We start from the raw sequence: 144,179 nt of genomic DNA, 5'->3' as shown, positions 1-144,179 counted from the left end.
GCTGACAACGTAGCTTAGCCTATGCTGAAAACGTAGCGTAGCCTGCCACCATGAAACTTCACAAGGACCGAAGGGGGTTATTCAAACCTGATCGCATGTCTGCAAATTCGAAGACAGGGTAATAATCGATAAACGGCCCGTAGTATGCATGCGCGAGGCTGTCCTGTGATAAAACCCAGCTTTTTTTACACAAGTTGATTGACAGGAAGTCGGCATTTGTGGGTGTCAAAACGCCAGCGTGCCCAAGTGTTTGAGGGGAAAACGTGTGACCTCAACTCTGGCCCCAAACAGCCTGATTCTATCACAGCCGCCGATTAGGTTATGGGCTAACGCACAGACTGCACACACTGGGGAATCATTAGATGGTGGGTGAGTTGCGAATAGATTTGCTGCGGATCGCCGGTCAGCAATAATTTCGGTACTTATGTATTATCTGGGCTCCCATGTTAAATGCACCCCATTTTTTCATACCCCTACTATCCAACTACGCATGGAGTTGATTTTATATAGTGTGGCGAGCGCAGCGAGCCACCGTGCCCGAAGCGTGGCGAGCGCAGCGAGCCCCGCGAGGGGACGTGGTCTCATAAGAAAAATGGGAGCCCAGATATTACATAAGTACCATATTTTCATAAGCCATTTGCAGATTTACACATTTGGTGGTTAGGCATATACCTGATTGCAGGGCTCCGCAAACTAGCAGCCGGGCGATCATGCCTGAATAACCCCCCAAATCATGGCCAGCATTCGGATATCAGCGTGTAAGGGCCTCGAAACAACAGATAAAAAAATGCGCAGAACACATTATCATCAATCAAGAAAATAGATGAATCAGTCCTGTAAGAAATTAGGTCGTTTTGGATTGAGCGGAGTTAAAAATATCATCCACCCCTTCCAACCATTTGTTATCGCTGATTAATCCAGGCATTATAATAACAACACTGTGTTTTCTTCCTTCTCTCCGTTTTTCACCCGAAGTTGTGGAACATCGTCGTTTATATCTCCAAAGTAACTGGGTCAGCGCGCTCACACACTCTACAACAGACAAAAAAAAAAAAAAAACAACACAAAGTGTTGGCCCTGTAACCGTTTCCCGACGAGCCCCCAGAGGAGCACTAAGAACAAAGCCTCTGATATTTAGGCTATTTCTGGAAGAAACGCTCCCAGTTGGGTCATAAAAAGCCGCAATGACAGAACGAGAGGAAACTGCAGCACAGAATTATTTTTATGTCAGCCATTTGCTTTGGACTTGCGCAATCGTCATACTTGTTTGTCATACTGGTTGGGGTAATTGATGTGGGCTGTTCATTGACTGTCTTCCCTGTCAATCAAAATTGTTGTAATTAAAGACCGTGATAAGTACTTCCGCACGCAGTGAGATGGCACGACTAGAGAATGCCAAAAGCACTTTGAATCGATCTTTCGACGGCGCCAGATGTAGCGCCACATTTCTGTAATCCTGTTTAATAAACAAAGAACAGCTGCGGGGGGAAATTACCATTAGTTTTCAGTGTCAGTTAAGTAACAGAATACTTGCAGGATTTACTTGTCAAACAGTTGTATTTTCCATGGAGCGAGGAGAGCGCTCTTGCGGCTGGCTGGGATTTTATTGCACGCGAGAACACAAACCACTTCTGTATATTAATTAAATGGGGAAAACATATAAAATGCAAACTTAAAACAGCAAAGCAGCGCTGCCGGTGGGAAAACCGGAGCCATAAACTTGAGATATACTTAGGATGGATTCCAAGCTTGCGTCCACGTGGGTGTTTAACTGCGCAGCGCCTGAAGCAATAACGGGCTTGCGTGGCGCACACAAAGCACATATCCAGTCTCCCGTCACCTCAATGAGATTCTGCAGAACTAAAGCCTATAAACACCTATGAGTATTTGTTTTTGTTGAACAAAACAGTTGGCAAAGTTGTGGAAAATGAGAAAGAATGTTGCCATCAGCACTGACATATACTTACCTATGCTCCCGGAAAATGCGGGAGACTCCTGATTTTACAGGCAGTCCCCCTGCACACCTGGAAGACTTGCTGCATCTCCCGCATTCCCTCCATTTCACAGATAAGCAGGCAGGATGGTGAGATAAAATGTGGAATCACTGGTTCGTCAGGAGGGGCAGGGCCAAAATTTGGTCGTTTAAACTCCACTCAGTTTACATGGACCTGCAAATTGCGGGTTTTACTGAGTATGGGGGGGGGGGACAATGACGAGGAGGTACAGCTCAACCCCCTGAAGTGCTGCGCAGAATCTCCTTCCCGGGAGACTAGAAAGTAGACAGTAAAGCTAGGGTGTTCTGAGCCTCCTGTAAACTATACATTTGTGCCCTGCCATACTTTACAAAGGGAGAGTGCGGTTCCGAGGCACACGCTGAGAAACAGGGTGTGGTCTAGCAGGAACTTGGCCACACCACAGTACCCCTATTTCATATTACACCACAGTAGTCTAATCTTATTCACATTACACTGCACATAGTAGTGCACCATATTTATGTTACAGTTTACAGTATTGCCCTTACACATAACGCCCACAGTAGTAGTGCCCCTTAATCACATAATGTCCATAGTAGCACTGCTTACACACATAATGCCCCAAATATTAACACCCCTTATACACATAATGCCCCCCCCCCCCCCCCCCCCCCGGAAACAGTGCTCACTGTACACATAATGCCCCCATAGCAGCACCCCTTGTACACATAATGCCTCCTGTAGTAGCACCCCTTATACACATATTGCCCCCAGTAGTAGCTCTCCTTATACACTTAATGCCCCCAGTATTGCCTATTTTACATAACATGCAGTGCACCTTATACACATAATGCCCCTAGTGGCAGTGCCCCTTATATACATAATGATCCTAGTGGCAGTGCTTCTTATATACATAATACCCCTAGTGACAGTGCCCCTTATACACATAATGATCCTAGTGGCAGTGCCCCTTATACAAATTATTCCCTCAGTAGTAGTGCCCACAAATTAGTGCCACTTCTACACATAATGCCCAAAGACAAACACTGACTCACTGTCCTGCACTTACCTAATAAAGTTGGACTGGCTGGATCTCCTCCTCTACCTCTGACATACAGTAGCCTGGTCCCATTTAGCTCCACCCCTCACTCTTGTGTAGTGGTTAACATTCCCAAAAAGGATGTGTGGCCTAGGGTGGAGTTGGTGGGGCCTCAGGAGGAGTGCCACGACCCCCACAAGCAACATTGCACTGATAGATGCCATGTGCTTTCAGTGATCACTGGCTCCCCAAACCTGCCCCCTCACATGCGGGACACTGTTGGTCACGTGATCATACCTCCCAGATTTGGCTGCACCAATGAATTATATTTTTCAGTGTGTATGCACTATATCATTTGCCTGGATATTAAGGGCAAAGCATTGCAGCTAACAGCAGCAGCAGCTATGGGTCAGTGCACACCAGCACAGATACCAAAGACCCTGTGTGATCATGTTTCTGCTGTCTCTCTCTCTCTTGTCAGGGTTTCCCACAATTGAGGATAATGAGAGCCATCAGCAGAGACTCCTACAGTGATTACAGTAAATCACTGTCCATATAAAGGGAATTTGGGATATTAGGAGTGCAATGCAGGACAGCAGGAGATTTATGGCAAAAATGTGAGCCTCCTTCAGGATGGGGAGGGTAGACATCTATGCCCAGAATACTAACGCAAAATTAGCCTTAGTATTTCTGGGCATAGAGGTCTTGCAAAGAAGACTCCCGCAAGTGTCCCACAACTCTGGAACTCAGAGGCTGTAACATTTAGCCTTAAGTCTGAGGAATACAGTAATACCACCCCTTTCTACCTCCCAGGGTGCCTGAAGGAACCCCACACACCTACTCGGACTGAACCCCATTTTACCTCCCATGGTGCCCAGGGGGACTCCGACAGCTGTGGTGGGCCCAGGCAATGGGAGGGGGTGTGGCCAATGCAGGGAGACGTGGCCAGCCCCCCCTCTGTAGGAAACATTAGTAATTGTGTGGTCACAAAGAAGAGGGGGGGGGGGCACCAACATGGAGGCTGTAGGGCGCAGCGGGCAGGCAGCACATCAGGCACTACCAGGTACACTGACTGAATGGCACCTACAGATGCTGCAGGTAGAGGAGCCCTGACAGGATAGAAATGTGTGTGTGTGTGTGTGTGTGTGGGGGGGGGGGGGGGGGGGGCATATGGACTCCTCAGCTGCAGGGAAGACTATGCAGCTGTCTTGCAACAAATGCATCTTTTCAGAATGGTTTGCATCACATTTGGATGTGCCAGTCTGATTTCAGGAATTAATATGACCTGCATTGAAAGAGGTAATTTGCCAGCCATTAATAGTGGCCAAGACTTACCTTTCTTTCCATGAAATAAGATAAACATTAATGACAGGTAACAATTGGGTTCCCATTGTTCTAATTGTGTCTAGACTGATGAATGAAAACCACGTCTGATGAGAGTCTGGGAAGCGGCGTTGGTGTTGGCGGATGCGATAAGCTGGCACAGATACTATACAATGTAGTCAAATACCTGGCACCTCCCCAGGTTCTCAGCATGTTGCTGGGGCGGAAAACGGCAGTGATGGAAATAACTCTATTTCCGTGAGATAGATATATATATATATATATATATATATATATATATATATATATATATATATATATATATATTTATAGTATGATGGAACTCTGTATTCGGCACAATATGTAATTATTGTAATAGACACAAAGAGGGAGATTTAATAAGACGCGATTTTTAGTAATTTTCCGAAATCGCACCTTATCGCACTTCCAACTTGCATTTTTTTGGCATGAATTTGCATATTTAAATAGATGTGAATTTGTGGCAAAAAAAATGTGATATTGTGCAATATGGTGCAATTTTTAGTCATGAAAATGTGTGAATTTGAGGACGTGTGATTAGGGAGGCATGGTAATGTGCGTTTTTTTTTTCGTTTGTTTTTTTAATGGCGCGGGGTCCCCCCTCCTGAGCATAACCAGCCCTGGGCTCAAATGAGCCCGGCCTGGTTCCAAAAATACGGGGGACAAAAAGCGTATGGGTCCCCCGTATTTCTGAAACCAGCCCCAGACTCTTGGACCGTTCCTGGTTCCAAAAATACGGGGGACAAAAACTGGGTGGAATACATGTCCAAGGGGGCCCATTAATTCCCCGAATGCTGGGACTTGTGGTACGCCAAGTCCCAGCATGTGGGGGAGGCCTTCTGGGACTTAGCGTACCACAAGTCCCAGTATACTTTACCCGTAAAAAGGAATGTTTTTTTACACTTTTATGCATATCAGCCCGGCGTCCACCGCCTACGGATGCCGCGGACAGCCTGGGCTTCAGCCCTGGACGGGTGAAGCCTGGGAGGGACCCCTTTATTGGGGGGGTCCCCACTCCTCCAGGTACTCCATCCAAGGCTGACCATCCACGGTGAGAATGATACGGTTGGGGGACCTTATGTAAAAAGTGTCCCCCGACTGTGGCATGACACCGCGGGCTGATTGAGCCTGGTGATGGTTCCAAAATATGGGAGACCCCCAGTTTTTTGTCCCCTGTATTTTTGGAACCAGGACCGGTCCTAGAGTCTGGGGCTGGTTTCAGAATTATGGGGGACCCCTATGCTTTTTGTCCCCTGTATTTTTAGAAACAGGTCCGGCTCAATGAGCCCAGAGCTGGTTATGCTCAGGAGGGGGGACCCCACGCCATTTAAAAAAAATTTTTTTTGCATTTTATAAAATGTGCGATTTTCAGAAAATGTGCAAATTCTGCTGTTTTTTGCGATAATATCTAAATATTGCACCTCATTAAATCTCACCCAGAGCATCACTCCCATCACATCCATCGCCGTGATATGACTGACGCAACAGAATGGCTGACATGTGGTATACAGTGTTTAGGTAGACAGTCAATAGGTTGGCAGTATATGTCGACATTACTGTTATATTGGATAAAGTTGGCGCCCTTGGGAAAAGTTGGCGCCCTTGGCTAGCCCTATTAATGATTGGGTCTAAACAACCTTTTAACTTAGTATGAAGCAGTAAAGTCCAAAGATTATAGTCCAAAATATATATTTATTAAAATGTCTCTTATTCACCACATCGGTCGTGGTACTTTTGGACCACACAGAATTTCAGAGATTTTCTAAACAGCATAACAATCGTTCCCAACGCGTTTCCTCCCTATAGGTACTTCATCAGGGGATTGCTATAAATGCAAAGAATATATCTTAAAAACACATACTTATAATTTGTGCATTTCTTTCGTTAACAATGTAAAAACAGTATAAAATCAAGGGACTTTACATTTGTACAATTGACAGTTATAATACTAGGTTGGATATTCATTAAATAGATGAAATTCATATAAGACAACGGAGGAAAAAAGAGGAAGCAAATGGAACAGGTGAAAGAACAATAGCGTAATTCCATAGGATTGATGATATGGGCACTCTGCCTCACATACCGAAAATCATTGACTTGGTCCTCACGATTCTCAAGGGTGGGATGTGTCCCCTACCAGGGGTTATTTGTATAATAATGCAGAGAGGCCTGGTGGAAATAATGCACATTTTTTAGGCTACTAATAGAGGCAGCTTACCAGGACTACTTCCAATGTGGTGGATTTTAGTAATTTTAAATCTTACATTTGTATTGACATAAATACACTTGATTTAGTGTATAGTTTAGATTACTTACGATATTGCTTATAAACTCTCTCTCTCTACGCCGGGTTTTTTAGGGTTTTTTATCCTTGTTAGAGGTTGAATACATGCGAGGTAATATGGAGAGCTGTAGATATATATACAAATGAATTAATATAATAAGATAGGGTACAAATCTATTTTACCTCTTAAGGCCATATAGCCATTCATATGTTTCATATGTTATATTGTTTTGATATTTTGACGGGCTGGTAACTAGTAATAATTGACATTACAGTACGTAAACCTTCACTAATTACACTTTGATAACAATGCCACTTCAGCCCTAACTCGCGGCAGATTCAACGCTGCCTGTCCGTCCGCATGGAATCTGCAGATAACGGCTCTCCAAAAATGGCTGCCGCCTTGGAGAGGACAGATGCTAGAGGTCCTAATGGACCTGTAGCGTCTATCAGGGCAGTGCTGCATGTGAACACCTACCCCCTAGCAACAAGCATGTAGCCCTGGCAACCAGCAAGAAACCCACTGGCAACAAGCATGAAAGCCCTGGCAACGAGCATGTAACCCATGGCAAGGTGCAAGAAACCATTGACAACGAGCAATAAATCCCTGGCAACAAGAATGTAAGTAAAATTATATATATATATATATATATATATATATATATATATATATATATATATATATATATATATATAATTAATGTTGGGGGGGAGAAACTATTTTGGCAGGGGGTGCAAGATTTCTATTTGCGCCACTCTTTTTATCGCATTGTCACAGTACAGGAATGTCTATATCATCATTTACATCCGATCGTTTGTATTTTCCACACCAATCCGCGTTACGCCGTCAACTCTTGCAAATTATTCAGTTTGAAAAAAGTGATTAAAAAACCCCCAGAAAACATTAATAAATAATTCAAGAAAGCGGGAAATTCTGCCAGAGGACTCTACCGCCACCGGAGAGACTTTGTATGGGTGCGCCGTACCCTCAAGGTCTCCAGCAATGGCTCCTGACTAGGAGACTAGCGCATAATTGTCCTTAATGATACGATTCCATTCTGCAAGTAACACGTATTATTCCGATGGATTTGGCCTAAGTGACATTACATGCCTGGGAATAGTAGTTTTGCATCTAATTACTTATTTATTTCTGGGGGAGAAAGTGCCGCATGTTTCCTGATGGAAGCTGCCGTACAGGACATTTCCCCCGGCTTGGGGCTGGTGCTGCTCTACATGGTGTCTGCAAAGGCTTTCAGCTGAACACCTTATTACCGCCTTCCAAATGTATTTATTAAATGAGGTGTTATTATAGCACGCTGGAATACATTATCCACTCTACCTGCTTATACTGAGGAATACATTAATACTGATGAATCCTTCCGAGCTGTACAGTATAAACAGCAACCTGGCTTAGGGCAAATATCTCAGATTATAGCACTTATTAAAAAAAAAGGCATAAAAAACCTTGTAGCGCTAGTAAACAGCAATGCACAATGTGTGTGAAGCATAAAAGTAATATACACATTGGTCATAAATATTTGATTTTCGCTGCAGCTCTGCTAAACTGTGAATAGTAATAGTGACAGATAACGGCACCTCCTGTATATTAAGTCACTGGTGGGGAAAGAGTGGAGATGTGCGTAAGTGTAGTGCAGGAGTTGCCCATAGCAACCAGGTTCTAGATAGTATGTATCAAATAATTTCCATAGGTAATAAAGTTGATTGAGATTGCAGTGGTTGGCTTCTCCACACTTTAGAACAGGCATGTCCAACGTTGGCCCTCCAGATGTTGTGAAACTACACATCCCCGCATTCTTTGCCACAGTTTTGCTATTAGAGAATGCTAAAACTATTGCAAAGCATGCTGGGATGTGTAGTTTCAAAACATCTGGAGGGCCAACGTTGGACATGCCTGCTTTAGAAGATGCAGCTCCCCCAGTATCTGTTGACTGGCTCCTCTCTTATGCTGGAGCCAGTGGTGTAACAATAGACTCGCAGACCCTGCGGTCGCGGGGAGGCGCTGTGTAAGTGCGGGCGCCGGGGGTCTGCAGGGCTATTGTAATGCTGCCGCCGCTGCACAGACGTCTGTGCTGTGGCCGAGACCCAATTTGGAAGCGTAGGCAGCGCCCTCCCCCCCGGCCGCCCATGCCCCCAGTGCTTTACCCCTCCGCTTAGCAGCAGGGACACGCAGATCTTCTCTGCGGTGTGCTCCCGGCTCCACTCTTGGCTACTGCTGCTTTGGAAATGGACCATCATAAAATGTCCGCCCCCATACAGCAGACAGTTCTTTGAAACTGTCTGCTGTATGGGGGCGGACATTGTGATTTTGTGGGAGCCGGGACTGCACCACAGAGCAGATCTGCGGGTCCCTGCTGAATGTAGGGGTAAGGCACTATGGGGGCGTGGGGGGCACTGCAAAATTTTCGTCGGGGGGGGTGCATAATATATAGATACGCCACTGGCTGGGGCACAGTGTGTTCTTGTAGGGAGATAGAGAAGCACCACCCTCCTTTTAGTAGCTTACTTTCTGACACAGAGCATGATGGCGGTAGGTAGGAATAAGCAGGATGTGGTCATGATGCAGACAATCCTTAATAAGTATGTATAGTGTATTATAATAGTGCATGCATGATAATAACAGCAACGCACTGTAGAAAATACTCCATTCAGTCATGTACAGTATAATGTAACAATATATAATGGTTCATTCAAGTGCACAGTCTAGAACCTGATCACTAGAGGAGGGGGTGGGCCCTCAGGTATTCATACCCACTGGGGACTTCCCCTGTTCACCGGTGACTCAATCCAACCCCGGTTGTGTGTGATTGATTGTATTAGTGGTATATCTGTGACGTTTGTATTAAAGGTGCCAGTTGGTACTTAGCAAGATTCATTTGTGGATGGATATAATATTATTCATTGAGAATAATACAAAACTAAACACAAGGAAAAGCAAGATAGGCATCATGTTCAACAATGGCACTTAGCACTTTGTTCAAAAGAGAGAGAAAATCTTGTACGTTCTAGTCAGACGATGTTCTTCACTTATAAAGCAGCGAGGGGCTGTCAGGGAACAGGAGAGAAAACAGTGTCTATATGATATCCGATAGATGTATACTTGTTCATCAAAAGCCATAAGTACTAGCTCATCGGGAGACTGGTCTTGTCGCCTGTTCCTTCCTTCCGCCCAGAATTTATGGGATGTCAACTTTCTCCGCTGAAAAGAAAACCTACTGTCAAGCACGCCGCCACTAAAACAAGCTTGTTTATGCTAATATATTTTGCCTCAACACATTCTAAATTCTTCCTAATGCATTAATTATGATTCCACATAGACCAATAATTATTTCAGATATGCTAATTCGAAAGCATTTCCCTCAGCCTAACACACATATCAGTAAACAAGTGGAATTAATTCCCTAAGGATATGATAAAAAGATAATCATTTCCTCTTGACTGCAGCTTATAGAGTTTAGTCCACAATCAAGGAGTAATTATAGACGAAAACTAAGAGGGAGATGTTCCTACAGGTGTGGGTGGGGGCAGATCTACATTTCGGTTCTCTAAACTTACAAAAGTTGGGCTAAGAACCAGCATTTTAAATGCTAATTGCTCTCTTTTGTCTGAGCGGAGCTTACAATATTTCTGTACAGAATGTAAATTCGCAATGCGGGCAGAATCGTTTTAACTTGCAAATAGGAACGGAAATGTTGGGTTCGTTAATGCGTTTTGAAAGAGTCAATCAAGTAAATCAACTGTTTGGCACTTTTTACTGAGCATCAGTCAATTTTTTAATTACCGGGTTGAGAACTTATTTAGTTTTAATTGCTGATAAGATGGGTTTGCAGAGGACTGGATGGGAATGATGACAGACTTGTAGACATAACCCGTACTTGTCACTGCGCATCTGGGGTTTTCTTTTCCCTTGAAAACTGAATTTGCTATTAACATCAATCATAGATTTAAAAAAAGTCACCTTGAAGTGTTTGGCTGTCAGCAACTTAGTACTTTGGAGAAAAGAATGATTTTAAAGTAGAAAAACATTTCCTAATTCATCACTGAAAAGTTCTAAGAAGGATCTTTTCCAAACATGTTTTTCTTAACAATCTAACTAGATATTGGGTATATACAGATGCTGCCATGCTCATCGTTGCTGCAGTCCATTCAGGTATACTAGTCATGTCAGAAGAATTGCACGGTAAGGCGTACTAAGGCGTGAGAGGATGCATATAATTACATTGCTTCACTGCTGGGTGGCGATTACTCCACTATTATAAACTGTTCCGTGCTGAGTAGCCGCAGATGACTACGGCACTACAGAATACAAAGTACAGGTACTGTAGTAAGGCCTGACAAATGGCCCATAGCACAGTCCAATAAATACAGGTCCCTTTATAATACAATATTTTGCAGGAGAAACTGAATCATGTCATTTTCTAATCCCCAATAATCAAATTTGGACTGCCTTATAAATGAATGCTGGGTGCCAAGAACACCTGGAGAAAAAAAAGACTACAATTTAAGGCTGGTGTACGTGGCATAGTGCTTAAGGCATAACCAGCAGCCTGGGATCTAATCTGGGATAAGGTGGCAAAACTTTTTTTTTATGATTTAATAATCACTACATTAATTCTTATTATTTTCTATTTTGAGGAAGAGATGCTTACAAAGCATTTCACACAATGGGCTCAGTTCAGGTGCAATAATGTTCGGCTAGCCTGCTGAACTCTCTCCATACTATTACACACTACTGTAGGCACTTTCGCCCATGCTTTCACATCTACACTTACAGTACTGTATGTTGGACCCTAAATTGCCTGATTGAAAAGTACTGTAGTAAAAAAAAACTATTTTTTGTGGAAGAGACACTCAGAAAGCATTTCACACAGTGAACTCCATTCAGCACATTTTCAGCTCCTGCCCCATCACACTTCTATTAAGTCCCACTGAGCCTGAGTTCACTGCAACCACCTCATCGCCTCTCCCTCCATCAGCCTCTTTCCTTCATTGTTGCAACTAAGTCCCCATGAATAAGCGTGTGCCGGACCACTCCCCGACAGTCGGGATTCCGACAGTCATTCCTCCGACGTCGGAATCCAGACTGCTCCCTCGTGGGGGTCCACGACCCCCATGAGGGAGAATAAAATAGGTGGCGCCTCCGTGCCCGCAACGTGGCGAGCGCAGAGAGCCCGCATGGGGCTTCATTGCGCTCCCCCCCCGCTGTGCAGTCTGGATTCCGATGTCGGAGAAATGACTGTCGGAATCCCGACTGTCGGTCATTTATTCCACACCCGAATAAGCATAAGCCATAACACACTCTTTCTAAGCTTGGTTTTAAACCAATAAAATATTGTTGCTGCGTTCACCTATAAACTGTTGTATTTTGCAAACTGTTCGCAGGTGAACATTCAAAAATATGGGCTTGGTCAGCTGGTTCTCTAACATTCCTAAGTGTTAAGTCCAGAGTGCAGGCCCCCCTGGGCCATCACAACCCAACCACCCCAAGACATCACAGTAGTAGAAAACTTCCACATTTGTGAGCCCACACTTTAGCTGTATATATATAGTATACCCTGGGTTTTATCCCTAATCCTATAACTGGGTAAGTTTCGCACCTTCTATTTGTGCTTACAGAGCAGCAACTATATAGACATACTTGTATACATCAGCCATTGTTACTTTAAATCCAGATTTTACTAAATCTATCCTTTTTTTGTCTAGTTTGGAAGTAGCAATTGTATCTGCATTCAAACGTGAATCATATCTTTCATCAGACTTTTATTCCTCCGAAACATAACATAACAGGAGGGTAGGACTCTGAATGCTACATTTCTATTAAACTCTTGTGAATGAAAATAATTGTCTCTTTTTTGCAGTTCTCCGCAGTCGCCGCAGTGTCACATGGATGGGATAAGCTGTTATCGCTAATAATTTACAAGCCTTAAGCAGTTATCTGCAAGTTGCTTGTGTTTGCTGACCTTGCAGGATTTTATGGTATCCTTCAATTCAATAGACTCTTCATTTAACTACTGCAAAGATGCCTCTTTGTCTAAATCGCCCGTTAAATACACAAACCTACTGGATGGCCCTCCTCGTACAAACATACTGCTGACTTAATCAAAAGTGGAATGATTATATGAATGCAAAAACAAATGGAGATTTATTCTGCACCAGGCTTATCAGTGCAGGCAGACAGTGAGAGCAGAAAGGTCCTACTGTAAATTGGGTTTATCTCCTCTTTTTGCGGACATTGTGCCTCATTCAGATGTGGACAGAGGTGAGCACTGCACCGTAAAGTACCGATTATCGATGGTTTGTGCATGCACAGGACCAGGGCTGCCACTAGGAATTTTGGGGCCCGGGACTGATTTCCAGGCACTAAGAACAGTCCCTGAAATACCAGCGGGGCTAGCAAATATGATCTCTGGCAACAATTATATCAGGGTTGCCTACCCTCCCAGAAAGAGGGGCAACCCTCCCGCATAACCCCCCCCCCCCCCCCCCCCCGCAGTGCAATGCCTGAAATAATACCGGCATTGCATGGTGGGGGGTGAGGCTAAAATGAAGTGATCACTGTGTAGGCATGCCCCCCCAACAGGAAAGCCTGTCTGTGGCTCCGCCCCCAATCTGCCTCTTTTTAACTCCCGGCGATGGCGCCGCCCCCTTGCATAACAGAGCTGGCTGCCCTCTCCTGGAAGGCAGCCAGCAAAAGTCGGCAAGTATGAATTATATGAGGGTCTTTGTGATAATGAGAATAAATGATGTTTCTTAGCAGTAGGGAACATAATCTGTAAGGAGCATTGCTGAGATTTAGGATGGTAATGTCTCTGTTCAGCTTTACCAGCAGATGGCACTCTGGAGCTCTTGGTAGTTACTGGGTATGCTGCAAATGGATGAAGTGGTACCTGTAGACTGGTTACTACAGGATACACTGGTATATGATGTCCTGTGCTGTATTTGTGTGTAATGGATACACACAGGAATAACACCTTAATGATAGATACAGTCCTGAATGGTGTCTACATAGAATAACAGATCTGAACAAGTAAATGATGTACAGCATAACATTAGCGCTCAGTATGGCAGACTGGCACTGGAGGGTTAAACCCGTTCTTGAAGTCCTGAATAAATGAGCACATGACAGCTGGGCTTCGCAACAGCAATGTACTGGGGCAAATAGGATGAGCTAGCAGCAATGCTAGCATTTGGAGAATTCACAGCAACTGATGGAAATACTGTGGGGCCAAACTCTGGAACTTTAAGCAGAATGTAGGCAGGAAGCTCCAGAAATTGTATTGGCCATTAGTTGTGAGCAGAAAACAGTTTACATAGGTAACCCTGGCTGTACATAGGTCCCTGGAGTCATGTGCAGGAAATCTGGGCTGTAATTGGTTGAGCAGCAGTCAGGTGATCTCATGCAAAGATGGCGGCACCAATGTTCCTGCTTCCAGTCTTTAGGAATATTATGTTGGGGAATACTGTATGTCATGATCATCTAGATGAGCGATGCAATGCCATTGGGTGACCTGGTGCAGAACTGGGCTTTACCAGTCTGGTGTGTGACATAGTGCAACCAATGTCCAGACATCATCAGGGAAACGCAGGAATAAAGCAATCCACAGTCCTTGGGATGGGTACCCCTGGAAAGGGCGTAATATGTTTTGTTGGCATGGAGGTTACAGCACAATGGGGGTTATTCTAGTTCATTCTTTCTGACAAAATCCTTCTTAGATGGACAAAACCATGTGCACTGCGGGTGGGGCAGATGTAACTTGTGCAGAGAAAATTAGATTTGGGTGGGGTTTTTCTTCAAAGTGAGATCTATATTGCAGTGTAAAAATAAAGCAGTCAGTATTTTCCCTGCACAGAAACAAAATAACTCACCCAAATCTAATTCTATCTGCACATGTTACATCTGCCCCCCTGCAGTGCACATGGTTTTGTCCATCTAAGAAGGATTTTGTCAGAAAGAATGAACTAGAATAAACCCCAATGTAACATGTCACATACATTGTGTATGTCCATTGGTGTAACTCAGGGTTGCCGACTTCGTAATTCTTCGTAAAAGAGAGTTGCAGCAGCCGCTCAGGGGGCGGGGCTTAAGCGTGACATCACTAAGCCCCGCCCCCATGATGGTAAAACAGTAAATTTACGGGTCTCCGTGGAGGGGGCGGGGCTAAAATGACGTGATTGTGTAATTTTAGCTCCGCCCCCTCCTCTGAGACCCGAGGATTGCGGCATTTTAATGCCGCGATCCGGGGGACAGCGTGGGGTGCCCCCTGAATCCGGGAGGGTTGCCCACCCTTCCGGGGGCCGGGAGGGGGGACCCGATTTTCGTGAGACTCCCGGAAATTCCGGGAGGGTCGGCAACCCTGGTGTAACTACAAAGTGTGTGTCCCCCTCCCACATAGTGCCTGCTCATTGTCAGGGAATCCCCCACCACAGCCACCGCGGGTCTGCTCTTTGCGCCTGCCACCTTCATACTATTGAAAACGTCCCTACCAAAACGGCCATCACCTCCTCCAGCATCCTTAATAACGGTCTCCTCTGAAGTGGTGGCAATTTTGTGGGGCAATATCTGTGGCTTCTCATGTTCCTCTCTGCTGCATTGACAGCTTTATGACATTTCCAAGCCGCTGTGAGGTCTTTGGGACTGTTGCTACGCCACTGCACAAGTCGACAGTCAGTATGTCAGCAGATCCTCTTTTTTACAGTTGGAGCCATAACCCTAACCCTCTACTGTTGAGATCCAACATGTCAACACAATAACCATGTCAATGGGTCTGATTCAAATTTGGTACAAATGCCGATGCAGCAGCAATCCTTTTCAGTGGCGAAACTACGAGGTGAAACTAAGTATAGCGGCCGCCCACAAGTAAATAGACGCTCGTAAAAGCCATCAAAACGTGCTCAGCAACTGTGGAATCCATCGCAACCAAAACGCAGATGTAAGGAAATCCCCAGGTTCCTCCTTGGCCATGGAAGCAGCGACACTGGTACTAGAGTATATGTGTATGAGAACGCAGCTGTCCACTGAGACATCTGCATTTTGCAGATTCTCCCCATCACCTCATCCAAAATGCCTCTTCCTGTCAATCACTCTGCGACAGATTCTGGAAGCTACCTTGACATTTGTGCACTGCGGCTGCTCAGGGGTGGATCCAGGATAAAATGACAGGGGGGGCACCATGATAAAAGAGGGTTTAGGTGGGGGAGGGGCGGTGTTAGTGGTGACAGTGTACATGCTAAGAGAGTGGCAGACAGAGGGTGGGAATGGGATTAAAAATAGGCCCTGGCATTTAAAGTACGCAGGCCCACCATGGCGACAAAAGTGAAGGATGTAATTGTGCGCGCGCCAAAGGCACACTCCGGAATAGGGGGGGTGGCCACTCAACAGTAGTGTCCTTGAGTGTAGTGTACAACACCATATACAACCTCTACACATTATGCAACAAAAAAATAGACCCCATTATACTTGCCCCTTACACATGATGCCAAATGGAATGAGCCAAAATTCACATAATTCCACACGGATTGAGCCAAAATTTACATCATAAGACACGGATTGAGCCAAAATTCACATAATGCCACATGGATTGTGTCAAAATTCACATAATTCCACACGGATTGAGCCAAAATTTACATCATAAGACACGGATTGAGCCAAAATTTACATCATAAGACACGGATTGAGCCAAAATTCACATAATGCCAAATGGATTGAGCCAAAATTCACATAATGCCACATGGATTGTATCAAAATTCACATAATGCCACACAAATTGAGCCAAAATTCACAAAATGCCATACGGATTGAGCCAAAATTCACATAATGCCACACGGATTGAGCCAAAATTCACATAATGCCATACGGATTGATGCAGAATTCACATAATGCCACACAGATTAAGCCAAAACTCACAATACGCTTCATAAACAGTGACATTGTCCACCAAAGGCACGCATTAAACATTTACACCATAATGTCCATTACACGTTAAGTTACACGCCATTATGTCCATTATGTATTATGCCAAACACCATAATGCCTATTAAAAATGATGCTACATAAGTGCTGCTTATCTACATGCTCATTGCCAAGGGTTCCATGCTCATTGCCAGAAGTTCCATGCTCGTTGCCATGTGGGATTACATGCTCATTGCCAAGGGGGAATACATGCTAGTGGTAAATGGTGGACAGCTGCCAGGCAGAAGTGATAGCCACTGACAGTGGCAGAGCCTGGCTGTATTCAGAGCACTACAGGTCCTGGCTATTTGGAATAATACCCACATCAGAACAGGCATTCCCAGGTTGGCCCCTTTAACACCAGCCTAGTCCCTGCATTTTCTGGTGTGAGGGGGAGAGAAAACCACCCCTCCCCCCTTTAACCAGTTATCTCATTCAACCGGCTATATCTTCGGAACCAACTGACCCATTTAAATGAGACAAGTATCATATTTAAGAACTTTTGAGTGGGCTTTGAATGATTTTGGTCCAGTGAAACTGGAACGTTTGGTTCCAGAGTAATCTGCCCTCAAAGTACATGAACAGCCATGAAATTACATTAAAAAAAAAAAATCGGTTTACATGCAATATCTCTGGAACCGATTGACCGATATGGACCAGCCTGGTATCATATTGAAGGCCCAGCGATTTGGAATTGATCAACCACAAGTTTCTGTAATGCCAGGGGGGGAACTGGTAGCCGTCGGAACCGGGTGGGGGTCGGAATTGACGGGTCCCATATTATCCTATGGGGAAAAAACGTTACAGCTTTGCCAGGCGATATCTCTGGTTCCACGGGGCTGGGCTCGTTGGAAAGCCCTGGTCCTCAGCTACAAAATAAAATGCCATGGGAGGCACGTGCCCAGGTGCTCCCCCCTGAATCCGCCACTGCGGCTGCTGATAATTGCTCAGTTGCGACACCATCGAAGTTGCGCCACATCTGAACAATATTTTGACCGTGTCAAAATTCTAAAAGTCTACATTGAGAGCATGTTGACACTTTGATGTTGACAATTTGAATGTCAATATAATGACCAGATAGCCCAGTATGTAAGACTGCAAAGTTAAGTAAAGATTATACTAGCCTACTGTAGTTGCTTCCTCATTTGCAGCACACTCCTGACAGCCTGAACATCACTGAAGCACCTTGAGATTGCAGACTGACAGATCTAATTACATCCGGAGGTCAACCTGTCGCCCTAAGGAGACTCCTGTGACTGGTTAGGAGGCTTTGGTAAAATCAAAATATCCAGAAAAAAAACTAAAGAAGGATCTTCGTAATGCAGAATCGATGTAATAAAAGCTCAATTTCATCATATTTTCTTTACTTATCAAATTAAAAATAGTTTTGTGGGAAGATTCACGGATTCATTCATTCCCGTCGGTAATCCGAGGCAGGCGCTTGATTAATTAGCTGAGATGTTTAAGAGTTTATTTATGGCAGTGATTCAATGCACATCAAGTTTATTTTACCTCCCGCTAATAGAGCAAAGGTCTGCATGGGATAAGGGTCAAAAATAATTAAAATTAGTGCCAATCAATGTAGACAGATAATCAATACGCCTCAGCTTGCATTATGTAAGCCTCCCCGGGGTGCAGAAATCGCTGTTTTCTATTACAGCGACTTTATTTAATAACGTAACCCGCTGACACGAAGATCATTTTTCTGCGTTATGTTCACTTACTGCATCCAGGAAACAGGGAAAGTGGATAGGATCTCAGGGATGACTCTCGTTACCTCCAGGAATTTATAACGGATCCACTGTGTGTAATACAAACAGCGACTTCATTTCTTGCCCATTCCGAGTCATCGGCGAAATCCGGCCTCGCAATCTGTTTTGACAAGAGCGCCAATTTATATGCCAATAGGCGCAAATCACTGTTTAGAAAAATAAAACATTTATATCATAAACCTACTATTGTGCCTCTATAATATCACCCTACAAACCTAACACCCCGTTCATCCCAAAGAGGCTGGATGGGGCTGAGGTGAGTAGTAGTAGTTTGTTTATTTATAAGGTGCCACAAAGTGTCCGCAGCACCGTACATAGCAAACGAAAAACAAATTACAAGGTAACGTACAGGGTGTGGTGATAAAATACAGCATAAATAGGGGTATAGCTGGTAGAACTAAAATCAGCATCAGTTCTGAAGTAGGTGTCGAAATTGTCAAGGAGACTGAAGATGAAGTAGAGGAAGGGAAGAACAGGGCAGGAGCGCTGGTAAGGTAAAGAGGTAGGGTGAGTACGTGAGGAAGGAGGGTCCTACTCATAAGAGTTAACATACTTAAAGGAGGTGGGTGGATGAACGAAAAACAATAGGATAAGTAGGAACGGATGGGAACGGATGGAGGGGTAGGGTAGGCAGGATAGGGGGAGTGAAAGAGGTTAGGAGGAGGAGGGATAGGCTAGTCGGAAGAAGTGAGTTTTGAGGGAGCGCTTGATGGAGGTAAGGAAATCAGAAAGCCTGATGGGTGGCGGGAGGTTGTTCCAGTGCAGGGGGGCAGCGCGAGAGAAGTCTTGGACACGGGGTGGGAGGAGGTGATTAGGTGAGAGGTCAGGCGGCGGTCAGCGGCGGAGCGAAGAGGACGTTAGGGTGTGTGGATAGAGATCAGTGAAGAGAGGTAAGGAGCGGTGGAGGAGGAGAGAGCCTTGTAGGTGGTGGTGAGGAGTTTAAAGAGAACTCAGAAAGGAATGGGGAGCCAGTGAAGAGATAGACAGTGGGGGGAGACGGAGGTAGAGCGGCGGGAGAGGAAGTTGAGCCTAGCAGCAGCGTTAAGAATGGATTGGAGAGGGGCGAGGCAGGCGAGAGGTAGCCTGGAGAGAAGGATGTTGCAGTAGTCAAGGTGGGAGATGACAGGAGAGTGAATGAGAATTTTGGTCGCGTCAGTGGAGAGGAATGGTCTGATGCCCGAGATGTTGCGGAGGTGAAAGCGGCAAGACTGTGAGAGAGCACGAATGTGGGAGGTGAAAGAGAGGGAGGAGTCAATGATGACACCAAAGCATCGCGTTTGGTCCGTGGAGGTGATCTCGGTTTCACCAATGCTGATGGAGATAGTGGGAGAAGAGGGGATGTTCGGGGGATGGAAGATTAGAGGTGAGGGCTCATTGTGGCCGGGTCACGTTCTTCCACAACGGACTCATCAGACCATGTGCCGCTATTTCTGTCGACGGAAATGCGGCACTCAACTATTTACTGCTGCCGTTACCGACAACATTGAAGGCAGTCAGATCTGACTTCTTTTAAAGTAGGATATGTGTTTTCGGAAACCGATTGTCAAGTTCACGGATGTTTTTCGACAATCCGCGGATGTTTTCGCCGATCCGCTGGCTTTCCGACACTCGGAAAATAGAATTCCGACTGTCAAGTTACTGTTGGATCAGATGAAAACGGACCAGGATTCCGACTGTAGGGAAGTTCAGACAGTCGGAACCCCGGATTATATACCCCCCACCATGTCTTTATAGTCCTTGCTTTGTGCACTGGTGCACAGTCATGTTGCAATTGAAAAGGGATTTCCCCAAACTGAAGCAATAAGATTGCACCTCACTGGAGATAAGGGGCCTAGTCCAAACCCCATACCATTACCCCTCATCCACCAAATGTCAGAGTTGGCATAATGCGGTCAGACAGGTAACGTTCTCCCAGCATCTGCCAAGCCCAGACTCACCCATCTGATTCATCAATCCACAGAACACGTTCCCACTGCTCCACAGTCCAGTGTGGGGGCTCTACACCACTGGTTCTCAACCTCGGTCCCCGAGGACCCCCAACAGTTCACGTTTTTCAGGTCTTCACCCAGATCCCAAGTGAAATAATCAGCTCCACATGTGATCTTTTAAAATGTGTCAGTGAATAATGAGTGCCTGGAAAACGTGCACTGTTGGGGGTCTCTGAGGACCGAGGTTGAGAACCACTGCTCTACACCACTGCATCCAACACAGTAGCGCACGCAGGGGGGGTTTCTGAGTACCCAGAACCTCCCCAGGAGTCTAAGGACCCTAGGCTGAAAGCTGAGGGTCCCCTCTTTTCATGGGTACAAGAATTTTAAAAATCGGCCCTTGGGAACCGGAGATATCTGACTTCAAAGCAGTAGTCCCCATCCAAGCCTGTTAATTGCTATTCACAGTCATATATTTCAGGTTCTGTCTGACCTAGAGTTTTTCTGAGGGTATATTCCAAAAGCTGGGACTCTCCCCCTTTGATGGACACTAGTAGCTTGTCCCAGAACCAGAGATATCAGCCCTTCAGCAGATGGTTACTGCTCCAGCTCCACACACCTGGTATGTAGTTTTATATACTCGTTGGCAGATTGCTCTGCTTCCTGAACTCTGACATCCTAGTCCCCAATACCATTTGGTAGATGGGATTCCCTAGTTTTATTTCCATTAAAATCTAAGAAATATATTTCGGGGAACTGGAGATATCTGCAGTCAAGCAAGCTGTCCTCCCACCAGAAAATTAGGAATAATAAGCCCACTCCACTATACACCCCTCCTCTGCATATTAAACATCCTCTACCACCCTGGAAGTTATGTATCAGGGCCCCTTCATTCAGCCCAATGCCCCCTTCTCCCACCCCATCTCCCACCATCTGTGCAGTAAAGGGGTAATTAGTGGAAATTACTGATCCAGGCCCTACATGCTGAGCGGTTGATATAATACCCCCTACCACCCGCGGGACATCAAAGATTCCCCCACCCCTACCGCTGGAGGATCTGTAGGGGCCCCAATACATTGCTATGCCAAGGGGTCTACACTGCTGTTATATATATATATATATATATATATATATATATATATATATATATATGTGTGTATATATATATATATATATATATATATATAATTATTATTATATACTTTAACTGACCCGGCATATACTGGGTCACCTAAGTGTCCATCTCCGTGCTTTGCTCCGCCCTTCTGGAAACCCCCTTCTGAAAATCCTGCGTTTGCCTCTGCAACACTATGATTGGACAGGCAAGGGGGACACAGGAACTGGACTCCCGAAAGTCTGAGCACACTTGTTCCCTCTGCCCCCCCCCCCCCCCCCCCTGCAGAAACCTTGTCCACCCATTTTCATCCCGATCAGACCCTCGTCATTCAGATAACACCTACAGTATGTTCTGTGTGTCGCTGATATATTTGTGCTAAACCATTACTATAAACGCCCATTATAATTCATATGTACGTCTACCCATAGCCTGGAGTACAGCGTATCCGTCTCCATATTTAAGGATACGAAATTGCTCTCGGCCAAGAAAACCTACAGAACATCCCCAGGAAAGTACGAAGGGGGGGGGATGGTTTTTCTCTATCATCAGAATCATGTATATGACACAGTATAATAAATCTCAGGCTGCTGGGAGTCCTATTAACCAGACAACTTCATTTTGATTTCAACAAGGTTAAGAAAAGCGAAAGGTTGCGTTAGCTCATGGGTGACATATTGCAGGAGCGGCGCTCGGTAATGACACATTCCGTATTACAGCGCCGACTGCCACAGTTTATTTTCCCAGCAAAAATGTAGAATTCAAATACATGTGACAAAAAGCCATTAGGTGAATTCATCTGTAAAGTCGGAGTCTGTGTCGCAATCTCGCTGCCACCGACTGCATGAAATGGAAATTCCCTTCCCGGGAATGAGAACCCAGCCGCGTCCCTCGGAGTGACAGACACATATGCGCTATTTCCTTTCTGCTTACTGGAATCATATTTCATTGTTATTTACTTTTTATTATTCAAATATTCCATTTTCTATAGGTCCCCGGGAAACGTCATCTGTGGAAAATGTACTTGCGGGATCGGGTGCGTCACTGGGCCCCCAGGTGGTCGTTATGAAGAGGGATGGCGCTATAAATAGCATGGGGGGGACGGACGACATAGCAATGACTTATTATTTATACCAGCCAGTCATCTCCTATTTACCATGTTACAGGTGGTGTTTGACCAATGACAACAGGAGCTGCCTGGCTGGTACTATGGCGAAGATGTATGAAGCAGTGATAAAAAGGAGACGTTGCTAATGGCAACTAAAGCTTTAAAAAGTGATAAAGTGGAAAGTGATAAACAAAGAGCAGAGAGAGAACAGGTATGATATTACTAAGCCAGACAGACAACAGCTTTTCTAGTTTCCACAGTGATCACATCTAGATACAGGGAGACATTGGGGCATATGGCATAGGGGGTCTACATGCCAACATGACATTGGACTCACCTCTAATATGCCCTCGAACATTTTTAGCTGCAGGCCCGTGAAACCCTTAATCTGGCCCAGCGGGTGTAGTACTTGTGGTCACGGCAAATCCACATCCAGTACATACATTGGCAGCAATTGGGGTCCCTGCACTCCCAGGCCTCCTACAGTGACTCCGGCCCAAGGACTTTGTACATCCCCCCCCCCCCCCCCCAGCTCTAAGCCCCTGACCACAGTGTTCCAGGAAAGCACAGGATGACAAGTCCAGATCAGAGATGCATTCGGAAGCAAGGTGACAGCACAGGGGACCCAGTATCCCGTTTACTGTGACAGCAATGGCCCTCAGGGGCCCAACAGACCACACTTCTGCAGACAAAGGGCCAGATGCACTAAGCTTCATAAGTGATAAAATGGAGAGTGATAAATAGCCAGCCAATCAGCTTCTAGCTATCATGTTACAGGCTGTGTTAGAAAAATGACAGGAGCTGATTGGCTGGTACTCTCTCACAACTTTGGCATGATCCAGACCTGATCCCACGGATCCAAATTTGTACGGCCAGATTTCCGTTAAGCCGCCTCCCCCTGGAGAGAAATCCCGCCTTGCTGTGCGGGCGGCTGTGTACGGCTACATATCTATTCACAGCTGTGCGAATATGTCCACAACCCATTGTACCAGTCTCACCATCGATGATTGTTACACTGGGCACCAGGCATCGCAGGCTCTGACTTCACGAGGAGCTGACATCATCAGGGTATTGATAATCTTCGGCAGCCGTGCGATCCGTTCTGAATCAGGCCCTTAAGATCGGAAGTTTGTGACAGTCTCAAACTTTTCTTGCGGTTTGACCATGGATCATTGATCGTTTCAGGACGGATGGTTCCCCAGGATCAGGCAGGCCGCGATCGCCCATTCTTATCCCTTCCCATCATTACACATGCTAATGCGATTCCAGCCAGCCAGGCTCCCACTTGTCACATTGTCACCGCTGAGGAGTCCGAGACCATCTCTAAAAAGCGACTTATTAAATCCTTGATATATTGGACTGAACTTTTCTTTGTGGGTTCCGCTGCCAGTGCCGGGACGCGTTTATCAGCGGTGTGGTCGGGGACGGGGACATTTCAGATGACAGATTTCTGCATTGCTTAAAGGTTATCCAATGTCTCCATTTGTGACATGTAACTGAGACGTTCCGATGATACACAGAGTATTGTGTAACTAGGTTCCGTCTGCTCCCCCTGCGGCGTTCTCATATCATTTGTAGTGAAACCCCCGCTGACACCACATGAATATTAATCGCTGTGAAAATCAAAGGCATCATTTATTGTTTTTTATTCATAGTTGCCTACCTTTTACTTTTCCTTTCCAGGAGAAGCACATGGTGGGGGATGCAGGGGGGAGACTGATGTCATGTAGCCCCGCCCCTATTCCACAAAACGCTGTGATTGGTCCGCTAAAAGGGGGGGGGGCTTAAATGACATCAGTCTCACATCATTAAACTCCCCCGTACAGCGCGAATTCCAGCATTTGTAGTTGCGGGGAAGGGGGGTGCCAGGGCTCCAATGAAATTGCGGGAGACTTGCCCACCATCCCGGGGGGCCGGGAAGGGGACCCGATTTTCGGGAGACTTCCGGCCATTCCGGGAGGGTAGGCAAGCCTGATTTTCTTAGCACTGTGAAAAATACAGTTTAGCCTTATTATACACCTGACCTGGCGCCATAAGGGGACAGTGCTCTCTCATCGACCGGTCTGTATTCAGGGCACGATTCAATTCTGCTCGCTAGGCTGCGTATCTTCATTGCCTAGTGAGCAGGTAAATGACGCCCAGCCGAATAAAGGCCCCCAGCCCCCCGAATGAGTACCCGCACTAGTATGTACGCTCGCACATCAGCTCGCATGCGGACGCATGGAGGAAAAATAATTTGATGGTCGCTCGCCATCGAACGATTTTTCCAGCCTTCACGGATAAAAGTAAGTCTATACTCACTTTTATCCAGGATGGAGATGGCCGAAGTGGGGGCGGGCTCTGATGTCAGCCGCCCACCCCAAGCGGGCATGGATACGGGGTACGCACATAAACCGCGTACCCCGGTCAGGCATTTGCTTCGAGGGTTTGCCCATGCGCATATTCGCACTTGTGCTAAGACCAGACATCAGCAAGGGGAACGAATTCGGACCTGAGCGATCAGGCCTGAATAGCCCCCGTAGTTTTTATATAGCCACATGCCGGCCATCTTGGTATTTTGGGGTCTTGCTGGCTTTAATCCTGACACCCACATGTCGGAGAATCATTCTTCCAGATCTGCCCCTGATGGGCCGCACATTACCCCCCTGTGCAGCATGGATACCACTTCTTCATATTGGGAGGGTATGGAGCCATGGCAATACCCCCTACGATTAGTACCCGGTCCTGAACCTGCTCTCTAGAGCCTTGTGCCCAGGGTCCAACCCGCAGGCCGAGATCTAGAAATGAAATTGAGTGACAACCAGCCTGTATTACAGGCCTGATTCAGACTTGTTCGCTAGGCAACGTATATTTACGCCCCCCGCCAAATGCACGCAATTTAGGTATATAAACCGCCTCTCTGACTTCTCTGTGCCATCTCTCACTACTCCTGACACAATGGGGAAATTTACTAAGATGTGTATTCTACTTCACGTGATGTTGCTATGGGCAACCAATCAGAATCTATTCTTATTTATTTAGCACCCTCTAGAAGGTAGTAGACAGGATCTGATTGGTTGCCCATGGCAACATCACATGTGAAGTAGAATACACATCTTAGTAAATTTCCCCCCAATATAACCTGTCAGTAAATGCTGCTATCAGTACAGTAAGGATACAGGATACCCCCGATTCAGGGTCTGTCAGCATCTGTTATGAATCCCTCATTCCCCTCCCCACATACCAATGTGTAAATATTTGTGAAACTCTAATTCAGCCTGAGCCGCAGTACAGCACGTGCGCCAGTCTCCACTGGGCACGCGTCAGAGGTCGCGGTGTGTGGCGTCCACACCAGATACACTGATCCTCGTGACAGATTTGAGACTGCTGGCGCTCATCTCATGCGCCTCAGCCCAGTCTGTCATATAGCGGGCGGCAGCAGGAACCGTGTGCGCCTAGGAGGTAGCGGTAAGGCGAACTGACTGTGAAGTGAGAGATCACGTCAGAAGCCTGATACCGCACCCGGGCACAGGTTTGAACTGCGCACCCACCCGCTACCCGCCATTGTTATATTTGCGGATTATTGAAATATCCAATACCCCACTGATAAGGGTATAATCCCTGCATTTGATATATACGGCCAGGCTGACAGCTGAGTCTGCTCCCACACCTGTCACTAACAATTATTATTACATATACCAATTGACACAATAAAACACCATACAGATATTAGTGGGAGATCAGAAATACAGAGTTGGGGTATATTATCCCTTTTAAATTCACTTTGTGTTGTGTGATTTGTGTCTAATACTTCACTACATTTTTTAACAATATAACTAATAAAGGTTACATTTTAAATGTATCATTCTTCAGGTGCATCACCCAGCGACACACCTTTCTCTTTTTTGTAAATTTGTGTCTTTTGGTGTCCACACCCTCTCTCATCTAAGAAATATTTCAGAAAATTATATATGAGGGTCCACTAACAAAATTTTAACTTTATATATCCCTGTGAGACCTTTTCACCCCCTTTTTCCAATAAAGTCCAATATAAAAATATAATATACAGTAGTAAACATGGTTGAACTATAAGCAAGTCAGTAACCCTAGGTGTGATCTTTTTCCAGGGTTACAGTCTTGCGTCTCTGACTTTACGTATCAGTCCCAACCTGATCCATAATACATGCGGATTACTGAATTATAACCAAATAGACAGGCCGGAGAATGGGAACTCATTAGTAATGTTGGACCTGGATTTTGGGAAATTATCAATTTAAGCCACATTAAATACTCACTCCTCTAGATCATCTGGTAACACCCATGAGGAGCAAACTCATTCCCCTATGGCCCAGAAAAATTTGGACTATACTGGAAAAACTGGACTGTTAGGGGACAGGATTACTACTCAGTATAAACCTCGATCTCTGCATCCTGTGTGTGCTTTAAGACCAAGGGCATAGCGCAACGGAATATGCTGTGCTATATAAGAAACAGTTAATAAATAAGGGCATGTTACAAAGCACATACTACACCTTTTTGTGCCGCATATGCTGCAAACAATTGATGCCAACCCAACAGCTTTGTTGTTCAGTTACAATATCCTTTTTTTACATTCCGATTCGCTGTCATGCCAAGGATTCTTACCTATGGCCTGTTGCATTCCAGTCAAACACCCCACTCAGCTTTCAGACGATGGGAAATGCTACAAGACTAAACTGCGGAGAAAAGCATATGGTTCTAAAATATTACAGACGACATGACATTTCCGAAAGTATTTTATTATAAACCTTTTCAGGTAACCGCAATGCACTTAAACGTCTGAGTTATGAAATGCATTCGTATCACAGGGAAATTATGTAAAGTGGTGTGATATTTCTTATACTAAAACATTTGCGCTTTGTCACCCTGATTCTTCCCACTCGTGCTCATGAAATTGTGTTCCCCTTCTGGAGACCGTGTTTTACAATCCGGCTTCATTTCATCCACTTGTCTGAGGCAGGCGAATGTTCAGCTCAGCATTGCAACTGGCCTTAAACAGCATTTTTTTTTACCTGCGATCTGATTTTCTGAATGTTATAGCCATTTGGGTAAATGGTAACAGCCATTTATGCCAACCCTCTGCAATAAAGCTGTCCTAGTATTAATCTGAGGATGGCTAATATAAATTCTATTACCACACTGTTGTTGGCCTAGTTCCATTACAGTATGTCATAAAAGAGAACCAATGAAGGCTTAGTGGGGGAACTGTAACACTTTGGACTGACATAGTTACATAGGGCCTTATTCTAGTTCACTCTTTCTGACAAAATCCTTCTTAGATGGACAAAACCATGTGCAGTGCAGGTGGGGCAGATGTTACTTGTGCAGAGATAATTAGATTTGGGTGGGGTTTTACTTCAAAGTGAGATCTATATTGCAGTGTAAAAATAAAGCAGCCAGTATTTACCCTGCACAGAAACAAAATAACTCACCCAGTTACATCTGCCCCCCTGCAGTGCACATGGTTTTGTCCATCTAAGAAGGATTTTGTCAGAAAGAGTGAACTAGAATAAGGCCCATAGTTACATAGTAGGTGAGGCTGAATAAAGACTTGTGTCCATCGAGTTCAACCTAGGTTTTAAAAGCTTATCCCTTGTTATATAGTATGTTCTGATATTATTAAAGACAGATTATGATTCTTATTTGTACCCTTGGATGTTTTTAACCAATAAATGTTTGTCCAACCTTCTTTTGAACATATTTATTGTGTCTGCCGACATCACTTCTCCAGGAAGAGAGTTCCACAGTTTGACTGCTCTGACTGTAAAGATTTTTTTTCTTCTAAGGGAACAAAATCTTCTTTCTTCTAATCTAAACTTCGCGTCCTAGATTCCTTTCTAGCAGTAAAAAGGGTGTTTGACAGTTCCTTATATTGGCCCTTGATATATTTGTACATGTTGAGCATGTCCCCCCTTAAATGTCTCTTCTCTAGTGTAAATAGTCCCAAATTGCTTAATCTCTCCTCGTAGGTTAAATTCTCCATTCCCCTAATAAGCTTTGTTGCTCTTCTTTGGGTTTTTTCTAATTCTATGATGTCCTTTTTATAGTGCGGGGCCCAGAACTGCACTGCATATTCGAGGTGGCATAATTACTTTTGAGTCCCATGCCCCTTTTAATACATGAGAGAATTTTGTTAGCCTTTTTTGTTGCTATGTGACATTGAGCACTACACCCCAGTTTGTTATCTATTTGGACTCCTAGATCCTTTTCAAGTACTGAATTACCCAATTCATCCCCGCTTAGGTTATGACTAGCACACTGGTTAATGTCTAATACACGTCCCCTCGCTGGGCTCGCTGTGCTCGCCACACTATATAAAATCAACTCAACGTCGACGTGGATAGTGGGGGTATGAAAAGGTTGGTTGGACACGTACCGCCGCCCCTCGCGGGGCTCGCTGCGCTTGCCACGCTTCCGGATCATGCCAATACTGGGGGGGGGGGGGGGAGCCTTAATAAATGACATTATATGTCATTTAATGCTATAGTACATTAAATGCCATTATAAGCATCATGCCATACCATAACGCCATGCGATGCAATGCAATGCGATTTCGCTACGTTTGTGTATGTAGTAAAATCGGGCGCCGTGCTAACACACAAGTACCACCATCTTCCACTTTTTTGCCCACTCATCTAGAGAGTTAAGATCATTTTGAAGCGCGGAGACATCCTCTGTTAATTTAATAACTCTACTCAATTTTGTGTCATCAGCAAAGATGGATACATCGCTAAATAACCCTTGTAGCCATTTTCTGCTCACCGGTTGGTCAATCCTCCCTAATCTGGGGCACCACTAATACATTCTGTAGCATAGTAGAGACCGGTGATACCAGACAGCTATAAGATATTGGGAAACCCAGTAAAAGAGCATCTCGTAGTTTTCTCTGATCATCTAGCATTTCAGCCCAAAGTCCCTTTATATTTAATTTAAAGCTGCTTTGCAGCGCCTCAGCTGATTAGTATATAATTAATATGTATCTTATAATTTTCCGGCAGACTGGACTTAATTTTCCCAAGACATGAAATGAAAAGCTGGGTCTCCGACGTCTTATAATCAAGGTGAGACACATACCTGCCAACGGCTAATTCATTAAGCGATGCTGCAGCGGGCAGACAGCTATATCTTAAAGTGTTTAATCACAGACTGACTAGATGCGCACGGTGCACCCCCCCCCCCCCCCCCCATTCATCAGCTGCGGCTGCATTCAGAAGCGCCATTACAATAATCAATCTCTCCGCTCATTGTGATTGGTACTCAGCGTCTTCGGCGTCGCAATGTGTTCCAAGTGAAAATCATCCAAGGAGAAAATAGATTTCGCAGTCAGTAGCTTTATTTATATTCTGACACTGCACTCCGCACCCGTCACTTGTTCAAGCTGATCTTTATTTCCTAATGTTGTCCCCCCCCCCCTCCCCCCTCCCCACTCTCAGCACAAAAGATGCTATCTGGTTGTCTGAGATGGATAGTGACGGCCACTTTAAAGATGTGTCTCATTCAACGAGGTCTGGACCCTTCTGGTTAAATGACTGTATTTTAAGATACATTCATTTACCAAAAAGTCTGTTTGAAAGTCGTTTGGAGCCGCAGGGACTGTGGAATTTGCATTTTATGCTTAAGGAGAAAGAAAAGTTCGGACGCTTTTCAAACATGGCGGATTGTCTTTGTTCAGCTTAAAAAGTTACATTTCGGATGCACCAGATAATCTCGTGGAAGAGTTGCTGAGAATTAATAAAATATGGATAAATAATATAAAGGCAGGTAGTGGACAAAGGGCCTAATTCAGTCCTGATTACAGGACAAACTTGTTCTCAAAACGGGCAGAACCATGCGGCACTTCAGGTCCGGCAGATGTAACATGTGCAGAGAGAGAAAGTTAGATTTGGAGGAGTTATTTTGTTTCTGTGCAGAGTAAATACTGGCTGCTTTATTCTTACACTGCAATATAGATTTCAGTTTGAACACACCCCACCCAAATCTAACTCTCTCTGCACATGTTACATCTGCCCCCTGCAGTGCAGCATGGTTTTGTCCATTTTGAGAACAAATTTGTGCTGCGATCAGGTCTGAATTAGGACACCCTCAAAAATTGGGGTGGTGTCTGGATGATAGATCGATATTTTATATGGTACCAGTCATTAAGTGGACACACTATGGACTGCATACATAAGGTCAACAGGTACAAAGGGCGAGATGTACTAAGCTTGAAATGTGATAAAATGGACAGTGATAAACCACCAGCCAATCAGCTACTACCTGACATTTTTCAAACACAGCCTGTGAGATCACAGGTAGGAGCTGATTGGCTAGCTGTTTATCACTCTCCATTTTATCACTTTTCAAGCTTAGTACATCTGGCCCAAAGGGTCAACGGATGAAAGGTCAATAGTGCGTATGGTCCACGGCTTCTACACAGATGTGGCTGCCAGGGAAGGCTCTCATTGGGCAGCTGTCTACGAGCTCCAGGATCTTAGGGGCGCCCCTAAATCTATTAGAAAATTAGGAATGACACTGAGGGGTAAACTTACTAACCAATCAGATTCTGTCTGTTTTCTCTATTGCATCCTAGAAAATAATAGAGAAAATCTTATTGGTTGCTACAGGCAACATCACCACTTTTTTATTTTTACAACTTTTAGTAAAGTTACCCCTGAGAGAGGCATCATTGTTAATGCAAACGGTAGGTGTGGAACTTTTAAGACGCCACCTCCACATGTTCCCCAGAGGTTCTGGATATTCGTGTTGGTGGTGGTGGGTGCCACAATACCTTTCACCGGCCCTGACTACTGCATTATTAACGCCAATATTATTCCAGTACCCTGCGCCATGAAATGGCTGGACAGCCGTGGTTGTTGTTAAATAGATTGCCGGTGAGAGCCACAGGGTCTAGGATGACACCAAGATGGAAATCAGAGGAGAAACAAACTTCAGCAAAGAGTCCACGACAACCCCAGAGAGGTGGAGCAAGCTGGCAGCATCATCAGACACGCCCGGAGGAGAGCTACTCAGGAGGGGCCATTGCACCTGCCAGAGACAGATCCCGGTGGTTGGGGTTTTAGCCTCCAAACCTGCTGCAATCACGGCACATAACCAGCGCTCTCCACTGTGAGCTGCGGGATATTACAGCTGGAGGATTGGATGTCCAAATCGCACTTCATGTTAAATTCCCTGTGGTTGTTTAAACATAGGACATACATAGCGGGAGACCCCGTAGAGCTTGTGCTACTATGATAAAATTGCAGGGTGATAAAAAATGAGGTCATCACGTTGGAGTGATGACCTAATGGCGGCTGAAAGATAAAAACCATCTAAATCAATTTTACATTTCATAGAATGACATCGTCCAATGGGATTTTACCTAACCCACCCCTGCAGCCTTAACATAACTTAACCCTTACCCAAACCCCTGCAGGTTAACCCTAAACCCCCACAGCCTAAAGTTAACCCTCCCCAGGGTACACCTGCATGTGCTCTGACGCGGATACCACGCCACAAGAGCCGTCTTCCTGTCAGTCAAGCTCCAGACGCTTCGCATTTACGATCCACACATATTTCCAGATGCTAATTCCCCCTGAGCGTGAGCAATGCGTATAGTATGCATGAGCAGTCATTCCATAATTGCTCGATTAGTGATCAGCTATGAATCAGGCCCTATATTGTCAACGACAGCTATAGTCTTGGACCTGGCCACTGAACAATGGGGGTTATTCAGACCTGATTGTGCGGCGGTAAATTTGCAGGCCAGCGGTTATCGATACACTGCACATGTGTACAGTTCATAGTGTGCATGCGTGAGGCCATCCTGAGATACAGTAGAATCCTACTACTTCTTTTGCTGGCTGTCCGCAATCCAGGAAAAATCATGTGACGTCAGCTCCGGCCCCGATCAGCCCATTACTATCGCAGCTGCTGAGTGAGTCCTGGGCTACGCACAGACTGCACACACTGGGGAATCATTACATGGTGAGCGGCTGTTATCTGGGAGTGTCAGGTAATACGCAGGCGTGGCCAGGTGTGTGAGGGGAAGTCATGTGATGTGAGCTCCGCCCCCAATCAGCCTGATTCTATCACAGCCGCTGAGTAAGTCCTGGGCTACGCACAGACTGCACACACTGGGGAATCATTACATGGTGAGCGGCTGTTATCTGGGAGTGTCAGGTAATACGCAGGCGTGGCCAGGTGTGTGAGGGGAAGTCATGTGATGTCAGCTCCGCCCCCAATCAGCCTGATTCTCTCACAGTCGCTGAGTAAGTCCTGGGCTACGCACAGACTGCACACACTGGGGAATCATTACATGGTGAGCGGCTGTTATCTGGGAGTGTCAGGTAATTCGCAGGCATGGCCAGGTGTGTGAGGGGAAGTCATGTGATGTCAGCTCCGCCCCTAATCAGCCTGATTCTATCACAGCTGCTGAGTAAGTCCTGGGCTACGCACACACTGCACACACTGGGGAATCATTACATGGTGAGCGGCTGTTATCTGGGAGTGTCAGTAAATATGCAGGCGTGGCCAGGTGTGTGAGGGGAAGTATTGTGATGTAAGCTTCGCCCCCGATCAGCCTGATTCTATCGCAGCCTCTGAGTAATTTCTTGGGCTACACACAGACTGCACACACTGGGGAATCATTATATGGTGAGTGGCTGTTATCTGGGAGTGTCAGGTAATTCGCAGGCGTAGCCAGGTGTATGAGGGGAAGTCATGTGACGTCAGCCCGCCCCCGATCAGCCTGATTCTATCGCAGCCACTGAGTCCTGGGCTACACACAGACTGCGCACACTGAAAAAATTATTTGATGCTGCACTATATTATTTGTCCAGACGTTCCAGGGAACTTGCTGACAACATTACATCATGTGTCTAATGTATACCCAGCTTAACCATCCATTAATGATCCATGTCACTGCTCAGATCACTTCTAGGTCACCGGGGCTAATATTGTGGTGGGAAGGTGATCGGATACACAGGATAACATCAGTAATTTACCAACATGGCCAATAATGATCAGATGGGTTCCGATAGGGCAAGCATCTTCCTTAGTGGCCACATAGAGGATGTTATCGCTTATACTACTGTACGGTCAGCACAACGCACCGGTCACATTTACTAGAAACCTTCCTTTCCCCATCAATATTTGTGGAGGCCGCGGACAGAATCCATTACAGCCATAAATGGTTTATCGGTGTCACTCGCACACACATCATTAGTGTTATCAGCACTAAAAGTACTTTGGAGAGAATGAGGAACGAGAGAAGCCTCCACTGTTATTCTTAATAACAGGCTTTGTGCATAGACAACGGAATACACTCAAGGTCAATTCTCTTTGTCCTCCTGTCAGTTAATTGCCATTTATAACTGGAGAATTGATCACAAATCACCAGAGTATAATTGCCAGTGACACGTTTCACCTTTTCATCTCCCAGAATACAAATTCAGGGCACCCGGCACTTTTTCTGGAAAGTGATGGATTTTTGAAATTGTATCTGCAGGTGGTTAATACGGGCGGGAGGCGGAGAGTCTGCAATTAAGAGCAAAGTTTAATTTTCTCAATTCCACTGACACAGAGACGGATGACCCAGAAATGGGGTCTTCAGAGAAAGGGCCAGGGGGGCGGTTTTATTTAACCCTTCACTACTGTACCATAGTTCCTGGGAGTGCAGTTCCTAAGTGGCCCCGCGGCTGAGAGGGGCCCACCTCATATATACATATTTTACTATTGGGTGATTCTAAAAGCAAGGTACTGTGATACTGCTGCCTCCCCTAGCAACCATTAAACTGTGCCTCATATCGTACTTGCCTACCCTATCAGAACGTCCGGAGTCTCCTGATAACCATGTGGCACTCGTGCAAGGTGGCAGAACCATTGGCACACATTGAGATGCATTGTGTAATCAGATAGCTGCTTGTAAGGGGCGCATCAGCAGCTCAGATTTACCCAGCTTGACACGGTGATCGACTTGTCCGGAATATTCCTTCACCCTTCCGGCCAGATGGATCAAGCTTCAAAAAGTGATAAAATGGAAAGTGATAAATAACCAATCAGCCCCTAACTGCCACATTACAGAGTGGGTTTGGAAATTGACAGTTAAGAGTCAATTGGCTGGTTCTTTATCACTCGCCACTTTATCACTTTTTGAAGCATGATACATTGGGCCCTTCCTCTTCCTTCCAGTTACAACCAGGGACACGTCAGCTGGCCACAACGAAAGCCAAACCATCTCGTGGAGCTTCCTGTTTTGTGCCCAGGGTGCATCAGACTTCAGGTGATGGGTAAACTGCTCATCTATCCTGAAGCACAGTACAGGATCTCACTGGTGTGTGTATCAGGTCACCTGAAGATACTGAAGATGCACAGCATGGTGTTAACTGATTCTCTTTGCACATGTTACATCTGCCCCACCTGCAGCACAGCTTGGGGTTACCTGGGTCTCTCTGCACATGTTATATCTTCCCCACCTGCAGCGCAGCATGGTGTTACCTGGGTCTCTCTGCACATGTTATATCTTCCCCACCTGCAGCGCAGTATGGTGTTACCTGGGTCTCTCTGCACATGTTACATCCACCCCACCTGCAGTGCATAAAAAAGAGAGAGTGTGCCAGCGCTGGCTGTAAAGAATTCTACAATACACGGTTCTCCAAATGTATATAAACAATTTATTAATACAACATCAAATAATTTAAAAGGTAAATAAAATATAAAAAGGTGATTCGCTCTAGAACATGCAGTTCATAGCACACAATCATAAATAGCTATCACGGGGATAATCAGGATCTTGATTTTTAACTTTGAGCTGTTTATATAGCAAATTTGAATGAATGAAGCTGTATATTACCGTCCCATTGTGCCTGGTTACTCTTAGGCCAGGATCTGTGACACGGTGTCCTATGGTTTGTCCTATATTTTCAAGGACTCAGGGTTACCCAATACGAATGTCCTCTTTGCTTGCCTGGACGAATTAGGGATCAAGCAGTTATCCCAGAAGATTTGTATATCCAGAATTTTTGAGGGTCATCTGTGGGGTGGTGGACACGTCACTGGCAGGTAGGTGGATGGCAGTTTGGACAGCAATTTTCACTGGTGCTCAACGCGTTTCCCCGGAATCTCCAGCTTCATCAGGAGCGAATATGAGCACCAGTGAAAATTGCTGTCCAAACTACCGTCCACCCACCTGCCAGTGACGTGTCCACCACCCCACAGATGACCCTCAAAAATTCTGGATATACAAATCTTCTGGGATAACTGCTTGATCCCTAATTCGTCCAGGCAAGCAAAGAGGACATTCGTATTGGGTAACCCTGAGTCCTTGAAAATATAGGACAAAGCATAGGACACCATGTCACAGATCCTGGCCTAAAGGCCCCTATACACTACGCGATTTGGGCACGATTTCACCCGATTCTGGAGGATCGGGCTGAGAAATCGGGTGCAATTGCACAAATCGCGTAGGGTATGACATCCAATCTGATCCGATGCGCGGTCCCGTGCGCATCGGATCAGATCTGGATGTCGGACGGTCTGCACATAAGATAAATCTCATGTGCAGCCGGCATTGAGCTGGTCTGGGGGAGTGGGGCCCGGAGAGCAGGGTCCGGTCCATGTGTGATGCAGAGGGGGTAGTCAGGTGGCGGGGAGCAGGGTCCGGTCCAGCTGTAGGAGGGGTAGTGAGCTAGCGGGTGGACTGAAGACTAGGTAGCGGCAGGCGGGGAGCACAGATCGCACAGCGCATAACATAATCCGGGTAGCGGCGAGCGGGAGAATAGGAAACATCCTGTTCAAAAGACTGGGCGGCCGCTGATTGGCCGAGAGCTCAGCCAATCAGCGACCGCCCTGCCCGCCCAGTCTTTTGAATAGGATGTTTCCAATTCTCCCGCTCGCCGCTGCCCGGACTATGTTATGCGCCGTGCGCTCCGTGCTCCCCGCCTGCCGCTACCTAGTCTCCAGTCCACCTGCTAGCTCACTACGCCTCCTGCAGCTGGACCGGACCCCGCTCCCCGCCACCTCTCCTGCCGCTAGCTGACTACCCCCTCTGCATCACACATGGACCGGATCGGACAATGCTCTCCGGTCTCTGGTCCCCGCTCCCCCAGACAGACCCTGACGCCCCCCCCCCTGCAAGCTCCCACCAGACCCTGCTCTCCCACAGCTCCCCCGGTTACATGTGATAAATCGATCTGATTTATCACATGTAAAAAATGGCACATCAAGTGCCAAATCATATCAGGAGCTGCCGGGGGAGCTCAGGGGAAGTCGGGGCTGACATTAGGCCGACTTGTCCTTAGGACAAGTCGGCGTAGTGTATGGGGGCCTTAAGAGTAACCAGGCACAATGGGACGGTAATATACAGCTTCATTCATTCAAATTTGCTATATAAACAGCTCAAAGTTAAAAATCAAGATCCTGATTATCCCTGTGATAGCTATTTATGATTGTGTGCTATGAACTGCATGTTCTAGAGCGATTCACCTTTTTATATTTTATTTACCTTTTAAATTATTTGATGTTGTATTAATAAATTGTTTATATACATTTGGAGAACCGTGTATTGTAGAATTCTTTACAGCCAGCGCTGGCACACTCTCTCTTTTTTATCTACATTCTATATTTGGGGCCTGACAAACCAAGTGCCAGCAGCTGTTGATAGCGCACCCCACAATGGGGCAGATGTATTAAGCCTGGCGAAGAGATAAACTGGAGATAAAGTGGAGAAAAAGTGGAAGGAGATAACGCTCCAGCCAATCAGCTTCCAACTGTCATATTTCAAACACTGCTGATTGGCTGGTGCGTTATCTCCTTCCACTTTTTCTCCACTTTATCTCCAGTTTATCTCTTCGCCAGGCTTAATACATCTGCTATTCTTTCCACCTGCAGTGCAGTATGGTGTTACCTTGTTCTCTCTGCACATGTTACATCCACCCCACCTGCAGTGCAGTATGGGGTTACCTTGTTCTCTCTGCACATGTTACATCCACCCCACCTGCAGTGCAGTATGGGGTTACCTGGGTCTCTCTGCACATGTTACATCCGCCCTGCAGTGCAGTATGGTGTTACCTGGGTCTCTCTGCACATGTTACATCCACCCCACCTGCAGTGCAGAATGGTGTTACCTGTGTCTCTCTGCACGTTACATCCACCCCACCTGCAGTGCAGTATGGGGTTACCTGGGTCTCTCTGCACATGTTACATCCGCCCTGCAGTGCAGTATGGTGTTACCTGGGTCTCTCTGCACATGTTACATCCGCCCTGCAGTGCAGTATGGTGTTACCTGGGTCTCTCTGCACATGTTACATCCACCCCACCTGCAGTGCAGAATGGTGTTACCTGTGTCTCTCTGCACGTTACATCCACCCCACCTGCAGTGCAGTATGGGGTTACCATGGTCTCTCTGCACATGTTACATCCGCCCTGCAGTGCAGTATGGTGTTACCTGTGTCTCTCTGCACGTTACATCCACCTCACCTGCAGTGCAGTATGGTGTTACCTGGGTCTCTCTGCACGTTACATCCACCCCACCTGCAGTGCAGTATGGCGTTACCTTGTTCTCTCTGCACATGTTACATCCACCCCACCTGCAGTGCAGTATGGGGTTACCTTGTTCTCTCTGCACATGTTACATCCACCCCACCTGCAGTGCAGTATAGTGTTACCTTGTTCTCTCGGCACATGTTACATCCACCCCACTTGCAGTGCAGTATGGGGTTACCTGGGTCTCTCTGCACATGTTACATCCGCCCTGCAGTGCAGTATGGTGTTACCTGGGTCTCTCTGCACATGTTACATCCACCCCACCTGCAGTGCAGTATGGTGTTACCTGGGTCTCTCGGCACATGTTACATCCACCCCACCTGCAGTGCAGTATGGTGTTACCTGGGTCTCTCTGCACATGTTACATCCGCCCTGCAGTGCAGTATGGTGTTACCTGGGTCTCTCTGCACGTTACATCCACCCTGCCTACTTTTTTGCTAACAAACATGAATCATGCCAAATAAATTTACATCCTTAAGCAATAGTATTGTTAAGAATCTCTTTTATGTGGCTGTGTACTTATAGGATATAGGTACTTGTGAGTTATCCGGGCTCCCGATTTTTTGATTGTATGCCTTAAGTTAAGGCATACAATCCGATGCGATGCGATACGATATCGCATCGCATCGCATCCGACCATCGGATGCGATGACCCGATTTTTCCATAGGAATCAATGTTAAAATGATTCCTATGGAAAAAGGGGTCCTTTTCATACCCCTACTATCCAAGTGGGCATGGAGTTGGATATAAACCTGTGGCGAGCGTAGCGAGCCACCGAGCCCGAAGCGTGGCGAGCGAAGCGAGCCCCGCGAGGGGACGGTATTCCGTGTCCCCTCGCGGGGCTCGCTACGCTCGCCACGCTTCGGGCTCGGTGGCTCGCTACGCTCGCCACAGGTTTATATCCAACTCCATGCCCACTTGGATAGTAGGGGTATGAAAAGGACCCCTTTTTCCCATTGAATTCCATGTTAAAATGGACTCAGTCCATTTTAACATTGATTCCTATGGAAAAATCGGGTCATCGCATCGCATCGCATCCGATGGTCGCATGCGATGCGATGCGATGTCCCGATCCGACCCGATTTTAAAATCGGACGCCCGGATAACTCACAAGTACCAGGATATATATATATATAATTTTTTTTTATGGATAGGAATCTTCCTTTGCATGAACGTCCTGGGTCGCTGACATCAGAAACTCTGTCCAGTAACTGAATTTGCCTCTGACCTTTATATGCTGAAATCTCCTTGAAATATAAACAAAACTGAAATTTGCTGAATGGTGAAATCGCGGATCAAGAAGCTGCGTTAAGTGACATTTTCCAAATAATCTGAAAAATAACTTTGCTTTTGATCTTTAATTAAAAGAGGGATAATGTCGAAGGAAGGAACAAAGGGAATTGATCAGGCAGGTGATTACAACACTCGACAATCAGCCGGTTATTGGCCGTGTACAAAGGCGTTGTGGTGTAATGAATAGCGCGCCAGGTCTGATATGATTACAGAAGTAACAGCGGAGGTGCTGGTATCTCAGCGAGCGGAAGATCCCTCTCAGTCTGCTGCTCCTCGGGGCATTATCAGGTGCTGCAGGAGCTGGGCCCATTGTGTCTTCTCCTTCTCAGGAAAACCCTCCAATCATCTAATCCCGCTCACCCGCAGGAATGAGCAGAGAGCGAGGCAGAAGCCAGTTGTCTGAAGTCCCAGATTAGGAATCTAAATATGAATAACTGGTTCTCACGTAAAGCGTGTAACGGGCTGAGGAAGAGCAGCATCCTTTATATCTTTCAAGATTACCAAATTGGAGCAAAGATTGGAAATTAGTTCAGCATGAAAATCCTGCAGGAGAGCAAGTAAAGAGTTAAGTGCACGGGAACATCCAGAACATGTAGTGCACCTACGGCGCATCCGGTACACATACCTGCGGCTACACATCCAGTATTCGCACCTGAGAAGACCCATCCAGTACATGTAGTGCACCTGCGCAGCCCGAACATGTAGTGCACCGGCAGCTGCGCAGCCAGAACATGTAGTGCACCTGGGCAGCCAGAACATGTAGTGCACCTGCACCTGCGCAGCCAGAACATGTAGTGCACCTGCGCAGCCAGAACATGTAGTGCACCTCCAGATATGTGGCAGCACATAAAATACAAATACGGTAACAGGGCAGCCTAAGTACACATACCTACAGCCGTGCATCCAATACACATACCTGCAACCATGCATTCAGTGCATGCACCCACGACAGTGCATTTAGTACACGTATCTGCAGCCGAGCATGAAACAGCTATGCAAGGTGGAGGTTCCATTCCAGCAAACGGGAGTTAGGGATCTGGTGAAGATTCATGGGGTCCTCAATGCGGAGATATACAGGTAGGTACTTACCCATCATACAATACCACCAGGGAGGCATCCGATCGGTTCCAAATGTATCTGCAGCAGGACATTGACCCCAGACATACAGCCAATGTTATTAAGAATCTATCTTTAGCTTACAGAAGGACAAGGAGTTCTGGAAGTGATGGTTTGGTCCTCACAGAGGGGGTTATTTTGGTTCACTCCTTCTGACAAATTCCTTCTTAGATGGACAAAACCATGTGCACTGCAGGTGGGGTAGAGTTTACTTGTGCAGAGAGAGTTAGATTTGGGTGGGGTTTTACTTCAAAGTGAGATTAGGTTGGGTTTGCTAGGGGTAAATTCAAGTAAAGCAACCGGCCCGGATGGTATCCCGGGGAGGGTTCTGAAAGGTTGTGCTGGGGAACTAGCCATGATTTTTACAGTCATTTTTAATTTGTCCTTAATGTCTAGTATTGTCCCAGAAGCATTCAAATCTACTCTAGTGATCCCCATACCCAAGAAAACAAAAATAGAAAGTCTGAATGATTATCGCCCAATAGCGTTGACTCCCCTTATCATGAAGTGTTTTGAGAGGTTAATATTGACACGCATGAAGAGTTGTTTGCCGGCAGGGTTTGATAATAATCAATTCGCCTATAAATCAAAGAGATCCACAGAGGATGCTTTGTTGTCGGTAATACATTCTTCGCTATCCCATCTGGACAAATCCAATGCCTATGTTAGGTTGTTGTTCATAGATTATAGTTCGGCATTCAATACAATTCTCCCAAACATTCTGATTAATAAACTTCATAGACTGGGGTTTTCAGCGGCACTATGCAATTGGATTTTAGATTTCCTGATTGATAGATCCCAACAAATAAAATTTGGCGAATATATATCTTCCCCTATTCAAATTAGTACAGGTGCGTCTTGAGTCCACTTTTATTCTACCTTTTCACTTACGACTGTTATCCGCAGGCGGATACTAATTTTATTATAAAATTTGTGGACGATACTACTGTGGTAGGCCTTATTAATGACCGAGATGAGAGCGCCTATAGAGAGGAAGTTGACGTTTTGGTTAGGTGGAGTACTGAAAATAATTTATTATTAAACCTGACTAAGACAAAAGAAATTATTATTGATTTTAGGAGAGGTAGGAAGACGGAATTGATGCCTCTCCAGATCAATAATTTGGTAGTAGAGAGGGTTACAGATTTTAAACTATTAGGAGTAACTATCTCTCAAAACCTTACTTGGTCTACCAATACTGACTTGATGGTTAAGAAGGTTCACCAACGTCTTTTTTTTTTTTGAGGAAGCTCAAAGTGGCTGGGTTTTCTCAATTAAACTTGATTAGGTTTTATAGAGGAGTTATCGAAAGTATTATCTCATACTGCATTGTGGTATGGTTTGGCAACAGCACAAAAAAAGACCTGATTAAATTAGATAGAGTAATCCATTCTGCCGCAGCTATTATAGGCTGTGAGCTGCCCTCTACTGAAGAGATTTTTGTTAAGAACTGCCGGCGCAAAAGAGATAGTATTATGCTTGATCCCCACCATCCTTATTACCATATGTTCTCATTTTTACCATCAAAGAAAAGGTTAAGGCTTCCTAAGCTACGAACTACACGTATGAGAAACAGTTTCTTTCCTTTAGCAATTATTGATTTTAACCAAGATCGTTAATTGTTGTCTTTTTATGCTTCGTACTGTAATTTCGTTGTTCAATTTTTTTATTGCGATGACAATGACAATAAAACTGTTATTATTGTTATTATCTATATTGCAGTGTAGAAATAAAGCAGTCAGTATTTTCCCTGCACAGAAACAAAATAACTCACCCAAATCTAATTCTCTGCACATGTTACATCTGCCCCCCACCCCCCGCAGTTCACATGGTTTTGTCCATCTAAGAAGGAGTGAACCAAAATAACCCCCAGAGTCCTGACCTCGGCATCATCCAGTCTGTCGGTGATTACATGGAGAGATTTAGGTCCATAGTAGATCTGTGGTCCGTTCTCCAAGACGCTTGGCAAATCCTCTCCAGGACTTCCTTCACAAACTGTGTGCTGGTACCTAGATGTACTGATTGTGTATTGTAGGTGGATGGGGGTCACCCCAAATATTGATTTGATTTATCTTCTGTTCCGTCACTTTGTATTTTGTAACTTGGTAAAAATAAACTATTAGCACTTCTATTTGTGAAAGGATTTGCGGCATATTTTCCTCTCCTGCTAAAGGGGGTTATTCAACTATTCGACAATTCCAAGTTGAATTTACATTCTACCTGTCAGCGGCAATTTTTTAATGTTCGGTAAAATTGGCTCTGTGAGAAAACAGGTGTATCGGCGAAAAACCGAGTCTAAACACAACAAGGGTAACACATAGTAAACTCTAAAAACCGACACAATACATTCAGTTTACACAGAACACAAGCAGCGCTGGTAGGGATCGCTACCAAAGGTTATGTTTAATTAAACATCTCCGATTCCTCAGTTACTTACATGGTGGTTTGCAATGCGCCTGATCTAATGTCATCATCCCATAATCACAGGAATCACCGATGGTGACAAGTAGAGCGGGGAACCTTTTCAGTTGTGTCACACGGTGAAGGTGACTCGTGAGGAGAGGGAGAGGTTTCCATTGATTCCATGGATATTACTATCAATGAGCACAGGAAGCCCAATTAGATACAGGATACACTCTGCAGTCAATTGGTCTACTACTATTGGTCTTCAGAAAAAGGTCGACATACCTTAGGTCAACATTTAAAACGTCAACATGAGTTTTTCCAGGCTTTTTTTTTTTTTTAAGGTGTTTTTTCATGGTTGGACATCCAAGTGGACATAGAATTAGATTAGAATAGCGTGCCAAGCATAGCAAGGCACCATGCCCGATGGGGGGGGGACATGGTACACTTATATGGTGTCCATGTCGACATGCAAAACTCATGTTGACCTTTTTCATGTGAACATACTGCGTGTGTCGACCTTTTGACCACGTCGACATAAGGTATGTCGATCTTTGCCATGAGTCGACATAATGCTTAATAATGCTCACCCTAGTTACTGTCAACCGTATGACTCATACCCATAGATACAGCGCTAATTGCAATGAAGGGGGAACATGTTCAGTCAAATCAGTAGACTAGAAAATGAACTACAAATTGCAGCATGCCCTGTAAGCTAGGGTATGTTAGGACCAGCTCCACCGCAGTATTTTTTCCACTGATGCCATTGTGTCCAATGGGGTAAGATTTCAGCAATTGCCCAGCCAATCACAAGCGCACAGCTGCCTCTCTTCAACAGACAATGTGTTTCCGTGGGTTCTGGGCCTGGAAATGTATTGCCCAATCCAAAGCACTGTAGGGGATTAACTGAAATGTCGCTCAGCAGAGCACAATCACGTGATTTTTTTTTTTATAAATCCGTGATTTCAGAAAGTTGGGAAAAATCATTAACGATTTATTTATGGCGATGCGGAGGGCGTTAAAACTTATGAATTGTCCGTAACAAGAGCCCCTTCTAACCGAATATTGAGATTATCCATGACTCCTATTAGAGATAGTCAGCGATGTAAAGAAGTGCACCGAATGCTGCAGATTTATGGAAAGACGGTGTATTTATTTTTTTAATCACTGTTATTTTCACAGCAATCTCCCAAATTTGCTCCAGCAGATGGCATCTGGGTTTTTTTTTTTTTTTTAGCTCCATTATAGGAACATTCTTGCATCGAGTACATGAAGAAATAAAGCAGTTTTCCGTCACCCGGGCTGTCACACTACATTTCCCGCCTAATGCTCACTGTCATTACTGTCACTCTGGCTGTGCGGCTGTCACATTGTGGCAGGAGACTCTGCGCCCTGCTCCACATCTTCTGTTGTCCTGATTCACACTAAACTAAGTACACGTTGTACAGAATAACAGTTTATAATATACAGTATATACAACTTTTCTGTCACTCATAGTTAGTTGTTTGGGTGAAGCCATTTATTGTCAAACAACTGTGTTTACTCTTTTTAAATCAGAATGACAACATAAACTACCCAAATGTAACTCTCTCTGCACATGTTACATCTGCCCCACCTGCAGTGCACATGGTTTTGCCCATTTTCCAAACAAATTTGTACTGCAATCAGATCTGAATAAGGGCCAATGTGTGGAGAAAAAAAAAAAGGCACAGCACACCAACATCAAAAAATCATCCCAATTGTGAAGTATGGTAGAGCGGGCATCATGGTTTGGGGCCGCTTTGCTGCGTCAGGACCTGGACCGATTGCCATCAAGAATTAAGTTTATCAAGACATTTTGCAGGAGAACCTCAAGCCATCTGTCCGCCAATTGAAGCTCAACAGAAGATGGGTGATGCAACTGGTCAACGACCCAAAGCACAGAAGTAGATCACCTACAGAATCCAGGGTCCTCACCTCAACATGAATGTGATGCTGTGGCCTGACCTCGAGAGACCGATTCACACCAGACAATAGTCCAAAATTCCCCCTGACCGTTGTGCAGGTCTGATATGTAACTATAGGAAATGTTTGGTTGAGGTTATTGCTGCCAAAGGGTCAACCACTTATTAAATCCAAGGGTTCACAGACTTTGTCCACCCTGCACTGTGACTGGTTACATCTCTTTGGCCATGCTGTAAATGTGAAGTTAGGCTGCAACATAAGGAATGACATAAGGCACAATATATTTTATTATGGTCGGTTCTTGAAACAGAACGAGTGCTCGGAGGTGGTAAATGCCCATGTGATAACTAGACTCACTGCTGATTGGACAACACACACGTATACATACTGTAAAGTACTTGCAGAAGGATTGTGTGCACCCAATAATCTCATAGCCAGGGAGACCTTACATCTGCAGGACCAGGCATAGTACAGGAGAGACCTGGTCCGAGTTTGTTAATTGCACAGAATAAAACCCATTATTAAGCTGTATATTTCTCCTCTCCTTGGTCTCGTGCTTTGTTTTGGCTGGAATACTCCTGGTACAATTCCTTAAACACTTCTCTCACTTCCATATTTAAGGACGCATTTAAGAATTTAATATCACGGTCGATGCATAGATCCATAATGTGGAAGATTCCTTGTGTTAAATGTTTCTTTACAGCAGGCTGAAGAGTGACCTGAAGGGAAATCATAATGAGAAAGTTTAATTATTTAAATCGCGTTACTTCTGAAAACAGCGCTCCACATTGCACTCCTGGGATTTCTAATCCAGTTCTGATGCATTTGCATGCATGAGTAGCAAATATAAATACAATTCCCTCCTCCCCCCAGTATTGCCCCCGTGTAAAGACCCATACACACTGGGCAATTTTGAGAGATGCTCAGTTTTACCATTTGAGCCACCCAGTGTGTACCCCCACGCCTCATCACCGGCGCTCATTAGGTATTACCAGCAGATTGCTGGGAAAACCGCTAAGATGGGCAAAAACGCCCAGGGTGTATACATCTTAAAGATTACTAGATGTGCCTGCTGCTGCTATAGTTACATCTAGCTTTGCTGGCCGACAACAGATTATACTTCCAGCATCTCTCCTGTACTGAGTTGCCCCTCAATTCTGGGATTCTCCAAATCTTTGTAAGACCATTAATGTAAAGCTGGGTACAAACTAGACGATACGATCCTCGAGTGATATTGTTACCGATTTCTGCTGAACTCCAGAGCGACGATATAGTGCATACACACTAGACAATATCCATGATATACCATTAACGATACCTCATTTGGTGCATACGCAGCATTAGTTCTCCTTCTGGTCTACTGCTAACTGAGTATTTTCAGAACAAAGGGGAAGGTTTTTAGGACCTTGGGTGCAGATGTACCAAGCAGGGAAAAGATTGTTTGTGACAGGAAACTTCTCCAATCAGGTAGCATTTATTAAGTACATTCTATAAAATAATAGAAGTGGATTGGCTGCTGGGAGAAACTTCGCCACATTGTAATATTACATCACCGCCTTCATTTTAAACACGTGACAGGAGTGTAACAATGAAAGTTACATTACTGATCACACGGACTTCACGCCATTCGTCTGCAAACCTTCAGTAAAATATATCCGTGGCATAAAACGTTATTTGGTTTTACAGGAGACATCACACAGACAGAGCAACATAGACCCCCCCCCCCCCCCCGTTACTGCTAATGGTATAGTACAAATCCTGTAACGCCTAGATCTCATTCTAATGGCTAACAAAGGCCTTTACATGCTTAATAAGCTATTTGGGTTTTATTCTCCTTAAATAATATATATATATATATATATATATATATATATATATATATATATATATATATACATACAAAGAGTCCATGAAAGCGCTAAAGAGTCCAGGAATACGGAGGATCCGTCCGTGTATCAGGATCACCATGCAGTGCAGCTGTACTCCGTTTGGTGTTTCACAAAACACCACAGGGGGTAGACATGTAGAAAAAAACCAGAGAGCGCACAAATAAGCTAGTATGAAAGTAACAAGTTTACTGTAATAAAAAGCTCACATACATGAAAGTAAGGATATGCAGGCATGCAATCATAAAAACCAGCAAGGCAGTAGTCCACGATCAGAGACTCAGCGGCACGACGGCCAAACTACAGCAGCTGGAAAACGGAGGATCCGGCAGACGTCACAACGTCAGAGAGAGATCAGCGTCGACCCAGGACCGCCCCAACGCGTTTCGTCAGCTTGTGACTTCGTCGAAGTCCTGGGTCGAAACTGTATCACTGCTGCTCCATTAGAATGTATGGGTCATAAGTTATTTACTCTCTGCTGAGAAAACCATTTACTCCCTCAGGTCTAGACTGTATATCCTTATCTGCAAAATAACCAGCACAAGCCCATAGACTGCATAGGAACTGGAGAGAAAACACATACACAGCACAGTCAGGGGAGGAGAACGGTCCCACCTCGCGCACCGTGTGTGTGTGTGTGTAGTGTGAGACCCTGGGCCTACCTCGCACAGCCTGTGTGTGTGTATAGTGTGAGACCCTGGGCCTACCTCCCGCAGCCTGTGTGTATAGTGTGAGGCCCTGGGCCTACCTCCCGCAGCCTGTCTGTATAGTGTGAGGCCCTGGGCCTACCTCCAGCAGCCTGTGTGTGTGTATAGTGTGAGCCCCTGGGCCTACCTCCCGCAGCCTGTCTGTATAGTGTGAGGCCCTGGGCCTACCTCCCGCAGCCTGTGTGTGTATAGTGTGAGACTCTGGGCCTACCTCCCGCAGCCTGTCTGTATAGTGTGAGACCCTGGGCCTACCTCCCGCAGCCTGTGTGTGTGTATAGTGTGAGACCCTGGGCTTACCTCCCGCAGCCTGTGTGTGTATAGTGTGAGACCCTGGGCCTACCTCCCGCAGCCTGTCTGTATAGTGTGAGACCCTGGGCCTACCTCCCGCAGCCTGTCTGTATAGTGTGAGACCCTGGGCCTACCTCCCGCAGCCTGTGTGTATAGTGTGAGACCCTGGGCCTACCTCCCGCAGCCTGTCTGTATAGTGTGAGAACCTGGGCCTATCTCCCGCAGCCTGTCTGTATAGTGTGAGAACCTGGGCCTATCTCCCGCAGCCTGTGTGTGTGTGTATAGTGTGAGACCCTGGGCCAATACAGCCTGTGTGTGTGTGTGTGTGTGTATAGTGTGAGACCCTGGGCCTATACAGCCTGTGTGTGTGTATAGTGCGAGACCCTGGGCCTATCTCCCGCAGCCTGTGTGTGTGTGTCTGTATAGTGTGAGACCCTGGGCCTATACAGCCTGTGTGTGTATAGTGTGAGACCCTGGGCCTATCTCCCGCAGCCTGAGTCTGTATAGTGTGAGCCCCTGGGCCTATACAGCCTGTGTGTGTGTGTATAGTGCGAGACCCTGGGCCTATCTCCCACAGCCTGTGTGTGTGTATAGTGCTAGACCCTGGGCTTATACAGCCTGTGTCTGTATAGTGTGAGACCCTGGGCCTATCCCGCAGCCTGTGTCTGTATAGTGTGAGCCCCTGGGCCTACCTCCCGCAGCCTGTCTGTATAGTGTGAGACCCTGGGCCTACCTCCCGCAGCCTGTGTGTATAGTGTGAGACCCTGGGCCTATCTCCCGCAGCCTGTGTGTGTATAGTGTGAGACCCTGGGCCAATACAGCCTGTGTGTGTGTGTGTATAGTGTGAGACCCTGGGCCTATACAGCCTGTGTGTGTGTATAGTGCGAGACCCTGGGCCTATCTCCCGCAGCCTGAGTCTGTATAGTGTGAGCCCCTGGGCCTATACAGCCTGTGTGTGTGTGTATAGTGTGAGACCCTGGGCCTACCTCCCGCAGCCTGTGTGTGTGTATAGTGCGAGACCCTGGGCCTACCTCCCGCAGCCTGTGTGTGTGTATAGTGTGAGACCCTGGGCCTACCTCCAGCAGCCTGTGTGTGTATAGTGTGAGACCCTGGGCCTACCTCCCGCAGCCTGTGTGTGTATAGTGTGAGCCCCTGGGCCTACCTCCCTCAGCCTGTGTGTGTATAGTGTGAGACCCTGGGCCTACCTCCCTCAGCCTGTGTGTGTATAGTGTGAGACCCTGGGCCTACCTCTGCAGCCTGTGTGTGTATAGTGTGAGACCCTGGGCCTACCTCCCGCAGCCTGTGTGTGTATAGTGTGAGACCCTGGGCCTACCTCCCGCAGCCTGTGTGTGTGTACAGTACATTGGAGTTTATTCTGGTTGATTCGCTCGCACGCACGCAATCATGCAAAGTGATACACATGCTAGCAACCCATTCAGATATGGTCATCATTACACTTCAATTATATATATTGCCTTACTTCATTGTCTAAATTGATTGGTTTCCGCCCATCTTATTTTTATTTATTAACAGTTTCTTATATAGCGCACACATATTCCGCAGCGCTGTACAGAGGATATTATTACCAGTTATTTATATAGCGCCCACATATTCCGCAGCGCTGTACAGAGAATATTATTACCAGTTATTTATATAGCGCACACATATTCCGCAGCACTGTACAGAGAATATTATTACCAGTTATTTATATAGCGCCCACATATTCCGCAGCGCTGTACAGAGAATATTATTACCAGTTATTTATATAGCGCACACATATTCCGCAGCGCTGTACAGAGAATACTATTACCAGTTATTATATAGCGCACACATATTCCGCAGTGCTGTACAGAGGATATTTGAACATTCACATCAGTCCCTGCCCCAGTGGAGCTTACATTGTATATTCCCTACCACATATATACCCTCACACAGACATTCCAGGGTTAATTTGTTGGGAGCCAATTAGCCTACCAGTATATATTTTTTGGGGGGGGATTATCAAAGGAAACTGGAGTACCCGGAGGAAACCCACGCAAGCGCGGGGAGAATATACAAGTGCCGCACAGGGCCATGGTGTGAATAGAACCCATGACCTCAGCGCTGTGAGGCAGTAATGCTAACCATTACACGTCCATACTGTCCTCTTGTGAAGCAGCGCCCAGCGAAACACACATCACGCCTTCATTTTAGGGCTCTATCGCAAGCTTATTTCTGTGCGCAAGGGTATGAGTGTGCATGGATTATTAAACCTGTACTTGTCCACTGCGGAAGTTGCGCATGCATAAGGAGCTAAAATCTGCCTTGCATGTGAATTTGCATGCAAGCGTATCAACCAGAATAAGGTCCATAGTGTCAGACCCTGGGCCAATCTTCTTACCTTCTGCAGCTCGTGTACATATTGGGAGACCATAGAAGTAGAGAACACCGTGAATTCTTCCGTCTTTGCAGCAATGTGAGTATACATCCGTTCCACCAGCTGTGCACATCTAAGCACGGTCTCCGATTCATTAGTGGAACCTTTAAATAAACAAGCACAATGAAATATGTACAAGATAAAGTAATGGTTACTCAGTAAGAACAATGGGCAGCCAAGTGATTAGGGGCGGGATTCTCTAAACGGAAAATGCGGTCAAAACCCTGTTATCAGGGTTTTTACCGCATTGTGGGATGCACTAAAGACCCCCCCGCCGGGTTACCGCTTTTGCTGGCGATGCCCCGTAGAAGCCTATGGGCTTTTACTGCGACCACCACCGCCCCGCACGGACCCCCGCCGACCCCCCTCACCTGTGTCTGGGCAGTACAGTGCTGCCCGGACCAGGAGGATGAGAGCCCGCCAGCAGCAACAGCATCCGGCCGGGTAAGGGAGGGAGGGGGAGCCGCCTGGACCCTCTAAACATCGCCGGCCAGAGCGCAAATGACAGCTACTAATGCAAGTGCTATCCTTTGCTATAATTATCGCATATGTTAGATCATATGCGATAATTATGTCTGCGGTAGCCGGCGATGTGTGGCCGCGGTTATTACAGAATCCCGCCCTAGGGCTGGTGAAAAATGCAGACAGTTATACAACGTAATCACCAACCTACTGTACACTAATATTGGCCAACAGGTGCCTGTACAAATGGCTGTTTCCTGTCCAAAAGTGCATATATAACAAGCAAGAGCCGCATCTAGCCCAAGATAACAAGAAGAGACGGGAACAGGGGGAGGGGCAACGATACGGCTATGGTAGCGACCCGGTGAATGACGGGTGCATAATACGAGTTTAGCAATTACCTTTCTCCCCTTTCTGGCGTCCCTCATACATAACTGATGCGACCAATCGGTGAAAAGTGTTCAGAAACGTTGCAACAGCTTTCAGCATCACCTTTAGGCAACAAAGGAGAAAAAAAAACAAAGGTGAGGGGGGGGCCAACCACAAATCTCACTGCTGCGGCACACCGTGGTACTGCAAATGCTCAATACAATATGTATAAAAGGCTAACTATTCCTCACCTCTATGAGGTAAAGTTCCACCACTGGCCACTAGAGGCTACTCGATGAACCAAATGACTCCTATGTGTGCTAAAAGATGTCATAGCAGAAAGTGAAAGCAATTTTTGCAGGGACACAGATCTGTTTCAAACTTGATGGATATGGAGACAGGGAGCTGTTAAGACAGAAATTGGAAGTAGGAGCAGATAGGGGCTAGGGGCGGGTGACGAGTTTGTGGGATAAAAACCTATCACTGCTCAAATAGAAAGTAAAAACTGTCACAGCTCAAAGTGACAGTACATTGCAGAAGCTGTCATTTTGGCGGGTTTTTAACTAGTTAAAAACCCGTTGACTTAAAATGGTTGACTTAATAGAAAAACCCATTATAGTGCCTTGTCAAAATTCTGGATGCACTTCAAGTGCACACCCCTCAGGGCGCTACGCCCTGCCCTTTTTCTCCCCTCCATTTGTGCCAGGCAATAACTTGCATCCCTCCCACCTTAGACAGCGCACTGGTCAGGTGATGCCACTTTTCTCCCATTCGGTAAGGAGACACTATTGGTAGCGTAACCAACAGTGGTGTGAGCTGGACAATACCATCCAAGTGGGTTGGATTTAGGCGACCGGAGGTTTCACGGAACGGACGTTGCTAAGTAAAAACACATTTTTTGCCCTACTATAAGCCAGGATTGTTCTACAAGTACCTTGGGATGAAATTGCAGACAAGAATACAGAACCTCATGTATCGCCAGGAACACGCTGTAATATTCTTCAGCCTTCAAGTGATCCAGCGGAACCGTTAAGACTGCGCTGAATGAGAGCGTAACATGGTGGGGGTTCTTTAGATCCGTTTCTCCACGTCTCATTAACAAGGCGATGGCGTCTAGCACAGGCACTGCAATGCCGGAGAGCAGGGTGCGGTCCTTGCATGCTTCTGCGCAGAGAGTCTGCAAGAGGGACACATACAAATATTTTATAGCATTTGTAGACGCAATGCAGAACTGAGCGCAAGTCGGCGGTTTCTTTGCCTGCATTGCCCGCATGGAATTAAATGTAGATATTTGCCATGCGCAGAGCCATATACATCTACACTGTGTCTAACCATACAGCCAAGTCATTATCGTCATGGCACTGCAACCAGCCCTAGATCGGGTGCAAAGAACTCATAGGACAAAAGGTATAATAACAGTTCAGCCCTTCTCTGTGTAGTAGACCATCTTGTCATCATGCCTTGTTACACTTTGCCCAGGTATGAACGCCCCATTAGACGCCAGCGGAGGTAAAACTGGACCAGTGGGGCATACACCTGTGTGCTTGGCTATGGAACAGGCACAATGTGGGAAGACGCAAGGCACCTCTGTAACACGGACTTGTACTCCTTATATGACAAAAGCAAAAAAGAAACATTCTCCCACAAACTACCTGTGCACTGCAAGTTTTCGGTTTTATGGTACTGTGCGGGCATACTAGACTATTTTACCATATATAATCTCTTTACTAAATGCATTGCAGTTATGTAATCTGAAAGTAAAAACATATTAGTGTGGATCTTACTATAAAGTCAGAGTCGGAGTCGAGGAGTCGGAAGAAATTTAGAGTACCGTATTTTCTGCACTATAAGGCGCACCGGACTATAAGGCGCAGTCTCACTTATGGGGTCTATTTCTGTACTTGAGCCATACATAAGGCGCACCGTATTATAAGGCGCACCGTATTATAAGGCGCATGCTAAAACAGCATGTCTCTTCACTGGTGCCATTATCTGGGGTCATCGCAGTGTACGTAATACGTAGTGTACGTATTACGTACCGGTGTCAGCAGGAAATGGTCCGACAGTCAAAATCAGTCGACACATAAGGCGCACCTGATTATAAGGCGCACGGCCTATTTTGGTGAAAATTTAAGGCTATTAGGTGCGCCTTATAGTCCGAAAAATACGGTACCTGGAGTCGGATTCGGCAAACAATGCACCGACTCCGAAAATTATAATTAATGACTTCTCTACTGTAAGAATAAAGACCAATGCATGCAGTGCCTCACGTAACCGCAAAACGAACAAGTTAAGTGACCGTGAAAAAGCATGCTTTTCATGTGCTTCACTATATGGCACGCAACGCACAATTCGGAGCACCTTGTAGTTTACAACTTATTTCCAACGTTCAATAAGGTTTTCAATACCTCGTTGGTAGAAATCACCTGGTGTAGACTCGAAAAAATCATTCAACCGAGCTCTCCCACCATACGCACAACATCTTTTTACGCGGATGAAGATCTTGTTTCATGTGCGGGGTCGTTTGTTTACCTTGGCTAAGCCATTCCTTACGCTGGTTCATATTGATGTACAGGCACCATTTTTCATCGCCAGTAACGATTCGGTAAAGAAATCGTTCCTTGTGTCCATGAATTGAACGGTGACGAGCAAGCAAACCAGCGGAGATTGTGGCTCGTTGATTTTTGTTGTCGTCACAAAGCATGCGGAACTCATGCTCCACACTTCTGAACCTTTCCTATTGTTTTTGTTCCCAAAACAACCAAATAATGTGGTTTTTATCTTTGAACTGGTAAAGTTCCTGTTCCTGATGTTTATGCCTACTGCTACTATCCAGCCATTTAATTAATTAATAAAAAAAATAATAAAACGTTGTTTTCATTGTGTTTGTCCTTTGCTTAAACTGTTCAATACAGTAGACTGTTGGCTTCCCAGCCTCTAGTTTCTGTAGTAATAATATGTATGTTGCCTTTCTTTCCTTCAAGGAATGTATCAAATACATTCGCATATTAATACAGAGGAGTCGGAGTCGAGGAGTCGGCGTCAGAAGTACGAGGAGTCGGAAAATTTATCTACCAACTCCACAGCCCTGCTGCCATGTTACAGGCAGTTTGATAAATTACAGTTATTTTGCAGGTAAGTACTTGGATATATTGGGGTAACGCTTGATACCTACCACCAGTGATGTCATAATCTGAGACGCTGCGTACCAGAACAAGTTCCTTTTATCTTCTTGTAATGGACAATTAAGAAGCAGTTTGGTCAGGGCGATGCTGGCAAATAGTTCCTGCAAAACACAACAACCTCCTGTTAGAATAATAATGCATATAGCGTAATACAAAAAACAAACATCCATTGGGATTAAATAAACAAAATGGAGAAATAAATTGCATTACACCACAGCACCATCACCAGAAAAATATTTGGTGAACAAAGTTAAAACTATTACACCAGGAGGAGTAGGGTGGGGGACAAATCACGGCCATCCTCTTTGGCAACCCAAACCTCACCCCTGGCGCACTACTACATGCAGAAGCATTTGCAGGCTTTGGCAGATTCTCAATCAAGTCTAACAGGGCCCAAACCAAACCAACTAGTTAAAGTGTTGGGAGATAAAGAGAGTCTTCTCCTCTCAACCCACAGTAGTCTGCAGTGTCCCCCAGGTGTGGCCAATCTCAGGCATTATTTTAAAGAAGCAATCATTTACAAGACATGGTTTTGCCTCGCAAAAAAATTGCTGCCTTAATAAAAAATAACTCTCTGGGCAGTATTCAATGACAAAATTCGGCATGTGACAATGACACTGTCGCCGTGTTCCGGAGGGCTGGAGCCCTCGCTGCCAGCCCTCGCTGTCCCAATATTCAATGCCGCAGGGGCTCCCTGCCCCTGACGGCGAATCTTAACCCCTGCGGCGGACCCCGCAGGGAGCCGGGGGACGGCGGCAGGCAGGGAGATGGAAGTCTCCCTGCCTGCCCCAGAATGTATGTGGGGTGGAGGAGGCCTCCCCGAGACCTAGGCAGCACAAGCTGCCCCCTGGGAGAGCCAGCAGGGGACCGGGTATGCACTGCTCCCGATCGTGCATATGTAATGATCGGGAGCAGTGAATATATGAATATCTAATGAGCGGCTCCCGACCCCCTGCTGGCTGTTATGTGTAAAAAAAAAAAAATTATTTTAAAAGTTCACATTCCAGTTCACCATAAAAAGATGGCGATTGCTTCACGGTGACTCACGGCGAAAATCACTTAGAAAGCGATTCGCCATCTTCTCATTGAATACATTCACAACGAATCACATTGAAAAACCACAGCGAATTGAGGAGACTATCAGACGGCGAATTGTCCGTCATTCACTGTTCGCAGATGGCGAAAAGTGCACGTTGAATAGGGTGATTCACTTTCTGACACAAAAAATCACCTTCCAACACGAAAATAGCACAAATTCGTTGTGAAACATGGCGAATTGGCCTCATTGAATACTGCCCTCTGAGTTCGGCCAACATTACGCAGCCCCGGCAAACTCGGATGATCTTACAGCCCCCAGACCTTATTCCAAAATAAATAAAGTAACCAACCTTATAGTTGTTCTGCCACAAGTTGGAGACTTCGAGCCCGTATAATGTAGCTTTCATGATAGTGCTGAACTCCTCGCAGCTACAGCTCTCCGCCATCTGCGTAAATAAGTCATGTATCTGCACTTCTACACTCTGAGCGCACTCTCTGTCCGTCCAGGCACCTCACACAGGAATCAGAGCAAGTTACAACTTTTACACAAACAGGAAAAAAAAAAAAGTATCTTTATATTGTTGGTTCTTGTGTAGTTTCACTGCGCCAGCATGGCGCCGTGCTACTTCCGGGTTGTACACTCGCCAAACTATCTAAAATAAAGTAACTTAACTCCATGCCAACATGGATAGTTCATACCCCCACTATCCACGTTGGCATGGAGTTGATTTTAGATAGCGTGGTGAGCGTAGCGAGCCACCGAGCCCCTAGCGTGGGTGAGCGAAGCGAGCCCCGCAAGGGGCCTCAGACACACGGTGCCATGCTGGCGCCGTGAAACTACACAAGTACCATATTGTTAGATATTGTTAGATACAAAGTTGGCAGTATCCCTATATTACACCCTGTCCTTGTGTACTTTACACGATGCACATATAAATTCACAAAACGCATTTACAACCTCAGGTGTTCATGTATCCTGTAAGGCCGGAGTCCAGAGTTTGCCGATCACAGAGCGAATCTGACTATTTAGTCTATGGACATTGACGAACAGTGTTACTAAACTAAAGTCACCAATTATTTGATGTCCTGATGCCGGGTCGGGGCATCAAAGACACGAGGGCCCTTACATCAGTTTTCCCCCAAACTCAATACTCAGGGACCCTCATGTTTTCCAGATCTCCTAGTTCAGACTTGGCCAACTTGTGACTCTCCAGCTGCTATGAAACTACAAGTCCCCACCATGCTCTGCCATCAGTGGCGTAGCTAAGTTTTGGGCGCCCCCCCCCCCCCAATCCCCCGCAGCCTTACCTATCGCGCTGGTCCCGGCTGCTCCGTTCTTCTGCTGAGGACCACCACAAAATGGCTGCCCCCCTACAGCAGACAGTTTCAGAGAACAGTGTGCTATATGGGGGCGGCCATTTTGTGGTGGTCCTCAGCAGAAGAACGGAGCCGCCGGGACCAGCGATATAGGTAAGTCTGCGTGGGATTGGGGGGGGAGGTGTAAGTTGTAACTATAGCACCGCAGCCCCCGGCGCCCCCACATGCACAGCGCCCCCCCGCGGTGGCTGCGGTGCTATAGTTACGCCGCTGTCTGCCATAGTTTTCAGATTAGGAAATGCTAACACCCTGTCAGGGAATGATGGGACGTGTAGTTTCACAGCAGCTGGAAAGCCACAGGTTGGCCAGTACTGTCCTAGTTGGTGCACAGGTGTAGTCATTACAGGCTCATGCATTTTAAAGATCCACAGGTGGAGAAAAAGGACTTAGATCTAGAAACCCTGCACTGTTAGGGGTCCCTGAGGACCGGCGTTGGGAAACACTGGTCTAACTGGATAGATAAAAGACATCTGCCAATGACAGTGAATGGCACACTATATACACAGTAGCCCAGTAGATGTATGTACATACAATGGAACAGAAAATACTTACTAGCAAGTAGCTTCTTCAGAGCTACGAAGACCGCAATGACTGCTGTTTCCTGCTCACTGTGAATCTCTTTCACCCCGATGCACATCTTCAGATAATGCAAGGCCGACTTCAGGAACGCATCCTGCTTCGTCGCATAACAAAGCTCCTTCAGGATCTGCGAGCAGAAACTTCTGTATAGGGCAGCGTTCCGAAGACCGTCTCCAGAATGGCAACTAAGCTCTGCTTCCAGGAGAGTGGAGGCGCAGGACACCAGGAATGAAGGTAACACCTGACACGTCTCGCTGGCCTTTACACACTGCAGGACAACCACGTTCAGTTTTACAACAACTTGTTGCAAGAGAGAAGACAAGACCTCTGTCCGCTGTCTGTCCCCCTGTAGTCTCTGGATGTAGGTTGATAAATGGTTGCACATGCCGTTGAGTGCAGCAATAAACACCTGTCCCACTCTAGAACTCCAGTCTTTGCCACTGGCATCGGGAAGAGCATTAACCAGGAAGGTCGCCAGCTTCTCTAGATTAAGCACAAGGCTCTGGCTTCGTTCAAAGACCAAAGTGAAGAAGGCTTTGAAAAAACCCTGAATGACGTGGACAAATTCTGCCCAACACTGTTCCTTCCCGCTGCCAACCAAGTGCCACTTGGCAGACTGGATGCCTGTCATGACACTCATCAAAATGTCACTGGGGTAGAACAATTTGAATAAAGAACTGGCATGCTTCCCACTTAAGAGGTGCGTCATTAGACTATAACAAGTGTGTGCAAGTCGGAGGTCGCGAAGGGCGCTGGAACTGGCCAATAACAACAGCAGGAGAAGGCAGCGGCACTGGTCTGTGGGTGCCAGGCTGTCCGGCTTGAACGCAGAAATTAGTTCTATCACACCGATGAGATCGTTCAGATCAGACTCTGTTAAATTGGCCGTGATCTTAGCAGCGGTCATTGAGGATATCCGGCGCACAGTATCCTGCAGATTCTGCAAGCAGGCTGAGACTTCCAGTTCGGGGGCTCTGACTTTGGGATTGGCGCTTATCGTAGCTTTGTTGTGCGCAGAAACAGAGTCCTCATGCCAATGTAGGTCTTTGGCAGAGAGCAGATGAAGACTCTCCCTTACATCAGCTTGCTCTCTCAGTAACAGCGCAACCTTCATTATGATGCTGCTTACAAAAGCAGACTGCAACATTGGCATCTCTGGAAACAAGTCACCATGGAGCAAACTCACAGACACTTCTTCCAAAGTTACTGAAGACTCATTGTGGTTACTGTCATCAGCGGCTTTGGCCAACATCACTGTATCAACGAGAAAATTTGTTATATTATTGATATCGACCAGTGGTAAATATGGAAGGAGCAGTAGGATATTCGACGTAATGAGGTGCCAATGAGCCACGGAGAAACAGGCACCATTAACGGCACTGGCATTGCCACTCCAAGGTTCTCGATGTTCTGGGATAGTAAGACAACCACCGGAACGTACAACCAAAGACGCAGCCATTTGAACAGAGAGTTGATCAAACTCATTTGGGGAGGAAGACTGCATCAGAACATGTTTCAGCTTCTGGATGGAGAGAAGCTGGAGGCAGAACATGCTGACCGGGTTAGATGCGGTGCAAAGTCTATAGACTGTTCTCCAACATTCTTTATCTTCAAAGAACAATGAGAAGTCCCAACCATTCATCTTCTCGTCTGATGGAAGGGTCAGTCCTCTGAGCTGAGAAACGTATTTGCTGCAATTCAGTGTGGTCACAGTGTCCACTTCTATCCACGTGTAGAGAAGTAAGAGAGTAGCGTCACAGAGTTTCTGAACCCACGCTGGACTTGCATTTGCACCCTTCAGAAGCTTTAGAGCTGGACCTATAAGTTCATCCTCCATTCGTTTCATTAGAGTTTGGAAGCGTTGGAGAACAGGCAATGGGGTATTATTATCCAAGGTCCTCATATTAAACATCAAGAAGTGAAGAATAGAGCTTAGAGAAAATAATTTTAAGCCAAGATCTGGGTTCTCTTTCATTTCCAGAACGATAAAACGATGACACTTCTCCAAAACCATGTCCCAAATATCCAGAATCTGATTATGGGGAAGCTGAACGAGACATTCCGTAAGATTTACCATTGACCCAAAAGAAACTATTGGCGGGTGTCTTAATTCATCATCTTCCATCTGACAGATCACCGTTAAAATGTCTTTGAAGAGTTTCGGAAACTGTCGGAGCTTGGCATAGGTCTGGACAAGGCTGGCGATCAATGCTTCCTGCGCTTTCCTGGTGTGAGCATCGGAAACGTGTACACCGATCCATGCTCGTGCCAATAAGTCCTCAAGGTCTGGCTCAATGATAAGGTGGTTTAGTAGGTTTACAATTTTCAAGCAGCGGAACCAAGAAGTTGAAAAGGCGCAGGGTCGGCCAACTAACATTTCTGCCAACGTACGGTAGAACTTGAACTGGACATCACAATGCCTTATGTGGTCCACAGCAACATTGTAAATATTATGGCCGAGAACGAGGTTCAGCAGCTGCTCTAGAGAAATAAGTCCCATGGTCCAGCCTGAGGAAGGCGCTTTCGGGCTTTTACTCTTTGCGGTGATTGATGGCCGAATACATTCGAACAGTTTGACAAGCATGTGAAAGCAGACCAACTCTTTTCCATCTTTGCAGTAAGAGTCTAAAAACAGTTTGTACAATAGGGGGACAGAACCGGGTACAACCGCAAGGCGCGTTTCTGGGTCACAGAAAGCCGCATCTCCCAGTTTGGTGACCATTGCGGAGGCTGGCGCCAGAAGCCCCTTATGAGACCCTTTTTTCTTCTCTGACTTGTCCGATTCAGGAAGGAGCTCTTCTTTGTAGAAAGAAAGGAGATCATCGTGGAAAAGGGCGCTATGAAGAACACCTTCTAGGTGACGCTCAATGTCTTTGACTAGGTTGTAACATTCACGGTTATCATTCTTTCCAAAAACATGGGTGCCCAAAGCGTTCTTTAAAACCAGACATGGTTGGAACAGCTGCGCGAGGACATGTGTAAAGACCCTGTTAGGATTTCCCTGCTGTCTCTGCACCTGTATGTATTGTACAAGGGACAGGTGAAGGACGCTTAACACTTGAGATGTGATGGTCTGGTCAGTCGCCAAGCAATGGTGAGCCAATGTACAGAGCTTGCGTAGTAAGTCCACCATCAGCTCGTATTTGGAGGTGTAGACACAAGCGAGGGTGGGCATTGATAAAACACCACGACAGCAGCTTAAAACCGTTCCAATGCCAACTGGTGGAGTCTCTTTTGTAGAGGAGGCTTCAATAAAATCATTCATAACCTAAAATAATTAAAAAAAAAAAGTTAGGGACACCTTTAATAAACAGTAGTGTTCATTCTAGCACCCACCATATTTGAAAACCCATGCAGTTCCTCTTCCCTGCCTGGGGTGTCGATGTCTGCTGTAGTGCTTCTAGCACAGTGTGGTCTGTACATCAGCACTGATATGCAAACCAGACCTGTGCTAGAAACACCACAGCAGACATCGACACCCCAGGCAGGGAAGAGGAACTGCATGGGTTTTCAAATATGGGCGGTGCTAGAATGAACACTAAACAGAACCCAGCCCCCAAGCAAGTGCACCATATACGTCCATTGGCAAATTAAAGTAAACTATTACACCATCTAGATATTTGTATAATGACCAATACAGATAATTAAAGAATCATTCACATACGATTAAGGAAAATCTCATTTCTAAAAGCTCTCACTGAAAGAATTCTAATTAAAAGCACAGTGTACTCATTTAATTCTGAGGAATGTTCAATCTGATATTAAGGGGTATATTTACTAAGGTGCTTGACACATTATGCCACACACTGCAATGCCCCTGACATATTATGCCACACACCGCAATGCTCCTGACACATTATGGCGCACACCGCAATGCCCCTGACATATTATGGCGCACACCGCAATGACCCTGACACATTATGCCACATTGTAAGGCTTCTAATTAATTTTTAATTACCTGCTCATTGCCAGGGGGTTACACAGAATAATATACAGCTTAAACATGATGCCCCTTGTAGTGCGGCTAACACATAATGTGCCACTTGATAAAGCCCCCTTATAGGATCACTCACCAGGCTCCCCGGCTGGACTCCGCTGCTGCTGCTGGCCAGTGAGAATAGGAGAGTGGAGTGCAGTCTCCTCCCATCTCTCAGGCGGCCATTAAATTATAGTACCGGCTCGTGAGGCAATCGGAGCTTGTGACCCAGCAGCCAATCACTGCAGGTTTACGAGTGGCTCATGATCCAACGCAGCATATGAACTGGCCGTCAGTGAAAAAGCAGGAGCCTGCATAGTATTGCGGACTTGTTGTCACCCCGCCAGTGATCCTGGGCAGAGGAGTGTTACAGGCGGGAAGTCAGTCAGGTGAGGAGAGGTGTGGGTAGGCAGAATAGTGGTCGAGCTACCACTGGCTCGTGAGCGATGGGTTGGCGACCGATGCCGTAGATATATAGCAAATGGATTTCAGGGAACATGGGCCATATAAGATTGTGTTAGCTTGCTGTAGCCTATGGCCTACACATCGATAAACGTAGACAGCAGAAGGTTTTTCAAGAACATGCCCCTGCAATGTGCAGGAGCCTCAGCATCATATTAAATACTTTGCCTTTCAGAGGCCCTGCCCCTGCGGATGTAGACACATTGCATCGTAAAATGCAATTCTTGATAAATGGCCCCTTAGAGGCACTTACAGTACAATTGTCAGCCATGGGAACAGGCAGCGCCCCAGTAATAGTCTCCCCATCATGGTTATTACCTGAGTGACGGCAATGCGGAGTTTCACCGATTTTCCCTCGGTCATCAGACCCTGCAGCCGCTTGCTGTGCAGGACGCTGTCCAGGAAGCCCCAGAGTCTCTGCTCCACATCTTCTTCCAGATCTATCTTCTTGGTATGATGCCCGACGAGTGCATGGCTGACCCAGTCCAGCAGGACCTGTAAGAAGGACACGCAGGTAATACAGTGCCACTAATTAGTTACCCTGTGGGGGGGACAGAGCCAGGTGTCACCATGTAGTGCACCAGACCATAACACCGGGGCAATAATACACAGGGCACTATACGGTGACTTACCTGCTCCTTGTTGGGGATGAAGCACTGGTGAGTGACCCAGGCAAAGTGGGCGAGCTTGATCTTCTCTCCCCAGGGCACCTTAGAGTTCCGCAGCTTCAGGTGTATGCCAGAGTATATTGCAGCCATTGCCCTGGTCTCTTGCACTCTGGGGAAGGAACAGAGGTACAGACAGATGTTTAGGGGAGGGCACGGTGTGCGGAGTGGTCAGTAGTCCCCAGTTACCTGTATCCAGTCTATTGTGCTCTGGGGAAGGATCAGATGTACAGACAGATGTATTGGGGTGGGCACAGTGTGCGGAGTGGTCAGTAGTCCGGTTACCCGCATCCAGACTCCTGCACTCTGGGCAAGGGGCAGAGGTACAGACAGATGTATAGGGGAGGGCACAATGGGCCTTATTCTGGTTCACTCTTAGAGGCAAATTCATTCTCAAATGGACAGAACCATGTGCACTGCAGGTGGGGCAGATGTAACGTGCAGAGGGAATTAGATTTTGGTGTTATTTTGTTTCTGTGCAGGGTAAATACTGACTGCTTTATTTCTACACTGCAATATAGAATAGATCTCACTTTGAAGAAAAACCCCACTCAAATCTACTTCTATATGTGCATGTTATATCTGCCCCACCTGCAGTGCACATGGTTTTGTCCATCTAAGAAGGAATTTGCCTGTATCCAGTCTTCTGCACTCTGTCTCTGGGGAAGGAGCAGACGTACAGACAGATTTATTGGGGAGGGCACGGTGTGTGGAATGGTCAGTAGTCCTGGTCACCTGTATCCAGTCTCCTGCACTCTGGGGAAGGTGCAGACAGATGTAGTGGGGAGGGCACGGTGTGCTGAGTGGTCAGTAGTCCCCAGTACCTGTATCCAGTCTTCTGCGGTCTGGGGAAGGAGCAGAGGTACAGACAGATTTATTGGGGAGGGCACGGTGTGTGGAGTGGTCAGTAGTCCCCAGTACCTGTATCCAGTTTTCTGCGGTCTGGGGAAGGGGCAGAGGTACTGACAGATTTATTGGGGAGGGCACGGTGTGTGGAGTCAGTGGTCAGTAGGTCCTGGTCACCTGTATCCAGTCTCTTGCACTCTGGGGAAGGGGCAGAGGTACAAACAGATGTATTGGGGAGGGCACGGTGTGCTGAAAAGTTAGTAGTCCCCAGTACCTGTATCCAGTCTTCTGCGCTCTGGGGAAGGGGCAGAGGTACAGACAGATGTATTGGGGAGGGCACGGTGTGTGGAGTGCTCAGTAGTCCCGGTTACCGGCATCCAGTCTCCTGCTCCCCACACGTGTAGTCGCTGTGCCCGGTCCCCGGCATGTGACGCACCCGGCAGTCGCACAGCGATGACGTCACACACAGCAGCGATTGTTTGGTCGCAAGGCGGAGGTTTTGGGCGGGTGAGCAGAGCGGTCACCTGTGCAGAGATAGCGGGACTCGGACGAGGCTTCATATCCCAAACACGGAGCTCTGCATGGGGTGATTAGTCTCAGGCCGGACCACAGCATGGGGGGGGGTGTCACTTGCATGTCAATGTCCTGTACACTGCCTGGTACAGCACTGCTCTGTGCATGACATGGGCTGGCACAGTGGCATCCCTCCCAACATGTCCCATTCCAGGAGGGCACAATGCTCTGTTCCTGGGCTTCCCTGGTAATGTAGGCTTGCCATCACCTGTGGTGACATGTTTCTTTTTGTATGTATGTTTTCATACATATATATTCAATGCGGGCGGCGAGCAGTGCCAATAGCTCATCGTCAGAATATTCAACGTCTTCCCGTTCACTCGCCGTTTCAACCTCGCTGGAAACAGCGAATGTGCCCATTAAAATAGCGAAGCTCACCACAAAATGCTGCGGACTTGCATTATTGCAGTGTCCGGGCTGGCCTGCATGCAGGGCTGCCGGGACTAAGTAAAAACCGGACCCGGATAAGACACCGGAACGCCGGACCAGACATCAAACTCTGCATTCCGGAGCTTATAGTGTCTGGTCCGAGGGGTGTCCCATGCGGGGGGTGTCTTGTCTGGGGGGATGCCTGTGATTGCTCACACCAGGGACATGGGGAAGGGGAGATTACAGCCTCCCCGTGTGGTCTGGACCGTTCCAGTTTTTATTACACCCCCGGACCATGCGGTGAGGCTGTATTCTCCCCCCTCTCCTCTCCCAGGTGACAGGTGCGAGAGCAGCCTCATCAGATGGAGCACCCCCGGACCGGATACTACATGCTCCGGAAAGCAGAGTTTGATGTCCAGTCTGGCATTCCGGTGTCTTATCCGATTCCGGATTTTACCCGTAACCGGGCTGCCTATCTGTGCGTAGGCAGCTTCCAGAGTGACCTATCTGTGTGTGCACAAGCAGTGTCCAGGCCGGCCTATCTGTGCGCAGGCATCGCCCTGGCCAGCCTATCTGTGTGAAGGCAGCATCTGGGCTGGTCGATCTGTGCGCAGGCAGTGTCTGGGCTGGCCTATGTGTGCAGGCAGCGTCTAGGCGGGCATATCTGTGTGCAGGCAGTGTCCGGAGTGGTCTATCTGTGCGCAGGCAGCATCCAGATCTATTCTGTGCACAAGCAGGGTTCAGGCCAGCCTATCTGTGCGCAAGCAGCGTCCAGGCTGGCCTATCTGTGTGCAGGCAGCATCCAGACCGGCCTATCTGTGCGCAGGCAGTGTCCAGACCGGCCTATGTGCACAGGCAGCATCTGGGCTGGCCTATCTGGGTGCAGGCAACATCAGGGCTGGCCTATCTGTGCGCAGGCAGAGAGCAGTGCTCTTTCCGGCCCAGCTGGTGTGACAGCAAACAGGAGTATTGGGTAAACATCACAATGTTCCAGACCCTGGAATGCCCATTATCGCACTCGTTGTGTGCATTGCATCCAGCTGTATTTTGCAGTCAAACCCTTGACAATGCAGTTTCCAGATGTTTGCCCACTTACTGGTTATGCACAAAACTCTGGGATACGAAGCATTCTGGGGCTTGGATGCAGTGGGCAGTGCAGGCGTGCTCAATAAAACTCTATGGGCGTCTTTAGCATTTCCCCCTGAGATGGATCCACCCACCTGACACGCATCACTAGACACATACATAGAAGGTCTCCCAGGTCCTAGATATGGAAATCTTTATATCGCAAAGTGAAATGGTTATTGGAAGAGTCGCCCTGTGGGGTTTTATTTAACCATACAACGTTATGAGCTAACAGGATGATGTGCGTCTGGGGCTCTCCTAACCAAAATGCAAACATAAATTAAATAAGTTTTTCTGAGGCAGGACAAACCTACCAGGGCAGGTTAGTCCTGCACATGAATACCCACCACAGCACTAAGAGGCAGATCCCCCTGTCGCTCAACCGCCAGACAGTGCAGTCCCAACTTCCCACCCCGGATTTCTCCTGCCGCTGCACCCGCCGCTATTCACAGACCGCAGTGACCAGGCGGCAGGCTCGGGGATGTTTGAGGCGGCTCGGGGGGACTCAGGCGCCCAAACACCCAAGTCCCCCCGAACTTTTCAGAGCTGGGTTTGCCACCTGTTCACTACTGCGAATAGCGACAGTGGTAGCAGCATGGGAGCCCTGCTGCTAGTGGTGGTGCACACCAAGTAATCAGTGGCATACCCGAAAATTTCTTGGGCAAGCCTGCGCAGGCAGTGCAGCTCAGCCTGAGAAAATACCACCGAAGTGGTTAAGAGCGCCCCAAAACCATTGAAAATACATTTGTATCCAACCAGACCGTGTGATGTACCTGTACTATTCAGAATAATCTCTGTCCTGTCTGCAATGGGCCATATCATCTTCTGGGCCACTCTTATTGGGGTTTATTCTAGTTCATTCTTTCTGACAAAATCCTTCTTAGATGGACAAAACCATGTGCACTGCAGGGGGGCAGATGTAACATGTGCAGAGAGAATTAAATTTGGGTGAGTTATTTTGTTTCTGTGCAGGGAAAATACTGACTGCATGATTTTACACTTCAATATAGATCTCACTTTGAAGAAAAACCCCACCCACATCTAATTCTCTCTGCACAAGTTACATCTGCCCCACCCGCAGTGCACATGGTTTTGTCCATCTAAGAAGGATTTTGTCAGAAAGAATGGACTAGAATAACCCCCATTATTATATTCTTTAGAATTATATTTCTGTCAATCTAGGCAGTGGGCATCATCTGGGGCACTTTACAATTATATTTGTGCTCAGCTAGCAAGTGGGCAGCATCTAGGATGCTCATTACAATTCTGTGTTCCACCAGATGTTACCCATAATGAGTAAGAATTTAAATCCGAAGACAACAATCTAAGGCTTCCAACTAGGGATACATTTACTAAAGCTAATAATGGTGATGTTGCTCATAGCAACCAATCAAATGTCTATTATTTCTTTATTGCATCCTAGAAAATGGATTCCCCAGCTGCAAGACACAATCAGTCAGACCATGGCCCTTATTCAGATCTGATTGCAGTACAATTTTTTTTTCCTAAAATGGGCAAAACCATGTTCACTGCAGGTGGGGAAGATGTAACGTGCAGAGAGAGTTAGATTTGGGTGGGGTGTGTTCAAACTGAAATCTAAATTGCAGTGTAAAAATAATGCAGCCAGTATTTACCCTGCACAGAAACAAAATAACTACCCCAAATCTAACTCTGCACATGTTACATCTGCTCCCCCTGCAGTGCACATGGTTTTGCCCATTTTGAGAACAAATTTGTACTGCGATCAGATCTGAATAAGGGCCCATGTTTAAAGTACCGTGTTGGGCTGGATGCAGTGCAGGAAAGACGTCCCAGACAAGTGCTCCCTCACCCAAAGCTCTAAACGGGTGCCCAGGGCTATATTATCCACTGCCCGAAGCCCATCTCACCTCACCGGACCCCCCGCTGCCAGGCGGAGTAGGTTGCAGAGCCGGGGGAAGGTCCGGGAGTCCCCGCAGGTTGCGGCCTACCCGCCGGGAAGAAGCTGCGGCCTCGATTTTCGCAGATGTCCGCGGCGCCGCTCCAGGGCCGCGTCTCAGCGCGGAGGTGACGCCGGAGCGTGGCGGAGACTCCCCCCTACACACAGCACCCACCGGGTGCTCAGAGACCAGCCGCTGCCTGATTCTGGCGGCTGAAGTGGCAGGGGCCGCCGGGAGAGAGGACTGCTGAGCTGAATCCCCTGCGCCATAGACCCGGCGGCCATCTTGGAAAACGGAGGTGAGATCTCTGCTGCCCTGCACCTCCTGACTGCACCCGTGGCAGGTCCTGCCATCATATACTGGGCACTAGGTCACTACATGACACAATACTCTTGTGACCAGCAAACATAAATTGGTGAGCGGTGGGTGGCCAGGGATGCAGCGCGCAGGCTGGACCTGCTGGGTACTGCATTTAAACAGGGTACCCCCTATCCGGGACCCCAGAGACCAATTGGCTGCTGGGAGGGACTGACATAAACGCGGACCATCCAAGACGCGGTGATCTCCATCACACACAATTGCCCACTGCACAGGAGGGACAGTGTCGGGAGACAACTAACGCAGGCTGCTCACCCTGACCCCCCGGGGCCAGAGCGGTTAAATTACACACCGTTCCCAGACCAGGGGCCTTGAAGAGTCAGATTGAAGACCCCCTACCGCTGACCTAACGCCTAGCCCTCGCGCCACGGGGGGGGGGGGAGGACGGGTGCGGTGAGAACAGACCACCACTCGGGCCTTCCTCCTTACCCGCTTCAGAGAAGATAACACCACAGACCCCCTGCCCGGCCAACCGATAGTGAGGCAACCTGCTGCTTCGCCTCCCTGAGGAAATTTACACTTCCTCAAAAAACAATGACTTGAGCTCCGAAGACGCTATGCCTGCCCAACCATGAGCATGCTGAGGGGAAAACTCATGTGACACAAAAGTTCCAAACTATCTGCCTCTATAAATCATCCAATGTGAGCTGAATCTATACATTACTCTATGGGGAGACGCAGTGCTACTAAAAAAGTTGGTGTTACTCCTGCCAAAAAATCCCAATCATCGGCTTTCAACTCTCTATTCAATACAAATACGACCTCCAACGCTGAACAAATCGACCTCACACCCCTCCAGATGGCAACGGGAGGCCCAGAAGGCTCGCAGACCTCCGAGCCACGCTCGCCTTGTATGTCACCGTTCACCCAGGGGCCTAACGCGGAGATTGGAGAAATACTAGCCCATCTCCGCTCACTGCCGACTAGACAAGAAATCCAACAAGACTTGCAACGTACAGAACAACGTCTCCAAGAATCTATTAATAACCATATATCCACAATACAAGCAGATCTTGGTCATGTTGCGGATAGAGTCGAGCAGCTAGAGAATCACGAAGCAGAGACTGACGATAAACTGGCACTCATCACGACCACACTGCAGAGCCAGGCCAAACTACTAATTGACATGCAGCGTCGCTTAGATGACGTTGACAACCGAGGTCATAGAAATAACCTTAGAATACGAGGCATACCTGAAGAGGTCCCGCAGGACGGCCTGATCGATGCTTTGACAAAGGTCTTCAACGAACTGCTTAATAACAATCCTGACACTCTATTGCGGTTCGATAGGGCTCACAGAGCGCTACGCCCCAGGGGTTTACCCACAGACCGCCCACGGGACATTATTTGTTGTCTACACCACTTCACAGTAAAATAAATATTAAAAAAGGCAAGAACAGCTGCAGAGATAGACTTCAATGGCCACCCCATACAGATCTTCCAGGACCTTTCCTGGACACCTTGCAACAGAGAAGACTTCTCAGGCCCCTCTTGGAAGAATTGAGGAAGAAAAACATCAGATTCAGGTGGGGTTTCCCTCTCAGCATCAACGTAATGCACGAAGGCTCCCTCCTGGTTATAAAAGAGGATCTACCAAAGTTCTGCTCCACTTTAGGGCTCCCGGATATATCCATCCCGAACTGGTTGAGCCCCATGGAAGCAACACCCACCTACATGAACCAAAGGGAGACCTGGCAAAAATCCAAGAGCACAAGACGTAAATCGCGCCTTCCCTGCTCTCCAGACGCACCAAACGTAACCTGACTGACAAGCTTTCGTTAAGTACCCATGTCATATTACAAACTGTTAAGTTGTGAAGCGCTGGTAGATAAGGCCGTGAAACGCTGACATTTGCTCCACACACTTCTGACCTGTTCTTTTCGGTTGCGGTTTGGAGGGTGTGGAAGATGTTGGATAACATGTTTATGTCCTAGGACTCGTTAAAATGCGTATTAGCCAGATTGCTCCGTTAACCACGTTGGCCTAGCATATTTTTCTAAGTTTTTCTAAGTATTTTTCTACTGTTATAGGGTTGCCCAGATAAATCTGGGAACCAAGTTTATTTGTCACTGACACTAGTACCCTCATACCCCTCTCACCCTGTTGTACACAAGCTGACTATGGACCTCAAATGGTTTCCCCTAGTCATCTACGCAGGGTTTTGTTCTTTCATGTTTGTACTTGCCAAAACTAACAATTTAGCAAGTTTCAGGCCCCTCATTAGGAGCCTTGTATTACATTTCAGCCTAGATGTCCGTATGTCTCCCCATGTATGTACTTTAAGTGATTTTACTTTCCTCCCCCCCTCTTTCCTCCTTTACACCCACCCTCATCCTCTCTCACACAGCCAGAACCCAGGAAATGTAGGGATTCTACGATAGGGTATTATATACTCAAGACTGTTACTAACAACACACAATGGATAGGTTAACACTTAGTTCTAACAACGTAAAGGGTCTTAACACACCGGAGAAAAGCTCCCAGCTTTTACACTTACTACATAGAGATAGGATTGACATAGCTTTCATCCAGGAGACACATTTCAGGAAGGATGCTGCACCTAAGCTCTCATCTAAACATTTCCCTACGGGATACTTCAATAATTTCTCCAGTAATAAGGCCAGAGGGGTAGCAATCCTTTTCTCTAAATACCTCCTGCTTTCCGAGGTTCAAGAGGTCCTAATTGGAGACGGTAGAGGCATCATAGTAAAGGCAACATTATCTGGGCAGCGGTACACATTTGTAAACCTATATGTTCCTAACACACGCCAGCTAAGGTTCATGAGAAAATCATTAGAGATCGTTGACTCGCACACGGAGGGGACACTTATAGTGGGAGGAGATTTGAACTGGGCACTAGATCCCCTCATGGACTCCTCCTCGGGTGCCACACGCTCATCTTTTAGGGAAGCCCACAGCTTCAGGTCACTTCTCCAAGAGTTTCAACTGGTCAACCCTTGGAGGATCCTCCACCCAGCTGATAAAGATTACACTTTTTACTCAATTCCTCATAGGTCCTACTCCCGAATTTATTATTTCCTAATTAAACACTCTAGCCTTGAATCCCTACTAGAAGCATCCTTAGGACAGATTACTACCTCAGATCACGCCCCCATAACCTTGGTAATGAAGAGGTTTTCCACCCACCAACGCAACTGGAGGTGGTCCTTTAATGAACAATTGCTAAAAGATATTAATAGCCGCACTAAACTTGAGGAAGCGATTGACCAGTATATAGAGACAAATATCACAGACTCAATCTGGGAAGCCCACAAATGTGTCATTAGAGGCAAGTGTATCCAACTGGGTACAATACTTAAGAGACAGAGAACTGAATGTAGGGATTCCCTACCAGCCAGGATTAGCACTCTCGAACGTTCCCACAAGGATACGATGAATCCGGACACATATATAGAGCTCCAAAAAGCGAGAGAATCCCTAAAAGATATGCTATCAGAAGGGACAAAAAAGATATTTAGCCAATGCAGACATAAATATTATCAGTGGGGCAATAAGCCTGGGAAGATGCTCGCGAAGGCTCTAAGAACTCAGAGGGCACAGACATATATACAGAAACTTAAAGATCACTCAGGTGCCACCAAACACTCTGATACAGAGATCGCGGGTATATTCCGAGACTATTACTCAAAACTATACAACCTCGCAGAGAATAGGGCAGCTTCAGAAGGGACTAGTCGACAGACTGATATCCGCTCTTACCTCAATGAAATCAAATTCCCATCCATAAAGGAAGAGGATATTCAAACACTAGAATCCCCGTTCACTACACAGGAACTCACTGAGGCTGTTAAAAGCTCCCCCAATGGCAAAAGCCCTGGCCCATATGGGTTCCCCATCACGTATTACAAAGCATATTTAGGTAAACTGACCCCCTTGCTGCTCAACGCATGTAACGCTGTGTCAGAGGGAACACAGTTCTCTACCCAGTCGTTGGAAGCACACATAACAGTAATACCTAAAGAGGGCAAAGACCCTAGCCTGCTACAAAGTTACAGGCCGATTTCCCTCTTGAACGTAGATGTTAAGTTATATGCAAAATTAATGGCCAACCGTCTTAAACGGATGCTGCCATGCCTAGTCCACCCGGATCAGGTTTAATTGCACATGCATACACCACTAAGGATCATTTGGTACTCATCTCAACAGACGCAGAAAAGGCCTTTGACCGGGTGGACTGGGATTTCATGTCCGCGGTTCTTGAGAAAATTGGCCTGAAAGAAAGTTTTCTAAATAAGATTTTGGCACTATACAGGTCACCTACTGCTTGGGTTCGGGTCAACGGGATACTCTCTGGGGTGGTCCACATATCGAATGGTACACGCCAAGGATGCCCCCTGTCTCCCCTGATTTTCGTGCTATGCATGGAAGCACTGGTGAGAGCAATTAGAGCTAACCCTAACATTTCGGGCCTAACAGTGGGTGACCGAGATCATTGTCTCTCATTATTTGCAGACGACCTACTAGCCATTGTCACAGACCCACTAAACTCCCTCCCTAACCTTATGGAGGAATTTGATCGTTTTAGCAGGTTATCAAATTTTAAAATTAATTATACTAAATCTATAGCGCTCAATATCACCGCCCCCGATCACACGGTAGCGACACTTCAAACCTCTCTCCCCTTCTGTTGGCACCCTTCACACTTGAAGTACCTGGGTTTAGAAATCCCAAACCAATTAACTAAACTAAATGCGTTAAACTACCTTCCTTTGCTGTGAAAAATTAAATCAGACCTTAACCTCTGGTCACTGAAAAAAACATCTTGGATGGGAAGGGTAAATGTTATAAAAATGAATATAATGCCCAGATTGCTCTACCTATTCCAAACGCTCCCAATCCGATTGCCGTCCAAATATCTTCTGACAGCCCACAAGGTGATCCGAGAATTTGTCTGGAATGGTAAAAGACCCAGATTCAGACACCAGATACTATTTGGACGGAAAGCACAAGGGGGAAGGCAACTTCCGATGGTCTCGACCTATTACCAAGCCGTGATTCTCAATAGAGTCATTGACTGGTACAGGAACTCCCCAGAGAAACAATGGGTCCAAATTGAATCCATCTCCTCTAAAATACATTTAGCCATAACTCCGTGGTGTCAAAAAATCCCACTCTCCACACACCCAACAGTTGGCCTAACTCTCATGATGTGGAACAAACTGAGGTCCAAACCCACTATATCTTCAAAAATTTCACCACTCACACCGCTCACAAAGAACCCACTTTTCGAACCCGGTAACAATGAAAAAATGTCAACCAAATGGACAGCCCTGGGACTCGATAGATTGGGAAAATGGTGCTCAGACGGGATCCTTAAACCATTCAACACACTGATGAATGACTTTGGGTTAGACAAAAAAGAACATTGGTTTTATCTGCAGACTCGCCACTTTGCCTCTTCCCTTAACGACATGAAAAACCTAAACAGATCATTAATGCTTATGGAATCAATGTGCACAACTGACTACCCACCCCAACACACCATATCCACCACCAACTTATACCAGGCCCTTCTGTCTAGCCACCTGCCAGCCAGGTCAAAGTTCCAAGACGACTGGGACAGGGGACATGGCGGGTAAGGGAATCCAGCTGAATTGGAAAAAAGTTTTCCTATATACTAATGCTTGTTCCTCTAGCTTAGAGGTCATAGAAACACAGTATAAACTATTGACGAGGTGGTACCGCTGCCCAGACATTATACACAAATATTCTCCTAGTGTTCCTTCCACATGCTGGAGATGTAACGGGGATAGGGGGACACTGCTACATATCTGGTGGGACTGCCGGTCACTTAGACCCTTCTGGGAGGAGGTAATAGAGAGATCCTCTGAAATCTTAGGCTTCCAGGTCCCAAGGGACCCTAGTTTCTGGCGCCTCTCACACTCAAACATACCACTGTCCAAGTATAAGAAATCTCTCCTCCGTCATATGAATAATGCAGCTAGAGCGGTAATCCCGGTCAGGTGGAGATCCACCACTCCACCGTCAATCCGAGACTGGTGCCAGAGACTTGACTTCTATATGAGTATGGACGATATCTTTCTGTCCTCTCCAGAAAAACAGCTCGACTTCACTGCCCGGTGGTTTAGCTGGTTGAAATTTTAACTTACTCCCACATACAGAAACATAACCACCAACCCACAACCCTGTTGAGATTCAAGAACCTCCTGAATTCTGTTCCCTTAAACATATGGAAAATATCAAGCCTCTGATGGACCCCCCCCCCCCCCCTGTGATTTCCTTTGCCTTACCACAGTTTTCTCTTCCCCTTGTGTCTTCCCCCTCAGTTCTTTCATTGATTGAGTTTAACAGAAGGTTAATTTAACAGGCAGATAATCACACATCTGACTGTCATATACTGCTTAATTGAAGTGTGTTTATTCATGCACACTGTATGGTATTATACTGTTTAACGACATATTTGACATATTAACATGTCACATAATGAAAAATTTCTGATGCTTGTAATGTCTTTTGGAAAATTCAATAAATAAAGAATTTATAAAAAAAAAAAAGTACCGTGTTGGACCTTCTTGTGCAAGCTGAATGTGAAAGGGGCGTGTCCTTTCAGTATGTGGCAAATATTGACAGAAAAGAGGAGGAGTCCGGATTAATCATTATACCATTGTGCATAACAGTGAGTATGGCTGTTCCAGCTTTATCTTCAATAAAACCCCTACACTGGTTAAGTAACTGGGCCGCTTGTTGCATCTGCTGGTGTGTATAGTATCTCGACATCTTTAAGCCTGTACACTTATATTTTCAACAATTTTCTGGTCTCAAGTAAATAATACTTATTTCTACAAACAAAGATGAAGTTTAACAAAGCAGTAGAACTATCTGACCCAGAGCACCGTGACCCAGCAGCAGCCAGCATGCCGCCCTCGCTGTCCTGTAACCAGTGTCAGTCCTGCCGCTGTCTGTATGTCATTGTCACGGCCACGTGGGAGCATCGTCTTATGTCTGCTTGATAACTTATCAATGAAACACTCACAGGAACAAAGATATCTGCACAGATTTCTCCGTGTTCTGAACTTCAGAGGAAAGAAAAAAAAATATTGATGCGCTACATTTAAAGCAACTGGCATAATGAATTCCTTCTTTTATTTAATCAAAGTCACAATCAGAAAGGATTAGTTGGAGGTTGAAGAATGAGACAAAATTAAATTTCTGAGCCTTTCAGACAAAATGAAAAAAGACTAACAAGTAGAATGGGCTAATCAATCCCAGCCCATGCCTGGCTTAGAAAATCAATGTTCTGAAAGGACTCGGGAAGACGTGATGACCCTTAGATCATTCTGGAGCAGGCCAGGATCTCATTGAGATGATCTATGTCAGGCTGACTTTAATGAGTAATTGACATGTGCGGACAAAAGACGTCCCCGTAGCGTTCATCAGCAAAGTCGGCATGCTCCACGCTGCTCCGTGCACTCTGTACTTTGGGATGTTTACGGTATTTCTGGTTATCTTTTTCTGTTGTGGTATATTGCCATCATTTTTAAAGTTACATGTTTTTATTTCTTTTTACGTTATGGGCAAGGCTGGAATAAGGCTTTTGTGGGCCTAGGGTCAAGTAAATTTCCCCAAGAAGATCAAAGTATACCCACCCAATACTGGCTGCCCCCTTTGGGAGTTTGGGGGTCCATGGGAGAGCACCACTGTCACCACCCTTTTATTCCAGATCTGATGATGAAATGTGGACATATATCTCCACGTGTGCTGTAGACAGAAATCCTTCACTGCACGTGGGATGGAGATCATTCACTAAAATGGGCATTTCTAGGGCCAGCGACTGTGCGGGCACATGGAACTGATCCATGTTGTTGGAGTGTCATGCTAATTAGTAGCATTTGTGCACACAAATACTTGGCATTCACAGGCGAATAGTAGTTGGGATTTCCCAGCTGTACAGATGGGTCAGATCCGTATGACCCGACCAATCTTCTCTATATTATTCACCCAACACCCTCATTACATTTTTAATTATGTATGCACTTGCTGTTCCCGGCTCCCCTGCCGTGTTCTGTCACGTTATCTCACTGGGTACACTACACTGGGTAGTGTGTACCCAGCTTAAATCTTTGAATGAGACTAATAGATTGAGCCCTCCCTCACTCTCCATTCAGAACCCCAGGAACCCTTGACTGGCTTTTATAGACAAACTTTTCTTTCACTCATGGTTAGTGGTTGGGTGAAGCCATTTATTGTCAAACAACTGTGTTTACTCTTTTTAAATCATAATAACAACAGAAACTACCCAAATGACCCTGATCAAAAGTTTACATACCCCAGTTCTTAATACCGTGTATTGCCCCCTTTAACATCAATGACAGCTTGAACTATTTTGTGGTAGTTGTGGATGAGGCTTTTTATTTATTTTCTCAGATGGTAAAGCTGCCCATTTTTCTTGGCAAAAAGCCTCCGGTTCCTGTAAATTCTTGGCTTGTCTTGCATCAACTGCATGTTTGAGGTCTCCCCAGAGTGGTTCAATGATATTGAGGTCAGGAGACTGAGATGGCCACTCCAGAACCTTCCCTTTATTCTGCTGTAGCCAATGACAGGTCGACTTGGCCTTTAGTTTTGGATCATTGTCATGTAACATCAGCGATCCACCTCCATGTTTTACAGTAGGAATGGTGTACCTTTCATCATAGGCCTTGTTGACTCCTCTCCAAATGTAACTTTTATGGTTGTGGCCAAAAGGTAAAATTTTGGTCTCATCACTCCAAATGACTTTGTTCCAAAAGTTTTGAGGCTTGTCTCTGTGCTGTTTGGAGTATTGTAAGCGGGATGCTTTGCGACATTTGCTTAGCAATGGCTTTCTTCTGGTGACTCAACCATGCAGCCCATTTTTCAGTACTTATGTATTATCTGGGCTCCCATGTTAAATGCACCCCATTTTTTCATACCCCTACTATCCAAGTACGCATGGAGTTGATTTTATATAGTGTGGTGAGCGCAGCGAGCCACCGTGCCCGAAGCGTGGTGAGCGGACGCGGTCTCATAAGAAAAACGGGAGCCCAGATATTACATAAGTACCCATTTTTCTTCAAATGCCTCCTTACTGTGCATCTTGAAATAATCACACCACTTTTTTTAGAGAGTCCTGTATTTCCGCTGAAGTGATTTGTGGATATTTCTTTGCATCCTGAACAATTTTCCTGGCAGTTGTGGCTGAAATTTTTGTTGGTCTACCTGACCGTGATTTGATTTCCACAGAATCCCTCATTTTCCACTTCTTAATTAGAGTTTGAACACTGCTGATTGGCATTCTCAATTGCTTGGATATCTTTTTATATCCTGTTCCTGTTTTATGCAGTTCAATTACCTTTTCTCGCAGATCCTTTGACAATTCTTTTGCTTTCCCCATGACTCAGAATCCAGACATGTGAGTGCAGCACTGGAAGAAAGATGCAAGGTTCTTTCAGGAGACCAGAAATTCACTGACCTTTTACACACACACACACACACACACACACACACACACACACACACACACACACTGATTACAAGCAAACAGATCACAGGAGAGGATGGTTACCTTTAGTAGCCATTCAAACCCATTTGTGTCAACTTGTGTGCATGTTATCAGGCCAAAAACTCCAGGGTATGTAAACTTTTGATCAGGGTAATTTGGGTAGTTTCTGTCATCATTATGATTTAAAAAGAGTGAACACAGTTGTTTGACAATAAATGGCTTCACCCAACCACTAACCAGGAGTGAAAGAAAAGTCTGTGAGTTATCATTCATATTCTCTGACAAATGGGCAGAAAATCACACATTCTGCTAGGGTATGTAAACTTATGAGCACAGCTGTGTATGTGTGTGTATGTATATATATATATATATATATATATATATATATATATATATATATATATATATATACAGTATATATATGGGGGATGGCGGCCTGGCACTCTCCCGGCTGTGGTTATAGGACCCCGGTGCCCTTGAGGAAAGATGTGAAGGCTTGAGAAGAAATCACGGCACTCCAAGGACTTTTTCAAAAAAAATATGTATTGAAGGGAAAACACACACCAACGTTTCGGAGCTTAGCGCTCCTTTTTCAAGGTGAAAAAACAGTGTATATTCCGAGACTATACCTTGAAAAAGGAGCGCTAAGCTCCGAAACGTTGGTGTGTGTTTTCCCTTCAATACATATTTTTTTTGAAAAAGTCTTTGGAGTGCCGTGATTTCTTCTCAAGCCTATATATATATATATATATATATATATATATATATATATATATATATATATATATATAAACAGGGCTATTTTTGTGCAGGCTCCAGCAGGAACTGAGGCCCTTATTCTAGTTCACTCTTTCTGACAAAATATTTCTTAGATGGACAAAACCATGTGCACTGCAGGTGAGGCAGGTGTTACTTGTGCAGAGATAATTAGATTTGGGTGGGGTTTTTCACCTGCAGTGCACATGGTTTTGTCCATCTAAGAAATATTTTGTCAGAAAGAGTGAACTAGAATAAGGGCCTCAGTTCCTGCTGGAGCCTGCACAAAAATAGCCCTGTATATATATATATATATATATATATATATATATATATATATATATATATATATATATATATATATATATATATATATGTATAGATATAATTATACACACACATACATATTGTATATAGTATTTATTCTGTATCTTAAACAAGAATTAGGCAGCCACCTGCTTCTGAACCCCCCCAGAATATATTTGAATGTATTAATAACTATATTGTCCTTTATTTTGAATAGCAGCTGAGATTATTAAGCAGCGCAGTGGAATAATCCATGTTTTTGTCTCGCAGTCTGTGGAGCGTTAGAGAACGCTTTTCTATTTCACACGCAGCAGGCTTTGTGTTTATCCTCCAACAGTTAATAAATAAATGGATTCCCTGATTAAAGCGCCGTGATACCAAGTGTTTTGTTAGTTCTACTGTTAAGACATAACCAAATACTTCATATTTAAAACCATTGTGCAGCTAGTGTATTTTCTAATATACTCTATTTGTAACATGGTTCTGCCATTTATAGGGCTGCTGGCAGGAAGGGGGTCACTAATACTGCTTTCACATTGCAGAAATGGGTAATGACACGGTATTCTTAAATGGGACTTTAAAACTGGTCAGAGCCTTGAGACCTTTCACGATGCAGGTGAAAACCGTTTTAAAAATCATTTAATACCATTCAAACATTCAACCCGTTTAACCCCCAAGGGACATGTTTAAAGCCATTGAAATAGAGCTGTTCAAACTGCCAAAAAAACGGCTTTAAAACGTGTAGGACTCTGCTTTTTAACCGTTTTGAAATACCAGTTAACTTTAACCGGTAAATCAACTCTGGCACTTTCACATTGCAGCCTTAAACGTTTTAAAATGGAAAAAAAAACGGCAATATACTGTTTTAAAAGTGCGATGTGAAAGGGGTATAAGGCAAGAATGTTACATTTTTTAAAGATATCAGCCAATAATACTGCTTTCAGATAGAAGCCGGGCCTTTGACCCTAAATCTACCCGGCGGTTAGAACATGGGTGGGATTACCCTTTCAGACAAGAGATAAAATTCATAGGGCTAACATTTAGACCTGATTAATTGCATACAGGGATTTAGGGGGCATGGCCAAGTGGGAAGGTGGGCTGGCCGGGGGCATGGCACCCGAATCACATCATCGTGGGATTACCCTCCACTGGACAGTGGCAAAAACCAGGCACTGTATAGCAGGAAGCAGGGCTACGATGGTGCGATTCAGCATGGATCACATCATCGGTACTGTTTTGGGTGGCCACGGTTGGGCGGAAGGGTGCTCGGGGCCTCCAGAACAGCTTGGGAATTGGTCACCTTTTTGCGTGATCCAGAATGGCAACCCGGTTTTCAGGAGCCTCCTATGTAGTCAATTATGGTTAATTGTCAGGGCAAGCCGGCTTAACCGGGGTCCTTTCTCTGCACAGAAGGGTGCACTCATGTCCAAAGGTCCAGGTCCTTGACAATGTTTATGACCATGGTTGAAGCCTCGTCAGTCTTGACCCAGGGTGGACCCTCTCCCACAGACAAAAAAAAACCTCCTGTCAACTTTTGTCATGTGTAAAACTTTTCCATGGTGTCAATGTCAATTATAGTGCATGTCGTCTTTTGTCAGTGTAAACCTTTTTATGTCGACCACCCTGTGTAAATATCAATTTTGTGTCCAGCTGTGAATCAGGCCCTTGTTGCAATGATTGTGCCAGTTTGTGTGCTTCATAACAATAGGAACAATTCCTGTCATTCTTCTACCTCTTTCCGGACGATTGTCCCCGATTGTCCTCTGGCCACAGACGGGCCACGCTATGTATGCAGAATACATTATCCTTACTAAATATTTACAAGACAGGACTTTGTATTCCCTGCGTACAAACCACGCTTCTTTTCCATTTTTCTTCCTCGAAGGCAACTAGACTGAGATTTATGACCCTACACAGGAAAATAATCATGTTCTCATTATATTGTATACTTGAGTTTTCTCCTCCTTCCATCTTAATTTGTGTAATTTCTTAATGAATTGTTAGAGCCATCTTTCTGTGCTGAACAGTGCTATATGTTATTCTAATCGGGCCCTAAGGCAGATCTCTGGATGATGACGTAAAGGAAGCACTTTGGGGGTCTTGGAAGGATACTGTATTTGCACTAAAGGTCCTCTGACGGCACAACCACATGTCATACAATGACTTACATCCAATGTAGATGAGCCCCAAAGCAGTCAGTAAGATCTACTGTACTTGCTGCAGAAAAGACACTGATACAGTATGTACAGATGTAAAGGGACACTATGGATACTAGGTTCAAAGAATTCAGTATAAATTTATTTTCTAATATAATATTTCATACACTTTTAAAAATTAGATCACCGGCCGGCGTAGTTTAGCATAAAATACACTAAAATCAATCACATGAATAAATCACATAACAAAAACATCTAAACTATGCATATTGGTCACTTTCTGCTGCAGCAATTTATAGCGCAATCAAGTAATTATTCAGATACTTTTATATATATATATATCCACACTCTGTCTGTCTTTCCTGTTTAGAATGCAGACAGAGATCAAAAAAACATTTTTCCTGCAGGCTTTTTAGATTTGGTTAGGCATATAGGCCCTTATTCTGGTTGGTGCGGTAATATCCGCGTGCGTTCGTGCCGCCGATGTTTTGTTTCTGCGCATGTGCAGAGGCGTCTCTGCGCATGTGCGAGCGGGACGCACGGCCACATTCCGCATGAAATGTGTACACTACGAACAGGGGGTGGAGAGGGGTGTGAAGGGCTGTTTGGGCTCATTACCACCGCGCGTTTCATGGGCGTTCCCATGCAAACGCTGGGCGTATGTATGGTAATGCGGCCGTGACGCACGTGTAGGGGGCGGACATATGACATTGCCGGATGTCAGCTGCCCGCCCAGATCCCTGCTTTTGCACGGAGAAATGCCCGTGTGGTCTGAGGTTGCGACCATCGAATGATGGGGGAGGTTCCCTGAGATGGAGGAGGTGTATTCATGAGAAATACACGTACGGTCCGTTCGGACAGCTTCTCACCGCATACGGACGGAGTTGGCGATCCGTATGGAAGGCGGGGTTTAGGACGCACGGTGCTGGCCGCATATTCGGATCCGGCCGCACCGATCAGAATAAGGGCCATAGAGGGTTAGCTCTTGTTAAGCAGGGGTTAATGGCAGTCAGTGCAATATTCGTTTTTAAACTGTAGAGGTTTGTGCCTCTCGGAATTCACACTTCAAGTGCAAGCAAATTGCTGGTTATCAGACCGTTATTAGTGCTCAGTCATTCAGCCTTATAGATAGATTTGTTAGTGAGCAAAGCTGTTTGCTGGTTTCCAGCTAGTTGTTAATGCTTAATTAGTTAGCCATAGAATTCAGCTTGTAGATGTTAGAAAGCTTTTGTGACATATAAGCAGAGAAAAGAAGGATTATACTTATGCTCCGTGGCTGTTCATTTTGTAATCCACAGGGAGGGAGGTACTTGCTCAGTTACCAGTTGCTCCGTCATCATCTGATGAAACTGCTGATGTCCTAAGAGGCGGGGAAACGCGTCATCCAGGAGTCCCTCACCACCTACACGTGAGACGCCGCCGTTTGGGAGAGACCCGGAGGCCGGAGCTGAGTGTTCCCAAAGAGGCTGACCAAGTGAAATAGAGCAGCCGAGGACCCGCTCACGGCATGGGTAACTGTATCCATAGTGTCCCTTTGCGCCGTCTACATCTGTATTTATTGTTTTTCTTGGTACTTGTTTCCTAGCACGGCCACACCGATCAGAATCGCGCTCATCGGGGGTAAAATGGGGGCCATCGCGGGCATCGCGGCCGCTAAAAAAATCGGGTGCGATGGCCAGACGCGATGCCCGCGATTTCCCCATAGAGAACAATGTTAAATGCCTCAATTTACCCACGATGACCACGATTTCCCATAGGAAACAATGTGAAATGGCTCAATTTAGCCAAATTATCATAGGGAACAATGGTAAATGGCCCCAAACCACCCCTGAACATTGAAATGTCCCCCCAAAAGTTATTGACGCCACCCCGCCATCAACGTGAACCCGAAGCGTGGCGAGCGCAGCGGTACGCGTCCTCCGACCTTTTCATGCCCTACTATCCACTAGGGCGTGGAGTGAGAATAGAATAGTGTGGCGAGTGCAGCGAGCCACCGAGCCCGAAGCGTGGCGAGCGGACGCTGATACCTTCACAGTTATACGCGGCCCCTTGCGGGCTTCCCAGGTGTCCATGGCGACGCGGACACCTGGGAAGCCCGCGAAGGGACGCGTTTACCTGTGAAGGTATCCGCGTCCCCTCGCGGGGCTCGCTGCGCTCGCCACGCTTCGGGCTCGGTGGCTCGCTGCGCTCGCCACACTATTCTATTCTCACTCCACGCCCTAGTGGATAGTAGGGCATGAAAAGGTCGGAGGACGCGTACCGCCGCCCTTCGCGGGCTCGCTGCGCTCGCCACGCTTCGGGTTCACGTTGATGGCGGGGTGGCGTCAACTACTTTTGGGGGGACATTTCAATGTTCAGGGGTCTTTTTGGCCCATTTACTATTGTTCCTGTGCTGATTTGGGTAAATTGATCCATTTAACATTGTTTCCTATGGGAAATCGTGGTCATCGCGGGTAAATTGAGGCATTTAACATTGTTCCCTATGGGGAAATCGTGGGCATCGCGTCTGGACCATTTAAGCATTTTTAGCTGCACACGACGCGACCGACGCGATTTTTCACTGTTTTCAATGCATTTCAATGGAAAAATCGGGGGCATCGCGTCGGTCACGTCGCAGGCCACTCAAATTACCCCCGATGGCCAAGATATGTGGCCGTGCTAGGAAACAAGTACCTTTTTCTTTTTAAAGAGGGGTTGAGTATCCCCTTTAGACGGCAGCAGGGACTAATTTCCAGCGCTTAGCTATTTCTACGCTTTGGTTGATACAGTATGTGTCAGGGCTTGTATTGTGTCTTACATGTGGTTCCATATAAGTGGCCACGAGAAACCTTATTTAAGATGCATGTAGCCCTAGGGGTCACCTTGCCTTATAACTGGTGCAGGGAATGATGAGCCGTTTGAATGTATTTCTGATTCCTTTTTTGCCCCAAGAATGTAATGGCTGCATAATGTGGGTTAGGTGAAATCAGGTAGATCGCTAGACTCTGCAGGGAGTCGGGGAGATTGCTACTGTTTCCAGGAGTCTGCTGCAGAATGCAGGAGGGTAGGCAACAATGCGTCAGCATCTACTGCCTTTAGAAACCAGGCGGCGAATCCCGCTCTGCTTTGCATGCCAGCATGTCAGAATTGTGGCAAGCAATACCGATGCCGGGAACCTGCCTACCACAGGAAGACCAGCGCAGGAATGCCTACAATGATGAGGATGTCGGCATTCCAAATGTAAGTATGTGAGCAGCCTTACAGTTAGGGAGGTGCGTGTGTGTGTGTTAGGATTAGACACTAGTGTGGGACTTCAATTTAGGCTGTGGGTGCAGGGGTTGGTGTCAGGCACTTAGAAGGGTGGTAGGTTTAGGCTGTTGGAGGAAGTAGTTGGGGGGATCCGGTCAATTGTTCGCCATTGGCTAGTCACTAGGTTGGCAGTCAATTGGTTGATCACTATTGGTTGACAGACAAAAGGTCGACACATTAAAAAGGTCAACATGGTCTAGGTAGACATTGACAAATGGAACACACAGACAAAGGTTGTCTCGCGTTTTTCTTGATTTTTTTATTTTTCCTTAACCGACGTGATACTCCTTAATCCAAGTGGGCATAGAGGAAGAATATAATACTACCCGGAGTATGGCGAGCGGTACACTAATACAGTGTCCATGTTGACATATGTCGACATAGACACCAAAAAAGTGAAACCCAACCCTGTGTTGACCATTTACATGTCGACATTTTCCTGGTGTCAACCTTTTGTTCATGTTCATAGACCATGTCGACATATTGCCTGTCTCCAATAGTGGTTGACCTATTGACTGATCCACGCCGGGGGGGGGGGGGGGTGGGGGGGGTGGTGGTGATACAGGGGTTAGGATGAGGCACTAGTGGGGAGGATTAGGATGGGGGTAGAGAGGGTTAGAATCCGGCTGCTGGGGCCTAAGATTAGGCAGTGGGGTCAGCAGGGTGGGGTAGTGTTAGCCTGCAGGGGTTGGGAGGGTTAGGCTGGTAGTAGGGATGGTTGGGGGTGGAGGTAGGTGTAGTTAAAAGACCCCTTTTCTGGCGTCGGCTCCGCTGGTCATCCGTATGTATCCTGTTCCCATGATATGCAGCAGTAAGGAATGTTCATTTTCAGACACATATGGCTAATTTACTTAAATTTGCCCCTACGGTAAGTCTCTTATTAGATGTGATGTTGTGCCTAGTAACGAGTCACGGTTTATTAGATCATTGTACAGTATGGGTCACAATATAAAGTTGGAATATCTGCAGGGATGGTGTTTGTGTCTTAGATAACCGTACTATAGAACGGAAACCACTTTCCTGCCCCCAATGTACATGCACTTCCTGCTCCTTGGGCCTCCTTTGACCCCACCTATGATTCCTTTATTCAGGAACGTCTTATTTGAAAGGGATTTTTTTGATTCTGTGTTAAGTCTTCATTTCATGGAGAGTTGTTACGAGGTGAAAAGAGTGAGAAGCAGCAGATAAAGCTCAGGGATTATTTGTATGCTGAATCGCGTCTGTTCCAGATGCCTAAATATCACGCGGTCGGGGTGCGCGACAGAGAGACAGGATTGTGATATGGGCATGCAAATAAACACATGAAATAGTCACAGCTTCCATCGTTCCCTCCGCGTGGGCTCATTTGCATGCTCATACAGAAAGCTGTTGCGTCTGCCACACAGTTTTGTTTTTCTGAGACAGCCAGGGCCCCAAAGGGTGTTCAAGGCATTTTTTGTTTTTACTGAGTGAAATGTTAGCTTGATGAATAAATGAATTTTAAGATATCTGCCCGTATGGAAATGTCTGGGAACACTCCAGAGATGGAGAATCGTGTGGCGTTTTGTTGCCTGCGGTGATTGCACGGAAAGTTTGCATACTGTACATTTGATTCAGCAGCAGACATGCCATGTAGAATTATTCCCATCTTGCTACAGAAAATAGAAATGAGTCCAACGCAAAAGGTCTAGGTCAGCACTTTCTGTGGTGTATTGTTACAGCTCTCCCTGGAAATGCATAAACTTTCAGAATCTCGCTAGAGAGGTCTTCACCTCCCACAGCCACCATTTTCCCATAGAAAATTCTCACCGGTGCTTGGATGCCGCCAGGTCTTATTTAATAAACAGGTGGTTGCACAGATCTAAGATGGAGTGGTAAATTAGACAACTCAAGAGATAAGACTGGGAACAGGGTATCAAGATAGTTTAGCAGGAATGGCAGGTTACCAGATAGGCATCCAAACAGCTGAGGACCATGTAGGTCTAGAACTCAGCAGAAATGAATGCTTTGAAAATGGTGGGTATCACCCAATCAAGAACAGCCTGGATTCTATGGAGAAGCCCTGAGGAGAGATTTCATATTCTGAAAAGGAATCTTCCTTCACGTGAAGCCTCCAAAAACTCTACCCAGGAAGAGACTGAGCTTGTGACTTATGTAGGCGCAAACTCCACCCCGTTTGAGGTAGAATCATCTCCTGAACCACAGGAGGTTAACCACTTCCTCACATGTGGCTGTCACCCTTTTGCAGTGGAGGCTCCAAAACTGCAGCAAAGTTCAAAATTTGAATAAGGGAGGAGCCACACCAACTGCCATTTCAAACTGACTCACTGGCAGTGGGTGCCCATGTCAACGACATGGTGTCGACCAATTGAATGATACCCTATACACTGTCAACCCATTACCTCTGTCTGTGTTATAAAATAAAAGCAAATTAGCATATTAAACCAACTCATTAGATATTCAAATTATTTACAGTATATGGGGCAGATTCAATAACGCCAAAAAAAATAATTTGGTGATTTGCTCCCCTTGCTGTCATGCAAGGGGAGCAAATCTATTTATATTGTTTCTGTGCAGGGTAAATACTGGCTGCTTTGTGCATGTAGCCCGTAGATGTTAGCTTTATGTTCACACTGCAATTTCGATTTCAGTTTGAACACACCCCACCCAAATGTAACGCTCTCTGCACATGTTACATCTGCCCCACCTGCAGTGCAGCATGGTTGTGTGCTTTTTTTGCTTTGCTAACAAAGCTAAATCCGGCCCATTGTCGGGAGAATAAGCCGCGACAGATCAGGCGCAGGAACGGAGGTGATATTCCTGCAGAGGAACCGCTCACGCTTTCCAATCTTTAGCGACCACGTTCTTGTTTTTTCTCTGTTCACATCATCCCAAGTCATATATATATTCATTTTTTTTCCGGCAGAGAATGTCCCGCCGCGGGCGGTCTGCTCATTTCGTGGAAATAGAGGCGATGTCCTGCGGCAGGAGAGAAATATATATTTTAGGAATATAAAGTGCTGAAGCAATTGGCCTGACATGAAGATGATGACGGAAGAACATTAGGGACAGAGTGGGCCAGAAGTAGTTAGAAAATATTTCCAACATTGTAGGAGACGCTAATGTACTTGAAAATAGATATTACCTGGTGGCAGGCGGGCTGCGTCCGAGGGATCTAAGTGGGCTGAAATGGTTTATGGATTTACGGCTATTTATATTGCTTTCCACACCAGGCATCGAGGTAGAAGGTGATATTGTATAATGTGTAACTGAATGGGAAAATGTATCAGGGTATTGAATGTGAAGGGGACCCACCGCTGTCGAAATTGTCTGTAAAGTGTCTCAGTTGGTTGAACCAATATTCATGGAAATACAGATTATTATTAACTGCCGCTGGGTCCTAGGGAATTAATAGGCTGTGTTTAAATATTGCTTTAGCCACCTTATTGGCTAATGTCAGCGTGCCTCACCTCACTGCGTACTTGCTGGTTATTTACCTGGTCTTCCAAGGAGACGCCTGTCCATGATGCCCTGTGGGGAGGGCGTGGCATCTTGCATTACATCAATGCGTGCTCCTCCACTGCTGAGCAAGGGGAGGGGCATGCAATGATGCGGCAGGCAGCTGGGGGAGGAGACAAAATGACAAGCTTCATGTCAAACTGCATCATCAACATTCTCGGTTGCCCATTGCACTGGGAAAGTGAGAGGGTTCCTCAGGCTGGTTTCTGGGAGATATTTAGTAAAGCAAAACAGCTAATTATTTTATGTCTGGAGCAAATAAATTTATATTGTCTCTCTGCAGGGTAAACACTGTCTGCTTTTGCATGTAGCCCACAAATATTAGACCGTGATAGACAGGCCGCTGGGACAAAAACAAATATAATGTACCACGTTTTCCATAAAGCAACTAAACAAATGTGGCAAGGAAGGGGAGGAGAGGAGGTTCCGGTTGTCTGAAAACTCCCCTCCTCTTGGCAAGTGGCTCAATTTATAGCAGTGCTATATAATACGATTACTAGAGCTGCCACCACATCATACAGTGTAAGTAACAGAGCGGAGCTGCTGCACATGCCCAGTGGTAGTAGCTTCTTCTACCAAGTTTGTGTGTGTGGATCTCAATCAGGGCACTGAACCGGAGAGCAGCTACCAGGAAGAAGAGAGAGGAGCCTTGTCATGAGGTGGGAGAATGTGTTCGTATAAAGTGCAGTACTATTATGTTTGTGTATTTATATTTATTATGGGATGTTTTTAACCTTTTCCTGACCACTTATTTATATTATATAAATGTGTTATACAGCCTATACTATATAGACTATCTATAGTGTTAGATATTAATACTGTATTCCATACCGCTCCCCCAGACTCAAACATTTTCTCCAATGTTCCATAGAGTGGGAGATTGTGGAAAGCATTTTGAAACCCCCCCCCCCCCCCCCATAGGGATATCTATTGACCATCGATGACTCAAATCATCGATGGTTTATGAACGATGTATAGTTTGCCATCGATGGGGAACCAAATGGTTTCCCTCCATCGATGGCACAGTTAACCGAATAGTTGTTTTTTTTTTACCCAAGGGGCCGGGAAATGGAGCATAGCTCCGCCCCTGATACCCATAAGGCTCCACCCCCAGGTTCTGATTGTCCCACAAGTTAGTCAGTCAAATAAAAGGGATGGCTATCAATAGGTACAAGTATGCTGCTATCAATGGCCATTTGCACTATCGCCATCAATGGCAACCATCGATGCCTATCCCGAATTCTGCGTTTTGTCATGAGGGGGATATTTATCTGTGGCTTTGATTAAACCACACCCACTTATTAGCATAGGAAGTGACAGAAACAAATAGTTGCATAACGTTATAAAGTACAGAGCACAAGAATTCTATTAGTCCTTCCTTTCATGGAATATTCCCCGGTGACGTCACCTTGCATCATTTACATAATTGACTGTATACACTGGGTAGATTGGACGCTGCTATTAAACATGATATAAAGATGCTTTATTCCCACCATAATAAATGCTATCTCTATATTCATACAAGTGATTCTTCATATTCTCCCGGTCTCAGACGTGCAGGTTGCGAGCTGCGATGGGCGCGGATCTTGTGATGTGATAGACAAGGTCCCATTGTCAGCTTTGTTTTAGTGATTAATCTTTGAGAGGATTAGATGTAAAAGGGCATCCAGCTGACGACAGTCATTATTTTAAACGTTCTGCATTGTGCGGCCATCAATAATAGATTGAGTTACCTGAGAAGCTCAGTCATTTTGTAAAGTCCTTGAAACAACTATAGTCCCTGTAAATGCAGCTTATTGTGCAGAGAGCCCGGTAAGGGTAAAAACCAGACCCGGACAAGACCCCGGAAGGCCGGGGGTGTCCTGTCCGGGGGTGGGGGGCTTTATTCTCTCCCTGCAGGGAGAGGAGGAGGGAGAGAATAAAGCCTCCCTGTATGGTCCGGGCATGTAGCAAAAACCAGAACGGTCCAGACCACACGGGGAGGCTGTAATCTCCCCTTCTCCATGTCCCTGGTGAAAGCTATCACAGACATCCCCCTGGACAAGACACCCCCCAGATGGGACACCCCAAGCTCCAGAATGCAGAGTTGTCCGGCGTTCCGAGGTCTTGTCCGGCTCCGGTTTTTACTCTAGTCCCCAGAGAGTCGGAAATGCAATAAATGTGATACATCCCAATAAAATGGAGCAATAGTTACCAGACTGGTGGGGTCTTGTTGTAGAGATGTGACGGTATAGTTCTCCTAATCAAATAACAAGAGATAAAAGGCATGGATAATTGCCCAGTAGAAGAAATGCTCTGCAGCTCCTGCCTCACCTTCTGCTCTGTATTGCCCTCAGCACTGTCTCTCCAGGTCCTGCCCTGGACTATTTCACTGTGGTGCTGCTGCGGATACTGAATGGCGGCTAGGATGCCTGCATATAATATACCAATGCCGGAGAACAGCGGTGATGGAACTTAGAAAAAGATAACATCCTGATTGGTGAGAATAAGGGGTGGCTAGTGTATGGCTGGGGAATGGGGGTAAGGTTTAGGGCAAGGCTGAGGGGCAGGAGGGTTAGGTATAGGCACTAAGAAAGGAGGAGTTAATGGGCAAACACATGCAGAGATTTGTGCTAAGCAATTTTGCTAAGCTATTTAGGGTAGGCGATTACCCTGTGTCCAGATCTCCCATGAGGAGCACATACACATGCAGAGATTTGTGCAAAGCAATTTTGCTAATGCTAAAGCAAAAAAAGGCCGGGTAGTGGTTCAGAATGAGAGTTTGCGATCAGTATCTCTCATTCTGTACACACAGAGAGATTTGCATTTACTTGCTAAGCATTTTGACTAGATTTTGACTGCATGCACTGACTTAGCGGGAGATAATTAATCTCTCGGGGCATACACACGAGATCTGTGCTTACTTTCTATGTAATCTAGTCAGATTGCTTAGAAAATAGCACAAAATCGCTCTGTGTGTATGCCCCTTTAGGGTTATACTGTGGAGTTAGGGGGGTTAGGGGTAAGGCTGAGGGGCAGGAGGGTTAGGTGTAGGCACTAAGAAAGGAGAGGATAGGGTTATACTGCAGAGAAGGGGGGTTAGGGGTAAGACTGAGGCCGGGGGGGTGGGGTGGTTAGGTGTAGGCACTAAGAAAGGAGAGGTTAGGGCTAGGCTGTGGGTCAGGAGGGTTAGGTATAGGCACTAAGGAGGGGTTAGGGGTAAGGCTGAGGGGCTGGGGGGAGCTTAGGGCAAGTCTGAGGGGCAGGAGGGTTACATGGGAGGGTTAGGGTAAGAGGCTGGGGTACGAGTGTTAGGGTTCAGTACTAGCGGGGTGGGTTCAGTTTAGGCTGAGGGGAGAGAGATAAGGTTAGGCTTTTGCCAGGGAGGGCTAGGGGGTAGTAAGAATGGGTTAGGGTACATATGAAGCCCTTGTCAGGTATCCCCATCGGGGTGGGACACAGTCATTGGGCCGACCTATATTTGGTCTCTATACGTTGGATCGACACCCTTAGGTTGACAGGTCAGACGACGCCTATAAAAGGTCGATATGGATTATATATCAACAGGGACTATAGGCTGACAAAGTTTTTAAAAGTCCCCCCCCCCAAAAGGCGATTTTTCATACCCTACCACCCACTAGGGCGTGGAGGCAGAAGCACTACAGGCAAAGAGCGCCATGGGAGAGGACGCGGTACCCATACTGTGTCCATGCCGACACAGACACCCAAAAATTCGGCCTTTGGCATGTAAACCCAAAATCCCTCTCAACACCTTTTATAGGTGTCGACCCATGGCCTATCGACCTATGGGTGCCAACCCAATGTATGTCGCCCTAAATTAGATCGACCCAATAACCCATGCCCATCGGATGCCGTGGTCAGTCTTTTGCCCGCCAGGATCCTGACCGCAGGGATGGCGTATGTATCCCCACCTAGCGGTAAGTACTGCATTTCTTACACTTGCTTTAATGCGATTTATGACCTACTTATCTGTACCGCAATTCTATCCGCTTATATTCGCGGCTCTCGTATGTGAACCAACAAATAGGAGATAGACGGATAAAGGCTGAAAATGACGATTTCTTTCCGTCCCTTAGAAACAGACGACGCCCACTCCGCGGCCTTTGATCTCTCGGAAGAGCATTTCTCTAGACACGTCTGTAGCCGCCGGTAATATCTTAAAGCTTTCTAGATTTTGCTTGTCTTGCACATTTTAAGCACTTTAAGGGGACGGCGAGGTGCTCACACCAATGATATTATCAGATAATTCCGCTCTGTATGTCGGAAAGCCAATTTGTACATTTTACGGGTTGCATATTGAATATGAATGGCTACATTTTAAAGCCACCAAATAAGCAAAACGTAGTGAAAGGCGTACAGCGGGAGAATATAAAGCAGCCGTCGTGCGTACAGTGCGAGAATATAAAACGCATTAGATGTTGTTGCAGATTAATAAACCAAGGAAAAACCGGAATAAAAACTTTAGTGACCCATTTCATTAACAGTAATGGAGTTTTTAAGCCATTAATTGGAAGAGTGATTGTGGCACGGTATTAAATGATGGCTGAGCACCGAGTGTCAGCCCCAGAGTGCTTTATTGGTGTCTCCGTAATGTCAGAGGCTTAATATTTACATGCGGGCAATTAAAACAATGTAGTCCTGAGGTCGAAGCAGTCGCTGTAAAATACAGAAAGGCAATTTCCTTATAGATGACAAATGCACTGGGTTAAAAATATCACAGCGTCGGTTCTGTGGCCCTAATAGAACTGTACGGCCAGCGTCTGGTTGAAATGTATTTGGTATCATTGTACATTCATAGACTAAGAGACATGTGAGATGCAGCCAGCGGGGTTACCCAACAGCGGTCTACAGCTGCCGTATGACCTCACCTAGTAGACTAAGGCACCCATACACTTATGTGATTTGGGACGATTTCACCTGAGTCTGTCCGATCGGCCCGGAAAATCGAGTGAAATCGGCAACATAGCATCCCCTTTCTGCCCCCCACTCTGCCATCCCATGCCCGTATTCCACACTGCATTGCAGCACTCAGATGGAGGTGAACATACTTGGGAGCTGGCAGAATGATGTAAGTTGGGTGGAGGCTTCAGGAAATGCCGGCAGAGTGCCAGGGGGCGGAGATGTTTGACCATGCCTTCATGGGGCGGGCCAGGAGCCATTCAGCCCTTCGGGCATTTGCCAGAGGAGTCAGGCAGCCATTACGACCCTGGAAGTAATTTTGATTAGGGATGACCATCCGTTGTTTACCCATCAATGACGGGTAGCCTCAACGGAGTGAAACCATCTGCAAGGGAACCATCAATAGTTTTATCCCCCGATGGTCATCCCTGCTATTGCAAATCATTAGACTGTGGACCAATGCGAGCCTGGAGGCGGAGCTTAACAGAAGTATTTGGGGTGGAGCTCAGCTCCATATCCTTGCACCTACAGGGAAAAAAAATCCTTGATGGTTTATTATTGATGGTGGGAAACCATCTGGTTCTACTCAATGGAAATAGTAGTAAACATCAGTCATAGACCAACGATGGTTTTAAATCATTGCTGGTGGATGGCCATCCCTCATTTTGCTGTATAAAGTTTTCCATCACCCTGTAACCTTGTCCTCTCCCCCAGAATGCGTCTCTCCCTGGTAGCTGCTAATATGGCAGTAATTACATAATCCCATATCGTTAATAAATATGATGCCTGACGTTCTCAGCGTAAGAGCTAATGTCCCCTATTCATGTGCGTGTATCTCATTGTGCCGTACGAGAAAAGGCCCATTTCTGTAATTTGTATTGCAGCAGGGATGAATCCGTCCGTCTTGTAAATGATTCGGGCTTTATTCAATGGCGGAGAGAAGCTCTGTTTGACTTGATAAATTATTCTTTTAACAGGTTTATTCTGGCATTAATTATTTATACGGGCTCTCGGCATTACATTATTTAAGAATTATTGTTTCATTATCTGCCTGAGAACAGGTTGCTATAATTCCGTGTAATGACGGATAGGCCGGATCTCTATTATATTTCCAATCCGATATAATAGGAAGCATTTCAGTCATGTAAACATATTCTGCATCTGACAGGGTTTTGCTTACAGAGGAGATTTAGTGATTGGCTTTAATCTACTTTCTGTTCTTTGTGTTTTCCCAGCTCAGGATCAACAGCAATACACAATGAGAACGGTGCGATTATTAGGCGTGGAAGAAAGAGCATGGTAAATAGCTACATGGGGGCAGCGTTCCCACATGGTCCCGGAAAGGAGGGTAGTTTTAATTTTAGACCCATACTCTGGTCTGAAAATGCCTAATATATACCACATATACCAAATGAAAGGCCATGCTTCTTAGGGCGAGATGTACTAAAGGGAAAATGCGGTAAAACGGGGGTTTTACCGCATTTTCCTACGTACCAATACCCGTCCACCCTGTCTTCGCCTGGCAGGGTATCGCCACCCCCCGGTGGCGATACCCTATAGAAGCCTATGGGCTTCTATCGCCGTCCGCGCTCCCCCCCTCCCGTCCTCCATCGATCTCCTCCTCACCCAGCAGGTGTCATAGCCGGGAGGACATCCGGCTGCAGGGGGGGGGGGGGGAGGAGACGCAGGGGGACACTGCCAGCCGCCGGGATGTGACGGAGACCCCCGCACCCCACATCACAGGTATCACGGGGGTCTCCGTCACCGCAACCTGATGCTAGCCGCATATGTTAGTACATATGCGGCATAATCGCGGCAGCTGTCAGGCGAAGGGCGGCGATGTAAGAAAAATATTGGCGTTGTAATCGGTAGCTTTGTTTCAGAGATATACAGTGAAACATCCGCATGCCATTTACAAAGCATCACCATTGTGCTCTGGAAAATGTGATAGTAAACACTCCCTGTGCACCTTCCGGGGGCCTGGAACATGTAACCTGCTGGGTGATCTGGGAACTGTGACAGTTATTTGCAGACACTCACTAAGCAGAGATTTCCCAAAATTCAACAGAGGGAATAAAACAAGGGGTAAAATGTTCCACCAAGTAAACCTTTGCATCAGCTAGTTATTATTAATGCTAACTTATATTATTCTAACATAAAGATACAAATATAATATATGATGGCTTTGAACCCAGCTACAGAATGAAATACTAACCAAATGTTTCAGTAGCCCCTCAGCCAATCACAAGTGGTTTTCCATGCTAGCCAGGATGTGATTGGCTGGCAGTGTAGGTAGTGAAATGCATTTTATAGACCGTGCTTTTGAATCTCTATGCAAACAGTTAGGACTGCATGCATGGTGTGACTTTGTGCAGTAGAAAACCATTGTTGCTTCATCAAAAATGCAGTTAGGCGCAAGTATAACGTAAATGAGCACAGACTCGGGACAGTACGTTTTACTGTCCTTCGCACTCTGTAAACTCAGCCTCTCTGTCCGGCAGTAAATCCATGCAGAAGTACACGGAGGGAACTGACTCCCGCAGCTTACTATTCCTTTCTGATCTTATAACCTGGGATTTAATCTTTCCTACCAGCAGATTTACACTTATATTAGATAAACTGTGAACATAAAGTGATTGTCAATAGAGGAGACAGTTGCATAGTGTACTCATTCTTACACGTAGCCTGGGCCAAATGCAGTAACAATGTTATGTACCGTAGCACGCCCAGCACAAACCCCGTAATGCAGTAACAATGTTGCGTAGTGTAATGCGCCCAGCACAAACCCCGTAATGCAGTAACAATGTTGTGCACTGTAGCGCACCCAGCACAAACCCCGTAATGCAGTAACAATGAGGTGTACCGTAGCGCGCTCAGCACAAACCCCGTAATGCAGTAACAATGTTGTGTACCGTAGCGTGCTCAGCACAAACCCGCAATGCAGTAACAATGTTGTGCACCGTAGCGCCCAACACAAACCCCGTAATGCAGTAACAATGTTGTGTACCGTAGCGTGCTCAGCACAAACCCCGTAATGCAGTAACAATGTTGTGCACTGTAGCGCACCCAGCACAAACCCCGTAATGTAGTAACAATGTTGTGTACCGTAGCGCGCCCAGCACAAACCCTGTAATGCAGTAACAATGTTGTGCACTGTAGCGCGCCCCACAGCACAAAACCCGTAATGCAGTAACAATGTTGTGTAGCGTAGCGCGCCCAACACAAACCCCGCAATGCAGTATCAATGTTGTGTAGCATAGCGGGCCAAGCACAACGCCCGTAATGCAGTAACAATGTTGTGCACCGTAGCGCACCCAGCACAAACCCCGCAATGCAATAACAATGTTGTGCACCGTAGCGCGCCCAGCACAAACCCCGTAATGCAGTAACAATGTTGTGTAGCGTAGCACGCCCAGCACAGACCCCGTAATGCAGTAACAATGTTGTGTACCGTAGCGCGCTCAGCACAAACCCTGTAATGCAATAACAATGTTGTGCACCGTAGCGCGCCCAGCAGGGGCGTAACTATGAATTGGGCGCGCCCCCCCCGCCATTAATGGGGGGGCGCCCCCCTCCCCCCCCTCCGCTGCACCCCCCCTCCCCTACCCGCAGCCTTACCTGTCTTGCTGCCGTTGGTCCCGGCTCCCTTGCTGGCTTCATTCTTCTACTATGGAGACGGACCAACACAAAATGTCCGCCCCCATACAGCAGACAGTTTCAGAGAACTGTCTGCTATATGGGGCAGACATTTTATTGTGGTCTGTCTCACTAGCAGAAGAACTGAAGACAGGTAAGGCTGCGGGCGGCGGATTGGCGGGCGATGGGCAAGCCGTGGATGGGCGGACGGAGTGACGGGAGGGTGCTAACTATAGCAACGCAGCCACCCCTGCGCCCCCACATGCACAGCGCCCCCCCGCGACTGCGGGGGCTGCGGTGCTATAGTTACGCCACTGGCGCCCAGCACAAACCCTGTAATGCAGTAACAATGTTGTGTACCGTAGCGCGCCCAGCACAAACCCCATAATGCAGTAACAATGTTGTGCACCGTAGCGCGCCCAACACAAACCCCGCAATGCAGTATCAATGTTGTGTAGCATAGCGGGCCAAGCACAAACCCCGTAATGCAGTAACAATGTTGTGTAGCGTAGCGGGCCAAGCACAAACCCCGTAATGCAGTAACAATGTTGTGTAGCGTAGCTCACCCAGCACAAACCCCGTAATGCAGTAATAATGTTGCGTAGCGTAGCGCGCCCAATACGAACCCCGCAATGCAGTATCAATGTTGTGTAGCGTAGCGGGCCAAGCACAAACCCCATAATGCAGTAACAATGTTTTGTAGCGTAGCGCACCCAGCACAAACCCCGTAATGTAGTAACAATGTTGTGCACCATAGCGCGCCCAGCACAAACCCCGCAATACAGTATCAATGTTGTGTAGCGTAGCGGGCCAAGCACAAACCCCATATTGCATTAACAATGTTGTGTAGCGCAGCGCGCCCAGCACAAACTCCGTAATGCAGTAACAATGTTGCGTAGCGTAGCGCGCCCAATACGAACCCCGCAATGCAGTATCAATGTTGTGTAGCGTAGCGGGCCAAGCACAAACCCCATAATGCAGTAACAATGTTGTGTAGCGTAGCGCACCCAGCACAAACCCCGTAATGTAGTAACAATGTTGTGCACCGTAGCGCGCCCAGCACAAACCCCGCAATGCAGTATCAATGTTGTGTAGCGTAGCGGGCCAAGCACAAACCCCGTAATGCAGTAACAATGTTGTGTAGCGTAGTGCGCCCAGCACAGACCCCGGTAGTTGGCAGGTGAGCTTTAACCCCTTCCCGACATATGACGTACATTTACGTCATATGTCGGTTGAGGGGGAATCAAGCCAGCTCACGGAGTGAGCTGGCTTGAAAGAGAGCAGGTAATGGCTGTATATTACAGCCAGGTCCCTGCTCTCACGGCCACGAGCGGCGAGTTCGCCGATCGTGGCCGTTTAACCCTTTAAGCACCGCGGGCAAAGCGACCGCAGTGCTTAAATAGCTGATCGGAGGGGGGGCGCCCCCCTCCGGCGCCGATCGGGGCCCCCCGCAGCGAAATCGGAGGGTGCCGATCGGTTGCCATGGTAGCCAGGGGTCTAATGTAGACCCCTGTGCTGGCCGTGTATGCATACCTATTACATCCTGCCTCAGGCAGGATGTAATAGGAAGTGCATAAAATCACTACGTTCAGCCATAGAGCTCTATGGCTGAACCTAGTACAGGCGATCGCGCCCCCTAGTGGTCAAGTACACTAGGGGGCCTTGTAGTAAAAGTAAAAAAAAAAAAAAAAAAAAGTTTAAAAATAAAAAAAAAATAAAAAAATATTAAAAGTTCAAATCACCCCCCTTTCCCCATTTCACAAATAAAAATAAATAAAAAATAAAAAAAATAAACATATTTGGTATCGCCGCGTTCCTAAAAGTCCGATCTATTAAAATATAACATTAGTTATCCCGCACGGTTAAAGGCGTAAACGGAAAATAATTCCAAACGCCAAAACTACGTTTTTTGGTCGCATCGCGTACCCAAAAAAAAATAACTAAAAGAGATCAGAACGTCGCCCATATCCCATAATTAAATTAATTAAAAAGTACACTTCAGCCCGCAAAAAATGAGCCCTCACCCAGGTCCGTAGGTGGAAAAATAAAAAAGTTATAAGCCGCAGAACATGGCGACGCAACGCAAATTAGAAAAACCGTAAAAGTTGCGATTTTTTTTTTTTAGTGGTAAAACATAACGAAAACTATATAAGTTTGGTATCACCAGAATCGTAACGACCCATAGAATAAAGATAACCCATCATTTTAAACGAACTATGAACTCCAAAAAAAACGTAACCAGCGCAAAATTGTGGAATGGCGTTTTTTTTTTTTTTTACCCCACATTGAATTATTTCCTGATTCCCCAGAATATTATACGGTATAGTAAATAGTACCATTACAAAGTACAACTTGTCCCGCAAAAAAAAAGCCCTCATGTGTCTATATAGCCGGAAAATTAAAAAAGTTACGCTTATTTGAACGCAAGGAGGAAAAAAAAAAAAAATTAGCATAAAAGGCAATGTCGGGAAGGGGTTAAACCAAGAAAAAACACATGTACATTTTAGCTATGATGTGTCAGTAGTTGCCAGGCTCTTGAGAGACCAGTTGTTAGTGTAGGACTTGCAGTGAAATGGGGTCCCTTGGTGATGGGCTGCAAGCAGAAATGCATTGATCAATTCATGTACTAAAACCCCATTATTTATTTAATTGATTATTTGTATGTTAAGGTGAGTTAGTTTATTATGGTGAGTGCTGTGCCCCCTGTATTTGTATTTACTAGAGTGTGTGGTCACAGGCCACTGCACCCCAACTATATATATATATATATATATATATATATATATATATATATATATATATATATATATATATATATATATAATAACCCAAGAACTTATATAGAAGGCAACGTTTTCCTCCTGGCCAACGTACCCGTCTAGTTTAAGGCTTAGTAATGTAGAGTTTAAATGTCCCCATTCGTTGCCTTGGTTCTGCCAACTTGTGTAAGCGCCTCCAGCGGGCCACTCAGCGATGGTCTCCGTCTGCAATGTCACGGGAGATACTGTATGATATCTACTGAGTGTGAATTACCAATGTTCATGTTATTGTGAATGGAAGTTGACATTAATTATTTAAGAGTATTTAATTTGCAATTAACAGCAAACCTCTTGTCATCTGCTCAGTCTCTGATTATTATTGTTTTTTTAATTAAAGGTCAGCGCTGGGAATATAAGCAATACAGCAATGACGCGCAGAATATACAAGGGATCGCCAGGGAATCTAAGCGCAGAGTGATCGGGACTAGAAGTTTTTAGGTTGATCTGCTACTAATATCTCTACTTCTGCTGATTGTTCCACACGGTTCCAAACTGGTTCAAAGAAAGTCTTTAATCAGGTCCTGCGGATCCTTCAGCTCAGTAGACTTGTTTACTATAGGAACTTGTAAGATATTGTCATTCCAGCTATGAACTTTGCCAAAACTTTCACCCCTGTTTTTACCTAGACTGTCAAGGGTCCAGTTGTGGAGACCAGCTTGCCGTCTTTGCCATTTTTCCGTTCTGCAGTCTTAAACAAGCATCTCTTGGTCAACAGCGAACTCTTAAGTGGGTCAATGGTAGACCTCACAGACCTATTTACCCTGACCCTATTTCCTAACATCTGATTTCACTAAGTCCCACTGAGAGCATAAGTTCCTCTGTAGAAACCACATGAAGGGTCATTGTCCTATGGTAGAGTGTACGGTGTTGCTGTAGGCAGGTCATTCTTGTGCTGAAGCCGCATTGAACATTACTCATTGCTGGTGTGGCTTTGTTGAAGGCCATTGGTGGGGTGGCTTGGTTGAAGTCCATTGGTGGCTGAATGTTTTATTACATTCTCTTTCTCGAATCCCTGGAACTTACAATAGCTGAAACAATGTTTATTTGGAAAACCAGATCGCTTGGTGGACTTTGTCTACAACACTATGCAGTTGCAGGAGAGACCACTTCTTTTCAGTGTCAGTAATCTTTGGAGTCTGTTTTGGTGTGAAATAACCGGCGTGCACCATGGCTTTTTAAATCTGTCCTGAGTTTTGCCTCAGTTTTTGGAGCCAGCTCAGAATGGAACATTTGTTCTTTGTGGCCCCACCGGTGGCATTTCAGATAGCCTCTTTGGGATCAGTATGATTTGCCGACGGATTTGAACTTCTGTCCATTCTGAGTGTGGTAGTATGTTTCTGCTTTTCACCTGGAAGAACGGCCAAGGTACTGACCATAACGCTACTGGCACTGTCTCCATAAGAGGCTGACACAGTGGATCCAAAGTTCACTGCAGCCTGCCCTGAATAATTCTAATCCCTTGCTGTCTGGTTGTGAATGCCACAGATGGCCCTTCCAGTAGGGGTGGACCTTTGCGATTGCGTCTAGTGGTTTATTTGCCTCTAAACCACAGAATGTATGCGTTATCTCTCTTCATGGGCCAGCAGGACAATGCTGCTACTGTATGCTGATCTGCCCTTCATGACTCTTTTGTTATTTAGTTCAGTAGGTAGCCGCTCTGTGCACCTGTAAAAATCGGCCGAGCGATAAATACTTCCATCTCGGAGAGCTCCTGGGGGGGAACGTGAGATGTAGCAAGAAAGACTAAATCTCGCCTTTCTCTGTAGGGCACTAGTACTTACTGTATGACTAGGACTACTGGGACCTGAAGGTAGAGAGAGAATACATCGGACACAGACAGCCCAATGCTGAGTTGAATGCGCAGCCATTTGTGTAATGTAAAATCCATGCATTAGCACAGCACCGTGACCACAGAACAGGTGCACACATTTGCACATACTGTATGTGGATTTGCTTGCACCTCCCTGCAACTTTAGAGGTGGGATGTTGGAGGGATGGGATGGCCTGACCTAGGATGAGTGCAGTAAGGGCAAACCTGTACAGAGAGGCTTGTATGTCTGCCAGTAGCGATGTCCATCGCGGACGCACAAACATGCTGCTGCTGATGCTCGCCAGCACTAAATAGCTGCTTTTGGGCCTATTTTACCTGTCGCATTACAGAGGAGTTATTTATTTCAATTAAACTGAGTAGGGAAATCACTATTGAAATAAATTGTACAAAGAGCCCGAGTCACGTGCAATCAACACACAGTATCGATGTCCACAAACTGCACATCTGCCGAACAATTCTGATATCTATGGCATGTACACATAGGCGATGCTGTGATTAAGGCAGGTGATATGGCAGAGACGGTGGCAAATGCAGGATCTCTAGTGTGGGGTTTTCAAACGCTGTCTACAATCTTCCCCCCCTGCCACAAGGAATAAATATACAAACACAATAGAACCAATGCTGCACTCTAAGCACACATGCACCCACCTCATGGTAAGGCTCCTGTCTCTTTTTCCTGGAAGCTGCTCTCTGGTCCTGTGCACTGACTGAGGACTCATATCCACACACAAAGCAAACTTGGTAGAAGAAGCTGCTACCATTGGGCATGTTTCTGCGATCATATCATCATCATTACGCTTTATCTGTACCGCAGGAATGTGTTACTTGTTTATATGTTATTTTGTAATCAGAAAGTGTTATTCAGATCCCTGACACACGCTCCCACCAGGGCTAATTATACTGCCAGTCTGTCTTTGAAGTGTGAGAGGAAGCAAGAGCCCCCCGGAGGAGGCCGATGTGACACGGGTAAGAGATACAAGCTCTGAGCAGACCCTCAGATGGAATCAGCGCAGGAGACTGATGCCCCCACTACCCTCTCGCTGGGTGACCTGAACGAATCATTAGGAAACATGACAGAATCATTAGAACAATGCATCCGCGTGACTTGCTGAGCTGCAGACCTGCGTTATGGCTGGAAGGCCAGAGAGGCTGATAACACGCTCCGAGAGGGGCACTAACTGCCACAGCGGGAAGGCAAAATGAAAAATAGAATAGGTCACATTAACTACATACTTATATCATATAAATCATAGACATGTACATATTATAACATACCCTCCATAATCTGAGAGCGAAACCCGGTACAAATTCTGTATTTACGTGGTAATTCTGTCAGGTAACTTTGCGATCCCACCTCTTTCCCCCTGACAGACAGCTTCCCCTGCTCTCCTACCTCTCACCCCCTGACAGTCAGCTTCCCCTGCTCTCCCACCTCTCTTCCCCATGACTGACAGCTTCCCCTATTCTCCCACTTCTCTCCCCGACAGTCAGCTTCCCCTGCTCTCTTACCTCTCTCCCCCTGAGTCAGCTTCCCCTGCTCTCCAGCCTCTCTTCCTCTGAAATACAGCTTCCCCTGCTCTCCAGCCGCTCTTCCCCTAAAAGACAGCATACCTTGCTCTCCCACCTCTCTCCCTCTGACCGACAGCTTCCCCTGCTATCCAACCTCTCCCCCTAACAGTCAGCTGCCCCTGCTCTCCCACCTCTCTCCCCCTGACAGACAGCTTCCCTGGCTTTCTCTCCTCTCTCCTTTTGACAATTTTAAATGCATGTAAATTCCCAAAAAATTATTTTTAACCTTAGGAATGGACCAGTGGTAGGAGAAATGTTTGATGGTTCTATAGGAATAATTTTCCTGAGTTCATTCTTCTGCAGATGCGTTTGGGCCTCTGCATAGGATGAAATCAACATACATGCCCTCTCTCTCCTTACATGGGTCATCCCATGGGCAGCTTCCGCATATGCCAGGAGGAGGGGTTTGGGGAGCTACTGATCTGCCCCCACCATCTTTACATAGGCCATTAGCCTTTTGACTGTATCCATTCATCATCCACTGGCACATTCCTTTTAAATACACAACTCTTCATGTTTTATGAGATTCTGCTGGTCAATTTGTAAAAACATTAAATTGTATAGTGGTGTGATTCACAACAGTGGCCATCTTATTTTTGTTACCAAGTGCAACAAGATCACTTTATAGCATGTGAGCTTGACACTTAACAACTACTGCCTTTGCAGGGAGTTGCACAGCCTCAATGAGCTCCTTTACTTGCTGTGATATTAGCGTATTATATCATAGCAAAATCACGATGGAAAATGAGGATCTCTAAATCCAATACTACCGCATATCCCGTATATGGCCATCCTGAGTCTCCTTGTTGGTGACAACTACAATCTTTGTAGATGGTAGTGGCGTGTCAGAGATATCAGGTCTAATTGGAAAAATTTTGCTTTAAATATTCATCACAATCATGTTCTAAATCCTGCCTCTCATCCATCAGATCAGGTAGCAGAGTAGCAGGATTTAGCGTACCACACCTGACAATAGTCAGGTCATGTGGCGCTGGGAGCAAAAGTTCCCAACGAGAGAACCATGCACTGGAAATGTGTCTTGTCCATGAAGAGTTCATTAGAAAAGATGTAGCATTAGAGACACATAGTGTGCGGTGTTCTGTAATTTCTATACAAAGGCTGCAGCAGCCGCCACAGTCCTTAAGCATGTTGGTAAAGCAGATGCCACTCGGTCAAGTGTGCAACTGTAGAACCTGATGGGTCTATGTGAACCCCCATGTATATGTGTTCAAACTCCCAAGGCCTCTGCTTGTTGTTCTTTACAGTAAAAAAAGGTATATATCTGATATATTCAGTGCTGTGGTTTCTGTAAGTGCGTGTATCAGAGCCTTAAATGAACAATGATGTCAGTATATTGTACTTTGTCAGCTCTGTGTCAGTTAGATTTAGTAGTAGTAATAGAAAAGGTGTCAGTAAGAGAATCCTGTAAAGAATTTAAACACATCATTAGATCATAAACATATTGAATCAGCATTGTGGTAGCAATCATGCAACTCATTGTGGGACATAGTGGGGCTGTCCATAAAACTTTGGCTTAATTAAGTCCACGTATATTGGACTGTGCTGTAAATAAATGTATTAAGTCCTGACTATCTGCTATTTGATAGTAAGAGATATGCAGATCATAAATCAATGATTAGATAACTGTAATACTTCCATAACTGTAAAGTGAATTGATTTACACTAAAAAAAATAATAAGAATAATCGCATTGGGTAGATAACCTACAATAACGGAGTGTTGCAAATACTATGGGTATTAGATAATATGCTTTGTTGTAAAATCTGGAAAAAAACTATTTCTGCCTCAGATTTTAGAGGGCATTGTGGAATCCATGGAAGTTTTGGGCATCTCATTTCAGTTCAATATATATGTAACCTGCCTGTCAGTGGTCCATAGATGTTCAGAAACTTGTGACAGGATGAGTAGTTGAAAACTCATCAAAATACTAATTGCTAATGCCCTATGAGCATCACTCGTATCCTTTAACCCCGTGAGGGTCCTCATATCGGTTAGTGCCTTCTGACAGCAGTCTCTTATGGATTCCTGTTAATAATACACAATTTCTTCCAAACCACTCTGAGAAAAAACAATCATTAAATCATTACAAATATTTGAGAGAATATCATGATTAGTTGTGCAGCAAATGCGATTACTAGTAGCAGTACCCAGTAGTGCTGCACCTAATTGTGACCTCCATTCCTTATTTGTGGGCTCATATGCATGACCAATGGATCTAGTAAAGTGGCAACATGCAATCAGATAAATCAGTAAGCATAAAAATGCAACTCAATATGCATCTTATAATAATCACTATAAAATCTGTATTTTTTCAATAAGGGCTTTAATAAGGATTCTGCAGAGGTACCTGCAGACTCAATATTATTTTCTAAAGAATTTCTAGTGGCTCAGTAATAATAATAATAATATTTTTTTTAAAACACTTGCTTTTTCTGTGCAAAATGAAATGCATCAATTTGTAAATTAATCTTTTTTCTGGAATGGTCACACCTCTATTGGCTGGGATTTAATTTAAATAAAACAAGCAAAAGCAATAGCATTATTAAGCTCAGACATCATATTAGCATTTGTCATTTGGAAAAAAAAATGGCAGTTTTTAAACAGATGTTGACAAAACAACATTATCACATGAGGGAAGCAATGGGGAGGGGGCTGGAGGTCATCCTTGGGTATGGCTGATCACTGTCCCATACAAACATTGCAATAACTTTAATCTATTCATTGTGCTTTTTCAAAAGGGTAAACAATATCTTCAATTCTAAGATCTTTCAACACATAATTGTTTATATGTCCTTGTTATGGAAAACAGTTCTGTAACACTCCTTGGATATTTCACATCATTTAGGAATACAACTTTACTCTCTTATCAATCTCATTAACCATTTCCTGCCTTTAATCTCCTACAGAGTTATTTCTGATGTTACTCTCACCTCATCACTGAAAAAAACTTATTCCCTTCTGCTTTTTCAAAAATAAACAAAATTTTTTTTTTCAAAATTATTCTTTTTTTTCCCATTTTTTTTTTCTCCCTAAGGCTCTAAAAGACATATCACCTCTCCTCACTTCTCACTGAACAGAATTAACCCCTCAGTGGTACAGTACAATCTTTCCAAACATATGTGGGTTAGTGGGATATACTATCTCAATTCTTGAAGCTTTCACCACCTGTCACCAGACCATTGCGCGTTCACTCTCATCAAATAATCATTACCTCACAGGTGCATCATCATCGCCAATTCCAACTAACTATGACCAGCATAGTATTTTCTATTCCTTCTCACTTGCTCACACTAGTCACATACTTAGAGAACTTTCTGTGATCCCATACAAATGCTTAAAACGGTGTTACCTCTTTCAAAGACAAAAATGTAAATAAAATAAATGAAAAATGTCCCCAAAAAACCTAACCTTGCGTTATATGTCACCCAAATGTTATCATACCTACGCTGCGTTATATGTCACCCAAATGTTATCATACCTACGCATCCACATGTCCCACCCCCACCCTGTCTTCTTTTATTATGTTTCCCCATATATTCTACCTTGTACGTAGGTGGCAGATACCCCCTGTGAATCTCGCTACCGGTCAGCACTCTCACAGGAAAAAATCAACTCATCAAATCAGAAAAAAAAATATATGCAATATGTCATTCTTTGTTACCATATCTGCACATTGTCTAAGTGATCATTACACGATTAGATCACTATCTCCCCTGGTTATTTAGCTAACTGTGGCCACAGTATTAACCCCTTAAGATACTCTATCAATTTAGTACCCTCCCCCTTTTAAAACAAACAAAATTAAATTAACACAAATCAACAACAAAACAAAAATTGGCTTAAAGAAAACCCCACAGCCTTGAGTCAGTTATCACTGATTACCTTCCATTCATAAGAATAAAAATAAACCCAGGATTTATCTGCGCATTACTCAAGGTATATCTGATTCAATATATGTATCCAGATCAAGCAAATAAGCAATAGAAATTGCCAACAGAAAACACGGTCTAATATGTCAATATGAACCTTTAAGAATAGATGTTATATTGGACTTATATCTCATCGATATATATATCACTTTTTTTATCCAAAATGTATTACTCATTAAATGAAAAAAAACATTGAATTCACATGATCATTTCCTGTTTCTTTAACATGGACAACTCCTTATCTCGCATTACATCAACTGAATCCATCACTTTAGAGTTTCCAACTCACAGCTGCTTTGTTTAATAAACCAAAAAAAATTAAATCAAAAACCCATAGCAGAAAAACATCAGTCCTACATTACGGACTTCATCTCCGCAAGACAAGAAACCAAAAAAACTTTACAATGAGATAAACTCGATCTTACTTTGTTATAAACAATATTCCAATTAACTTTATTTATTCTGGTGGTAAAAATGAACTGTTACTTGGCTTACAATATTAGCATCTACTCCTTTAAACTCTGTATTTTAACGGACCTCTGTCTATGGATATAAAGAAATCAGCTCAAACTGTTATTGTAATCAGACTGCTTGCTAGCTCTAACAATGCAACGTATATTTAATTACTTATTAACATTTTCTTATATAAACCATATACAGTAGACAATCCGGGGGTTTCCAAACAATACAGATTATGGATAAATCATGCATTCCATTTCTTCCACATGTTGCTGGCCAGTCAACCAGAAAGAAATGTAAATACACAACCTCCTATCTCTAATCACCAAATTATAAGCACGGGAAAACCTACAACAAATATATGCAACTTCTTTAAAATTTATAGATTGGACAAACAAAGAAACTCTAATTATCAAAACAACCGCTACAGATTAGTTACTTCAGCAATATCCTCAGCAGACAATATACACCAAACAATCCAACCGCGGTCAAAAAATAAAAACAAACAAAAAAATACTGTCAATTAAAGAATATTTTTTTTAAAAAGTAGAAAATTATTGCCAGCATAACCTTTATATCAATATGATTGCTATAGTCTGCATGCTTTGCAAATAAACGAAAGGAACAAGCAAGGTTGTTTAAAACTTCCTGCCAAGTTTCTCGCTGCTCTCCTTATCTATTCTCTGACACAGAGAAGAAATGGGCGATGGGGGGGGGGGGGGGGGTTAGCAAGCTGACAGTCTGCAAAATGCAGCGTTGTCTTTCCATGCCTTAAATTACGATCTATTTGTTTTATAATTAAAAGTTGCTTCAAGTGATTTTGGATTAGCACACTTTAACAGATGTTGAGAAAGATAAGGGTACAAAAAATGCACCGACTTTACAATTTTTTCTACACATTTTTTTTTTTTTAATAGCTAATTTAATTTTTTTTTCTTCAAACTTTGATTTTCTCAATAACTGATAAAATGTAAAAACCAACATCATTGGATCTCGCTGGGGCCTCCAACTGACAAACCAGATATTTATCTGATAAGATTAGATATGATTGATAACCCAAACCTGTATATATTTGCTTTATTACCTTTAAATATAACGGCAACGCTGAAATGATTGCACACCCACACAACCTTGTTATAAAAGGTATGACAATGCTTTACTTAAAGAATAGCTTCATTACAGGTATTTGCAAATGCAGACTAACACAAGAAACATAAAACTGACTAGCTAATACTTAAACAGTAATTCTAAACCAAATCAAAATGGACACCTTTCAAGGACAGTGATCAGCCATGATTAAACCTCCTTCATAGTTACCTCCAGCCCCCCCGTGCTTGCTGGTTCTTCCTCAACTGCCTTTTTCCCCCCTTCTATCACTCTGTTATTTAAACCTTTATCACATTAATTATTTACTCATAAGCATTGAGTCTTATTGGCAAGCTCTGCTTTCAATCATGATGTCATAATTAACCCAACACCCAACTCCAGTGGCCTTGTGGGTCTACGCATGTGTGGCTTTGTTCCCATATTATTCAGTTTGTGGAGTCTAGGTGTCTGTCCTTGCTACATTATACTGTCAACATCACATTCTTAAGCTTCTAAAACCAAAAACAATTCTCTATAAGAAATCACTCTTACAGCACTGTTCTGAATGATCAGCCATTTTATAATATTATTATGCAAGTCATGCCTAACAAAATGGCTGCTGCTTCTAACAAACACCTGCTGCTTAGCGCAAAGGGTAGGTCTCATACGGCGTGGCTAGTACCTTGTGCAACAAGCTAACGCCACCTGCAGCAATAAATAACAATATTTGAGAAAACAGAGTATAACAAAAGTATATAATTATTGATGCGTTATTTCAGTTTTAACAATGGTCTCCGTCTGCAATGTCACGGCAGATACTGTATGATATCTACTCAGTGTGAATTACCAATGTTCATGTTATTGTGAATGGAAGTTGACATTAATTATTTAAGAGTATTTAATTTGCAATTAGCAGCAAACCTCTTGTCATCTGCTCAGTCTCTGATTATTATTGTTTTTTTAATTAAAGGTCAGCGCTGGGAATATAAGCAATACAGCAATGACGTGCAGAATATGCAAGGGATCGCTGGGGAATCTAAGCGCAGAGTGATCGGGACTAGAAGTTTTTAGGTTGATCTGCTACTAATATCTCTACTTCTGCTGATTGTTCCACACGGTTCCAAACTGGTTCAAATAAAGTCTTTAATCAGGTCCTGCGGATCCTTCAGCTCAGTAGTCTTGTTTACTATAGGAACTTGTAAGATATTGTCATTCCTGCTATGAACTTTGCCAAAACTTTCACCCCTGTTTTTACCTAGACTGTCAAGGGTCCAGTTGTGGAGACCAGCTTGCCGTCTTTGCCATTTTTCCGTTCTGCAGTCTCAAACAAGCATCTCTTGGTCAACAGCGAACTCTTAAGTGGGTCAATGGTAGACCTCACAGACCTATTTACCCTGACCCTATTTCCTAACGTCTGGTTTCACTAAGTCCCACTGAGAGCATACGTTCCTCTGTAGAAACCACATGAAGGGTCATTGTCCTATGGTAGAGTGTACGGTGTTGCTGTAGGCAGGTCATTCTTGTGCTGAAGCCGCATTGAACATTACTCATTGCTGGTGTGGCTTTGTTGAAGGCCATTGGTGGGGTGGCTTTGTTGAAGGCCATTGGTGGCTGAATGTTTTATTACATTCTCTTTCTCGAATCCCTGGAACTTACAATAGCTGAAATAATGTTTATTTGGAAAACCAGAGCGCTTGGTGGACTTTGTCTACAACACTATGCAGTTGCAGGAGAGACCACTTCTTTTCAGTGTCAGTAATCTTTGGAGTCTGTTTTGGTGTGAAATAACCGGCGTGCACCATGGCTTTTTAAATCTGTCCTGAGTTTTGCCTCAGTTTTTGGAGCCAGCTCAGAATGGAACATTTGTTCTTTGTGGCCTTACCGGTGGCATTTCAGATAGCATCTTTGGGATCAGTATGATTTGCCGACGGATTTGAACTTCTGTCCATTCTGAGTGTGGTAGTATGTTTCTGCTTTTCACCTGGAGGAATGGCCAAGGTACTGACCATAATGCTACTGGCACTGTCTCCATAAGAGGCTGACACAGTGGATCCAAAGTTCACTGCAGCCTGCCCCGAATAATTCTAATCCCTTGCTGTCTGGTTGTGAATGCCACAGATGGCCCTTCCAGTAGGGGTAGACCTTTTGCGATTGCGTCTAGTGGTTTATTTGCCTCTAAACTACAGAATGTATGCGTTATGTCTCTTCATGGGCCAGCAGGACAATGCTGCAACTGTATGCTGATCTGCCCTTCATGACTCTTTTGTTATTTAGTTCAGTAGGTAGCCGCTCTGTGCACCTGTAAAAATTGGCCGAGCGATAAATACTCCCTAGGAGAGCTCCTGGGGAGAAGTAGCAAGAAAGACTAAATCTCGCCTTTCTCTGTAGGGCACTAGTACTTACTGTATGAATAGGACTACTGGGACCTGAAGGTAGAGAAAGAATACATCGGACACAGACAACCCAATGCTGAGTTGAATGCGCAGCCGTTTGTGTAATGTAAAATCCATGCATTAGCACAGCATGTGACCACAGAACAGGTGCACACATTTGCACATACTGTATGTGGATTTGCTTGCACCTCCCTGCAACTTTAGAGATGGGATGTTGGAGGGATGGGGTGGCCTGACCTAGGATGAGTGCAGTAAGGGCAAACCTGTACAGAGAGGCTTGTATGTCTGCCAGTAGCGATGCTGCTGCTGATGGTTGCCAGCACTAAATAGCTGCTTTTGGGCCTATTTTACCTGTCGCATAACAGAGGAGTTATTTATTTCAATTAAACTGAGTAGAGAAATCACTATTGAAAGAAATTGTACAAAGAGCCCGAGTGACGTGCAATCAACACACAGTATCGATGTCCACAAACTGCACATCTGCTGAACAATTCTGATATCTATGGCATGTACACATAGGCGATGCTGTGATTAAGGCAGGTGATATGGCAGAGACGGTGGCAAATGCAGGATCTCTAGTGTGGGGTTTTCAAACGCTGTCTTCAATCTTCCCCCCCTGCCACAATGAATAAATATACAAACACAATAGAACCAATGCTGCACTCTAAGCACACATGCTCCCACCTCATGGTAAGGCTCCTGTCTCTTTTTCCTGGAAGCTGCTCTCTGGTCCTGTGCACTGACTGAGGACTCATATCCACACACAAAACAAACTTGGTAGAAGAAGCTGCTACCATTGGGCATGTTTCTGCCATCATATCATCATCATTACGCTTTATCTGTATCGCAGGAATGTGTTACTTGTTTATATGTTATTTTGTAATCAGAAAGTGTTATTCAGATCCCTGACACGCGCTCCCACCAGGGCTAATTATACTGCCAGTCTGTCTTTGAAGTGTGAGAGGAAGCCAGAGCCCCCCGGAGGAGGCCGGTGTGACACGGGTAAGAGATACAAGCTCTGAGCAGACCCTCAGATGGAATTAGCACAGGAGACTGATGCCCCCACTACCCTCTCGCTGGACGACCTGAACGAATCATTAGGAAACATGACAGAATCATTAGAACAATGCATCCGCGTGACTTGCTGAGCTGCAGACCTGCGTTATGGCTGGAAGGCCAGAGAGGATGATAATACGCTCCGAGGGGGGCACTAGCTGCCACAGCGGGAAGGCAAAATGAAAAATAGAATAGGTCACAGTAACTCGACATACTTATATCATATAAATCATAGAAATGTACATATTATAACATACCCTCCAACATCTAAGAGCGAAACCCGGTACAAATTCTGTATTTACGTGGTAATTCTGTCAGGGAACTTTGTGATCCCACCTCTCTCCCCCTGACAGACAGCTTCCCCTGCTCTCCTACCTCTCACCCCCTGACAAACAGCTTCCCCTGCTCTCCTACCTCTCACCCTCGGACAGTCAGCTTCCCCTGCTCTCCCACCTCTCTTCCCCCTGAAAGACAGCTTCCCCTATTCTCCCACTTCTCTCCCCCTGACAGTCAGCTTTCCCTGCTCTCTCACCTCTCTCCCCCTGACAGTCAGCTTCCCCTGCTCTCCAGCCTCTCTCCCCCTCACAGACAGCTTCCCCTGCTATTCAACCTCTCCCCCTAACAGTCAGCTGCCCCTGCTCTCCCACATCTCTCCCCATGACAGACAGCTTCTCCTGCTCTCCAACCACTCTCCCCCTGACAGACAGCTTCCCTGGCTTTCTCACCTCTCTCCTTTTGACAGTCAGCTTCCTCTGCTCTCCCACCTCTCTTCCCCCTGACAGACAGCTTCCCCTATTCTCCCACTTCTCTCCCCCTGACAGTCAGCTTCCCCTGCTCTCTCACCTCTCTCCCCCTGACAGTCAGCTTCCCCTGCTCTCCAGCCTCTCTTCCTCTGAAAGACAGCTTCCCCTGCTCTCCAGCCTCTCTTCCTCTGAAAGACAGCTTACCTTGCTCTCCCGCCTCTCTTCCTCTGAAAGACAGCTTACCTTGCTCTCCCACCTCTCTCCCCCTGACAGACAGCTTCCCCTGCTATCCCACCTCTCTCCCCCTGACAGACAGCTTCCCCTGCTATCCAACCTCTCCCCCTAACAGTCAGCTGCCTCTGCTCTCCCACCTCTCTCCCCATGACAGACAGCTTCTCCTGCTCTCTGACCACTCTCCCCCTGACAGAGAGCTTCCCTGGCTTTCTTACCTCTCTCCTTTTGACAGTCAGCTTCCACTGCTCTCCAACCTCTCTCCCCCTGACAGTCAGCTTCCCCTGCTCTTCACCCTCTTTCCCCGACAGTCAGCTTCCCCTGCTCTCCTACCTCTCTTCCCCTGACAGACAGCTTCCCCTATTCTCCCACTTCTCTCCCCCTGACAGTCAGCTTCCCCTGCTCTCTCACCTCTCTCCCCCTGACAGACAGCTTCCCCTGCTATCCCACCTCTCTCCCCCTGACAGCTTCCCTTGCTATCCAACTTCTCCCCCTGACAGTCAGCTGCCCCTGCTCTCCCACCATGATATACTGCTTCTCCTGCTCTCCAACCGCTCTCCCTCTGACAGATCGCTTCCCTGGCTTTCTCACCTCTCTCCCCCTGACAGTCAGCTTCCCCTGCTCTTCACCCTCTTTCCCTGACAGTCAGCTTCCCCTGCTCTCCCACCTTTCTCCCCGACAGTCAGCGTCCCCTGCTCTCCAACCTCTCTCCCCTTGACACACAGCTTCCCCAGCTCTCCCAACTTCTCCCCTTGACAGTCAGCTTGCCCTGCTCTACAACCTATCTCCCCCTGACAGTCAGCGTCCCCTGCTCTCCAACCTCTCTCGCCCTGACAGTCAGCTTCCCCTGCTCTCCCACAGTCACCTGCCACTGCTCTCCCACCTCTCTCCCCCAACAGTCAGCTTCCGCTGCTCTCCCACCTCTCTCCCCCCACAGTCAGCTTCCGCTGCTCTCCCACCACTCTCCCTCACACAGTCAGCTTCCCCTGCTCTCCTACCTCTCTCCCCCTGACAGTCAGCTTCCCCTGCTTTTCCAACTTCTCCCCCAGACAGTCAGCTTCCCCAACTCTCCTAATCCTCTCCCCCTGACAGACATCTTCCCCAGCTCTCCCACTTCTCGCCACTTGACAGTCAGCTTCCCCTCCTCTCCCACCTCTCTCCCCCTGACAGTTCGCTTCCCCTGCTCTCCCACATCTCTCCCACTGACAGTCCACTTCCCCTGCTCTCCCACCTCTCTCCCCACCAAGAGTCTGCTTCCTCTGCTCTCCCACCTTTCTCCCCCCGACAGACAGACCCACATAACTTCTGCAATGCTCTGACATTTGTATTTGGTGATATCACTTAAGCATTGCATGAAATAAATGTTCCTGTGCCTCTAATTGAGAATTATGTCAGCAAATCAATATTTCAGGAACTCTAAGGCCTTTTGTGCTCCTCTCTCCAAGCTTAATATAAAAGTATTAAACTTCAGTTAATGGAGTCTCTATAAGTGTGAGATGCTTCCCAACATTACAGCAGCCCCAGATTCCACTCTCATCCACACTGTAGAGTGCCGCTCTTTACACATCAATAGTTCTTTGTGTAGACAAAGTTACCAGCTCTACGTCATGGCTGACACTTGATTTGCTTGCTTTCCCGGCTTGGTATTCAGGTGTGGAGTTGGAGTGGTAGCCGTATGAAGAATACTGGGCTATGCTACATTAAGACGGGGTCCATGTGCTCATGTGTTGAATTTGATACCAAAAGAATGTGGAAACTCTTGTCGACCTTATCAAGTGTCAGTCTTTTCCATGTCAACCTTGGCTTGTGTCGACATTTTGACAATGTCGACATTATGAGGGGGGAGCTGCATGCACCTAACAGTAGTGCTCACAGCACTGCCTGGGTGTATATGAGGTGGATGGGTAGGGTCAGTAGATAGGCCGAGCACTGTATAATTCTATACCCTTACACCTGGCACCCAGTCTAAGTACTGGAGGACTATAAACAACATTATGATAAACGCTACAATTAGCATGTATAGGTGATGTTTTATGGTGACTGGCCACACCCCCTCCATCATAAGGCAACACCCATTCAGCAATGCGACTCCTCCCTTCCATGGGACCTGCCATTGCATTCACCTGTAGAGCCCTTTTTTGCCACAGTCCGACATTATGGGTGACATTTAATAGGATGCGCTAGTTGAATTTGTGCGATATTTAGGCAACAAAATGGTGGTTTCGCACATTTTGGCGAAACCGCTTACTTAATATGGTGCACTAAGTCGTGATAACTTGCATTTTTTCACTTGCCGGTTTAAATTCACATTTTTTTCGCATCCAGATGTTTTCGCATTGAAAAGTATACAAATCGCTTATTTAGTGGAATGCGCATTTCAAAAGTGTCTAAAAATCACCAATGATACAGACCCGGTCCTGATGGGCAAAATGACCCAAAAGCAACTTTGGTCAAATGCAGAAATGGTTAATTTTCACACAGGTGTCCACAATTTTATTCATAAACTCCCCTACATATACCCAAACATCATTAAGGACACCTGTGAGGGTTTGAGAGATGGAGATTGTGCAGAGTGGTGTGGAGTTGGCTGTTTGTGACTTTGGTCATTTGGAGGAGCTGCGCAGGAGGAGAGAGGAAGCTGCGCGCCAGATCCAGGTACCCCGATTACTGCGTGCTTCACGTAGGTATCATGCTAGACTGTACCTGGACTCCCTCTCTGATCAACAGGTTGTGGGGATGTTTCGTCTGAACAGCAATAACCTTTTGAACTTATATGAGCAGGTGAGAGATGATTTGGACCCTTATGGGGGGGCCAACTATGCAGTGTCTGGGCTGCAGAAATTAATGTGTGCCCTCTACTTCTTGGCCACAGGCTCCACTCAGGCTGTGACCTCATGGCCATTGTGGGTCTTACAAGCCACTTTCTCTAATCATTTAACTCAAGTGTTACTTGCTTTCAAGAAGTTGTGGTGCACATATATCAGATTCCCACGTTGTGAATCCGAGTGGCAGGACCTGAAGGTGGCTTTCTATCGGCTCTCAGCATTTCCAAATGTGCTGGGAGCCATAGATTGCAGCGATATTGGGCTTCGGGCACCGCACGTGAGGGGACACGTCTACGTCATCACTCTCTAAACGTGCAGGTGGTATGTGATGCCAACCTCAAAATACTCAGTGTGGTTGCACGATACCCAGGGAACAGTGGCGTAACTATATAATTTGCGCCCCCCCGCCAAAAAATTTCGGCGCCCCCCCCTCCCCATACCTGACAGAGCCGCATCGTCTCCCTCAGCTCCGCTGCGCTGCTGCCCGGCCGCATCTGTGGTTACTGTCCCGTCACTCACTCCCGGCGCCGGCTCCTGCTGATAATGAAAAGTGACTCTTAGAAAATGGCTGCCAAAACTGTCTGCAATACGGGGGCAGCCATTTTCTAAGTGTCACTTTTCATTATCAGCAGGAGCCGGCGCCGGGAGCGAGTGACGGGACAGTGACCGAAGATGCGGCCGGGCAGCAGCGCAGCGGGTAACTATAGCTCCGCAGCCCCCCCGGCGCCCATAGTTACTCTGCGCCTCCCCGCCATGGCGGGGGCTGCGGAGGCCTAGTTACGCCACTGCCAGGGAACTGCCATGATGCCTATATTCTGCATCACTCAGCTCTCTGGGACCGATTCCAGGACCACCAAATGCCGGCGGGCTGGCTACTTGGTAAGTAGATTTTAATTTATGTAAATGATTGGCCACTATATATATACTATATATATTGCTATTATGTGTTAATTTACATACTAAACATCTATTGCAGTTCATTTACATACTAAACATCTATTGCATCCACCAACAATGTCGTGGAACGCACCTTCGTGGTGCTGAAAAGTCGTTTCAGGTGTTTGGACAGATCATCAGGTATATATGCTGCATGGTACATTACATTGCCCTTTCCTAACCACATTATGTGGAGGATGGCAATGCAGCAGTCCTGCAGGAAGCTGAAACTACCCAACCTCCGGCCGTTAGGTGTACGTAGAGGGGGGATCTGATGCGTAGGGAGATCATAAGGCTCTGGGTGACATTTATCAGAGATCGATGTTGGGTTTTTGGCGATTTTTATCTCAAAAACGGCCGTTATCACATTTTTTTTGTAAATCGACTACTTAATGGGTGGCGATTTACGGCATAAATCGCACTTTCCGAAGTGGCGATTTCCAACATCGCATCCAGATGTTTTCCCATTGAAAAAGATACAAATCGCTAATTTAATGGCTGCCGCATTTGGAAATCGGCAGCAAAATGCGATTTCCCCCCCCCCCCCCCCAAAAAAAAAATAGGCCAACCGACAGAACCTGTTGAACTTATATGAGCAGGTGAGAGATGATTTGGACCCTTGTGGTGGGGCCAACTATGCAGTGTCTGGGCTGCAGAAATTAATGTGTGCCCTCCACTTCTTTGCCACAGGCTCCACTCAGTCTGTGAGCTCATGGGCCTTGGGGGTGTCACAAGCCACTTTATCTAAACATTTATCTCAGGTGTTAAATGCATTAAAGAAGCTGTGGCGCACATATATCACATTCCCACGTTGTGAGTCCGAGTGGCAGGACCTGAAGGTGGCATTCTATCGGCTCTCAGCATTTCCAAATGCCATAGATTGCACCCACATTGGGTGGCGAGAGCAGCGAGCCCGCAAGGGGGGGGGGGGGGGGGCGATCCACGTCCCCCCCCCCCTTGTCGGGATTTCGGCGTTCGGGATTCCGGCGTCGGGATTTTGAACACCGAGATCCCGACCGCCGGCTCTTCATGCCAAATCCTGCATAACATAGCTTTGGGTCAACCAAATTATGTAGATGTGGCCACTGCAGCAGTCGTGCAGGAAGCTCAAACTACTGATGTTGTAGTGAGAAGTACGCGGAAGGGGGATGTGGTTCGTACACAGATGATACTTCAGCATTTCACAGGTAATTTTGTTGTGTAAAATGAATAGTAAAGGGGAACCTTTAACACACATACATTGTTAACATTAAATTTTTCACTGTCCATGTTCATTGGCCAGAAACAGACCAGCAATAATGGCCAACACCTGCAAGCTGCAACAACCCAGCATAGTTTATGCCTGGCAACATGATGACACCTATAACACTGTAATGTAAGTAGTTTTTACTTTGGCCAAATTAATGAAAATGCTAATTAACATAGGTTTAATGGATGGAGGTGACATGGATCATTGATCTGAGGTGGTTGGAATTCACCAAAACAAGTGGCGGCTACATACAGTATGCAATTTCCAATGCTGATCCCCCTCAAATGTCAGTATTTCCTTCAAATTATATGACAAATAAGCACACACAAACCAAAGACCTGTGTCAGCTAAAATGACAATATTTCCAAATACATCAAAGTACAGTGTGGGTAATCATTTGTAAAGAATGACAACAAGTTTGCTGGCTGCAAATAGTTTTTACTTGCTGAAAAATGTAGGCATAGCCCATACCATAGAAAAATTTGACATTACCAATCACTGCATTAATCATTTTTCCCTTGAGCCCGGTTATTAGCACCCTTAACACTAGTGGCACCTCCACCCCTAGTACGGATACTACGCCGTTGGGGAGTAGTGGGGGACCCACTCATGGGTGTGGAGGAGACACTACTACTTTGCGTAGTGGTTTGGTGCTGACCTAACAAACTAGTAGCACTGAGGCTGAGTTGCGTTTGTAGGGACATCAACGCAGTTGTTTGGCCATTAATAGCTTGGGTCTGTTCAACCATATTGGCATTTAGTGATCTAAAATTAGTAGTTTGGCCCTGAATGGCTTGGCCAATTTCTGCTAAGCGTGTGTCTAATGTGGAGACAAGACGAATTTGTGTCCCTACATTAGCCCGCACACTTTGGGAAATTCTTCTCATTTGCTGAGCTATGTTACGCACATACCCCTTAATGCTTTCTAGTTGAGTGGTCTGCATCTCCATAAAAGATATTTGTTTGCTTTTAAAAATATGGATGGATTGCGCCAACTCCTCCGCACTAGTGGGAGTGTTGGTGGCTGCAATGATTGGGGGCTGCTGCCTATGTGACTGCGTATAGGGGGCCTCATTGACTGGGTGTGATTGGTGTTGTGCAGGATCCAACGATGGCACCGGCTCCAGGATGATTTCACTCATTTCATCCATAGTTTGCATGGGATCAGTGGGTTCTGGCATCGGTTGTGAAGGTCCTACAAGTGAGATAACAGTGGTAAGTATGCTATGCAGAATGGTGTATGGTGGGTCATGTTACCTTAGTTGGAATGGTGAGGTCTTGCCAATGCATTGTGCATGCATTGGTACAGGCTACTGTGGTGGCGCCAGCCATGTGTGAAATGTGCAATGTCTTTGTGTTATGCTGTGTACACACGGTCCAATTTCCTTTCCGATGTTGACGATATCGTCAACATCGGATCGGCATCGGATCAACATCGGATGCAGATCGCAAGGGTTTTAACCCTTGCGATCCCGATCCGATCCCGATGCGCGTTGATGTATCGGAAGTCAGAAAGTCTTGGCTGCCTTGTCTATATAGTGCAGATCTGCACTATATAGTCAAGATAGGATGCAAATTAGATGTGCCTTAAGATCCTATCCACGATCCTATCTGATCAGATCGTGGATAGGATCTTAAGGCACATCTAACGTGTGTACACACCATAACAGTATGATATCTCACCTGCAGACTGGACAGTGTGAACAATCGGATGTGGCTGTTGTGGCTCAACAGCAGGCTGGGACTCCAGAGATGGAGCTGTTTGAAAGAGGAATACATTTTCCATTATGAACATTGGCACCTAACTGGTATTTTGTCAAATATGCAGATAAAAACTTTAAAAACAAAAAACATTTCTCTTCTGATATGATTACATTAGGAATTTGATATATTTGAACTGAAGAGGTTATTTCAGTATTAGGACAGTGCACGATATTTGTCCTCCACTTGCTACAAACAGGAAAGTGCATCAGATTACACATGTAAAAGTGACTGTAAAGTGCTTGTCCAACTACCCAGAGGATTGATATGGATTAACAATCAAGTACACTGCAGGCCTACAGTGATAAGGACAGCACACATTAATTGGTTCTGTGCAACTACATAACCCAGCAAAATGCACAGTCCATTATTTAGCAATCAAACCTAGTAACATGTGTTTTTGCTGGGATATGTAGTTCTACACACACAAATCTATTGGACACAGAAAGCATTCCACCATAATTGCATGCACACATGACATAGCAAAATGTGAAGTTGACATGTGTGGACACTTACCAGTTGGCGGTGGAGTGGGGGGCCTGTCTGTATCGGCAATGTGGATGCCGGGAAGCACCTCCGGTGGGATGATTCGGCGTAGCAGCCTTTCATAGGCCTTAAAGCGAACTTCCTGCCTAGGGCCACCTCCTGTGCGACAGGCCTCTTTCTTCTCCAGGGCAAGCTTGGCTTTGAGGAGGCGCTTGATGTCATTATATCATTTTTTGACGTTGCGCACACTCCTCTTGTGTGTGCTGACTGCATTTACCGCGGAGGTGATATTGTCCCACATCCCCTTCTTCCTTGCCACACTTGTGCAGTGATGGTATGGACCAAGCAGGACCAATCATACAGGGGCAAGAGTGCACGCACCAGGGCCATATTCTCCTCATATGAGAACCTGACTTTCCTCCCACTAGCTGTACGAGCTGCATCATCCTCCTCCTCCTCCACATTTTCAGCCTCACCCTCTTCCACCTCCTCCTCCTCCTGTCCTGCTTCTTCCCCCAGCACCTCCAAGTCTGCTTCATCTTCCTCCTGCAGAGGCCAGTCCACCTCAAAGGCCTTACTCCCTTTCAAAGGGTAAAATGGCGCCTGCGCCCCTTTATATAGGGGGTGTGATGCGTATTGCAAGGGACTAAGGTGGGCCAATAGGTTAGCATGTTGTATGGGCTGATCAGGTGTATTGGTGTAAATCGCATTCCGGTTGACCGCAAATGCGCACATGACCTAACCCGGAAATCGCACTTTTATGGCGTATTACATCGGCTCAATTCGCACCATATTGCCGTATATCGCCATATATCGCACTTTTCATGCGGCATTACGCCAGCCATTAAATACGCGATTTCTGTAAAAAAATGCGATATTAAAAAACGGCGATATAGGGCGATTTGAGAAAAAATCGCATTTTCCCAAAAACGGTAAACCCACTAAATCTCGCCCTCTATTTCTCAGTTAATTGCATTTCTAAACTATCCTACCATGTACCTTTGGTGCAAGTGTGTTTACATATCATAAAACACTTTCCATACATTATCACCAATATTTAGGGGAGTAATCAGAGCCCAATGAAAGAACCTGCTTAACCTGAGGTATCCCTTGGTGATGACATACCTTTTTGCAATGCTGTGTGGAAATTAAAAAAATTACCAAAAACACCAAAATATTTTGGTGCCGGACAGTTTCCTGACAGTCGGGATCCCGACAGTCATTACCCCGACATCGGGATCCCGACAGTCAAAACTCAGACACTCGGGGTTTCAACAGCCACCGGTCTCACGCTGTCAGTGAGACGCTCATGCTGAGCCTGGTGTCAGAACAGCACATGCTGTAGGCGTGTGCTCCCCGGGGGGCCCCTCCAGCAAGCCTGGGCCCGGGTAATTAATACTAGCTCCCCCCCTCTCAGCAGCCCTGGGTGTTGGTGTTCCTCTGCTGCCTCTTCCCCTGGCTTCTCTGATAGTGCTGGCTGTGACTGGCCCCCTGCTGCCTCTGCAACCTGCACTCCCAGACAAGCCTCCGCTCCCTGACATTCCTCCTCTCCATGCTCCTTACTACCATTTAAAGGTCAAAATGGCGCATTTGCCCCTTTATATAGGGGGTGTGATGCATATTGTAGGGGACTTAGGTGGGCCAATAAGTTAGGGGGTTATTTGGCATGCGGAGGCAGTGCTGTCATTCGCATTCCAGTTGGTCAGAAAATCGGACATGACCTGCGCCGGATATCGCGCATTACTGTGTCATAAAATCGCACCACATCGCATCTCTTCGCACTTCACCGCACTCTTTGGTCACATGAGCGCATCCCATTAAATAATCGGTTTTTGAGAGAAAAATGCGATTTGAAAAAGTGCGACACAATGCGATACAGTGCGATTTTGAAATGTTACTAATACTCGCATCCTATTAAATGTCACCCTTTATTTTTAACAAAGGGGGCAATTCACACCTGGTCAGTCATGTCCCCTGGCCAATGAGGGGTGCCCGGGCTTGGACGAATATGTTTATGTGCAAACCCCAGAGCGAATGCCTTCGGTGAGTTTCAGGGGGGGGGGGGGGTGTACATTGTAACAGGATCACCATCGCATGATGATTAAACTGGGCACCGGCCATCGCAGGCTCAGAGTCGCCAGAGACTTACTTGGCGGCTGCGATGGATAAAGGCGTATCCCACCTGGGGCTGACATCACACACCCCACCTAATACGCTCAGGCACGCCCATCATTTTCCTGGACACTCCCACCGTTTCCTCTGGCACGCCTGCGTTGGTCTTAGCACTCACACAAAAAACGGTCGGTTTCCACCCCCAGACGCCTACATCCTGTCAATCACTTTGCCTACAGCCAGCGATCTGAAGAAGCAGCAGGATTTCATCACAGGACGACCTAGCGAATTCATACTGCAAACCGGAAGCACGCGCAGTTTATCAATAATCGGCCGCTGGAGCTGCGCTAATGCTGTGCGATCAGGTCTGGAGCCACACGCTACCGCTGCGCAGGATACTTCCATGCGCTGGGCACTTGGTGAATGCCCTACATATTTTTAAGACTGTATTCAAACATTATTTTTAACAAGCGCTGCAGGCTGATTTATCACATGACAGATCTCAACCATTATCTCTTACTCTCCTCAATATAATTGCCTTGAGGTTACGTACATGAGCCAGATGTCTGCTGGGCCTCTTCCACAGCCTCTCGTTTAATGTTACTTTTTCCGCATCACATTAAAGATCCAATGACAGCGGCGCTGTGACGAATGCGAGTAAGATTGCAATTTTCCGCATAGCGGTCAGTTATGTTCAGCTCTCTGCCGCGCTGTCGGCCGGGCTCACATGCAGCCAGTAATTCCCGTTATACATAAAATAACATTCAGTCCCTGGTGTCTGGCGGATCATTTGTTAGAGGGGAAATGATAGATTTACTAAAGCTCTGAGCACTAACTATGGGCCTGATTCAGATGGGGACGGAGTTGCTGTCGCTGCTTACATAGAAGCAGAGGTGATAATATGGTGATGCAGCAGGGAACGCCACGCATTCTGCAGCATTCAGACTGCATCCTGGGGTGCACAATCAGCAACATCATCAACTGGCTGCATGACCCATAAGGTGGAGCCTTTCAGACATTAGCGGAGTATGGGCAAGTTTGCCCTGTCCTTTTACCTCCCGTGCAACGGTGCCGATACACCTCCATTTGGTATGTGTCCCCTCCCTGCCCCCAAATGGCATCAGACTATTAATCACAAATTCGGATGGCCATCTACAGTATGTCCATTGTCGCAGGACATGGTTCTGCGCAGAATGGGTCCTGCGCATGCACATAGTGCCGGTAATTAACGCTACTACAGCCTGAATTACCCCCTATATTGGTTATAATTCTATTATTTCTTATGATTATTATTATTATTACTACCATATTTTATTTGTAAAGTGAAATTACAATGAAAACGGTTTTTGGCACGCCTGGCGGAGTTCATAGGTAACTCGTGGGGTTAATACGGGAGAAACGCAGAGTTACCGTATAACATGAAAACATACAATGAAGAATAAGTTGCACAAAGTACGGGGTCAGTTTACTAACGCTTGTAAAAGTGGCAGTAACTTCAGTATCGCCGCCAGACGTCACCTCCTACTAAGCAGAAGTGTCGCCATGTCTGAGTCTCACTGAGTTTGTAGAATTGCGCACAAACCAATATTACATTGTGTAATGATTACATTCTTAGTTGTGTGTTGTGTTCCTGTTATGTAGTGAATATAAATGTTAAAACCTTTTCTTTTATTGTTTTATTTTACTATCTACGCGCAATTTCTTGTTATTGAATAAATGATTAATTTATTTTGCCGACTCTACAGCACTTCCCATGTCATCGCCTATGAGCAAAATGTCTGTCATTCGCTTGATAAAATGATACTCACAAATTTGCCAGCACATAAGGGACCGGGATGCAGTTGAAATCCCGGAGGTCGAAATCCCGATGCCGGAATCCCGGCACTTTGTCCCTCTCATAGAGGGTGAATAAATTAGTGCCGAGTGTAGCGAGGCACCGGGCCCGCTTTGTGGCGAGTGCAGCGAGCTCGCAGGGGAGGGGCGATCCTTGTCCCCCATTTTTTGGGATTTCGGCAGTCGGGATTTTGACCATCAGGATTTCAAACCCAAGGGACCTTATTCTGCTTCATGCGCTCCCATGCGAATTTGCGCGGGATCGCAATGCATTTCTGCGCATTTGCATGCTCTGTGTGCAAGCGGCCATGGCGAACAGAGTGCGGGCAGGGGGCATGGGGCAGCGGGCCGGGGGATGCGCCCATGGGTACGTCCAGCATTTCATGGGCGTTCCCATAAAAACGCTGGGCGTTCCCATAGTAATGCCCCGATGACGCGGGTGCTGGAGGTGGGCACCCGCGTCAGCTGCTCACCATGTTCCCCTCCAGAACACATGCAATGCTAAGACACCTGTGTACTCACCACACCTTTTGACGGTCGGCGACCATCGTATGAGATGGGTGTCGCCAATGGATGTTTATGCAAAACATCCAATCACAGCCATGCGGGTAAATTCACCCTGCGAAGGGGAGTGGCAGCATGCGCGAGCGTTTGGGGGATTTAAAAAGACACAGCGCTGCAAAGTTGGCAGCGCTGCGTGTCAAGCAGGATAACCTCCACGGTGCCCACGCACAATGCTATTTTACCTTGCGATGCAATGAGCGCTCCCGTGTTCATCACATTGCAAGGCACAAAAAGTAAGTGCAGCCTGTACTTTTTGGACTACATCGCATTATTATTATATATTATTCATAAGGCGCCACAAGTGTTTCGCATATGTACGCTGCATACCGAGCCAACCTGAATCACCCTCATAGACCACTTTCCATTGGGCCAGCTACAAAAATGTTTCCTCACTAATGCACCCAGTAGTAGAAATATTTGCATGGAGCCATCTGTAGGGGTAATAATGTTTGCATCTTCTGATGGGGCAGTTGGGGGGTAAAAAATTTGGCATACACTTTGAAGGGCCCTGGGAGACACATGTTTGTGACATGTTTGGGGGTGGCATTGGTGTGCCGTTTTGGCCCTCTTGGACCTGGCATTTCTTGCCTGCCCGTTTCCCCTCAAACAATTACCCACGCTCATTAAGCTACACCACACCAGGATGATTATATTTCCACTCATGTGCACAACACCCAGATACGTTACACCATACATGTCCAAACTACGGCCCTCCAGCTGTTATGAAACTACAAGTCCCATCATGCCTTGCCACAGTTTTGCTATTAGGGAATGCTAAAACTATGACAAGGCATGCTGGGATGTGTAGTTTCACAACAGCTGGAGGGCCACAGTTTTGACATGCCTGCGTTACACAGTAACACAGCTCGGCGCTGTTTGTAAAATCTCAGCTGCTGTACACGAGTATCAGCAATGCTGCGGCTGGTCCTGACCTCGGCAATAGACTCCATGTTACATCTCCTATAAATGGAGCAGGACACGATGTAACACAGATCTTAGCTCCAGGGAGTTTGAAGTAAGCAAAATAATGTTTCCATTTCTTTTTAAACGCTGTAATGTCTTCCCGAGAACATTTAATGGATGTAGCGCCGTGTTCTCGAGCTGTATTTGGTCCTTCAGAGAGAAGCGGTGACATAGCAGAAGGCCTAAGAGCATAATTATTGGAGACATTTTAATGGCTGGCGCGTCAGTCTGCGGCGTACGGAGCGCACGGATCGCTTTCGCATCTCTCTCGGTCAGGTAAAACATGCCAGCCTGGTGCAGGGCGCAGACAGCGGCGGGAGAGGAATAGAAACACATTTATCAAATCAAAGTGTCCTATGTCTCTGTGTTTACTTAATAACATACAGAAGGAACAAGGGGCTATAAGGTGGCCGGGCCTTTAGCTAATAATCTAGGCTATTGCTCCAAATGAGCAGGCAGAGGTACTGTGGAGCCCCACCTTATTCCAAACCTTCATCTGACTATGCTTATTTGCCATTATTATATATGTACTGTATATATAGCCGTTGAGAGGGAAGGACAGGTACTTTCTACCTGGGTCTGATGGAGGGTCCCGCTTCCCCCATTGTAGAGCCAGGCAGTGCGTAGAGAGACAGGCTGCCGCTGCAGCACAGATCAGCACACACTGCTTAGTGCTGAGCTGGGGAAAGAGGCAGCTGCAGCCTGTCCTCTCTCCCCTGTGCAGGGGTGTGATCACACCCTCAAACAAAAACTTTTTTTCCCTGGGATGTGGTAACGCATGAGACGCTCGCACGCCCTGTTCCAACGGAGCTCCCCGCTGCCATCCGCCGCCTCCCCACTCACCGTCGCCGGTCCCCACATCCCCCATAATGGTAGACATGCCCTCCAGTGGCCACGCCCCTTCCTGGTAGACATGTCCTCTAGTGGTTATGCCCCTTCCTGGTAGACATGCCCTCTAGTGGTCATGCCCCTTTTTGGTAGACATGCCCTCTAGTGGTCATGCCCCTTCCTGGTAGACATGCCCCTCCAGTGGTCCCGCCCCTTCCTGGTAGACATGCCCCTCCAGTGTTCCCACCCCTTCCTGGTAGACATGCCCCTCCAGTGGTCACTCCCATTTAATTTACCGGGTCCCGGCTGGCCTGTCAGTGCCCTGTATATAACTTTTGTGCTAATTATTAAGAAGTCTGGCATGTGAATTAAACACTCCAATAATATAAAATACTTGCATGCAAACTGCTCCAAAAGTCCTTTATTACATCAAGTTGGTACAAAAATGGTGCGAAAATGCACGTAGTAAAATAATGTTAATAAATCAGCCCCATAGTCACCTATTAACCAGAAAGTCAGTCATACAGATGGAGCGCAGCTCTTTGTTGAGGGGCCAGCCCTCTCCATCCGTCAGAAGGGGGCGCATGAGACGCTTGCGGGCCCCAATCTGACGGAGCTCCCTGCTGCCATCCGCCGCCTCCCCGCTCACCATCGCCGGTCCCCACATCCCCCATAACGATGCCTGTCACCCTGAAGCGGAGACCAGCAGGGATTCTGCCGCCCAGCCGCCGAGTGACTGGGACACGCGAGCATGTGAGACACTCATGCATACCAGTCTGATCACAGCTCAGATGTGAAGACGACACCTGCTCTCGGCTATTTCACATGATAAAAGAGAACAGAGCTTGTTTCTTTGTGTTCCCAGCCCAGACGCATTATGTGATTGCTCCCCTGACCTGAGGAACGAGTACAATCAGTGCAGGATACATTACAGCCAGGGATGAGACGCTCTGATGTATCATCTGTTTCCGGAATACAAAGTGTCAGAGCAGTCTCTGTGCAGTCTGCAGGTCAGTCAGGGCACGCTGGCATTTGTTGGGCATTGTGGGGTGTTGGGCCTGCATTGCCCTATGTACAAGGACAAAATTATTTGCAGAATTATTTACTCTGTGATTCTACAGTGACAAAGGCACCACTAGTGACCGCTTAGCACCACAGTCTATATAGTGACCGCTCAGCACCACAGTCTATATAGTGACCGCTCAGCACCACAGTCTATATAGTGACCGCTTAGCACCACAGTCTATATAGTGACCGCTCAGCGACACAGTCTATATAGTGACCGCTCAGTGCCACAGTCTATCCAGTGACCGCTGAACACCATAGTCTATCTAGTGACCGCTCAGCGACACAGTCTATCCAGTGACCGCTCAGCGCCACAGTCTATATAGTGACGCTCAGCGACACAGTCTATATAGTGACCGCTCAGTGCCACAGTCTATCCAGTGACCGCTGAACACCATAGTCTATATAGTGACCGCTCAGTGACACAGTCTATCCAGTGACCGCTCAGCGCCACAGTCTATATAGTGACCGCTCAGCGCCACAGTCTATCTAGTGACCACTGAACACCATGGTCTATATAGTGACCGCTCAGCGCCACAGTCTATATAGTGACTGCTCAGTGACACAGTCTATCCAGTGACCGCTCAGCGACACAGTCTATATAGTGACCGCTCAGCGCCACAGTCTATATAGTGACCGCTCAGCGCCACAGTCTATATAGTGACCGCTCAGTGCCACAGTCTATCTAGTGCCCACTGAACACCATACTCTATATAGTGACCGCTCAGCAACAGTCTATCGAGTGACCGCTCAGCGCCACAGTCTGTATAGTGACCGCTCAGTGCCAGTCTATCTAGTGACTGCTCAGCACCACAGTCTATATAGTGACTGCTCAGTGCCACAGTCTATATAGTGACCGCTCAGCGCCGCAGTCTATATAGTGACCGCTCAGCGCCACAGTCTATATAGTGACCGCTCAGCGCCACAGTCTATATAGTGACCGCTCAGCGACACAGTCTATCCAGTGACCGCTCAGCGCCACAGTCTATATAGTGACCGCTCAGCGCCACAGTCTATATAGTGACCACTCAGCGCCACAGTCTATATAGTGACTGCTCAGCGCCACAGTTTATATAGTGACCGCTCAGCGCCACAGTCTATATAGTGACCGCTCAGTGCCACAGTCTATATAGTGAACGCTCAGCGCCACAGTCTATATAGTGACCGCTCAGCGCCACAGTCTATATAGTGACCGCTCAGCGACACAGTCTATCCAGTGACCACTCAGCGCCACAGTCTATATAGTGACTGCTCAGCGCCACAGTCTATCTAGTGACCACTGAGCACCACAGTCTATATAGTGACCGCTCAGCGCACACATATGGTAATGAGCCCAAATAGCCCTTCACGCCCCTCTCCACCCCCTGGTCAGAGTGTTCACATTTCATGCGGGATTTGGCCGTACGCCCCGCTCGCACATGCGCAGTGACGCCTCTGCACATGCGCAGACACAAAACATCGGCGGCACGAACGCACGCGGATATTACCGCACCAACCAGAATAAGGGCCACTGTTACATCTTAGTTACCTCCCCTCCTGCTTTCTGCAGGAGACTCCCTGACATAGCAGCAATCTCCCTCTCAGTATGCATTACCCCCATCAAGGAGCCCCAGCAGTGGGACACAGTCTGTTTTTCTCTTCGATATAGAGAAAACGGGAGCGTGCATCGAAGTGAATGTAGATTGAAAGCATCTTAAAAACCATTCGATTTCGCTTCTATAAGCAAAATCGAATCGAAAACCTGTCAAATTCGAAGCATGTGTACACCCCTTAACCCAGACCCAGATAGAATAGAGGTTGAATAGAAAGTGAAATCTCACTGTGTGTATGCACCTTTACATGGTCCGTGCAGCGTTGACAGGCTGCCACTATTTCTTACAGACGCTGACTGCAACTTTTAATGATCAAGGCTAATCATTGACTTCATCTGGGGCTCCAAAATGGACAGAGTAAAGCGGGTTGTTAGGTACAAAGATCCCCTCAAAGGCGGCAAAGGCATTCCAGACATTCCAACTATGCTGAGAGCCTTCTTTGCATGCAACTGTATCCGCAGAACTCTTATTGACAATTGTACCGGCTCTGCGGGAAACTCCATGTCCCAATTCTTCCTCCTGCCAATGTGGAGGACCCTTAAATGGGACAAGCGGGACAGCTCCATCCCTTACAACTGGACTACTCCATGGTTCTACCTGAACGTGTCCAAGTTTGTGAGGGAACACCAACTGGAGGGATTGGAACCCGACTTGTGCAAGCCTAAAACTGTCCACAAGCTCATCAGAGCCAAAGACGTCATGGACCGATTTCTGGGCTCCCTTCAGCAACTGTCAAGTTTGTCTGGGAGTATGTTGCCTCCAAAAGGCTCACAAATAGACACAAGGACATGTCATGTATGGCCATCCAGGGGGCTTGCCTCACCGGTCATTCATGCACTCACGAAACTTGTGTAGGTATAGACATTGTCCCTGGTGCTTTGTGCATGAGGAAACCTCCATGCACATCTTCTGGGACTGCTCCTATGCACAGTTGTTGTTGGATGCCCTAGAGACTAAATTTAAGGACTCCGTGCCCTTTCGGTACTGTATGGACTATTCCCAGGCACCCACATGTATGGGGCGACCCAGGAAGCCTGGTGCCTTATAAACTGTGTTAAGGACGCTTTGTGGTTTGCCCGAAATCGTCTAATACTACGGAGGGAGAGAATGTCCGTTCAGGACTGCCGCAGGCTGGTTCACAGCCTGCTCAGAGACTATTCCATTCGGGACAGCCCTGAGGAAAAAGAGGACTAAAGCCCCCCTTCTTCTGCTCCTCTCCCCTTGTTTGGACTGTTTTATAAGACTTTGGGGCTGTGGCCCCTTCCCCCTCTCTTAACAAAGGCCAGTATTCAATACTCCCGATTCACCATTTTTTTTCGGCGAATCGGGCTGTTTCACTCCTTGCAGTGAATTTTTTTCACTGAAAATCTGATTCACCCTATTCAATGTTCACTGTTCGCCGAAAGCTAACAGCGAATGCCGGCCAGTTCTCCGTTTAATGCTCGCTGCAATTCGCTGGTGTATTTCAATGGGGTTTTCACTGGGATTTGTCGAGAGTGTATTCAATGCTCAAATGGAGAACTGCTTTCGCCATTGATTTTCGCCATGATTCTCCATTTTACATTCGTCATCTTTTTTAGGTGAACTGGAATGTGATCTTTTAACCCCTTCACGACATTTGACGTATATATATACGTCATGGTCGGGAAGTACTTCCCGACACATGACGTATATATACGTCATGACTTCTAACTGTCACTGCGTCTAGAGACGCAGTGACAGTTAGGTGATGTCTGCTGTCCCTGACAGCAGACATCCCCCCTCGCCGCCCAGGGGGGGCAGGGGTGCCCCCCCCGGTCGGCGATCGCTGTGATTGGCTGTTCAAATCTGAACAGCCATTCACAGCGTTTCCTGTGTTACCGGCGGCTAAGCCGCTCGGTAACACAGGGATTCACTGGTGATCGGTGCTGTCAAGTACAGCACCGATCACCACCGATGTGCAGCCCCCCCTCGAACCCGCCGGGCACTCACCCGGCAGCAGCAGCGGCTCCCCCGGCTCCCCCGGAGCGTCTGGAGCGCACGCAGCGCTGCCCTCCTCCCCCCTCCCCCCCGCAGCAGCAGCAGCAGCATCAAGCTGCAGAAAAAGTAAAAAAATAAACATATGCACTGAAAAATATATTTATATATATATATATATATATATATATATATACACACACACACATATATATATATATATATATATATATATATGTGTGTGTATATATATATGTATATATATATATATATATATATATATACACACATATATATATATATATGTGTGTGTGTGTGTGTGTGTGTATATACCGCACCGATTACCACCGATCGCCAGCCCCCCCCCCCCCTCCCACCCGGCAGCCCCCCTCCCTCCCACCCACCCGGCTGCCGCAGCGCCAGCACCCCTCCCACCCCCCCGCCAGCCGCAGCGCCAGCCCCCCTCCCAAAGCTGGTGACTAAAATGGGGTCACTTGTGGGGGGGTTCCACTGTATTGGTGCTTCGGGGGTCTTGCTAATGCGACATAGCACCCACCATTCATTCCACCACCAAAAATCACTCCTTCCCTTCTGAGTCCTGCCATGCACCCAACTGGTATTTTTTGGTCACACGTGAGGCATTGCCGTACTCGGGAGAAATTGGGGCACAGATTTTGGGGTGCTTTGTCTCCTTCATTCCTTGTGAAAATAAAAAATTTTGAGCCAGAACTGCATTTTTCTGTAAAAAATTACATTTTTTTACACAAAAATGCAGATCTGGCTCAAAATTTTTCATTTTCACAAGGAATGAAGGAGACAAAGCACCCCAAAATCTGTGCCCCAATTTCTCCCGAGTACGGCAATGCCTCACGTGTGACCAAAAAATACCAGTTGGGTGCATGGCAGGACTCAGAAGGGAAGGAGTGATTTTTGGATTTTGCAGCACAGATTCTGGTTGAATGACCCCCGAAACACCCATACAGTGGAACCCCCCCACAAGTGACCCCATTTTGCAAACTACACCCTTCAGGGAATTCATCAAGGGGTATAGTGTACATTTCAAACCCCCCGGGGTTTCACCAATTTTGATACAACTGAGCTGTGAAAATGAAAAATTAATTTTTTTCATTTTCACTGCCCAGTTGTACCACAATTGGTGAAACCCCTGGGGGTTTGAAATGTACACTATACCCCTAGATGAATTCCCTGAAGGGTGTAGTTTGCAAAATGGGGTCACTTGTGGGGGGGTACCTAACTTTTAGCATCTTATGGTGCCTAGAAACCTACATGGTGCCTAAAAAATAATCTCATAAAAAGGAGGCTCCAAAATCAAGTAGGTGCTCCTTCTATTATGAAGCCTGTGGTTTGGTCACCGTGCACACTAGGGCCACATATAGGATATTTATGAAAACCAAAGAATTGGGGGAATCAATTTTTAGTCACATTTCTCTAGTAAAATCTACTGTGTTCCTTAGAAAAATGTATTAAAATTGCAAATCTGCAAAAAAAATGAAATTTGGAAATTTCACCTACACTTTCTTTTAATTCCTGTGAAACACCTAAAGGGTTAACAAACTTCCAAAATGCTGTTTTGAATACTGTGAGGGGTGCAGTTTTTGAAATGGCATCATTTATGGGGGTGTCTCACATACAAGTCACTCAAAGTCACATCATAACTGACCTGGTCCCTAAAAAAATCAGAGTTTGAAATTTTCTTGAAAATTTGAGAATTTGCTATTCATATTTGAAGCCTCCTAGTGTCCAAAAAAATGAAAATGAGGTTGAAATAATGATGGCAACATAAAGTAGACATATGGTCTATGTTAGTTATTCACTATTTTGAGTGGTAAGATTATTTGTCTCACAAGCAGAAAATTTAACATTTTGCAAATCGCAAAATTTTCCATTTTTTTACGACATTTTGGTATTTTTCACAAAAAAACACAGACTGTATCGACGAAAATTTACCACTAACTTGAAGTACAATGTGTCACGAGAAAACAATCTCAAAATCACTGGGATAAGTAAAAGCAAAAAAAAGTTATCCCCACTTAAGTGATACATGCCAGATTTGAAAAAAAGGGCTCTGTCAGGAAGGCAAAAACTGGCTCTGTCATGAAGGGGTTAAAATAAAGCGTTTTTTTAATGTAAAAAAAATCAGATTTTTTTTTCTGTGAAGGGGCATGCTATTTTTTATTCATGTGCTTGCAGCACATGAATATATTTTTAATTATTATTATTATTTTTTAAACAAATTTTTTTTTTACACATTCGCCAGCAGGGGGCGGGAGCCGGGAGCCGCTCATTAATATTCATATATTCACTACACTCTGGTACCGATCATTACATATGCAGGATCGGGACCAGTGAGTGCAGCGGCTCCTATCCCAGCCCCCTACCAGCTCTGGGGGGCTCTTCCTGAGTCAGTGCCAGCCCTCCTTCACCCCAACAGTGTCCGGCGCAGGCAGGGAGGCTTCCATCTCTCTGCCTGCAGCCGTCCCCCAGCTCCCCGCGGCATTCGGTGGGGGGGTTAAAATTCGCCGCCAGGGGCAGAGAGCCCCTGAGGCGTTGAATAGGGCAGAGAGGTGGCTGCCGGGCAAATCTCCCTGAAGGGAGAATTGCATTGAAAGTGCAGCGAATCCTACACAGGATTCGCTGCCAGCCGCGATCCCGGCCATTGAATACTGGCCAATGTCTGATGTTTTGTTGATGTCTTTCTATTTATTGCCCTCCCCTTATATGTGTCTGTCTGGTCAATAAAGCTTCGGGCATGTGATTCCCCCTCCCTCACCCCCCTACCCTCCACACCCATTGTCTTGTATATTGTTTTTGTACTGTTACCGTTAGAATGCCTATAGTGTAATCTTATGCTGTATGTTGTATTATGTACTATACTGTTTGCATGTGTGCTATGTTTTGGCTGTGCTGCGACACGGTATATATGTTTCAATGTTATCGTCTGTTTTTTTGCTTTCTTTATGTACAATAAAGATTTGCCTTTTCAATCAAAAATTGACTTGTGAATGACCCCAAATGTTTCATTATAGAAAAACAGTGCAGATAAAATCGTGGAACATGTTATTAGCACTTGTCTTTAATTTAAGATGCAGGTGGCGTGCTTATGTGATAAGTCTGCCCCCACCCACACAGGGAAGGCTTGTTGGTGGAGTTCCTCCCTGTGCATCCATCTACTGTGGTTGTGCAGCCTGGCGCAGCTCTACAGGTATCAGTGGGAGGAGCCAAGGTTGGCCCCCCTCTCTGCCCAGAACACCAGTACCCTCTTGATGGCAGCCTTGAAGAAGCCCATTTGTTTTAGCAGCTGGCAGAGTGGGGTAAAAAAGATTACCGGCTGAGTCTCATGCGGTAGATTCGGTGCTTCCTGGTCCCGACTTTTGTTGAAAGAACTTTCCAGTAAGCGGATTTTATTTCTACTTGGAAATGGAACTGTCACCACCTGAAGCAATAACCCGGATCCATACAGGGCCCTTATTCAGATTCGAGCGGTACGGCCCGCGTGCGGCCGTACCGCCGATGTTTTCCGTCTGCACATGCGCAGAGGTCAATCTGCGCATGTGCAGGCGAATTCGCCGCACATAAATTTACTACGCCGCAAAGGGGGCGTATAGGGGAGTGAGGGGCTTCATGCCCTCATTTCCCTATGTATACGCCCCGCGTTTCATGGGCGTTCCCATGCAAACGCGGGGCGTACGCATGCTAATGAGGGCATGAGGCAACTCATGGGGGCGGAAAGCTGACGTCGCCGGATGTCAGCTTTCAGCCCCCATACAAGCTACCACACGGACGATTGTCCGTGTGGTCTCAGCTTGCGGGAGCTGCCGCGGCGTGCGGACCTGCCTTCGATGGTCGACGACCATCGAATGCAGGGGGCAGCTCCCACCATGGTGGAGGCGTAGCCTCCACCATTTTTATGCGGATCGCCAGCCGTCCGTGTACGGACGGCCGTGGCGATCCGTAGGGTGGGCGGGGATTCGTCTGGTGCGGTCGGAGCCGCATATGCGGCTCGACCGCACCAACCAGAATAAGGGCCCGAGTGACTCACACCACCGTCTATTTTTGAGCATTGCCCCAAATTAAAAATACAATAGCGCATTGTTCACTTTGAAGAGACAAACAGCAACAAATAATACAGAAGAGACCGAAAAGGATTACGTGTTCCTCATTACGCTTGCCTATTTATATATGCTAATTAATTTAAACTGACGGGTACTGTGCTGATGTGAGAGAGGTTTGCATTTTAGGATGAACTGAAATCCAATACTCATTACACGCTTTCATTTTAGCACCCGGCGGGGGGTCATTTATCACAGTGCTTTCCCTCTAGTTCAATGCCAGGGAGCATTAACTGTGCCAAGGAAATGACACACGGAACACTGCAGACTTCTGTTTGTGCTGTTTCATCTTTTGGGCTCAACGTGTGGCGGGAGTAACACAGTATGTGACATTATTCCTCTATGTAGACGTATAGAACTCTCAGGGCCTGATACACACGCAGCAGCGATCTCCAGACCGCGAGTCTCCGCATATGGACTACAGTGTGTCCCTTGTGCGCATCCATGCGGACCAATGTACATGACTCACAGTTTATAATACCAATTGGTGCTTTCTTATATGCCACAATATGTCGCACCAACCAAAATACACCAATCTTTTAACAGGTACAGTTTCTCTGTCTGTCTGTCTGTCTGTCTGTCTATGGCTTCTTCTGTACACTTGCATACCTCCCAACATGACCCCCTCCAAAAGGGACACATTGGTTAAAAAACACATGCAATCCCTCATATAATGCAATATATTTTGTTACATGCAGCACATAATATGTAATGACGCATCATTCAGAGGTACCTGCGCACCGCTTCGGGTGAAACCTTCGATATGCATACAATCCTTCGATTTATCGCACAGATATGGTACTAAGCATTGCTAATCAGAATAAACTCTGTAAGAAAGTAAATTTGAGGTGTTTACCCCAATTTTGACCAAAAATATGGGCCCACCAACTGCAACCAGTTGACCTCACCAGGTGGGTCCCTAACACAGGATTCAAGGCCAGGGAGTGGAACCCCACAGGCCAACATGTGCCACAAAGCAGAAACAGCAACTCCAACTCATCCCTAAAACTGACTTACTGGGCAAGATTCAGCCACCATCGCATTTTGCATGTGATACATCCTGCCACTTTCCGCCACTTTACTAGCGTTGTATATATGAAGACAATGGCAAAGGTGAACTTGTGGTAAAAGCTGACCTTTGCAATGACAGGAATTCCCAGTTGGATTCTTCTCAGAAAGCCTCTCATTAGGAAAGCCTCTGAATATGGTGTTGCTGCACTGCATGCTGCATGCACTGGAATCTATTGCTTTTTTAGGCTTGGTGCATATGCGGTAAGCAGGCAAACCACAGGAGACTGCATACTCTGAGGTTGGGCCGCATGTTTTAGCTTCATGCATCTGGCCTGTTGCATTTTATGCTGAGTCATGTGACCACCGATATCCCAGGGGCAGCAAGTTTAATCTACTGTACTAAGCGTATATGATCTGCCTTTGGCAGTAGGAAGTTGTAAGGGTATTAATCTTCACTCCTAGTGTACAGTATTCCTTATATACATATATGACGCATTTCCAGTTGCGCTCCTTGTTTCTTCTCGTTGCCCTGAAGAAAAGGATGATATTCTTGTTGATTCCCACTGCTCTACGTCCAGTCATCTTCAGGGACCCTGTATCCACGTGCATACACCTTTGCTAGATTGACATTCAGGACGAGTCTTGCCCTAGGGTTATTGGTGTCTGGCTGTCTTTCTCCTGTAGCGCCGGTAATGAGAACTGGATTCATACGTCCTCTGCTAAACCAGATCTTCCTTTGGTCTTCTATCTGCTGGAGAGTGCACCTGCTCTTCTTTGAAGGGGACTGACTCCTATTGGATTACTATCCGGTGTAGGGACCCTGTGGTCTTCTTAAGAGGGACTTACCCTGTTCTTCTATTGCTTGGGTGTATGATCAACTGGTCGTTTTGAGGAAGAGGTGATAGTGAGGGGCAATCAATGGTCTTATGTCCAGGGATGACGCGGTTAATGGAGGTACTCCATGTTTGGTTGAGTCCAGTCTATATTGGCGCATGATTGAAGCTGGGAATTACACTGTATCTTTATTTTCTTCTGAGTTTCTCCGGTATTTCCAGAAACATTGACCTTAGTTTAGATTTGTGTCATTCTTTTAAAGTATTGGTTATGCGATTGACATTGAAAAGTACACAGAACCTCTATAAATTGGGAGTGAACTGCTAATCAGAGATACGTTTTTGGCAGCGGTATTTCCTAGAGAGACCACGCAGGGTTGATCGGCTACCGCACTCTAGCAGATATGCTGATTACTTTAATGATCATGTTTAATCAGCGACTAGTTGTGAAATGACCCCAGATGTATTAAACTTGGACAAGCCGCCGTGTACATGAGACGTGTTTGTCAAAGTTTTCAGCTTCCAGTCTGTGCGTTCTATCCACATTTAAGTTGTTAGGAATGATTTCAAGATTGTTTAATTTGGGGGGCGAGGGTCCCGCTTTTCTTATGGTAGCACAGTGGTGTCACAATAGGCCCACAGAACACGTGGTGGCTTGGTGGGGCCAGTGTCTGTGAAATCCAGATTCCATGCAGTCTTGCTGTCCTCACCGAAATATGCTGAAAATGTCCCACCAAAAATGGTCGCCACCTTGGAGGAGACAGGTGCGAAAGGCCCTACTGGAATGTGGAGGAGCTGGAATAGCGCCAGAAAAAAAGAATCCCTGAATTTTGTGGGAAAAAGAACAAACCGAAAATGCTAATTATATAAAATAGCTACAAATAAAATCGCATTATACAATTGTAAATGTTTTCTGAGATTATCAGTTACAAAAAAGTTGCGATACTAAAGAAACTGTCACCTTAAACAAAGTAATACTGCCAGAAATGGCTGATAACAGGGAACAATAACGACATATTAGTGCCCTTTAAACAAAAGGATGTTTAATCTCACCATTAGTCTACATACCTCTCTGACTTGAACTCAGCTACGGTGCAAATTAGCCCTGGCTGGTATATAGGCTGAACGCATTCCCAACACCCCACCCCCACCCCCCCTTGACTGAATCCCCGTGGCACAATGCGAGTGGACGTGTACGCTTTCACATCTGCTCGCATGTGGCTCCACAGGGTAAAAATCATTTGATGGTTAACCAACATCGAATGATATTTCATCTCTTCGCTAGGGACCCTGTATCCACGTGCATACACCTTTGCTAGATTTACATTCAGGACGAGTCAGGACCAGATCTTCCCTTGGTCTCCTATCTGCTGGAGAGTGCACCCGCTCTTCTTTGGATTACAATCTGGTGTAGGGCCCCTGTGGTCTTCTTAAGAGGGGCTTACCCTGTTCTTCTATTACTTGGGGGTATGATCACCTGGTCGTTTTGAGGAAGAGGTGATAGTGAGGGGCAATCAATGGTCTTATGTCCAGGAATGACGCGGTTAATGGAGGTACTCCATGTTTGGTTGAGTCCAGTCTATATTGGCGCATGATTGAAGCTGGGAATTACACTGTATCTTTATTTTCTTCTGAGTTTCTCCGGTCTTTCATGAATCATTGACCTTAGTTAAGATTTGTGTCCAGGGCCGCCGACAAGGGGGTGCTGTGAGTACAGCTGTCCCGGCCCCGGCCTCTGGAAGGGCCCGGGCAGCTCATTTTGCCCCCTGCTTCTTCAATGCAGGATGCTGGCGGCCAATTAAAGTGCTGCACTGGCTTTTGGGCCCATCAGAGCTTGTGTACCTTTAGCCAATCAGAGTGGCTGCCAGTACATAAGCTCTGATTGGCTCACCAGTCGGTGCTGCATTTTAATTGGCCGCCGACATCCTACATTGAAGCCTGTGCTTCGGGATCTGCGGGAGGAGTCGGGCGGTAAGTGAGGGGGCCGGGGGGGGCCAAGACTGGAAATCAGTCCTGGGCCCCAAAATTCCTAGTGGCAGCCATGTTTGTGTCATTCTTTTAAAGTATTGTTAATGCCGTGCAACTGACATTAAAAAGTACACAGAACCTCTATAAATTGGGAGTGAACTGCTAATCAGAGATACGTTTTTGGCAGCGGTAATTCCTAGAGAGACCACGCAGGGTTGATCGGCTACCGCACTCTAGCAGATATGCTGATTACTTTAATGATCATGTTTAATCAGGAACTAGTTGTGAAATGACCCCAGATGTATTAAACTTGGACAAGCCGCCGTGTACATGAGACGTGTTTGTCAAAGTTTTCAGCTTCCAGTCTGTGCGTTCTATCCACATTTAAGTTGTTAGGAATGATTTCAAGATTGTTTTATTTGGGGGGGCAGGGGTCCCGCTTTTCTTATGGTAGCACAGTGGTGTCACAATAGGCCCACAGAACACGTGGTGGCTTGGTGGGGCCGGTGTCTGTGAAATCCAGATTCCATGCAGTCTTGCTGTCCTCACCGAAATATGCTGAAAATGTCCCACCAAAAATGGTCGCTGCCTTGGAGGAGACAGGTGCGAAAGGCCCTACTGGAATGTGGAGGAGCTGGAATAGCACCAGAAACAAAGAATCCCTGAATTTCGTGGGGAAAAGAACAAACCTAAAATGCATATTATATAAAATAGCTACAAATAAAATCGCATTATACAATTGTAAATGTTTTCTGAGATTATCAGTTACAAAAAAGTTGCGATGCTAAAGAAACTGTCACCTTAAACAAAGTAATACTGCCAGAAATGGCTGATAACAGGGAACAATAACGACATATTAGTACCCTTTAAACAAAAGGATGTTTAATCTCACCATTAGTCTACATACCTCTCTGACTTGAACTCAGCTACGGGGCAAATTAAAATATAATTGGAAAGTTTGTTCAAGGGGGGTAATTCAGCCCTGCTCGCTAGGCTGGGTATATAGGCTGAACGCATCCCCCCCCCCACCACAATCAAATGATTTTTCAGCTCTTCGCACATAAACATAAAGCTAGACTTACTTTCATGATGGCCACTCTTGTCTGAATTGGGGGCGGGCCTTGATGTCATGTGACATCATCCGCCTGCCCCAAACAGGCAGAGCCATGCCTGCGCTTGCAGGTGTCCCCCAGCATTTCCATGGGCACATCCATCATTTTTGTGGGCACGCCTGTCCATCATTTCGCGAATGCCCGATGAGTGTAAAACTCACCAAAGATGTTCGATACAGGGGTGTGCACACACGCATGAGCAACTATGGGCATGCGCACAACCCACCATTAAAAACGGGGTCAAATTTGCTGCTCACCAAGCAGGACTGAGTCAGCTCCTAGGTAAGGAAACACACACACGAATGTATATATATATATATATATATATATATATATATATATATATATGTGTGTGTGTGTATGTAATTGTGAATGGTTGTTAGCAGCGCCCTCATGTGTGCGGAATCGGTACATCTGTCAGAATGAACTTAGGTCTACAGTCATTAGGTCGACCCCACTAGGTCGACTGGCAGGAAGGTCGACCTGACTTAAGGTCGACATGGGCCAAGGTCGACATGACTTAAGGTAGAATTTGCATAAAGGTCGACATGAGGAAGGTCGACTGGTCCTAAGGTCGACATGGGTTTTTCACTGTTTTTTATCCGAATGTCGACACAGTCGACATGGACACAGTTGGCAATGAGAATCGGACCCTTGCATCGCTCGCTTCGCTCGCGATGCTTCGGGCACGGTGCCTCGCTGCGCTCGGCACACTATTTTATTCTCCCACCACGCCCTAGTGGATGGTAGGGCATGAAATACCGCCTGTCGGCACATGACGGCTCAAAAAACAGTGAAAAACCCATGTCGACCTTATGACCAGTCGACCTTCCTCCTGTCGACCTTTATGCAAATTCGACCTTAAGTCATGTCGACCTTGACCCATGTCGACCTTAAGTCAGGTCGACCTTCCTGCCAGTCGACCTAGTGGGGTCGACCTAATGACTGTAGACCTAAGTTCATTCTAATAGATGACCGCTTCCCATGTGTGCAGTGTATTAGGCTCAGTATCCTTTACAATGATATATACTTAAATGCAACAGAGACAGCAGCCGGTGAGGATACCACACTGCACATTCTCCCAGAAGGGGTTAATTTCTAGTGCTAACCGCAGTGCATAGAGTGTACAGGAGCAGATTGGCACCTGCATTAATGCACATTTATAGTTCCGTTCATAGCCCAAACAGCAATCTCAGGAGCCACCTGCACAGATGCTTTGCCCAGTAATTGCCAATGTCTGGAATGCGTGCGGTTTGCAAAGTGAGGAAATCGTCTGAATCCTCTGTTTGCTCCGTCCTGGCCTCACCCCAACAGCTCCCGCTCCCCGTGGCTGCTCAGCCAGCATATAGCAATCAGACAACCCAGGAACGGGAAGCGACGTGGCCCTGAAATGCTTAAATATTTGTGCTGAACTGTGAATGTGCGTTATGTGATGTCTCCAGGCTGGTGGGGTTAGTGGTCGGACGCACAGCTGATATTCCCGTGCTTTGTACTTAATATTAATGTTCTTATTTTGAATATAACATGGGATATCCAAATTTATTACCGACCATTCAGCTCCTAACTTTCATTTTTCAAACATTTGTCACATGACGGTTTTTGTGAACACTTTGGGGTCTATGTACTAAGCATTGGATGTAGATAAACTGGATGGAGAGAAAGTACCAGCCAGTCAGCTCCTAACTGTCATATTACAGGCTTGGTATGAAAAAATGACAGTGAAGCATATTTGCCTACTTTTGACCCTCTTCCTCTGGGAGGGGGCCCCTGATGAATAGGTGGCATAGCTGGCAAGAAGGCGGTGCCGATAGGGGGCGTGGCTGCTAGTTGACATCATCATGGCTCCGCCCCCAATATTCAGCACCATAACAACAGGTTAATAAAGGAGTGTGGGTCTATGATGACGCATTTTGGTGAAAATCAGTTCCTCCCCTATCCGCCTACATGTGCAAGAGGAGCGAAGCAGATATCTAAGGTATGCTGTCCCTATTACTTCATATGGGGCCTTATTCTGGTCGATGCGTAAACTTCCGAATTCTTTCCGATGACGTTTTTTAGCCGTCTGGGCATGTGTGGGCAACGCTATGTGCATGTGCCACGCACGGTCTCCATACTCATTCTCACTAATACCGTACAGAAATGTGCACCGCATTCACTCTGGAAATATGGGCGTAATATGGGCGTCATTCGGAAGCACACAGGGGCGTAGTTTCAAAGTGGGCTAAACTGGGCGTAAACATGGGCGTACACGAGGGAGTGCACTAATTCTGGTAGGCGTGCATTCGGACAGAACACCGACTGCAAACGAACCAACAGCCAGGAAATATGCGGTCTTCATAAGCAAGTTTCACTTTGCGGACACCACTCGGTCATGCGCTAGGCATTCGGATCGCCCAATTAGTACGGCCGCACCTGAACCACAGTCAGCTGAACACAATACAATCCACTCCTCTACTCATTACTCATTAATTACACTCTTTTCATTGCTTCAATTGGAACCATTGCAGCCTAAATGGACCATTATTAAACACACAAATATATGCTGAAAGCACGGCTGCATTTTTTACACACATTTACACTGCAAGCAATGGACAGAACTTGGTATCACTAATATAAATATACATGTCACTTTTACATTCAGCAATAACACCACACATTTGGGGATCAAATGAAAAATTTATTACAGTTAGGGAAAGCATAACATTTTAAGAGCATGTTATGTGGCACATGCCAAAAAATAAAGGGACCATAACAGGAATGTACAAAACAAACAAAAATGTACAAAAATGTATTATTTTCATACATAGCCTCAGCAGAATCATTAGGAACACATCAGGTGGCTTCACAAGAAAAGTATAGCACCAACACTTCAAGTACAGCAGACAGTAATGGTAGCAGAAAGAGGGCAACATGGGAACCAAACAAAACATTTGAAACGAGGGCAAATGTGGGTACCCTGTGCACGGGATTGGGTTGCACACATGAAGATGACACACACAGCAAAATGAAAGATTTGGGAAAACATAAGGGTGGAGATTAATGCGGAGCCAAGTTCATTTTCGGGACCGTTTGGCCCTGGTAGGGTCCTTGCCACGTGCAGTAACTCCTCGGCCACGTTGGGATGGTAGGGCAGGTGGAGCAGATGATGTGGAAATGGGGGATGGTATTCCCCTTCTGCCAGCAGGGAGTGCTGGTGTAGGGAATGCACCAGAAACGGCTGACAATAGGACCCTATTGGTGGTAAGTAGCTCTGCCACAAGCTCATTATGGCGAAGGAGGAGGTCATTTTGGCGCAGGGCTTGCTCTGCCAACACCTGCAGGCTGCCAGCTATGGACTGCTGGGTGGCCGCCATGGCCTGCTGGGTGGCAGTGATTGTCTGCTGGGTGATGGCAATACCCTGCATGACCTCCTTGGTCCTACGCAGCCGCTCTGATGCTAAGTCTCCCTGCTGGCGAATCTGGCCAAGCATCTGCACCCACCTGTCCAAATCCTGTGTGGCCGTTGGCTGCTGCTGCTGCACATGGCTGGCACGTGTGGCAGGTGGCACTGACTCCTCCGCCTCCTCAAGAGTATCACTACCGCACGTTGGAGATGATGCTGAAAGAGAAACTTACAATTACAAAACATTCCTATAAAATTAGTACAAACTACTTATGCCATGCAAACAAATTACCTTCTAAATCAGCCGCAAACACTTCCACTGGGGCCTCACTATCCATGTTGCTCACCCCCCGGACCTCCTCAATAGCAATGCACGGCAGAGCCAACTACTCCAAGGGGGTAAGCCTCAGGCGGCCTGGCATGGGACAAGCCCCAGAGGTGTGGCTGTGGGTCCAACGTGCGGTCATTTTCTTCTTGAGGTTGGTTTTGAAGTCATGCCACCTGCAACTAAAGTTTAAATATTATTACATGTCACCCCTGACGTTTGATGTAGCATGCATTGAAATCTGCTACAGATTTCAACGTGTGCTTCATTCAACATAACTTACATTATGTTAAACTATAAAACCAACACTTTGAAGAAACATTCACACTCACCCGACAATAAATATAGAATAAGTGACATGGCAATCATGTCTGTTGCTCCTAGCAACGTGACCGACCATTTACCAAATCTATCTAACATCTAATAAAAACATTAATGGTCTTGTTCTGCTCAAATGTAACACACATGTACTTGCCTCTTTTTCACGTGCTCCGCCTCACGAACTTGTGGAGCTACCGCATTAATCTCTGCAGTTATGTCCTCCCAAATCTTCCATTTCCTTGTGTGTGTCAACCTCTCCTGTGTCAACTCTATCCAATCCCGGCACGGGGTACCAGTATGGCAAGCTCCTGCGCTTCAAATGCCATGTTCCTGGTGCTTGGTTCCTCTGTTGGCCTCTTTCGGCCACGGCTACCAGTCGCTGTACTTGAAGTGCTGGCCAGGCTACTCTCTTGTGAAGCCACCTGCTGTGTTCCCAATGATTCTGCTGATGCAGACGATGGCCCAGCTGTAGATTGGGCAGCTGTAGATTTGCCAGCTGTAGATGGGCCAGCTGCCTGCTCACCTCCCAATGGCTGGTCTCTGGTGAGGGCCACATTGAAGGTGATAGAGTCCAGGTGACCTAGGAGGCGCTGATGCTCCTGTTCTCCCTCTGATTGTGAACCAGACATGTTTGCAGCACAAAGTTGTATTTTGTGCACACCTATATATACACATTGATGTAATAGGCGTACATCTGCCCCACCCTGCATTCTGTGCGGCAGCGTACCGTACGGCGACGTACACCATGGTGTTTGTGCGGCGCATAGGCCACGCCCATACCAGCGGAAAATCAAATGTACAAAACCAGGCGTACATTCTAAGTCTGATTTTGAACTCAATGCCAGATTTTAACCACAATGAACAACTGCACCTTTAGCCAGACATAAATTAGATCTGTGAATGTTCTTTTGTACTGTGCACTTGTTTGGTATGTACAACAAATGACACTAACCCATTCCATATGTTAATCCAGTCCACAACTCATGCATTAGTAATCACTGATTGCATCCCAATCACATGTGATAGGCCTATAAATACTGGCTTGCTGCTAGGTACATTTAAAACCACATCTATAGTGTGGGCCGGTATAAGGTAAGTGTATAAATGGCACCATGGCCTATTAATGGGAAAAGGTATAGCACTATTTTGTATGTTAGTGGTGTATTGCTTTCAGACCAATAAGGCTGTCTAATTTAGTACCTTGTACAGATATATGTGTAACTGTATATTGCGGCACACTATTTAACCTGTTGTTTTCACCCATGGTTGGTGAGTATTTTGGATCTCCTACT

At 46.1% G+C, this 144,179-nt stretch overlaps 1 protein-coding gene and 1 long non-coding RNA gene across 7 annotated transcripts; one reads left to right on the top strand and one right to left on the bottom strand.

Moving 5' to 3' along the window:
• Window positions 1-43,616: 43,616 nt before the first annotated feature.
• Window positions 43,617-63,643, bottom strand: URB2 (URB2 ribosome biogenesis homolog). 4 transcript variants are annotated; one of them, XM_083164020.1, is made up of 10 exons: window positions 63,622-63,643; window positions 62,219-62,363; window positions 61,905-62,081; window positions 57,122-60,416; window positions 55,543-55,703; window positions 54,145-54,255; window positions 51,904-52,146; window positions 51,002-51,092; window positions 50,103-50,242; window positions 43,617-45,560 (listed from the first exon to the last, which is right to left on the bottom strand). In XM_083164020.1, exons 2-10 carry the CDS (start codon window positions 62,342-62,344, stop codon window positions 45,363-45,365), a joined length of 4,542 nt encoding a protein of 1,513 aa, XP_083020146.1. In that variant the 5' UTR covers window positions 62,345-62,363; window positions 63,622-63,643; the 3' UTR covers window positions 43,617-45,362. The 4 variants fall into 4 exon arrangements, with proteins under 4 accessions (XP_083020146.1, XP_083020147.1, XP_083020145.1 ...); XM_083164021.1 differs by lacking the exon at window positions 63,622-63,643 and adding an exon at window positions 63,275-63,286; XM_083164019.1 differs by lacking the exon at window positions 63,622-63,643 and adding an exon at window positions 63,076-63,159.
• On the top strand, window positions 63,575-108,255 carry LOC146045276 (uncharacterized). 3 transcript variants are annotated; one of them, XR_014465400.1, is made up of 7 exons: window positions 63,575-63,683; window positions 81,477-81,689; window positions 89,301-89,443; window positions 90,786-90,881; window positions 91,041-91,113; window positions 93,099-93,162; window positions 98,656-98,920. It is a non-coding gene; the product is annotated as an uncharacterized LOC146045276 (long non-coding RNA). The 3 variants fall into 3 exon arrangements; XR_014465402.1 differs by lacking the exons at window positions 90,786-90,881; window positions 98,656-98,920 and adding an exon at window positions 108,183-108,255; XR_014465401.1 differs by lacking the exons at window positions 63,575-63,683; window positions 81,477-81,689 and having other exon boundaries at window positions 88,319-89,443.
• Window positions 108,256-144,179: the final 35,924 nt, after the last annotated feature.

Source organism: Crinia signifera, chromosome 11 (genome assembly GCF_055691185.1).
Source record: "Crinia signifera chromosome 11, ASM5569118v1, whole genome shotgun sequence".
NCBI classification, from domain to species: Eukaryota; Metazoa; Chordata; class Amphibia; order Anura; family Myobatrachidae; genus Crinia; species Crinia signifera.
This window is presented reverse-complemented; position numbering and strand designations above follow the sequence as displayed.

Coding starts and splice junctions, on each gene's coding strand:
- URB2 (XM_083164020.1), bottom strand. CDS start 62,344: ATGGCTGCAATATACTCTGGCATACACCTGAAGCTGCGGAACTCTAAG. Junction 60,417..61,904: donor TCCGCATTGCCGTCACTCAG/GTAATAACCATG, acceptor TAATTATTTTAG/GTTATGAATGATTTTATTGA. Junction 50,243..51,001: donor ACGCCAGAAAGGGGAGAAAG/GTAATTGCTAAA, acceptor GTTTATTTAAAG/GTTCCACTAATGAATCGGAG.